Source organism: Oncorhynchus mykiss, chromosome 10 (genome assembly GCF_013265735.2).
Source record: "Oncorhynchus mykiss isolate Arlee chromosome 10, USDA_OmykA_1.1, whole genome shotgun sequence".
Classification (NCBI taxonomy): Eukaryota; Metazoa; Chordata; class Actinopteri; order Salmoniformes; family Salmonidae; genus Oncorhynchus; species Oncorhynchus mykiss.
The window spans coordinates 38,825,380-38,969,558 of NC_048574.1; the positions used below are offsets into that span (position 1 = coordinate 38,825,380).

Genomic DNA, 144,179 nt, shown 5'->3' on the forward strand with positions numbered 1-144,179 from the left:
TTCCCACCGTGAAGCATGGAGGAGGAGGTGTGATGGTGTGGGGGTGCTTTGCTGGTGACACTGTGATGTATTTTAGAATTCAAGGCACACTTGACCAGAATGGCTAACACAGCACTCTGCAGCAATACGCCATCCCATCTGGTTTGCGCTTAGTGGGTCTATCATTTGTTTTTCAACAGGACAATGACTCAACACCCCTCCCGGCTTTGTAAGGCTTATTTGACCAAGAAGGAGAATGATGAAATGCTCCATCAGATGATCTGGCCTCCACAATCACCCGACCTCAACCCAATTGAGAGGATTTGGGATGAGTTGGAGCCAACAAGTGCTCAGCATATGTGGGAACTCCTTCAAGACTGTTGGAAAAGCATTCCAGATGAAGACGGTTGAGAGAATGGCAAGAGTGTGCAAAGATGTCATCAAGGCAAAGGGTGGCTACTTTTAAGAGTCTCAAATATATTTAGATTTGTTTATCACTATTGGTTACTACATGATTCCATATATGTAATTTCATAGTTATGACTTCTTTACTATTATTCTGCAATATAGAAAATAATAAAAATAGAGAAAAAAACTTGAATGAGTAGGTGTGTCCAAACTGGTACTGTATATACAGTGCATTCCGAAAGTATTCAGACACCTTCACTTTTTCCACCTTGTGTTACATTACAGCCTTATTCTAAAATTGATTATATTGTTTTTTCCCTCATCAATCTACACACAATACCCCATAACGACAAAGCAAAAGTAGTTTTTTAGACTTTTTTCCAAATGGAAATATCACTTTTACATAAGTATTCAGTTCCCTTTACTCAGTACTTTGTTGAAGCACCTTTCGCAGTGACTACAGCCTTCTTGGATATGTCTTCTTGGGTATGACGCTACAAGCTTGGCACACCTGTATTTGGGCAGTTTCTCCCATTCTTCTCTGCAGATCCTCTCAAGCTCTGTCAGGTTGGATGGGGAGCGTTGCTGCACAGCTATTTTTAGGTCTCTCCAGAGATGTTCGATCAGGTTCAAGTCCGGGCTCTGGCTGGGCAACTCAAGAACATTCAGAGACTTGTCCCGAAGCCACTCCTGCGTTGTCTTGGCTGTGTGCTTAGGGTCATTGTCCTGTTTGAAGGGGAACCTTCGACCCAGTCTGAGGTCCTGAGCGCTCTGGAGCAGGTTTTCATCAAGGATCTCTCTGTACTTTGCTCCATTCATCTTTCCCTCGATCCTGACTAGTCTCTCAGTCCCTGCCACTGAAAAACATCCCCACCGCATGATGCCACCACCATGCTTCACCGTAGGGATGGTGCCAGGTTTCCTCCAGATGTGACGCGTACCATTCAGGCCAAAAAGTTCAATCTTGGTTTCATCAGACCAGAGAATCTTGTTTCTCATGGTCTGAGAGTCTTTAGGTGCTTTTTGGCAAACTCCAAGCAGGCTGTCATGTTCCTTTTACTGAGGATTGTCTTCCGTCTGGCCACTCTACCATAAAAGGCCTGATTGGTGCAGTGCTGCAGAGATGATTGTCCTTCTGGAAGGTTCTCCCATCTCCACAGAGGAACTCTGGACATCTGTCAGAGTGACCACCTCCCTGACCAAGGACATTCTCCTCCGATTTATCAGTTTGGCCAGACGGCCTGCTCTTGGAAGAGACTTGGTGGTTCCAAACTTACAAGAATGATGGAGGACACTGTGTTCTTGGGGATCTTCAATGCTGCACAATCCTGTCTCTGAGCTTTACGGACAATTCCTTTAACACCATGGCTTGTTTCTTGCTCTGATATACAGTGTCAACTGTGGGACATTATATAGACTGGTGTATGCCTTTCCAAATCATGTCCAATCAATTGAATTTACCACAGGTGGATTCCAATCAAGTTGAAGAAACATTTCAAGGATGATCAATGGAAACAGGATGCACCTGAGCTCAATTTCTAGTCTGATAGCAAAGGGTTCTGACTACTTATGTAAATAAGATATTTCTGTTTTTGTCATTTTAATATATTTGCAAAAAAAATCTTAAAACGGTTTTTGCTTTGTCATTATGGGGTATTGTGTGTAGATTGATGAGAAAAACATTTATTTAATCAATTTTGAATAAGGCTTTAACGTAAAACAATGTGGGAAAAGTCTGAAAACTTTCTGAGTGCACTGTATATATATATATATATATATATATATATATATATATATATATATATATAGTTGAAGTCGGAAGTTTACATACATTTAAACTCAGTTTTTCACAATTCCTGACATTTAATCCTAGTAAAAATTCCCTGTATTAGGTCAGTTAGGATCACCACTTTATTTTAAGAATGTGAAATGTCAGTATAATAATAGAGAGAATGATTTATTTCAGCTTTTATTTCTTTCATCACATTCCCAGTGGGTCAGAAGTTTACATACACTCAGTTAGTATTTGGTAGCATTGCTTTAAATTGTTTAACTTGGATCAAACGTTTTGGGTAGCCTTCCACAAGCTTCCCATAATAAGTTGGGGGAATTTTGGCCCATTTCTCCTGACAGCAGGTTTGTAGGCCTCCTTGCTCGCACATGCTTTTTCAGTTCTGCCCACAAATATTCTATAGGATTGAGATCAGGGCTTTGTGATGGCCACTCCAATACCTTGACTTTGTTGTCCTTAAGCAGTTTTGCAACAACTTTGGAAGTATGCTTGGGGTCATTGACCATTTGGAAGACCCATTTGCGACCAAGCTTTAACTTCCTGACTGATGTCTTGAGATGTTCATCAGACCAGAGGACATTTCTCCAAAAAGTACAATTTTATTCATTTGACTTTAGCTAGCCCAGACAGATTCCCAATCTCATAATCGCATAACTAGCTACAAAGAATCCATTTCAGTCTATCAATCAAGTTAGAGTAGCTATATTAGCTGGCATGCCTGCTGGCAAGGTTGTTAGCCTTTTGAAAAGCAAGCAATTACTAAATGTATTGAATAAGACTCACATTCCTTTTCATATTTATCCCAGATTTTAGAAAAGATGCACAAAAAAAATACAATTTTAAATAAACAGTCAGGAAGATACAGAGAGCTCAAGAGGTATGCTTAGACATGCAAAAAAAAAAGTTGTATTTATTTATTTAAAGTTAAGCATCATGATTATTGCTCTCGATTACAGGAAAAAGATGCTTCAGGTGTTTGAAAAATTCTAAATTCTCCAACTTCCAGATGGTGTCCGGAACACCGGAACAGCCATCCTCATGTACTCTACTCTTGTGTCCCTTCAGATTTTGGGGGTGCATGATGCCCCTGATAACGCATTAAGGGCTCTATTCAATTCATATCGCGGAAGTTCAGCGTTACAGAGTGATTGAAATTTAAAGGCAATTTTCCCTCGTTAGTGCATTCACGGTAAATGTTGCATATGTCGGTACAATCGGAAATTGCCTTTACATTTATATTTTGCTTTCTGTAACACTTCAGTTATACAGATTGAATAGAGCTCTAAATTGTTGTATAAATACAAAATATCTGGCATATTCCCATTTGAACTTTGTTGTGCTTTTAAATGGTTGAATGCCCAGTGATAAACATTTAGATGACAACTAAACCAAAAATCTGACCTTTTTTTTTTACATTTAAAAAAAATGTGTATGACCCTTTTTTCGTGGTATCCAATTGTATCCAATTGTTAGTAGCTACTTATCTTGTCTCATCGCTACAACTCCCGTATGGGCTCGGGAGAGAAGAAGGTCGAAAGTCATGGGTCCTCCGATACACAACCCAACCAAGCCACACTGCTTCTTAACACAGCGCGCATCCAACCCGGAAGCCAGCCGCACCAATGTGTCGAAGGAAACACCGTGCACCTGGCGACCTTAGTTAGGGTGCGCTGCAAGAGACAAGGTTATCCCTACCGGAGACCACTGCGCCACCCATTGGAATTTTGTTGGACTTTTAGATGGTTCTTCTAAGGCATAGTGATAACACTTTAGGAATTCAACGAACTCTGTATGTCCTTTATGAGTGTGTAAATAAAGGTTGAAATCTCATTGATCAAGGTCTCAAGCAAATATGTTCCACATTTCAACATTGAAATGACGTGATGTGGCCAGTGATGGGTTGTTCTGGTTTTGGCTGATCCATCAAGCCACACGACCCGGACAGCATTCGTCGCTGTAGTTTTCAATGGAGTGGCACGTGATAGGCGCAGCCCAATCAGATACAAGAGGGGCGGATCTTTCGACAAGGATTGCTTTAAATTACGGTATCAGTGGGGGTTACTGTACCGTCCCCCTGCCTTGATGTGGATGGAGATAACTGTCGATGTGCGAACGTTTGAGCATCAGACAGCTCAGGTTAGGGCCATAGCATCATAGACAAAAGCCTAGTATGCTGAATTAGCAACGACTGAAAGAGTATTTAGACATGGCACCTAAATCTATGTCTGAAAAGTTTGCACACATAGAGGAGATTGACTTGAAAGAGACTACTTGCATTTGCAGGAAACATTGTAATAACTGTCAAATCTTCCTGGGATTCTTCGTCTTATCCCTTTCATTGCATCTAGTAACGCTTTTCTGTTATTTGGACCTGAGATCGGAGGTGAAACGCGAGATTCTCCAGAAGAACAGAGAGGAGACAGTGTCACCGGCCGCAGACGATATGAATGACCGATATTCTCCAGTATTCCAGCTGTTGGATATCAGCTACCCAACTGATCTACAGCCACAGGTAGGTTAATTATCGGCTCTTTAATAGCGTAATAACACTAAACATATATTAACATTTAGTAAGAATTCATATAAATACACATAAGAGGACCAAAGTGTAGCCCACACCAAATTATTTTCACTTGTGGGATGTTGAAACAACATGTGGCAATTTCTGTCAATTCCGATGAAAGGATGTGTATGATGAATATTTACTGCCATCAGTTAGAAACTTTAATTTGTCCTTGATCAGACACAATAATACAGTATACTGTATACTGTAGTGTTTCTCAGATAAGGACTACTTAGGCTTTGTTTTATTATGATACAGTCTAGTTGCATGTTGGCAGTATAGCTATACAGAGCATAGTTTCAGGTTGAGGTGCCCAATTGTTTATTGTTGCTTGAGATGGATAATGGTTAATAATGCTTTTGGTGAAAGTCTTTTTTCCAAAGTGGTTTAGCGAGGATTTGAATAGTGAGTGTATGGTTTAAGTGACCTGATGGTGCATGTTGAGACGAGCAGACATCTACAGTAGAGAATAATGCCTGCATGTCATCAGCATGTGGCACAGTAAGATTCCACACATCCCCTCCAAGAATGAACAACCCACTCTCACATTTTAATGCATTGGCATATTATAATGCCTTACAATTTCTTAATTGACTTCAGAAAAAACCTGTTGCCATTTGAGTTGTTACTGGAATCAAATCCTAAAAGGAGCTAAAGTTCTCTTGTCAGCTATTCTTTAAGCCTGTGGATTGACAGCATGGGAGAGAGAATGCTCCCACCTGTCTGAGACTGGGGTGTAAGATGGCTCTGCCAAATGTGCTTGGTTTAGAAAATATGGTCAGAAGCATGATCAGCCATGTTAAAAATACAGCTGCACAGAAACATCATGGCAGTAAAATGAGACTAAGTGGATGCCTTTCAATTACACATAAATTACACCAACAATTCTGCAACTTTAAGATCCATCTGGCCCTCATCTATGTTATAATCAGATGAGATGAGAAAAGTTTATTGGTTTGTTTGTGATCATGTCGCTCTGAATTCTCCAGAATCCACATTGTTGTCTTTGACCTTGCTACGAACTGCAAAAGTACTACACAGCACAACTGGTTGCTCATATCTAAAAAAAATCCTCCGCTTTTAAGTTCAGTCACTATGTTTTTTGTAGGTCTGTGGATGGTTTATTCATAGAGGTTTATTTAGAGATAAACACTTCAAAAATCCCAAATGAGATTGTAAATTAGCTAAAGCAGGTAAATGACCCCCCGCTTCATCATTTCAACTTCCCCAGGCATTGTGGCTTGTCTCCAGAGCTCAGTGTGAAATCTCTGGCTAGCAGAGTTAGCTCCACAAAAGATCCAGTGCCAACCCTCAACATCACTATTAAATCAAACTGTGTGCTCTGTTGGAGTATGAGATTTCTTACAGGATATTACCTTAATAGCAACATTGTGCATGCAATTAATAACATCCACACAATTACTCAACTCCATTAAAATGTATCTTTGTGGGAGAATGTACACATGGCTGTAAATGTTAATAGAGACAGGCAAATGTTTGAAGTGAGAGATCTTTAGAGATGATTTAGGCCCCATATTTGGAAATATCTGTGAAAGATGTGATTACGGATGTGTGTATTGTTTCTATTGTTTATTTGTCTGTAGTGTAAGTTGCATTGGGTCCTTATTATCATATATTCAAGCAAAGGCCCAACCTGAACCAAAGAACCATCCAGAGGGGATATGGTCAGGGTTCAATCTGAGGACTGTAGTTATAGAGGTTAGGGACTGTCGTTTTACATAATCTTTTATAATAATACCCACCACTGAAGCTCATAAAACATAAGTAAACATTCCTGATGGTGAACTGTAGATGTGTGGGTCAAGAACGATGTGCTTATTTTAGCTGTAGGTTTTAATAGAGTTATTTGGAATGATTTCAAAGGAACAGTGGGCCTCAGGCCATAGTTGTTACTGGGGACAGGTGTCAAGACTATTACAAGTTTTGTTCTGCTTGCAAGGGAGTTAGGAAAGAATGTTTGAATGACCTTAATTGTCAATTATGTTTGCCATGATATGCACCTGCATCTATTTAGATTAACTTGAGGGTGTAGCTAGTGGTTACACAGATGTTATTTTCTTTCTTATGGGAAGCTATCCATACAAACAAAACATTTTGTGCCTTTCGGTATGTTTAGAAAACAGAGGAGAGACTAAAAGTTACTGCTAACTAAAGAAATGAGTCAAGAAAGCTAAAATTGTTTCCTGTTGAGTATTATTTTGAAGGTGAAAGCTTTTTATATCATAAAGGGATTTACCTCTTGCATGAAACTGGACACAATAGCTCACGTTCATTGCTTCTCCCTCTTGGAGCTACTAATTAGATCGACCAAACAGTTTCTAACCTGAGTCATGACTTAAGACCGTGTTAGCCCACAGAGCTAAAGTCTAGGCAATGGTATTAGCCTTGGGAACTAAAGCAAGTCTCCAGGTCTCAGGCAAGGTTACTCATCATATCAGGGTATTTCACAGAACCACCACTGCAACACTTCAACCCCATTCAACCTCCTCCTTCTCTCCACCAGCAGCTAATATACTTCAACTGTATGTTCCAAATCACATGCAACTATTTTCGAATGAGACTAATATTGAGCAATCATATAGCAGTAAATGGATGGCTTTCCCTTAGAATTCTATTCAACATTTTGGGACAAAGTAGGCCCTCTATTTACACAAATGTAAATTCAGTACTTCCTAGTTCCATGTATCAAACAGTTATTTCAGTTAAATTAAAACCAGGAAAATCTGGAGAGTACCCTGCTGATTATAGACCCATAAATGTAATCAATTGTGACAATAAAATGATAACAAAGCTTATAAGCAATAGAATGGCTAAAGTCTTACCAGACTTGATACAGACTTGATACATATCAACCAAACAGGGTTTATTAAAAATAGACAAACAAATACAAGAACATGTTTCAGTGTAATACAACAAGCAAAAAAACAAGATATAGATTCATCAATAATGGCTGTTAAAGCCGAAGAGGCTTTTGACCGTCTTGAATGACATTTTCTATTCAAAACGTTGGAAGCTTTCAACTTTTCAGCTGAAATACATGTCATTCAAATATTGTATAAATGTCCTAAATATACACAAATAATACATTATCTCTGTGAAATTGCTTTAGAAAGGGACGCAAGACAGGGATGTCCCCTCTCCCCTCTCCCCCCTCCTGTTTACAGTGGCAGTTGAACCGCTTGCAGAAAGACAGGACCCAAACGTAACAGGTATCAGTATTGGTAAACATGAATATAAACTAAACTTATTTGTAGATAATCTCCTGATATACCTGTCCAATATTGAAGACTCAATGCCCCCTTTGCTAAAACTTATGACATATAGTTAAATGCATTAAAGAGGAACAATGGGTGCATATTGTCCCCAGAATCTTTGTGTTGATTTTCAAAGGATATATCTAAGAACATTAACAACTTCATAGTTAAGAACACTATAACAATATGGAAGAAAATTAAACTCTCACGCTGGTAAAAAAAAAAAAAAAAAAGGATTTTGGAGACAGGCGCAGGAATACACAATAGGGGTTTTGGATACACCCAAAACAAACGCGTATACACTGTGCTGAACCCAAACAAAAGAGCGAGGGTAAACCTTGTTGACTGACACGGGACGATACCGGTAATAAACCATAAACCACTTGGCATTTTTCCTATTTAGTTGCATTACATCCTGTGATAATGTAGGTTAATGTTGCTTAAGTTGACAGTGACAAGCGTTTGTACCACTTTAAGTACAATTCGGTACCTTTTTTTCTGAGACTGTTACCTAATTCCAATCAAATCAAATGCATTTATAAAGCCCTTCTTACATCAGCTGATATCTCAAAGTGCTGTACAGAAACCCAGCCTAAAACCCCAAACAGCAAGCAATGCAGGTGTAGAAGCACAGTGGCTAGGAAAAACTCCCTAGAAAGGCCAAAACCTAGGAAGAAACCTAGAGATGAACCAGGCTATGAGGGGTGGCCTCTTCTGGCTGTGCCGGGTGGAGATTATAACAGAACATGGCCAAGATGTTCAAATGTTCATAAATGACCAGCATGGTCAAATAATAATAATCACAGTAGTTGTCGAGGGTGCAACAAGTCGGCACTTCGGGAGTAAATGTCAGTTGGCTTTTCATAGCTGATCATTGAGAGTATCTCTACTGCTCCTGCTGTCTCTAGAAAGTTGAAAACAGCAGGTCTGGGACAGGTAGCACGTCCGGTGAACAGGTCAGGGTTCCATAGCCGCAGGCAGAACAGTTGAAACTGGAGCAGCAGCACGGCCAGGTGGACTGGGGACAGCAAGGAGTCATCATGCCAGGTAGTCCTGAGGCATGGTCCTAGGGCTCAGGTCCTCCGAGAGAGAGAGAGAGAGAGAAAGAAAGAAAGAATTAGAGATTAAATTCACACAGGACACAGGATAAGACAGGAGAAATACTCCAGATATAACAGACTGACCCTAGCCCCCCGACACAAACTACTGCAGCATAAATACTGGAGGCTGAGACAGGAGGGGTCAGGAGACACTGTGGCCCCATCCAATGATACCCCCGGACAGGGCCAAACAGGCAGGATATAACCCCACCCACTTTGCCAAAGCACAGCCCCACATCACTAGAGGGATATCTTCAACCACCAACTCACCATCCTGAGACAAGGCCGAGTATAGCCCGCAAAGACAGGAAGACCACATCAGCGACTCAATTCATTAAAATGTAACAAGTCTGAGCGGAAAGAGATTAGGAAGTGATTATACATGATTATACAGTTAAATAAAGGTTCAATAAAAATTATTGGGTAGCCTAGTGGTTAGAGCGTTGGACTAGTAATTGGAAGGTTGCAAGTTCAAACCCCCGAGCTGACAAGGTACAAATCTGTCGTTCTGCCCCTGAACAGGCAGTTAACCCACTGTTCCTAGGCCGTTATTGAAAATAAGAATTTGTTCTTAATTGACTTGCCTAGTTAAATAAAGGTAGAATGTCGTTCTGCCCCTGAACAGGCAGTTAACCCACTGTTCCTAGGCTGTTATTGAAAATAAGAATTTGTTCTTAATTGACTTGCCTAGTTAAATGAAGGTAAAATTAATTCTGAAAGGCCTTACTTTATGGATGTTAATATGTATGAGCCTCCCAAATTCTTAACATTATTATGGAGGTAATTGTTCAAAACAAAATGTATCTCATTCTCACAAGACCACCACCCTTCTATCCTCCCTCCACCTCCCTCAGATAGTGATCATTGCAACTTCCTGGGCCAATTTCTGGACCTACATCCAACCTAAGGCACTATACAGCATGTATTATAAACCTAAACTGCACTGTAATGTTTATTAGCGTATTAATTGCATTACCCATAGATGTTCATGTAATGCGAAACATTGAATGGCACCAACACTGATTATAAATGCTAAAGTTTATCTTTGATTAATATATATTTGCATCCATATAATAACAATGTACTGAAGCCAAAATGTAAATTATGAACACTGCTATTAGATCACTCAAATAAATAATATACATATTGTCTACATTTTCTCAGCATAGATCGTTTCAGTGGTTTGAGTTTGGAAAGAAACTACAGATGTAGGATCTTAAATTGAGCCAGTTTGCTACAGCAGGAAAATACTCATATAGCAACAGGAAATGTCAATTATTATGTGGATTATAATTAATGGACATTTTTGTAGGGATTCATAAAACCTTCTGAAAATCAATTCTGACATTTCTAAGTGGAAATTACCAACTTCAGAAGCCTTTTAAAACCCCAAATGCAGTACAAGTTAAACCTGTCCTGATCAAATTAAGATCCTACATCTGTATGAATAATAGAGGAGTAGTGAAAGCATGTTGTCAACCTTGCTGCAGAACAGATGTGGGGCCACATTTATGAAACATGTTTCATGTGGTTTTCTGGTTGCCCCAAATTGGAATTGTTTTAAAGCCACAACACACAGAAACTGTCCCAGGAGGAAGGGTAGGGTGAGCACTTGGAGGAAAAAATAGGGGGGGGGGGACGAGGTAGCAGGTGGAAAAACATATTTGCCAAATTACTGACAGGTGCTCCACAGCCTTGGTTAGAAGGTTCAAATAGAAAACACAGCATGGGGAATTGAACAAGCTTTCAGAATTTGGCGAAAAGCCACTCAAAGCAAGATGTGACCTTTTTAGCTACCTAGCACCAAGATGTTGGGATATTTGTTGGAATTCTCTTTGTGGATATTTATTTAAGTGTGAGAGCTACAATTTTTAGGTTCAATGTCAATTGATTGGTCGCTGTTCATACTGTAGTTTGGTACAGAAGAATGTTAAGCGAATTGAGCTAGACATATTGTGGGGTTTCATGATTGGTACTGATCTGAGCATGAATGTGTTACCTCAGCTGACTAATAGATCAGACTTTATTTAGCCTTTACATATGAGGTCATGTCAAGCTTGTTCAACACAGGAGATCAACATGCACCAGCTAGGACTTGACTTGAGATTTGATCATGGGTTCATGTTAGGGTTGAATCATTTCCCGGTATTTGACAAATATTCCACCCCGAGAATAAATCGCTTTTCTCCGGGTAACCCAGTATTTGCAGCCAAAACCGGAAGTGTCATTCTAAAGCATATATGTCTGGATTTGATTAGAGCTTTGATCGGCATGAAAATTCAAGCCTGATGCTACCTGAGCCTGATGAGGCATACATTAAATACATTTTATTAGCCCTACATTAAAGACATTTTATGATCCCAAGCCCAAAAAAAGCCCAAATGACTGTGCCGTTATCCAATACTGGTCTATGATCTATAGGCTATCGCACATTACGCCTGACAGAAAAACATAAAAGCCCAAACATGTAGCTATGCTCTCTTGGGTAAGTAAATTAAACAAGCTCCAATAGGCTAATCTTTTTGAGTGTGGACTGTAGCCAATTAGGGGAAATATATTATACTGTATTATATGGATTGGAATGACGAACCTCTCTCAAACAATGAAGCTGGGAGCGAACATGCGATGCTGGTGCAGGACATGCGGCCAACAAAGTTACAATTACAGGCTAGTGAATTTGATTTAAAATTTGACATGTAATATGTTCTATTTGACATTTTTATAATTAGTAGGCTGACGGAAATATAGGCTACCTCTCATAATATTTTCCCTAATGTCGTGCGACTGGTATTAGCCCACCGCCTTTCTCTCTCTATTGTTGCTTCTTTGCTTCCTTGCTTTCAACAGTTAACTGAAATAAGTTTCGTTTTCCTTAAATTCATAATTGTAATGACATGCTTGAATAATATAGGGTCTGAATAAATAACTACTATAGACAACCGCCGTCGCACCTTCTCTCTTCTTTCAAACTCCTGTGAGTTCTGTATGCTGCTGTATTTAACATTCAGCAAACAAGAGCGTGCATCCCTCTTCGAATAGTCTATTTGTATAAGAAATGCTTTAAAAGATGTCCAGCAAGCTATTTGTAGTCTAGCTTTTCCTGGGACAGTCAGAGCTAAGGGGCGTTTTTTTAAAGAAGAGAGGCTAGCGGAGCGCAGGTGCGTATTGCACAAGAGACCGAGGCTTTAAATTAGAAGCGTATGCATAACAAATCATTCATTAGCTAAATATAAGGCCAATACTGCATTTAATGTATTGCCTGAAAGAGGTAGGCAAGGACATATATATATATATATATATATATATATATATATATATATATATATATATATATATATATATATATATATATATATATTGTACAGGATTATGCCTATCTATTTTGGATTCAATTGGAATGGAATTGATAGAAAGACTGCGAGAGAGTGCTCGTGTGCGTACTAATTTAAAGCAACGATATTCGAGTGATAGGCCGTTTTAAAACTCTGCAGATGCAACTAAAAAAATGCATCTTTACAATGGAAAAATAGGGTGACCCCTAAAGCCAGATGGAGATGTGTAAATTAGACGTGCATTCAGTCCTTATATTACTGTAGCATAGGCTATGCTGCAGCAAATGTAGTCCTTCCTTTCACAAGAAAAAAGTTACCATGATGAGATAATACATGCATTGTATTTTGCGCTCCATACTGAGATGAGCTGTCTGTTCCCACCCTGGGCGTTGATGAGTGATCCTGCAGATAGCAGAGTAAGCCAAGGGCCTGTAGAGAAGCCAGATTTAGACTTCGCATGTCATTTAACAGTTCCATGTAACGTCATGCTGTTCATATGAATAATTGATTATAATTTACCGGTTTCTCTCAGTTATTTATACCAGGAAAGGGAGTGGGTTTGGGTGGTAAATCTCAGTAAACCGGTTGGAGCAATTCGACCCTAGTTCATGTTGAAAGTGATCAATCTGGAACGTTGTGTAATGATGACCTATGCTCACTTAATGCTTCTTTTTTTATATATAAATGAAGGCCCATGTTCTTAAGGCACTCATTCCTCTACTGTGTCTTTAATCCTTAAAAGCCTTTGCCTTCAAAATAATGTGTATTTTGGAGGGGGGAGGGTTACTTTTAATGAACCCTGTAAAATCTGGTATTAAAAACTGAAACTAAGAAAACACTGGGCCAACAAAAAGCATGATCCTCTGTTAAAGATGTTGAAAACATTCCAGGTTTTTATTTGAAACAACTAGATGATCATATGCAGTTAGACTGCCTTAAAATAATACAGAACAGTTAGAAAACATTTTGTCATCTCCAGAGTCTTCTTCTGTGAGGCTCTCTGATAAGAGTGATTTGGGAAAGCTAATTGATCTTTCAAAAACAAAAGTAGATGAAATTGTTATGAATGATTTGTCTCATGGACCAGGATTCTCTGAAAACCCAATGACATTCTCTTTCCCAAAAGTAAACATCCATAAATAAATATCTTATTTTGAGAAAAGTTCATGTTTTCCACAAATTGTATCTCTTGTCCTCTTTTGTCTTTTGATGTCAGAGACAGCGGATTATGACAGTGTCATTTGTGATGAGCCAGCATCTTCAATTCTCGCAGAGCAATGTCCAAAGGCCTTCGTGACTGCCTTACTGAAAGCAGCTGTGAGACATTACTGGGACTAGATGAGATAAGGCGTGTCTGAGACGTCCCAGGCCCTTTGTTGATATGCAAAGTGTTTGAAGTCAGTTTCAGTGCAGCTAGGCTTATGGGGAGAAAAAAAACAAACGTGTCATGTTGGAAAGCCTTATATTACTTATGTTTTACAGAGCACATCTCAGTTTGTCTTTCTTTGTGATTTAGTCCAATTTTAGAGAGCTATAAAACTAAATTACAGGGAACAGGGGGTTCCCTTTTTGATTTGTAGTATCTGCAGAAGGTACAAGAGCTTTGCTATAAAAGAGGAAGTTAAAGAACATACGAGAGACTATGCAGCATTGACATAGTGGAGGGCATATTCAGTGGCCATCTTGTGACCTACGCATATTCAGAAGTCAATAATTGACTTTTGACAGTGTTGGGAGATTTAATCAAATGTACATCTGCACCTGGGTCTACTTTGAAACTAATGAAGATGTAAATAAAGTGAAGGTTCCTAGATATGTTTGGATTTAAATTGCATGTAGCTGTGCGAACATGCAAGTGTTGTAATTGTTGTAGACCACACATTCTAAATTCTCTGAAACAAGTTGGCCTCATCACACAATGTTGTGGCTTTACTATGTGTGTGGCCGACTTTACAAGATGCCAGGATAAATAATCTGACTCATTATGAATTATGTCCTAATTGATGTAGACTATTCAAATGAGCTACAAGGAAATTAATTGATTCTTTACTAGATTACATACAGATGTTGCACTGAAGAATAATTTTATTTCAGGAAAAGCAAAGGCACAAATTTAAAAAATAATTTATATTACTTCAACAGATATGTTTTATCTTTTAAATCTCATCATCAATCAGATGATTTTCAAACGGACTCTCACCATGCATCGCCCTTGTAGGCTACTCTTCAACACGAATACAATATGCTAAGATTCTAATATTGTCTGATGTTACTTTCCTGTGCCAATTATTCTAAGCATTTTTCTATGATTGTATGATAAAATAATTAGTTCCCAGTTCGCAGGTAGGTGCGAGTGCACACTTGATGACAGTATGTCTTGCATATTGGATTGTGATATGGCAGCTGATATTAGTTGTTTAAATATATTGGGAGTTATCAAAGAGTTACTGCCAGTGACTGTGTTTTACCATTGATTCAGTTTGCCAACCTGCCAAAACATTGGCTTCTATAAAGCTGAAGCTTTTAGCTGCCAGTCACTATTCTGTGAGTAGGTGAAGGTGTAAATAGCCAGTACCTCTCAAAGTGTCAAGCTCTGGCTTTCTTTCTGGTTGTTGCTACCTGCTATTTCACCGTGATCAGCGTGGCAACTATAAACTCACACCATTGCGGTCATCCATGGCCAAGACTTAGAGTCTGCACGAGGATGACCAAATGACTTGGGATTAGTGATTAAAATAAAAAATCTGAGAGCCTCAAACTTGCATTAACATTTCTCCTGAGAGGTCAAGAATGTGGTGGTCTTGAACTGTATGTTTGGGGGCTTCAAGGTAAAAGCTGAAAGAGAACATGCTTTTCCCCTGGTATATTAATGTACTCTTAAACTCAGTGACACATAATCCTATTTTATTATTTCTGGCCTTATATACTAATTTATATTTGATTCTCCATGTAATATGTGAATTGGCTGTCTACATCCTAGAGTATTGCATGTCTATTTGATTTGATTTATTTCTTATCCACTTATTGGAGTGTTTTTTTATTAACTTCCCCCATGTGTATGAGTCCTTAAGCCCAAATTCAAAATCTGTTATCAAAACATCTCTAGAACAAAGTGCAGCTGATTGCCAATCCTGCAATTATTTGAGGTTTATTCCATTGCTTAGTCAATAAGGGAATTCTGGTTTCTGGCCTTTTGTGGGAACAATTGGAGCTTGGGAGTAGTTAGAATAACATTTTCGCAATATATATTTTCATAGTTTGAAGAAAGAGCCCAATGAGTCGTATGACAGACATCTTGGCTATTGTTTAAAGAGGCTAGATACTGTTTGTTGTGTTCAGACAGAGGAAAACCCAGTACTTAAGAACATTTCTTCTCATAACTCTAGCTGAAAGAGACCAGTCTTTGTTTGAAGTCTTCTTGGAGTGTGTTGACATGACCATAGTAACACTGATTCCCAAAGCAGCACTGGATGGTCTCGTTCAATCAGATTACAACAATGAAGGCTAGTCACTCACAACTTTCATAATGTCACAATTAAGACTTCCTAATGAAAACAATTTCAAGCTGGCCATAATGAACTGAACTGAAAAATATTGAGAATCACTATGAATTTTGTTTGGGGTAGAATCACAATGGACGAGATCCCAAATATTTACTGTGTGTGGTTCAGTAACTGTGAAGACCTCACACTAATCTGTCACATAGCTGGTTCATGTTTTAAAACGTTTTCATCAGGGGTTTGATCCAATACATTTTGTATGTAATTGTCAAGATTATTTTCCCTTCTTTTGAGGTTTTCTCATGGTTAGTTTCAGCTTTGACATTTTATTTAAAGCTAATTACAGTTAAAGTTCGAAGTTTACGTACACCTTAGCCAAATACATTTAAACTCAGTTTTGCACAATTCCTGACATTTAATCCTAGTAAAAAGTCCCTGTTTTAGGTGAGTTAAAATAACCACTTTATTTTGAGAATGTGAAATGTCAGAATAATAGTAGAGAGAATCATTTCTTTCAGCTTTTATTTCTTTCATCACATTCCCAGTGGGTCAGAAGTTTACATACACACAATTAGTATTTGGCAGCATTGCCTTTAAATTGTTTAACTTGGGTCAAACATTTCGGGTAGCCTTCCACAAGATTCCCACAATAAGGTGGGTGAATTTTGGCCCATTCCTCCTGACAGCTTGACAGAGCTGGTGTGAAATTGAGTCAGGTTTGTAGGCCTCCTTGCTCGCACATGCTTTTTCAGTTCTGCCCACAAATGTTCTTTAGGATGAGGTCAGGGCTTTGTGATGGCCACTCCAATACCTTGACTTTGTTGTCCTTAATCTCATTTTGCAAAACTTTGGAAGTATGCTTGGGATCATTGTCCCTTTGGAAGACCCATTTGCGACCAAGTTTTAACTGATGTCTTGAGATGTTGCTTCAATATATCCACCTAATTGTCCTTTCCTCATTATGCAATATATTTTGTGAAGTGCACCAGTCCCTCCTGCAACAAAGCACCCCCACAACATGATGCTGCCACCCCCATGCTTCACAGTTGGGATGGTGTTCTTCGGCTTGCAAGCCTCCCCCTTTTTCCTCCAAAGAAAACAAAGGTCATTATGGCCAAACAGTTTTTTGTTTCATCAGACCAGAGGATATTTCTCCAAAAGCACAATCTTTGTCCCCATGTGCAGTTGCGAACCGTAGTCTGGCTTTTTTATGGCTGTTTTGGAGCAGTGGCTTCTTCCTTGCTGAATAGCCTTTCAGGTTATGTCAATATAGGACTCGTTTTACTGTGGATGTAGATACGTTTGTACCTGTTTCATCCAGCATCTTCACAAGGTCCTTTGCTGTTGTTCTGGGATTGATTTGCACTTTTCGCACCAAAGTACGTTCATCTCTAGGAGACAGAACGTGTCTCCTTCCTGAGCGGTATGACGGCTGCGTGGTCCCATGGTGTTTATACTTGCGTACTATTGTTTGTACAGGGGAACTTGGTACCTTCAGGCGTTTGGAAATTGCTCCCAAGGATGAAACAGACTTGTGGAGGTCTACAATTTTTTGGGGAGGTCTTGGTTGATTTCTTTTGATTTTCCCATGATGTCAAGCAAAGAGGCACTGAGTTTGAAGGTAGGCCTTGAAATACATCCACAGGTACACCTCCAATTGACTCAAATGATGTCAATTAGCCTATCAGAAGCTTCTAAAGCCATGACATCATTTTCTGGAATTTTCCAAGCTGTTTAAAGGCACAGTCAACTTAGTATATGTAAACTTCTGACCCACTGGAATTGTGATACAGTGAATTATAATTGAAATAATCTGACTGTAAACAATTGTTAGAAAAATGACTTGTGTCATGCACAAAGTAGATGTCCTAACCAACTTCAAAACTATAGTTTGTTAACAAGAAATTTGTGGAGTGGTTGAAAAAACAAGTTTTAATGACTCCAACCTAAGTGTATGTAAACTTCCGACTTCAACTGTACCTTGGTTTGAAGAAGGCATAGCTGCTGGGTCTCAACCTAGTGCAGGCTCATGCCCCACATGCTTTTAGTCGAACCCTATTAATTTCCTATTACAAAAAATTGATGGCTTTTGAAAATTGTCGTGGCACAACAGTGTGTTTATTAAGTGTAACCATATCCTGTTTCTTGTAAAGAGGGCAAATCCGCAAGAGTCACAAACAGATACAGATGAGGTTTTCAAAGCTGTGGCTTTTGCTACTGCGATGACAAGGGAGTGTGTAGTTCCTCCACATTGGCCGGCATTGCAGTTGAACTGATGTGACAGAACAGACACAAAGAAGGGCTATCCCCATTATCTCACCTTGGCACTGCCACAGTCACACATAGCCTCCCATCAGACACTGTCTATCATGATGTCTATCTTCGATGACTTTTTCACACAGAAAAAATGGTAAAGTCCCCACTTTGCTTAAAAGAGGGGTTGGCGTGTGGTTTGAATTTGAGTTGGTCTTTGCAGGATTCTCTCATCGTAGTACAGTCTTTGTATTCTAACACTGCTAAACATATAATAGGGTAATGAACCCCATCCACCACCCCTGTGTTGCACAGGCCTCGGTGATGCATAGCTGTTATTTTGGGTAGGAATGCCAAAATATTTACTCATAGAGGCTTTCAGCACTCCGTGGTTCTCATTGTGAGGATAGTTTACTGCTCAAAATCTATTGTTTGATTTTAGAATCTCTTTTGCAGTAAATTACCAACATATCTGACTGTTTTAATCAAAGCTGTTTGGTTTTTGGAGGACAAAGATGTATTCATTGATTCTTGTTGTTTCTGACCAAGTGACTATTGGGCAATCGTTCATTGGCCAAAAGACTCCTTTCATATTGTTGGTAGGCTCCTGATATTGAGACCATCAGTAAACTAGAGATGCATCAGCCTTCATTTTGTTGAGAAATGTTGTGTCTCAGAAGGCCTGTTCAGTAAACTATTACTTCATATCAATATGATATTCATAAATATCTCAGTTTGTTAACATTTCTCATCACGTTGTGCACTGTTCCTCATGTTTCATCAACACAATGTCAAATATTCATGTGTTGGGACCAGATGGCAATAAACACTTGTGCAGCTGTAAATGTTTTACTACACACCTATTTGCACAGATGGCAGTATTAAACAATCCTGATTATGGGTTCAGGTGGATTGCTCTCTCCGTTGAACTCCAGGGGACTATCATTTGACTCTGTCATGAGTGATGCTTTAAATTAAATCATCATCATGTGCTATCTAGAACCTAAAAGGGTTCTTCGGCTGTCCCCATAGGAGAACCCTTTGAAGACCCTTTCTGGTTCCAGGCAGGACCTTTTCCACAGAGGGTACTACATGGACCCAAAAAGGGTTCTACCTGGAAACAAAAAAGGTTTTCCTATGGGGGCAGCCGAAGAACCACTTTGGATTCCTTTTTTCTAAGAGTGTGGGTAATGTCCCATACAATTCTTGATTGTCGAATACTGTTCTCTGACATTGTTGTTTAACACCCTATTCCTACTGTATGATAGTATTTTCTAGTGGCAAAAATGTACAATACTTTTTTGTTATTTTGCAAATTGTTGAGGAGAAGGATCACAGTTCGTAGTGGGTGAAATCTGTAGACTGCATATAATGGAGGATGGTTGGTTTTCTGTGCTGTGATGTAGACTAGCGTTGCAGTACAGCTGTGTACCATCTGGCCAGAGCTGCAGACTGGTGCAACATCTGGAGCTCTGTGGACAGACAAGCCTCTCTCTCTCTTTCCTCCACTGTACTTTATCTAGGCTAATACTGGGCTTGTGAGGTGAGTACATGTTCACGTCTGGTCAAGTGCTCTAGCTGTAGCCTCTCATCCAGTGTGAGCCTCGGTTGCTGATGACTGTCATTATGCCACTGAGCACACACCACCACCAGGTTCTCTTCTCTTATGAGTCCCTGGGGGATGGATATGATTGGCTGGATAAGAACTCTCATAAACTCAAGGTTAAAGGGTGGATTATGAATATAATGTTAAAAAGGAAAGCCATGAATAGAGCTTCTTAGACCATACCAAGTGAGGCCATGATGATCACATAATCAAATTGTGTTGGTCACATACACATATTTAGCAGATGTTATTGCGAGTCTAGCGAAATGCTTGTGTTCCTAGCTCCGATTAGTGCATTAATATCTAATCATTCTAATCATTCATAACAACATACACAATTTTACTAAAAGTAAAATAATGGAATTAAGAAATATATAAATATTAGGACGAGCAGTGTCGAGGTGGCATTGTCTAAAATACAGTACACATATGAAATTAGTAAAGCAATATGTAAACATTATTAAAGTGACTAGTGTTCCATTATTAAAGTGACCAGTGATTCCATGTTTATGTACAGTTGAAGTTGGAAGTTTACATAGCCAAATACATTTAAACTCAGTTTTTCACAATTTCTGACATTTAATCCTAGTAAAAATTCCCTGTATTAGGTCAGTTAGGATCACCACTTTATTTTAAGAATGTGAAATGTCAGAATACTAGTAGAGAAAATAATTTATTTAAGCTTTTATTTCTTTCATCACATTCCCAGTGTGTCAGACGTTTACATACACTCAATTAGTATTTGGTAGCATTGCCTTTAAATTGTTTAACTTGGGTCAAACGTTTCGGGTTTCCTTCCACAAGCTTCCCACAATAAGTTGGGTGAATTTTGGCACATTCCTCCTGACAGAGCTGGTGTAACTGAGTCAAGTTTGAAGGCCTCTTTTCTCGCACACGCTTTTCCAGTTCTATAGGATTGAGGTCAGGGCTTTGTGATGGCCACTCCAATACCTTGACTTTGTTGTCCTTAAGCCATTTTGCCACAACATTGGAAGTATGCTTGGGGTCATTGTCAATTTGGAAGACCAATTTGCGACCAAGCTTTAACTTCCTGACTGATGTCTTGAGCTGTTGCTTCAATATATCATAATTGTCCTTTCCTCATGATGCCATCTGTTTTGTGAAGTGCACCAGTGCCTTCTACAGCAAAGCACCACAACATTATGCTGCCAGCCCCGTGCTTCACGGTTGGGATGGTGTTCTTCGGCTTGCAAGCCTCCCCCTTTTTCCTCAAATCATAACGATGGTCATTATGGACAAGCAGTTCTATTTTTGTTTCATCAGACCAGAGGACATTTCTCCAAGATAAACAATCTTTGTCCCCATGTGCAGTTGCAAACCATAGTCTGGCTTTTTTATGGCGGTTTTGGAGCAGTGGCTTCTTCCTTGCTGAGCAGCCTTTCAGGTTATGTCGAGATTGGGCTTGCTTTTGTACCTGTTTCCTCCAGCATCTTCACAAGGTCCTTTGCTGTTGTTCTGGGATTGATTTGCACTTTTTGAACCAAAGTACGTTTATCTCTCAGAACGCGTCTCCGTCCTGAGCGGTATGATGGCTGGGTGTTCCTATGGTGTTTATAGTTGCATACTATTGTTTGTACAGATGAACGTGGTACCTTCAGGTACCTTCAGGCATTTGGAAATTGCTCCCAAGGATCAACCAGACTTGTGGAGCTCTACAATTTTTTTCTGAGGTCTTGGCTGATTTCTTTTGATTTTCCCATGATGTCAAGCAAAGAGGCACTGAGTTTGAAGGTAGGCCTTGAAATACATCCACAGGTACCCCTCCAATTGACTCAAATAATGTCAATTCGCTTATCAGAAGCTTCTAAAGCCATGACATCATTTTCTGGAATTTTCCAAGCTGTTTAAAGGCACAGTCAACTGAGTGTATGTAAACGTTTGACCCACTGGAGTTGTGATACAGTGAATTAATCTGTCTGTAAACAATTGTTGAAAAATTACTTGTGTCATGCACAAAGTAGATGTCCTAACTGACTTGCCAAAACTATAGTTTGTTAACAAGAAATTTGTCGGAGTGGTTGAAAAACAAGTTTTAATGACTCCGACTTCAAATGTATATAGGGCAGCAACCTCTAAGGTGCAGGGTTGAGTAACCGGGTGGTGACCGGCTAGTAACATCATTGTTCACATAAATCTCCGGTGTCACCTGGATTTTCTCCCTGTAGAGTTACAGAACCATGAGTCATCGTTAATGCTGCTGCGTGGAAACGTTGCGTGCTTTGCTTAACTTGGCAGGCTGTGTGAACAGGAATCTGCATACTATTAGAAATGGCTGGAGTCAGTGCATGATCTGGATGAAGGAGGAAAGAAGAACCATGTCCAAAGCTCTTCTGTGGTTCTTCTTTCAATGTCTCTGTGTTAGTCTGACCAGAATCACAATAACACTGATGCGATGCAAGATTCGGACAGTATGTGTGATTAAAGTAGTCTGGGGAATGCCCTTCAAGATAAGTGTCCATATATTTTACCATTGCTTTACCACTGATGTCTTATGGATAGTCTGACTTGTTGGGCCGATGCTGCACATGGTGAATCAATTGAATTGTATAGTACTTTTCACTTGATTTAAGAATGTTCAATATGTAGCGCCCAATACCCAACACATGGTGTTGTTTTCAGTTTGTGCAATACTGTAAACAGGGGAACAGTGCTCTCTACTCATGTAGACAGTAGACTCCACTTGAGCATCCTGTCTACACTATTGTTCTTTATGTGTCTTGTGGCATTCCTACTGATAGCTAGAGAGGTGATGAATACTGAAGTCTGTTGACTCCTAAGTACAAAGGCTCTAATATGCTGTATGTGGGACTTTCTCATTGTGCTTAAACTGTTCAATCTCCAGAGGCCTGTAACATGAGTGTAATTCTGACTTCATAGTGAAACAATCAGGAAGGCTCGTCTGGGCTGTACCATGACCGTTTCTGACATCTCAGTGGATCTGGTTGGTTGCCTGTGGTGCTGAAATGACATAGTGACACACATCATTGGATCTGGTTGGTTGCCTTTGGTGCTGAAATGACATAATGACTCACAAAAGCAGAAGATGTTGCATTGGTTTGTGTCCTGGAATTAATATAAAGAGTGTCACTCTCCTCAACCACAGTCACTTACTTATTGATGGGCTTACTCACCCATTCTCCATGGAAGTGACAAACTTCCCGAGAACACTCCACACCGGGGAATCCTTTTTGAGGCACTGTACTGTAGCTACTGCCAGCATGGTTACGATGATTGAGTCTCTGAGTACAAATGCATCTCAGTGCAACCCCTGATGCGCCTCCCTTCATGGCTCACTCCTCCTACTCCACCCTACACATAACTCATGATGCTCAGATATTTGTACACACCTTTCCAAAGTTATGGGTTAAAATTAAGTTTGAATAAGTTGAGATCTTTAATAGTGCCCATCCACAGTGTTTCTTGACTGAGTCAATACACCACTCTGTGTCTGTGCCAAATGCTATACAGTTTGCCAATAGGGCTTCCACGCATATTGGTTGTAGTATAACTGTTAGCTAATAACTAATAGTTACTAGACATGTCAAGTGATTTAAGTTCATTCCCTTTGAAATGTGATGTTTCATAGTCATATTGTAGATGTTTTATGAAATGTTTGAAATTACCTGAGCAATAGTGTGCCAGAAATGATTTCCTATGATTGACAGTTGGCTAACATGAGAGCACTTGGACAAGGGTGAATGCTGTTAACACTCAAACATTTGGCCTTACGTGGGTGGACCCAGTGCCCAGTTCAAACATGGGCCTCTGAGAAGGGTGTCTGTAGACTGGTTCATGTAAGGCAGTGGGCTTCAAGACATGTTTCATTCCCCTTCTTTACAACAGTCGTTAACATCTCCATGATCTCTACATATACAATAGATTCTGTGCAGTATAAACAATAGCAGTTGTGTTTATTATTTGAATCATTCATGCGGAAGGTCATGAAATGTTCCACGCATTCATTGCGGGTGTTTTTATGGGCTGTTCACAACATAATGACTAACTGCATTTTTCATGATATAAAAACACTACTCATGAAGACACACTTGGGTTTGTACGACAAGTGAAAATAAATATGAAGGCAGAGGAAGCTACTGTGAAACATGCCCACACATACAGGGTAATCACTCTACCTCTCAGTCCCAGTGTTCCAAGCAATGCTAAACATACTGGCCAAAGAAACATCTTTGTAATAAATTATGAACATGTTTTCCATTTATTTAACTCAAACTACCAACCATACAGTAGGCCTTCTACCTCTCCAAAAGCTTCTTATCAGAATCATCTTGTGGTGTCTAAACATTTGACCAAACACCAGCGTTGCTGAAAACGAGATCCTTCCTGATCCTATGCCAGCAATAACAAACAAGCAACCTTGCATACATATATTGTAATTTTTGAAAAATCTAGATGTCTTCAGTTTCCATGTATTATGAATGAGTAGAGCTGCTATCCAACATGTATCTGATAACTGAAATCTGTGGACCAGCATGGCACGCATAACAGATACAATATGAATCAATAGAGCAGTATCCCCGGGCTCTAGTGTTCCTCCCATGGCTCCTCTTCCCCAAAATCATTCCCAAAAGTGATAGCACTACCCGCTGTGCCAAAAATGCTTGACGTGTCACTGCAGGACTGAATTTAGGACGATTTTGGAATCAATCATGTGTTTTATTCCCATATGTACATATTTTTCCACTCCAATGTCACATAATCATTCAGTCTGACCCCTCATCAAAGTTACATGCTGTTTAGACAGAGGGGCAATACATTTTTCACACTGCACACACCAACATAAAGAGCAGAACAGTGTTAGCCTTCGTCAAGAATAAGACTCTGGGTGGTCTGTTTGCAGCAGTGAAGAGGAATAAGTCAAATCTCTCGTGTTTTTCTACCCACTCTGTCTCCGGTCCCCTCAGGGGTTGGCGTGTCTGAGTGGGCTGTGGGCTCCCTTTTGGGCTTGGCCCCTGAGCAGAACACGTATCTGACAAAGGAGCCTTTAAATCAAGCCCCAGACACAAGTGCATGACCCACTCTAGGGACAACACACAGTGGACATGCTGACTTGACCTCAGGCTCCAGATGTGGACTTGTTGTAACCTTATGATCCAGGCATCATTCAATGTCTTTCAATCAATGCAACATTTTCTCTCAGCTCATGGCAAAATGTGTAGAATTGTAGGAATGGGCTGTTTTCCCCAAAAAATCCCTTGCGTGGGGGACCCGCGAAACTGCGGTACACCACTGCTTTCAATCCTGATTCGTGCAGGGAAGAATATCAGACTAATTAAAGTTGTTATAAAAAAGATTTATGCTGAAATGATGTATGCATGCTTGCTTGCCAATGTAGGCACAGCAGGTCTGCATTTGTTTGATACTCTACGTGTTGCCAAACACAAAACCGAGGTTATAGCAGGCAGTGACTCATTGGAAACATGCCTACTCAGCTTGTCCCAGTATCAGGCATCATACGCAAACAAGTGCTAAACAAAGTATGGTAAACACCCCTTGTTATGCGAAGAGACCTTCCTGGTCTCTTGACTGTTTGGAGTTCAGTTGAGTACATCATTCCAGTCCCAGTTCCAGCTGCACTAGTAGAAACAGGGTCAAAGGTCTGTAAAAAAAAAAAAGTATGGTCCGCAGATCTCATTTGTTCTGAACAACCCTTTAACTGGAACAGAATATGGAAAAATATGACCATGGCATCCTGTAATCGGAACCATCAACTTATACTGTACGTTGTAAGTTTGTTCAGACTGTATTCAGTCATGGAGAAAGCGCCCAATTGTCATAAAAGTAAAGATACCTTAATAGAAAATGACTCAAGTAAAAGTGAAAGTCACCCAGTAAAATCCTACTTGAGTAAAAGTCTAGAAGTATCTGGTTTTAAATACTCTTTTCAAATTCCTTATATTAAACAAACCAGACAGCACCATTGTCTAGTTTTTTATTTATTTATGATAGCCAGGGGCACACTCCAACACTCGGACATACTTTTCATATGCAGCATGTGTTTAGTGTGTCCGCCAGATCAGATGCAGTAGGGATGACCAGGGATGTTCTCTTGATAAGTGTGTGAATTAGACCATTTTCTGTCCTGCTAAGCATTCAAAATGTAACGAGTACTTTTGGGAGTCAGGGAAAATGTATGGAGTAAAAAGTACATAATATTCTTTAGGAATGTAGTGAAGTAGCCTCCCGAGTGGGGCGGTGGCCTATGGCACTGCATCGCAGTGTTAGCTGTGCCTCTAGAGATTCTGGGTTTGAGTCCAGGCTCTGTTGCAGCCAGCCGCGTCCGGGAAATCCATGGGGTGGCGCACATTTGGACAGTGTCGACCAGGTTAGGGGAGGTTTTGGCTGGCAGGGATGTCCTTGTCCCATCGCGCACTAGCGGCTCCTGTGGCGGGCCGACCCAGTCGCCAGGTGTGCGGTGTTTCCTCCGACACATTGGTGTGGCAGGCTTCCGGGTTAAGTGGGCATTGTGTGAAGAAGCAGTGCGGCTTGGTTGGGTTGTGTTTCGGAGGACGCACTGCTCTCGACCTTCGCCTCTCCCGAGCCCGTACGAGAGTTGCAGCGATGAGTGAAAACTGTAACTACCAATTGGATACCACAAAAAGGGGTTAAAAAAGGAACGTAATGAAGTAAAAGTTGTGAAAAATAGTACAGATACCCCAAAAAACGACTTAAGAAGTACTTCCAAGTACTTTACACCGCTAACTGTATTTAACACAAGGAAACATTTTACAATGAAATTGGCCCCAACTCCCAACTGTTCACTGTGTCCCCTAAATCAGGTAGGCACATTCCTTATGATGTAGGAGTGCGTTGCAGTTAAATGCTTCTGGGGCAAAGTTACACATTTCATGAATGTAAATTGTCAATGCTTTGCATCTCTTATGTTACTTAACGATAATAGCTCCTATAATCTCTCAATCAATCAGAGTTGATTACTGCTGGCAGGCAGCACTGCCACAAAAAAAAGATGCTGGCTCTTAGATGACAATCACCTCACTCTCTCCCGATTCACCAGTAGATACAGTTACTATTAGAAGTTATAACATTAGAATGATCGACAGTGAGAATGAATGGTGCTAGTCAAGGAACAATTGAGACCTGGACAAATATACTTGACTCTGTAAAGAATCATCTCAGTTAAAGGCCAACACACAAATAAACAATCCATAAAGGCCAAAAGATACAGTACATATATACACACAGTTGAAGTCGGATGTTTACATACACCTTAGCCAACTACATTTAAACTCAGTTTTTCACAATTCCTGACATTTAATCCAAGTAAGAATTCCCTGTTTTAGGTCAGTTAGGATCACCACTTTATTTTAAGAATGTGAAATGTCAGAATAATAGTAGAGAGAATGATTTATTTCAGCTTTAATTTATTTCATCACATTTTCAGTGGGTCAGAAATTTACAAACACTCAATTAGTATTTGGTAGCATTGCCTTTAAATTGTTTAACTTTGGTCAAACGTTTCGGGTAGCCTTCCACAAGCTTCCCACAATAAGTTGGGTGAATTTTGGCCCATTCCTCCTGACAGAGCAGGTGTAACTGAGTCAGGTTTGTAGGCCTCCTTACTCGCACACGGTTTTTCAGTTCTGCCCGCAAATGTTCTATGGGTTTGAGGTCAGGGCTTTGTGATGGCCACTCCAATACCTTCACTTTGTTGTCCTTAGCCATTTTGCCACAACTTCGGAAGTGTACTTGGGGTCATTGTCCATTTGGAAAACCCATTTGCGACTAAGCTTTAACTTCCTGGCTGATGTCTTGAGATGTTGTTTCAATATATCATAATTGTCCTTTCCTCATGATGCCATCTATTTTGTGAAGTGCACCAGTCCCTCCTGCCGCAAAGCACCCCCACAACATGATGCTGCCACCCCCGTACTTCACGGTTGGGATGGTGTTCTTTGGCTTGCAAGCCTTCCCCTTTTTCCTCCAAACATAACGATGGTCATTATGGCCAAACAGTTCTATTTTTGTTTCATCAGACCAGAGGACATTTCTCCAAAAAGTACGATCTTTGTCCCCATGTGCAGTTGCAAACCGTAGTCTGGCTTTTTTATGGCTGTTTTGGAGCAGTGGCTTCTTCCTTGCTGAGCGGCCTTTCAAGTTATGTCGATATAGGACTCGTTTTACTGTGGATATCGAGAATTTTGTACCTGTTACCACCAGCATCTTCACAAGGTCCTTTGCTGTTGTTCTGAGATTGATTTGCACTTTTTGCACTAAAGTACGTTCATCTCTAGGAGACAGAACGTGTCTCCTTCCTGAGCAGTATGACGGCTGCTTAGTCCCATGGTGTTCACACTTGCGTGCTATTGTCTGTAAGGATGAATGCGGTATCTTCAGGCGTTTGGAAATTGCTCCCAAGGATGAACCTTGTGGAGGTCTACAATTATTTTGCCTGATTTATTTAGATTTTCCCATGATGTCAAGCAAAGAGGCACTGAGTTTGAAGGTAGGCATTGAAATATATCCACAGGTACACCTCCAATTGACTCAAATGATGTCAATTAGCATATCAGATGCTTCTAAAGCCATGACATAATTTTCTAGAATTTTCCAAGCTGTTTAAAGGAACAGTCAACTTAGTGTATGTAAACTTCTGACCCACTGGAATTGTGATACAGTGAATTATAAGTGAAATAATCTGTCTGTAAACAATTGTTGGAAAAATGACTTGTGTCATGCACAAAGTAGATGTCCTAACCGACTTGCCAGAACTATAGTTTTTTAACAAAAAATGTGTGTAGTGGTTGAAAAACAACTTTTAATGACTCCAACCTAAGTGTATATAAACTTCCCACTTCAACTGTACAGTGGGGAGAACAAGTATTTGATACACTGCCTATTTTGCAGGTTTTCCGACTTACAAAGCATGTAGAGGTCTGTAATTTTTATCATAGGTACACTTCAACTGTGAGAGACGGAATCTAAAACAAAAATCCAGAAAATCACATTGTATGATTTTTAAGTAATTCATTTGCATTTTATTGCATGACATAAGTATTTGATACAATTATGATATATTTGATACATCAGTAGGAAAACCTGCAAAATCGGCAGTGTATCAAGTACTTGTTCTCCCCACTTTATATGTATATACCCATTTTAACCTTTTTAACTTTCTCTGGTGGTATGGGGAGGGTTTTCTCTGGTCGCCGGGTGGGGGGGGTCTGGGGGGGGTGACTGACGAGCAACCCTATTTGATGGGGGGGGGGGGCGGGTGATAGAGACATGTTGGCTGGGTGGGGTTGGGGGAATGGGATAGGAGGTTGGGGGTGGAGGCCCACTTTTTTTCTGTTTAAACTGAATGTATTATTACTTAAACCTCTGTATGTATTTCTTACTGTTATTTTTATTTTGAGTGGCAGCCTATGGGTACATTTTTTCTAAGAGAGGTATGTACTCTGATCTCCCCTATTACAGCGCGATGAATGAGATGGCAATGTCCGCCATCAGTATAAAAGGTGCAATTTAAAACGCACCTGGAAACGCCACCTGCATAGAAATGCTCCATGTCTCACGGCAGACTCATGTTGCATAGTCTAGACAATGCGTCTCTCCAGCCTTTCAGGGAACCGGCGCATTAGGTTAGCATTTGGCAGGTCAGCATCTATTCTGGTGGTGGTGATACTTCCCACACCGCCCCAGACCACACTGGGTTATTCTAATATTGGATATTTCTCTCTCTCTCTCTCTGATTTACTTTGAGCCTCTTTACACTTACTAAACTTTGCGTAAAAATACATATACAAACTTGTGTACTTGCTACGTCTCGACCTCTACCTCTGGAGGTAGAACACGATGCTAGCCCGACAGTTGCCCCCTTGAAGCAGGGCAGTGTAAACAGAATTGTCTTGTTGAGCCAACACTCCTACTGTATAAATGGTAATACAGAGCAATGTTTTTGAAACAGATTAAATGTATAGACATTTTCCTCATATTTGAGACTTGTTTTATTGTTTTTACCTGAAACTGCAGTAACAGCCTGCTACATTCTGAAATTGTCGCACTGAGCCACGTTAAACTACAGAAGCCCATCATACAAATAGGAAATGTTTTTTTTTCATTTGTAACATTGTGTGGTGTTTTCCTGGGTCCCAGAGTTTTTCCTGATCTGGTAGTAGGCTAACCTATCCAACTCCGGACCCTAGTTGTAGCGTATTACATAGTAATACATCACTGTAAAAAAAATATTTAAAAAACGGTTCTATATGGGCTATGATAGGACCAGATTATTTTTCTAATCAGGACATATGTTGTTGTTTTGTACTCCTGGAAAAACTCCTGTTCCTAGGGAGAATGAAAACATTAAAACCCTTTACACAGACAAAGAGACAACAATTGCTATTGGACAATAAAACTAATAGGGCTGAGCTTGCTGTATGCAGAGTTGCATCTTGTAGGCCTTTGAATCTGTATATAAAAATATACTCATAGAGTATGTCATCACTATTGTGTTGATTGATTAATTCCAGTCAATAATTCTGGATTAAAAAGGTCTAGGTAGCCAAGCCACCCGAAGTGTGAATATAAACCACATTTGATCACATTCACATTTTCTCAGAACATAAATGGGCCTATTTTAGGCTATAAATACATAGCTTAGGCTATAAAAACATGACGTTATGTTTCCCCCGGCCGGGCCCAGATGGGATCAGAGCGCATAGGCTTCTCTAGGCTCCCTGCAGCTGTGGTTGTTATCAGTAGGTTACAGTTGATCAGACTGAAGCACAGACTAATTGTTCATGTTGACAAATATTTTGGGGTGGCGGGCATGGGCTTCTATATCAAACAGCTCTTCGCAAATCTGCAGTGAATTAACTTATACCCACATTTCCAGCCACAATATGCTTATACCACATGTAATGATTTGCATGATATTGGTGAAAATGAAGTCTGGTTTGTTGTAATGTATATGGAAAAGTCTGGTTTGTTGTAATGTAAGGTAGGCCTACTGTAATATTCGTATGAGGCAGTTAATCGGCTAAAGTTGCATGATGAAGACATGCTGTTAGCAACTCTGTGCTTTGTCTTGAAGTTAAAATGTAACGAGTGTAACCTACAGACGAGAGAATAAACCCTTTAAATGTCTGCACATGCTTGTGAATTGTTGCATTATTCAAGAGTGTAATGTTATTGTATTATTCAATAGTGTAATATGTTTTGGTCATTGTTTAATAGTTTGTGCTAACTGGCTAGCAGCTACTGTGCTATTTACAGTCAATTTGAGCTGCGGACCAAGAATGTGGCGTTGCAAGCCACAACAAAAAGTAAGGCAAGGATGTAATGTGAATTGAAAGGTAGAGTTCTCTTTTTGCCATCCCGCTCCTCAGACTCTCCTTCATATCTAGGGATATAGGGATGCCTCTGTTCCCCTGTTGCTTTACACAGTCTCTCCCCCACACCTCATTCTGTAGGCCTATGATCTTATTTTGCACCTGTCTAATGAATCACTACCTCCAAGCTGCAGTTGTTCCCTCATTTGATCCTTTTCCAACTTGTGTGCACACTTCACATACTACAAGGGAGCATCAAAGTAGAAGCTTATATTGGATTATGTACTATAAAATAGATTGTATTGTAAAAGGATTTGAAACAGGACAGTAGATTGTGTGTCACGGAGAACAGTTTGTTTTACCTATTCTTCTGAGTTTCTCCTGGGGGGGGGGATTTCATAATAGAACTCTAAGTACATATTTGTAATATTCGTGCCTTGGCAATCACGTTTCATTTTCACATGTCTTTATCCAATCTGAATGTGACAACTGCTGTAGAATATAATGAACACAGTTTACCTAACAGCAGATTGTTGGTTTTACCCATCCCACTGAAAGACAATATCTGCTCAGGGAGCATGTACTCCTGTCAAATGTTGAGACCTTAATTCTTAAACCAGTAAGTGTGCAACCCAATACGTTTAAGGACCGCTGCTTGTGTGATCGTTTTAAGACCTCAAATTACTTTTCATTAATCTTGCCCAACAACATTGTGTTTTTCTCGCTACTGGCAGTGTTTGCTGATATCTTGTTTCAGATGTGCATATATGTTTGATTGATATGAAGATAAAGCTCAGTGAATGGCAGGATGTAGTGATCATCTGTTGGGGGAATCATATAACATTACATCATAGTTCCTGCCATCCCATACTTATCATTTAGCTTGGACTGAGGATATCCTCTGTAACCATTGGATGGAAGCCACTTGTTAGATTGACATTTGGCTGAAATCTAGTTGTGCAAGGACAATTAATGACTCAAACTCACCTACATCATCTGTAATGGGTGTTGTAAGGCACACATTTACATTTCATTTTTATAAAATGTTATTATGTACAGTGGGGCAAAAAAAGTATTTAGTCAGCCACCAATTTTGCAGGTTCTCCCACTTAAAAAGATGAGAGAGGCCTGTAATTTTCATCATAGGTACACTTCAACTATGACAGACAAAATGAGAAAAAAAATCCAGAAAATCACATTGTAGGATTTTTTATGAATTTATTTGCATATTATGGTGGAAAATAAGTATTTAGTCACCTACAAACAAGCAAGATTTCTGGCTCTCACAGACCTGTAACTTCTTCATTAAGAGGCTCCTCTGTCCTCCACTCGTTACTTGTATTAATGGCACCTGTTTGAACTTGTTATCAGTATAAAAGACACCTGTCCACAACCTCAAACAGTCACACTCCAAACTCCACTATGGCCAAGACCAAAGAGCTGTCAAAGGACACCAGAAACAAAATTGTAGACCTGAACCAGGCTGGGAAGACTGAATCTGCAATAGGTAAGCAGCTTGGTTTGAAGAAATCAACTATGGGAGCAATTAGGAAATGGAAGACATACAAGACCTCTGATAATCTCCCTCGATCTGGGACTCCACGCAAGATCTCACCCCGTGGGGTCAAAATGATCACAAGAACGGTGAGCAAAAATCCCAGAACCACACGGGGGGACCTAGTGAATGACCTGCAGAGAGCTGGGACCAAAGTAACAAAGCCTACCATCAGTAACACACTACGCCGCCAGGGACTCAAATCCTGCAGTGCCAGACGTGTCCCCCTGCTTAAGCCAGTACATGTCCAGGCCCGTCTGAAGTTTGCTAGAGAGAATTTGGATGATCCAGAAGAAGATTGGGAGAATGTCAGATGAAACCAAAATATAACTTTTTGGTAAAAACTCAACTCGTCGTATTTGGAGGACAAAGAATGCTGAGTTGCATCCAAAGAACACCATACCTACTGTGAAGCATGGGGGTGGAAACATCATGCTTTGGGGCTGTTTTTCTGCAAAGGGACCAGGACGACTGATCCGTGTAAAGGAAAGAATGAATGGGGCCATGTATCGTGAGATTTTGAGTGAAAACCTCCTTCCATCAGCAAGGGCATTGAAGATGAAACGTGGCTGGGTCTTTCAGCATGACAATGATCCCAAACACACTGCCCGGGGAACGAAGGAGTGGCTTCGTAAGAAGCATTTCAAGGTCCTGGAGTGGCCTAGCTTTTGTTGTTATTGACCAAATACTTATTTTCCACCATAATTTGCAAATAAATTCATTAAAAATCCTACAATGTGGTTTTCTGGATTTTTTTTCTTCTCATTTTGTCTGTCATAGTTGAAGTGTACCTATGATGAAAATTACAGGCCTCTCATCTTTTTAAGTGGGAGAAATTGCACAATTGGTGGCTGACTAAATACTTTTTTTGCCACACTGTATACACACTGAGTTTACATGACATAGACTGACCAGGTGAATCCAGGTGGAAGCTATGATCCCTTATTGATGTCACCTGTTAAATCCACTTCAATCAGTGTAGATGAAGGGGAGGAGACAATTGAAATAAGGATGTTAAGCCTTGAGACATGGATTGTGTATGTGTACAATTCAGAGGGTGAATGGACAAGACAAAATATTTAAGTGCCTTTGAACGGGGTATGGTAGTAGGTGCCAGGCGCACTGCTTTGTGTGTGTCAAGAACTCTATCGCTGCTGGGTTTTTCACGCTCAACAGTTTTCTGTTTGTATCAAGAATGGTCCACCACCCAAAGGACATCCAGCCAACTTGACACAACTGTGGGAAGCATTGGAGTCAACATGAGCCAGCATCCCTGTGGAATGCTTGAGACACCTTGTCGAGTCTATGCCTCAACAAATTTAGGCTGTTTTGAGGGCAAAATATTAGGATGGTGTTCTTAATGTTTTATACACTCAGTGTTGAATTTTTATCATAAAGGTGGGCAGCAGCATATGGAAAAGTACTTGGTGAGAGTCATGTTGACACAAAGCTTAGGTTCAGAGGTCTTGTCTCAGGCTCTACAGACTGTAATGAGTGCCTGTCAGGTTAGCTGAAGTTTTGGCCATCCTCTCCCTTTACGGGCTGGCTGGGATATCAAAGGCCCCGCTGATAAACAAAATAAACTCCCAGCACTGCTTTCACCCTTTATTGTCCTGCCCGGTTTTAATGTCGGCCAGGTGCAGAGTTAAGCACAAACTCCAGCGTTTTTTAAGTCGGCATGCAATGAGCAGAGCATCCATAGAAGCATGCCTGTTGTTGGTATCACTCAGCTACAGAACATCCTCTGTACCTGCTAAATAAAGCCATTGTTATTCAATTTTATTGAATAACAAGTCCATTGGTTACTGTTCTCATGTAATATTCCTGTCCTTAAAGCCAATGCTTTAGAGTACTGTACAGTCTCTAATGTAGGTTGAAAGTACCCTGATATCAGTGCAGTATCCATATAGAGCTGAACTCTATAAACGTTGACACGCGTGTACCAGCACATGAGACTCACCTCTGGAGAGTATAATGATAGTTGGTGGAAGTGGACAATCACCCCAAAGGAATGCAGAGGGGCCATAAAATGAAACCATTGGCTGGGAGAGATGTGAGGTAATTCTTATTGTTCACGTTTGGCAAGCGCTAGTCTCTCTGGCCAATTTTCACAACATTTAACAGGTACGGTATTGCCTTTATCAGCATTACTCTTTTATGTAGAACTTTTTAAACAGTAGTTTGAAGACACTTTTATGGAAGACTGAACTAGTGAAAAGCGAACTATAGTGCCCTCTAATATTTTGGAGGCAGAACTCCCCTATAACTGTTTGCCCAGGCATTATCTCAGCGGGCTAACACATTCTTGTGGCACGCAGATGACCCATGTTCAAACCCAGTCAAAAGTCATGTTTCTTTGCCTGTCTTAAGGTTATTGGTGGACTTTTGGAATTGATGGCTACTGCTTTCTATTGTCATAAAATGTGCTATTTTCAATGAGTAATCAATACTACACTATCAAGTAGGAGACATGGAAACAAGCGGCCTGCTCTACTATCCATCAGATAGAGACTCTGCCTGGGTTTGGTTTTCTGCATCTTGTACCATTCACATAAGCCTGATGCCTTCCATCAATGGAATCATGTTTTCACGTTGTTTCCCCTGGAGTTGGGCATGCGACTGAAATGTTAACCTTTCTCCATCTCCCCTATTCCCTATCCCCTCTTCTTAGTGTCTGTAGAGAGGTACTCTGCTGATCGCGTTGCAGTTTGGTCTAATTTATGTTCCACAGGTGCAGGTCTCATAAATACTCCAAGTGAACAAAGCCAAGTAATTCCATTCTATGTCAACAAAAGCCAAAATACAGACACAAATCTAATCCACCCAGCAGGGTTCCAGTCTGGATTTGAAATATTAGTTGAAAAAACATCAAGTTTGTCTCCTTTTTCCATACATTGCCCCTGATTTCAATAAATGTTATGAGATAATATGAACACACTTCGTATGTCTTATGCAAGTTCTCATGACTGGCTAGTTAAGAGGTCCTACAGAGGCTTGAAATTATAAAGAGACCATTGAAAACTACAGTTCTATTTAAATTTTACAGCACTTTTTTTGTATCCCTCACTGACCAACAGAATAGATTGCCTCTGGGGAACAGTGAGGAAAACTCTCACCTCACAGAAGACAGAGAAAATGCCGTCCATCGCACCAAAAGGAGCCAGCAGAATAAACGACTTGATTCAGGTATGGATTCTTTTTCAGAGCAATGATTTCATTACATTCAGAGAATGCCTTCAACTTTAATGTTCTAGTTAATTTGATGGCTGGACGGATGGGTATACATCAAAGTTTTTCCTCCAGGGAAAAGACTCATGTAATCAAGATAGCAGGGACAGAGCAGGCTGAACCCTGTATGCTGCAAGGTTCATGGTCGGGGTGGTATTTCTTGTAACGCCAGCGATGTTTAGTTTTGTTTACAGAGGCTGGATCTGTGCACTTTGGGAGGGAAATGTTGTTCCCCACTTTTATGCTGTTGGTATGAAACCAGACCTTAAGTAATTATTTTTTGCGGCCATTCTCCTGGTTTCTTGGTTTGACAGGGGTGAGCACTGGGGTTTTTGATGTGGTGTTCAATTCAAAGCCTGAGATGCATTGCATGTGTACATTTTACAATGCAGTAATTAGTTTGGGCACTCTGTCATTAGAGAGGGTTTTAGTCTCTCTTCTCCCTCTCTCTCTCTCACTCACTCGCTCACTCTCTCATTCCATTGTGGGCTACTGCTGCTTAGATATCAGTTGAAGTGAGTCTACATACCTCAGCTTCACACACATTAAGGTTGGAAAGATCCTGCCAGGATCAGGTTTGGCTAGTGAGGCAATGTTCCTTTCCTCTGATTACCTCCAGTAAGGCAAGGCTGAGGAGATGATTGACATGTGTTTTGAAAGCCGCCCCTTTCTGCTCTGAGGATTTATTTACATGTAAATGTGGTGCAGTTCCAATGTTGTGTTTTCAGTGGAGAGATACTATAGGGAAGAAATGGTTCTGTGATCCCAGATCACTGCTCTTTAGGCTTAATGCTGAAGATCTCCCCTTATGTACACTAATGATGTGTCAGTCACCAAGCACATTTAGGGAATAGGATATTAGGGGCTCTATTTTAACAATATTAACGCAATGGTTAATCTAATCGCTGGCAGTAGCGCAATAGTTCTGGAGGTATGTCAGAAATATTTTTTGCTATTTTCATAGCTGGGGCGGCAGGTAGGTAGCCTAGCGGTTAAGAGTGTCGGGCCTGTAACTGAAAGGTAACTGGTTTCAATCCCTGAGCTGACTATTTGTAAAATCTGTTGATGTGCCCTTGAGCAAGTTGCTCTGGATAAGAGCATCTGCTGAATGTAGATGTATGTTTTAGGATGTGCAGTATATTTTCAATTCAAGGCACTCTGACGAATAGACCATTTAAACACCTTTTATAGATAGGCTACTTTGCAAGGCCAGGATAAAAAAGACAATGCATTGCTGTTGAACCAGCCATAGTAGCCTAGGGTAGCCTATAGAGGGCTTGATAGAAAACGGAAAACAAGCTGTTTGTTTTTTAAAAGAACAATAATATTTCTAAACAGGATGGGGTCAGAAGCATGATATCATAAATCGCTTCTCTCGTTCCATTGCATTGTGTTCACACGTCCCAGCGAGCATATCAGAGAACCATGTGTTTCTTAGAGCTTGGTGAGAGCCTGGTTGTCCTATCGTTATTTTGCATAAAACCTTCCCACAATGTTCTGTGATTGGTACAGGAGAGTTGCATGGCTTTGGAACATTCTCAGCACATTTAAGCAACTTGACAAAATAATTGTAATTTTCTTGGTATTACTTTAACAGAATGTTTTGTAAAAGTACAAACGTGGTACATTTAATTACATTGTCGGTAATGTTCTAGGAACGTTCTCTGAAGGCGTCAGCATGCTTCAGTTCGGCGAAGTCGGCTAGCCGAATAAACAAGTGTGCTCGCATACTCGCTTGAAAAGCAAGAAAAAAGCGGCAAATGTACAGTTTGTCCATTTTGAGACATTGTAGCCAATATACACTTCCTGAAAATAATCTAAGATAACTCAAGAAATCTATCATTCATTTTGATGGTTTTGCCGAGGAAGTCTTAGTTGCACAATTTTACATCTAACTAATGAAATGTAATTGAAAAAATGTGCATGAAAACAAGTAATCTCTCATTGAATGACAACAAAGACTTTATTGAAGAATCCCTACTGTTGACCAATCACCGACGAAGGGGCGTAGACTTCGGCAACAAACTTCGGCTTGCCTCCAGAAAAAAATGTTGTGTGCCCGAACAGCCGAAAAACACTCACCGAACTCTTCTGAACTGTTTCGGCTGGGAAGCATGTGGACGCCTTAACTGGTTTGACATTGGGAATGTTCTGAAATAAGTCAGAGAATGTTAAGAACCAACGTTCCCCTGTGGGAATTCCATTACTTCTGCATAATGTTATTTAAAAACGTATATATTCCGTTCTCAGTATCAACAAAACTCTATCTCTATCTTGTTAAGTGTGTTCAAGTGTGTTGGCCACACCCACTAATTGGCCACACCTGATCTTAATGAGTGCTTGTTTCCTTTGAAAGGGGGTCTGTTTGAATAGACTAAAATGAACAGCTTTATATGAGTTTATAAAACATGGCTCCATCCTGGTGGTGCAGTGGACAAATCCCATGGACAGACCACAGAAGATCATAGGTTGATAAGTGAGTCAGTGAGATGTGCCATATTTAAAATTAAAAAAATTATATGTTTGCTTGATTAATGCCTAAGCAAATTAATTTATATCTGTGCTTGGAGTTCTAAGCAGTTAAACTACGTTAGCAGTGTTATTAAAAGTCTTATTGAAACTTTTAAGGAAGCTATTCAAAAACCTCATAATAACCTATAATTTCCATTCTCAGAACATGAATAAAACCTCCCAGGAAAGCTTTCAGGGAACCATAGTAAAACATTCTCAGAACCTCCCTGCAACCTAAAAAGAATGTTACCAGAACAGACAAAATGTTCACTTCCATTCTCAAAACGTTTAAAAAAACGTTCAGTTTTACCGGTCAGGACACATATGGCTTTGTTCCCAGAACCAATGGGAAACCAAAAACGTATGTTCCCACAACTTCAAAGGAACCAAATGTGCTAGCTGGGGTAGACATATATGTCTTTACCATAACATTTGCACTTCTATACATAATACTAGGCTCCTGTCAATTGTATCATTGCCTATGTGCAAGGCAGATCCTCAAAAACAATCTGCCGTTGATATGGCATGATAGGAGGCCTGAATAGTTTGGAAGAGTGCGTCATTTGTAATCGGACGAGGTCAGCTCTTTCAAAATGTGTTTCCACGTAATTTTTATGGAATGACGTTCAACCAACGTGGAATAGACATTGAATTGACATCTGCCCAGTGGGCAACTTGAACAAGATATATTAAGTATGTCAATTGTGAATAATGAAAACATATGAGGGCAAAAGCTTAATATTTCAAAGCACTCTCAGTAGACCATTTAAACCCCTTTATTTATAGGCTACTTAGCTAATGGCCAGGATATAAAGATGCACCTATGCTTTGCTGCTAAACCAGCATTGATTAAGGGCTATGCTTGGTTTTAAATCAAATTAAATGAAATGGGGGAAAACCAAAAGTTGTTTATGTTTATAAATACGAGATTCACTGGCACAAAAGGCATATCTCTCTTTCCACTCTCAAAATCCATGCCATTATCACCTGCGTTACCGTTAACAGCTGCATTTGGTGGGTTTTAAAACTTTCCATTAGCGCTGCATGAAATTGTCACTTTTTTGCTTATTTTTAAGGACACACCTGTAATATTGCCACCCCTCCCACCTCAGCGCAAGCGACCTGATGTTAGGCAGGTAAATTGCCAATCCTGGCAGTTTGAAAATGCCAGTACATGGGGAAATTGCAAACTAATGTGCGTTTGACACTTGAGCCATAGGAGTTAGAAAGTAGTATGTTAGATTGGTGCCAGGAAAGATTTCCACTGGTGACAAAGATACATGCAAGCACAATGGTGCTGCATGCCAGAGAGGCGTTGGCAGAGCCCAGAAATGCCAGGGTCTTTGGCTGCTTCAGGAATGCTTGCCTGGCCTTGAACTACGCGCATTCCCAAGATCAGCGTGAAAAAGTGACTCCCCTATAAAAATTCAAGGAAAACGAAATGAAGAAAGTACTGTATGGAGGGAAAGGCCTCTCCAAAAGAGCCCCCCAAAATATGTGAAAGGATAGGCATTATGGAGGGTTAGGTCAACCGCAAATGTATATTTTCACTGGACTGAAATGACACCAGACTATCCATGTATGATCACACGGCTCAGGCTCAGGGCACTTTCACCTACATCAAAACCAGACGAGATGCTCGTGCGGTGAGCAAACCTTCTGTGACACCTGATCTGTTTTGGTCTCTATCACCTTTGGTTTAAGAGACAAAGCAGGAAGAAGGGAGGGAACCCAACCTCTCCTGTGTTTTCTTCATGTGGAGCTTAAGCAATGTATTGAGGGTGGCATTGATCTTTACAAGCACAGAACGTTTGTGATTCTTCACCTGCACAAAGAGTGCGGGGTCACCGCTGTAACAGGTAGAAGTGGGATCGCTGGGATACATGCCCCTACACAGATGGCTGCTGCTGTTGAAAGGAAAAGCTTCATGTTCACCTGTCGTTCCTCCTCATTATCATCACCTACATGTGTCACTGAATTTAATCACAGAGCTGTATTCGCACCGCAAAGCCCATCTGTCTTTACTTCACAGTCAAATGTCATCAAGGTTAACATCATTTTTTTTATTCCAAGGTGTTTATTCATTCTTTCTGGAGTGCACAGTTTGTGGTTGCATTGGAAATGGATTGTGAGAGTGAGTCATATGAAAGCCTGGAGTCCTTGTATGCTCTGTGTACCATAATGTAAACTGAAACACTCAGCATGGGGACTGTCAGAATAACATATGTAGACATTCCGTTAGTCTTCAGAATATGTCAGTTTCATGCACTGGATATGCCTCCTCTCTGTCTCACTGCAAAGTGGAGTTGTCAGTTTTATAGGGGATAGCTTTAAACACAGACAGATCTGAGGGCCGAGACTGCAGTGTTACTAAATCAGAGGCCTATTACGTCAAATAATTGTCTGTTTTGTACACCTCTAATATAACTGCCAACTTGGTTTGGTCCTCTGCACATACAGTATTTCATGTGTGGAGAATATATTGTACATTTCCTTCAGAAAGTATTCATACCCCTTGACTTATTCCACATTTTGTTGTCTTACACCCTGAATTCAAAATGGATTCAATAGATTTTTTTTCATAATGACAAAGTGAAAACCTGTTTTTAGAAATGTTTGCAAATGTATTGAAAATGAAATACAGAAATATCTCATTTACATAAGTATTCACACCCCTGAGTCAATACATGTTAGAAGCACCTTTGGCAGCGATTACAGCCATGACTCTTTCTGGGTAAGTCTCTTAAGAGCTTTCCACACCTGGATTGTGCAACATTTGTCCATAATCTTTTTCTAAATTCTTCAAGCTCTATAAAATTGGTCTTTGATCATTGCTAGACAACCATTTTCAGGTTTTGCCATAGATTTTCAAACCAATTTAAGTCAAAACTGTAACTCAGTCACTCAGGAACATTCACTGCCTTATTGGTAAGCAACTCCAGTGTTGATTTGATCTTGTGTTTTAGGTTATTGTCCTGCTGAAAGGTGAATCCATCTCCCAGTGTCTGGTAGAAAGTAGACTGGAACAGGTTTTCCTCTAGGATTTTGCCGGTCTTAGCTCCATTCCATTTCTTTTTTAATGTGTTGTATTGGATTTGCCCCAAACATAACACTTTGTATTCCAAACGTAAAGTTCATTTTTTTGCAATTTTTTGCAGTTTTACTTGAATGTCATTGCAAACAGAATGCATGTTTTGGAATATGTGTATTCTGTACAGGCTTTCTTCTTTTCACTCTGTCTATTAGGTTAGTATTGTGGAGTAACTGCAATGTTGTTGATCCATCCTCATTTTTCTCCTATCACTGCCATTAAACTATTTTTAAAGTCACCATTGGCCTTATGGTAAAATCCCTGAGCGATTTCCTTCTTCTCCAGTAACTGAGTTAGGAAGGACATCTGTATCTTTGAAGTGACTGGGTGTATTGATACACCATCCAAAGTGTAATTAATAACTTCACTATGCTCAAAGGGATATTCAATGTATTTTTTTTACCCATCTACTGTGCCTTTATTTTCTTTGGTCTTTGTGGTTGAATCTGTGTTTGAAATTCACTGCTCGACTAAGGGACCTTACATATACAGTGGGGAGAACAAGTATTTGATACACTGCCGATTTTGCAGGTTTTCCTACTTACAAAGCATGTATAGGTCTGTAATTTTTTATCATAGGTACACTTCAACTGTGAGAGACGGAATCTGAAACAAAAATCCAGAAAATCACGTTGTAGGATTTTTAAGTAATTAATTTGCATTTTATTGCATGACATAAGTATTTGATCACCTACCAACCAGTAAGATTTCCGGCTCTCACAGACCTGTTAGTTTTTCTTTAAGAAGCCCGCCTGTTCTCCACTCATTACCTGTATTAACTGCACCTGTTTGAACTCGTTGCCTGTATAAAAGACACCTGTCTACACACTCAATCAAACAGACTCCAACCTCTCCACAATGGCCAAGACCAGAGAGCTGTGTAAGGACATCAGGGATAAAATTGTAGACCTGCACAAGGCTGGGATGGGCTACAGGACAATAGGCAAGCAGCTTGGTGAGAAGGCAACAACTGTTGGCACATTTATTAGAAAATGGAAGAAGTTCAAGATGACGGTCAATCACCCTCGGTCTGGGGCTCCATGCAAGATCTCACCTCGTGGGGCACCACAGTCTCAAAGAAAACCATTAGTAACACACTACGCCGTCATGGATTAAAATCCTGCAGCGCACGCAAGGTCCCCCTGCTCAAGCCAGCGCATGTCCAGGCTCGTCTGAAGTTTGCCAATGCCCATCTGGATGATCCAGAGGAGGAATGGGAGAAGGTTATGTGGTCTGATGAGACAAAAATAGAGCTTTTTGGTCTAAACTCCACTCGCCGTGTTTGGAGGAAGAAGAAGGGTGAGTACAACCCCAAGAACACCATCCCAACCTTGAAGCATGGAGGTGGAAACATCATTATTTGGAGATGCTTTTCTGCAAAGGGGACAGGATGACTGCACCGTATTGAGGGGATGATGGATGGGGCCATGTATCATGAGATCTTGGCCAACAACCTCCTTCCCTCAGTAAGAGCATTGAAGATGGGTTGTGGCTGGGTCTTCCAGCATGACAACGACCCGAAACACACAGCCAGGGAAACTAAGGAGTGGCTCCGTAAGAAGCATCTCAAGGTCCTGGAGTGGCCTAGCCAGTCTCCAGACCTGAACCCAATAGAAAATCTTTGGAGGGAGTTGAATGTCCGTATTGCCAGAGATGTACAGGTAGTCATTCAAAAATCATGTTAAACACTATTATTGCACACAAAGTGAGTCACCATAACAAAGGGGTTGAATACCTATTGACTCAAGACATTTCAGCTTTTCATTTTGTATGAATTCTATTCATCAAAAATCATAATTCCACTTTAACATTATGGGGTATTATCTGTAGGCCAGTGACAACATCTCAACGCAACAAATCCATTTTAAATTCAGGCTGTAACACAACAAAATGTGGAAAAAGTCAAGGGGTGTGAATACTTTCTGAAGGCACTGTACCTCACAAATCCACCAAGGTCAATTACTTGCCTGAGGCAGGCTGAAAATACAATAAAGGAGCTTAATGTAATTTTCGGTCTCCCAGTGTCATTTGAAACACTGCTGTGTAATGGCCCGCAACCGATCAGGCCTCCTACTGTGAGACCTGTCCAAATTGCAAGAATGAAGCTGCTGGCTAACTTCACTCTTTTTAAATAAAATTAGCCAAAGAGATGACAGATTGACCAATTGGCTCATCTCCTTGTTCTGCCCATCCCCTCTCTGCTTGTATTAGGTTCTCCTGGGGCACCCATGTACTCAGACAGCATTACATGACAAGGCCTTTGACAGGACTGAGAACACCAACTCACTACATTAGATAATGCTGTTTTTCCCCTTTGCATGGAGCAGGAGACAGCAGAGCTCATTTTAAGATGTGACCATTGGCTGACTCATTGTCTTCCATAACAGCCATTTATAGTTCAATTTGATTTCAACTTAATATCCATTACATTTCTTGGACATTACTTTAAAGGATCAAGCAGCCCCGGTCAAAAGGTCTTTCCAAATTAGGCAACAAGACAGACAATGTTATCGAACAAGCTGAGTATAGATTTATTAATTAATAGCTATAATAAGAATTTGGGGGCTGCTTATGTAATATGTATGTAATATAATTTATTTATTTTTTGCATATCCCAACTCCCCCTGAGACCCCTGCAGGGAGTGAGGTCACAATTGTACAGCACCCCTGGAGCAATTAGGATTAAGGGCTATGCTTAAGGTTACATTGATAGATTTTTTTTTAACCTTGTCCAGTATTTGAACTAGCAACCTTGTGGTTACTGGCCCAACACTCTAACTTTGAGGCTACCTGGATATGTGATTTTAGTTCTACATTATAAACATATTCAATTAAGACTGAGCTTTAAAGCAATGATCGACAATCTCAGGCCTAAGGAATGAATGTTAACAATTTCCCCCACCTGCTCTCTGACAGGTCTGTCCTTCTTTCATTTTGATTCAAATGAAGAAAGACCATGTATTACAGTCCCATGCCATGAATCACAGTCTGAGCTCGGAGGTTAGAGCTGCACTGTGCAGGATCCATGCAGTATGAGATTACACAAAGCAGATCCTATTCCATTTGGACAACTGGTGAGGGCTTCTTGGCAGTCAGAGGGAATTTTGTGCAATGCCAAGGTTTACTTTGTGCCTTCAATTAGAATTTTTTGTGGAAAGACGTGTTGCAATGTGTACAGTTTGTACTTACAGAAGAAACAGAAAGCTAAAATCTTTTCCCAACATTGGGCTATTTTAGAGTAGTAGAGCAAGCATGAATACTCCCAACCCAGAATATTTGACACGTTGAGTGTTTTCACACAGTGACTCTCTTCATGTTCGCTTTTTGATCCATTTGATCACCACAATATCTGGTTTCTGTTCTCTTGCTGCTAGATTTCAATTCACTAATGACACAGATGAATTGAGTGTATCCCAATGTGTTTGTTTGACATATCCCAGCTAGCACATTTGCTTCCTTGAAAGTTGTGGAAACATACGTTTTTGGTTGCCCATTAGTTCTGGGAATGAAGCCATGAGTTTCCTGACCGGTAAAACTGAACGTTTTTAAACGTTCTGAGAACAGATGTGAAAATTTTGCCTGTTCTGGGAACATTCATTTTTAGTTTGCAGGGAGGTTCTGAGAACATTTTACTATGGTTCCCTGAATGTTTTCCTGAGAGGTTGTATTAATGTTCTGAGAAGGTAAGGTAATTAAAAAACATTCTGAGAACATGTTTCAACAAGACTGCTAGCTTAGGTTAACTGTTTTGAACTCCAAGCACATGGAATCATCCACAGATGATGCAATCTCTATTGCACTCCACACTGCCCTTTCCCACCTGGACAAAAGGAACACCTACTTGAGAATGCTATTCATTGACTAGAGCTCAGCGTTCAACACTATAGCGCCCTCAAAGCTCATCAAAAAACTAAGGACCCTGGGACTAAACACCTCCCTCTGCAACTGGATCCTGGACTTCCTGACGGTCCTCCCCCAGGTGGTAAGGGAGGGGTAACAACACATCCGCCACGCTGATCCTCAACACAGGGGCCCCTCAGGGGTGCGTGCTCAGTCCCCTCCTGCACTCCCTGTTCACTCATGACTGCACGGTAAGTTTTCCGATGACACAACAGTGGTAGGCCTGATCACCAACAATGACAAGACAGCCTATAGGGATAAGGTCAGGGACCTGGCCGTGTGGTGCCAGGACAACTATCTCTCCCTCAATGTGTTCAAGACAAAGGAGGTGATTGTGGACTAAAGGAAAAAGAGGACTGAGCATGCCCCCATTCTCATCGATGGGGCTGCAGTGGAGCAGGTTGAGAGCTTCAAGTTCCTTGGTGTACACATCACCAACAAACTAACATGGTCCAAGCACAACAAGACAGTCGTGAAGAGGGGAATACAAAACCTATTCCCTCTCAGGAGACTGAAAAGATTTTGCATGGGTCCTCAGATCCTCAAAAGGTTCTACAGCTGCACCATCGAGAGCATGGTTGCATCACTGCCTGGTATGGCAACTTCTCGGCCTCTGACCGCAAGGCACTACAGAGGGCAGTGCGAACAGCCCAGTACATCACACGATCTTCCTGCCATCCAGGACCTCTATACGAGGCGGTGTCAGAAGAAGGCTCTAAAAATTGTCAAAGGCTCCAGCCACCCTAGCCATAGACTGTTCTCTCTGCTACCGCACGGCAAGCGGTACCGGAACACCAAGTCTAGGTCCAAAAGGCTTCTAAACAGCTTCTACCCCCAAGCCATAAGACTCCTAAACACCTAATTAAATGGCTACCCAGACTATTTGCATTGCCCCCCTTCCTCTCTTTTACACCGCTGCTACTCTCTGTTGATATCATCTATGCATAGTCACTTCAATAACTCTACATACATGTACACATTACCTCAACTTACCCCCCCCCCCCCCCCCCCCCCCCCCGCACATTGACTCTGTACCGGTACCCCCCTGTATGTAGTCTTGCTATTGTTATTTTACTGCTGCTCTTTAATTACTTGTTACTTTTAGTTATTGTACTTATCTGTATTTTTTAAAGCTGCATTATCGATTAGGGGCTCGCAAGTAAGCATTTCCCTATAAGGTCTACATCTGTTGTATTCGGCGCATGTGACTAATACAATTTGATTTTAAATGTATTTGCTTAGGCACTAATCATGCAAACACATTTCTTTTTTTATTGTGGAATGGCATCTGTGAGATTCAAACCTATGATTTTCTGTTCTGTAGCCATGTAATTACTCTACTGTGCCACCAGGATGGAGCTAGCATGCCATGTTTTTTTTAAACTCAGACAAAGCTGTTCATTTTTGTCTATTCAAAATGACAACATTTCAAAGGAAACAAACACTAATTAAGATCAGGTGTGGCCAATTAGTGGGCATGTTCAACACACAAGAACACACTTAACATGATAGAGGATAGAGTTTTGTTGATGCTGAGAACAGAATGTATGTGTTTTTAAATAACATTTTTAGAATGTTCTCTGAACGTTGCTAAAGTTTTCTTGTGTTTTTTTATGGACATTTTTCTTAATGTTTGGGGACATTACTTTAAATAGAACCATGAGTAAACATGTTGGAAACATTATGCTGAAGTTTTATTTTTATTTTTGCTTAACCTTTATTTAACTGAAGTACTGAAATTCCGACGGAAGAACATTGTTTCTTAATGTTTTCTTGAACTATTTGAGAACATTCCCAACATCAAACAAGTTGGAGAACGTTCCTAGAACATTACCTAAAATGGAAATAAATGTAACCATGTTTGACATTTTAGTAAACCTTCTGTTATAGTAATAAAATAAAAAAATCATGTTTTTTTGTCCAGTTCCTTAAATGTGCTGAGAATGTTCCAAAGCCAAGCAACAATCCTGCACCATTCACAGAAGGTTGTGGGAAGGTCGTATACAAAATAACCATATGACAACCACTCTCTCACCAAGTTCTAAGAAACATATGGTTCTCACAACGTTATGTGCTAGCTGGGATGCTAACCAACATCATAGCTAAATATGGTTCTGGCAGTGTGATGTGACATCTGACATATGCCAGACTGTGCAAACTGCTAGTAAGAACAGTGTCTGTCACATGTAACCAAAATAACTGAGGTTACCCCAGTGCAAATGTTTTGTATTGATTCCAAATGGTAGACCGACCTAAGGACCATGTGTACCTTTTGATGGTAAACAGTTAACACTACAGTGTGGGATACAGCAGTCCTCAGCTGTTTAACCATTACTGGATGTGTTAATGATGGAAGTCAATCAGCTGGCCCTGGGAGAGGACTTGAAAGAGCCCTCTGCGTTATCAGACCAAAGGAGCTGGTACTGAAGCATTTGCCAAAATAATAATTTCTCTTTCATGTCAGATGCACTTTGCCTTCATAAATATGCAGTTTGCCTTTGCAAGCCATTTCACAGCAGATGTGTTTTTGTAGTACGTGTTGTGAAAATGTGTTTTCAATGTTGGCCCTCTTTGATGCTAATTTGTTCCATTCATTAAAGCATTTTACCACTTTTTTGTCACAATCTGTTTACAGATGGGGATTCTTTTCAGAAATCAATTCTCATGACTGTACGGCCATTAGAGCTGTGTCACACTGGGGACAGGCTTGTTCTCTCTCTTTGTTGTTTTGTTCCCCTGCCTCTCCATAACACATTGACCAGTATTTATTACCCATATCCCCACCCATAAAATTCCTTGTGCACCTCTAGAGGCTGTGCTGAGCCATGTGCTTAAGTGGGGACACCTGTTGTAAAAACAGCTGAGTTATGAGCAGTGTGTGTGTGTGTGTGTGTGTGTGTGTGTGTGTGTGTGTGTGTGTGTGTGCGCGCGTGCGTGCGTGCGTGCGTGTGTGCGTGCGTAATGGAGCTCATCTGACCCAGGACCTGTACCAGGGTGATGGGTTGGAGTGATCATCATGTGCTCCCCAGCAACAAGTTTATTCTTGTTGCTGGGGAGAATGTATGATGCTGAAAATGACCACAATTTCTTCAGCAACATGTATTGCTAGTCTATTGTCAAGGCAGGGTATGTTCAATGCTGTGGGCATGTTGATCTTTCGTGACAACATTTTGTGGCTGACAACCTGAACTTAAAACATACTTATGGCTATAGAGTGAAAGGGCGTAAGCTTTACTGCAACTATCTATCTACTGGTAACAAACTATCCATGTTGACTGATATAGTACAGTCGTGAAAGTAAGCAGACACACTTGGGATGGAGGAGAGATTGTTTTTTAAGCATCAATGATTCTGTCTCACTCTCCAACTATTGCATGTTTCATCCAAACCAAGCAAAGGAGTGTTAAGTCCAACATTAAATGCATATGGTTATTTTGGTACTGATATAAAAATATAGAGCACAAATATTTTACCTGATTGATGATTAATCAACATAGGTTTTTTTCAAACTATCTGTGTGCTGATGTAACAGTATTGCTTCTGTCCCTCTCTTTGCCCCAACCTGGGCTCAAACCAGGGACCCTCTGCACACATCAACATGTCACCCAAGAAGCATCCTTACCAATCGCACCACAAAATCCACAACATTTGCAGAGCAAGGGAAACAACTTCTTCCATGGTCTCAGAGCGAGTGACGTCACCAATTGAAACCTTGCTAGTGCGTATCATTAACTAGCTAGCCATTTCACACCGGTTACACTCACCCCCTTTGCCGCAGCAACCGGGCAGAGCCTAACTGAGTGATCCGGATTACGGTGCCAATGTAACAGTAGGCCTATTGCTTCCATCACTCTCCATGCCTGAACCTGGACTTGAATCAGGGACCCTCTGCACACATCAACAACAACAGTCACCCACAAAGCATCGTTACCTATCGCTCCACAAAAGCCACGGCCCTCGCAGAGCAAGGGACAAAAAACTTCAAGATCTCAAAGTGAGTGACATCACCGATGGAAACGCTACTAGTGCGCACAACTAACTAGCGAGCCATTTCACACTGGTTACACTGTGAGGTTGCTGAAGGCTTTTTAAAAATCTAAAATCAAAGTTTATTGGTCACGTACACAGATTTGCAGATGATATCGCAGGTGCAGCCAAAATGCTTACAGTGCAATAATATCTAGCAATGCAATAACAATACACACATAATTTTAAAATTAAAAGTTGACAAATATCAGAAATATCAGAACGAGCAATATCACAACGAGCAATGTCAGAATCCTGTATATAAATATATATATATATAAATGGTGTGTTTAGACATTATGGACAATATATGAATTCAAAAAGTGTGTACAGCAGTAGTTATATAGGATGAGTCATGACTTCAATACAGTATATACATATAAAGTGGGTAAAACAGTATGCAAACATTGTTTGTCACGTGCTCCCTCTCCGACCTCTAGGTCACCAGGCTGCTCGTTATGGCGCACACCTGTCATCATCGTTACGCACACCTGCGCGTCAGACTTACTGTACCTGGACTCCATCACTTCCCTGATTACCTTCCCTATATATGTCACTCCTGTCACAGATCCCTCTGGAACTTTCATTACGCACACCTGTCCCGTATTCCCAATGATTAGTACTTGTATAAGTGTGCCCTTTGGTTTCCATTGGGCAGTCAATTATTGTTACTATGTCGTGTGGTGCGTGTGAGTACCTGTGCTGTGTGTTTTGGCTTTCGTGCAATTGTGGTTTGCGCAGATGATTAGGGGTCTCATCCCGTGTGTTAATCATTGTGCTTGTGTGTTATTTATTCGAGGTACTCCTTGCTCTTTTGTTTTGGGTTTCTACCCTGTGTTTTGTTACGTGTTTGTTTGGTCTTCGTCCCCTTGCTTTTACACGGCACACCGTAATTTGGGCTTAATAAAAAACCCTATTACGCATTCCTGTGCCTGTCTCCCAATCTTTCATACCACCGTGACAGAATAATCGACCATAAAGAAAGACAGCGGGAATGGCCCGTCCGACGACTCTGTGACTGGTCCGTCCGGCGCCGCTGCAACTTCGGCAGCTGCAACTAGGTCGTCCGACATCGCTGCAACGAGTCCGTCCAACGACTCTATGACTGGTCCGTCCGGCGCCGCCGCAACTTCAGCAGCTGCATCAGGTCCTGATCGACCCTCACTGCATTCCTGTGATCTTCCTAGAGGCCGGTGTCGTTGGGGGTGTACTGTGCGTCGGGGAAGGGGGGGGGGGGGGGGGGGGGGGGGTACTGTGCCTGTCTCCCGATCTTTCATACCAACATGACAACTACCTTTGGTTCCTTACCCAGGCGTCATTGTTTCTGTTCCAGTGCCATGTCTGTGCATTGTTCGTGTTTGGTATTATGTTACGTTTATTTATTAAAACACTCACTCCCTGAACTTGCTTCCTGACTCTCAGTGCACACGTTACAGAATGACGACTCAACAAAGGGAAGCATCAGGGAGTGTTTTTTTTGTGTTGGGGTGATGTCGGTCCGAGTGTTGGAGCCGGAGCTACCTGGGAGGCCTCAGCCGGTTTGTAGGCTCCCATGCCTCAGTGGGTTCGATAGGCTCCCATGCCTAAGCTGGGTGAACAGGTTCCCGTGCCTCAACCGAGGCAACTGGGGAGGTTTCAGCCGGCTCATCAGGCACTCACTCCTCAGCCGGTTTGTCAGGTTTCTGCACCTCCGCAGAATTGACAGGTCCACTGCTGATCCCTGGGATCGTCATCTTCCTGCGGCTGGAGCCACACGTTGGGGAAGAGGTACTGTCACGTGTGCTCCCTCTCCGGCCTCTTGGTCTCCAGGCTGCGCGTTAGGGCTGTCACCAGCGTTACACACATAATGATACTCACCTGGACTCCATCACCTCCTTGATTACCTGCCCTTTATATGTCACTCCCTTTGGTTTCTTCCCCAGTCGTCATTGTTTCTGTTTCATGTCTGTGCGTTGTCCGTTTTTCTTGATTTGTGTTATGTTCCATTTATTTATTAAAACACCCGACTCTCAGCGCATATCGTTACATTGTTTCTATATACAGTGCCTTCAGAAAGTATTCATACCCGTTGACTTATTCCAACATTTTGTTGTGTTACAGCCTGAGTTCAAAATGTATTCAATAGATTTATTTTCTCAACCGTCGACACACATTACACCATGACAAAGTGAAAACATGTTTTTAGACATTTTAGCACATGAAATACAGAAATATCTAATTTACATAAGTATCCACACCCCTGAGTCAATCGATATTAGAATCAACTTTAGCAGCGATTACAGCTGTGAGTCTTCCTGGGTAAGTCTCTAAGAGAATTGCACACCTGGATTGTACAATATTTGCACATTATTTTTTTTGAATTCTTCAAGCTCTGTCAAATTGGTTGTTGATCATTGCTAGACAGCCATTTTCAAGTCTTGCCATAGATTTTTTTTGCCAATTTAAGTCAAAACTGTAACTAAGCCACTCAGGAACATTAAATGTCATCTTGGTAAGCAACTCCAGTGTACTTGGCCTTGTGTTTTAGGAAATTGTCCTGCTGAAAGGTGAATTTGTCTCCCAGTGTCTGATGGAAAGCAGACTGAACCAGGTTTTCCTCTAGGATTTTGCCTGTGCTTAGCTCTATTCTGTTACTTTTTATCCTAAAAAAACTATTTAGTCCTTGCCGATTGCAAGCATACCCATAACATGATGCAGCCACTACCATGCTTGAAAATATGTGGTACTGTGTGATGTGTTGTGTTGTGCTTGCCCCAAACATAACGCTTTGTATTCCGGACTTAAAGTTAATTTCTTTGTCACATTTCGCAGTTTTACTTTAACCTGTTACGGATGTTGGTTCCTGTACAGAGAGAATTCGCATCATCCGTAACAGGTTTTAATGCCTTATTGCAAGTAGGATGCATGTTTTGAAATATTTTTATTCTGTACAGGCTTTCTTCTTTTCACTCTGTCATTTAGGTTAGTATTGTGTAGTAACTACAATGTGAAATGCCTGAGCGGTTTCCTGTCTCTCCGGAAACTAAGTTATGAAGGACGCCTGTATCTTTGTAGTGAATGGGTGTATTGATACACCATCCAAAGTGTAATTAATAACTTCAGTACGCTCAGATGTTTACACATCTACCAATAGGTGCCCTTCTTTGTGAGGCATTGGAAAAACTCCCTGGTCTTTGTGGTTGAATCTGTGTTTGAAATTCACTGCTCGACTGAGGGACCTTACAGATAATTGCACGTGTGGGGTACAGAGATGAGGTAGTCATTCATAATGATGTTAAACATTATTATACCATAGCATTGTTGAATACTTTTTTCTGATTGGCTTGAAGGGCATTCTGGAGCGTGCATTATTTCCCTATAACACACAGTATATTTGCACTGTAGAATTGATTGGCTATAGTTCATTCTTACATGTTCTATGTTTGAGCTGCTTTTGTGGAATTGAATATATTATTTGCATTGTTGAATTCAATTGTTTATAATGGCAAGCTAGGTAGGACTGATGGTTTGATTAGCTAAACTTGCAAGTCTGTTTGTTTGGTTACCACGCCGACTATTGTAGCTATCTAGTAAACTTGCTGGCTACTTCAGTGGAACTTGAACACATTTTTACCTGCAAATTAACACATTTAGTAGCAGTAAATCTGTTAGATTATAGCCATGGTATGAAAGGGATAATCAACTCGGGGCTCTATACGTTCTATGAAAGACAATGCAACTCCGGGAAAGGTCAGTTCCACTCCGCTACACCTTCCACGTAATTTATAATTTTTTCCATAGAACACATAGACCCTCGTTGATTATCCCTTACTTATTGAACACAGAGGGAGTCCCTGCAACTTATTATGTGACTTGTTTAGCACATTTTTACGCCTGAACTTATTTAGGCTTGCCATAACAAAAGGGTTGAATACTTATTGACTCAAGACATTTCAGCTTTTCATTTGTAATTACAGTGGCTTGCGAAAGTATTCACCTCCCTGGGCAGACAAAAAAAACTGAAAACTTGAGCGTGCATAACTATTCAACCCCCAAAATTAAAACTTTGTAGAGCCACCTTTTGCAGCAATTACAGCTGCAAGTCTCTTGGGGTATGTCTCTATAAGCTTGGCACATCTAGCCACTGGAATTTTTGCCCATTATTCAAGGCAAAACTGCTCCAGCTCCTTCAAGTTGGATGGGTTCCAATGGTGTACAGCAATCTTTAAGTCATAACACAGATTCTCAATTGGATTGAGGTCTGGGCTGTGACTAGGCCATTCCAAGACATTTAAATGTTTCCCCTTAAACCACTCGAGTGTTGCTTCAGCAGTATGCGCTTAGGGCCATTGTCCTGCTGGAAGGTGAACCTCCGTCCCAGTCTCAAATCTCTGGAAGACTGAAACAGGTTTCCCTCAAGAATTTCCCTGTATTTAGCGCCATCCATCAATTCCTTCAATTCTGACCAGTTTCCCATTCCCTGCCGATGATGCTGCCAGCACCATGCTTCACTGTGGGGATGTGTTCATGGGGTGATGGGAGGTGTTTGCGCCAGACATAGCGTTTTCCTCGATGGCCAAAAAGCTCCATGTTAGTCTCATCTGACCAGAGTACCTTCTTCCATATGTTTGGGGAGTCTCCCACATGCCTTTTGGCATATACCAAACAATGTTTGCTTATTTTGTTCTTTAAGCAATGGCTTTTTTCTGTCCACTCTCCCATAAAGCCCAGCTCTGTGGAGTGTACGGCTTAAAGTGGTCCTATGGACAGATACTCCAATCTCCACTGTAGAGCTTTGCAGCTCCTTCGTGGTTATCTTTGGTCTCTTTGTTGTCTCTCTTATTAAGAGATGTGGTACTCGCCAGTTTTGGTGGGCGGCGCCCTCTTGGCAGGTTCGTTGTGATGCCATATTCTTTCCATTTTTAAATAATGGATTTAATGGTGCTCCGTGGGATGTTCAAAGTTTCTGATATTTTTTTATAACCCAACCCTGATCTGTACTTCTCCACAACTTTGTCCCTGACCTGTTTGGAGAGCTCCTTGGTCTTCATGGTGCCGCTTGCGTGGTGGTGCCCCTTGCTTTGTGGTGTTGAAGACTCTGGGACCTTTCAGAACAGGTGTATATAGACTGAGATCATGTGACAGACCATGTGACACTTAGATTGCACACACTTAGATTGCACACACACTTAGATTGTGGACTTTATTTACTTAACTAATTATGTGACTTCTGAAGGTAATTGGTTGCACCAGATCTTATTTAGGGGCTTCATAGCAAAGTGGGTGAATACAGTGGGGCAAAAAAAGTATTTAGTCAGCCACCAATTGTGCAAGTTCTCCCACTTAAAAAGATGAGAGAGGACTCTAATTTTCATCATCACTTCAACTATGACAGACAAAATGAGAAAAAAAATCCAGAAAATCACATTGTAGGATTTTTTATGAATTTATTTGCAAATTATGGTGGAAAATAAGTATTTGGTCAATAACAAAAGTTTATCTCAATACTTTGTTATATACCCTTTGTTGGCAATGACAGAGGTAAAACGTTTTCTGTAAGTCTTCACAAGGTTTTCACACACTGTTGCTGGTATTTTGGCCCATTCCTCCATGCAGATCTCCTCTAGAGCAGTGATGTTTTGGGGCTGTTGCTGGGCAACACGGACTTTCAACTCCCTCCAAAGATTTTCTATGGGGTTGAGATCTGGAGACTGGCTAGGCCACTCCAGGACCTTGAAATGCTTCTTATGAAGCCACACCATTTTGTCTGTCATAGCTGAAGTGTACCTATGATGAAAATTACAGGCCTCTCTCATCTTTTTATTGGGAGAACTTGCACAATTGGTGGCTGACTAAATACTTTTTTGCCCCACTGTACATATGCACACACCACTTTTCCGTTTTTTATTGTTTTGAATTTTGTGAAACAAGTTATTTTTTTCAATTCACTTCACCAATTTGGACTATTTTGTGTATATTTTGAAATCCAAATGAAAATCTATTTAAATTACAGGTTGTAATGTAACAAAATAGGAAAAACATCAAGGGGGATGAATGGTTTTTCAAGGCACTCTAAATAGTAAAAAATGTAAAAAACATAATTCCACTTTGTGGGGTATTGACACAAAATCGGAAATTGAATACATTTTAAATTTCAGTAACGCAACAAAATGTGGGAAAAGTCAAGGGGTGTGAATACATTCTGAAGGCACTGTACATGGCGCAGACGTCTCTAAGTTGCAGGGGAGTACCAGGTGGTAGCGGGCTAGTGACAGTCTTTAAGGTGCAGGGGAGTACCAGGTGATAACGGGCTAGTGACAGTCTTTAAGGTGCCAGGCAGAGTACCGGGCGGTGGCTGACTAGTGATGGTCTGTTGAACAAGCTGTTTTTTCAGTCTCTCTGTCCTGTCTTTGATACACCTGTACTGTCTCTGTCTGCATGATGGTAGCAGAGTGAACAGACCGTGGCTCGGTGCCTTAGGTTCTTCTTGGCCTTCCTATGACACCGGGTGCTGTAGATGTCCTGGAGGGCAGGCAGTGTTTCCCGGTGATGCGTTGGGCTGACCGCACCATCTCTGGAGAGCCATGCTGTTGCAGGCAAAGTAGTTGCAGTACCAGGCGGTACAGCCCAACGCATCAGTACCAGGCGATGCAGCCTGAAAGAATGCTCTAGATTGTGAATCTATAGAAGTTGGTGAAATCAACTCCTAGCTTTCTAATCCTCTTTCCAGTAAAACAGTCATTTCCTATATGGCTGCCAATGAAAACAAAGTAAAAAGTGTTATCACTGATCCAACAAATGTGTAAGTTGTTTAATGAGTAATTCTCATTTTGGCTCTTTTCTTGCTATGACCAATTCAGCGATTTCTTTGCTAGGATTTTGAGCAGATGAATTACTGGGTGGTGCTGTAGGTGGACAGTTTCCCGTAATATGAGGAGCACTTCTATCTTCTTTATACAATATAGTTCCTGCATGTAAAGTTTTTGATATTTTAGCACAGTTGGGCCTGTATGCACATTTGACAAACCAAAGGAAGATCCAGTGAATTGGACTGTTTTGGAGTCTGTTCCGTGTGCGGTCAATTCTTTTCGTCTTCACTGTAGAGTTATTCACCATTCGGATGCATAGTTAGCCATGGTATACATTTATCTTGCTCATCAAAGAAACTATTGAACTCATTTGGAAAAAAAGTCATCTGGAATAAATACAAACTTGAAAGCTAGTGTCTTAAGCAAATTGTTCTTCATACTTTTGAACGCTTATGAATTGAGAAAAATAGATTGGGTGAGAAGACATTAAGAAACAATGGTAATTAAAACAGCAAAATTATGGCATTTATTGAAAAAAGACTTCTAAGACAAACAGGCACACATGTATATCACAGGTTTTACAGTGTCGTTGACAGTCTTCTTGCGTATTTTCACTTAGTTGCTGCACAGATGTTGTTTATATGAGTTGAGCAAGGTTGTTAGGGTATTCTTTTCAAATTGTATAATTGCTGCGCTTTGGATGGGTCCATTCCTGCAATTCAACTACAAGAAACGATGTGTGTTGTGCAGTCATTACAGGCCATTTTACTTTGACTGTCCATCCTAGACTGTGATACGGGTCCAGTAACATCCAAGTCTTATTGTTTTTGGAGTTCTAACATGAATTACATTGTGTTCAGCCAGTCCCATGCAGTACCTGACAACTATGAAAGCTGTGGTTAGGGAATTTGTTTTCGGGAAACCCTAACACACTCTTATACAAAGAAACAGCTCCAAATATACCACTGTGCCACCGCAGTGGGCACAGTGTCACAGCATCTCTCACTATTAATTAATAACGAGTGTTTTTAAAAACAGGGCCCTCATGGGCTTGCCTGGCTACCCAGACTCTGGCCAAATGCTCTGGCCAAACGCTACGTCCACAGATGTTAGTTTCTTCTCCGCAATGAGTCTGGATTTGAGTACCTCCTCGACCCTTAACCAAATGCGAACAAATTTGGGCCATCTGATTGGTCCTGAAACCGATTGGTTGGGCCAGAGCCGGAACACACATGGTGAAGCAGCAGTTTTAAAATGTGTAATTGGCTTTGATACTCTGATTGGTTAGAGACGATCCAATCGCTGATGACTTTGTTTAGTTTTGTACAATGCCCCTCATGCTCCTTATCACCACAACCGACTTCAATGATGGCAGTCTCAAACTGAAGTATGTAGCAAACGACAGCTGAAGAATTTAGTGTGAGTTGTCAGGCTACTCATGGCCTTCATGGGCGCAATGATTGGGAGTTTTTAACATCTCTTGAAAGTAATTTCTTTCTGAAAGTCTGTTCGAAAATATTCCTCTAACTTTTGGAATGTGACATCTCCAGATTTGCTTTCTTGAAAGTTGTTTTTATGACGCATGTAACACACAATGCTCTTAGGTTCTTTTCATTCCATGTCAAAACTTGGAAGAAAAGCTTCTCAAAGGATGGCAAACTCAAACTCTCTGTTTGTGTTGTTTGACATAGCCAACGCAACTGCAACTAGGGTTGCAAAAGGTGGGTAAATTACTGGAAACTTTAGACGTTTACCAATAAACTTCCAGAATTTTGGTATCTTTCAAGGATTTTATGTAATCCATCACAAGACATCTAGTGGCCCTTTTGAGTACTTCAGTGATTTTAAAATTAAAAATAGAATGACAAAGCTGTAAAACATTATCCTAAATATAAACCATCAACTTAGTGAATATCATTGATGTTAATATGAGGGTTTCAGCATGAAATATTCTTTATATATTTTTTACACACTTTTATTTATTTTACTATGTCAATATGTATTTGTTGTCAATATTTTGACGTCAAACTGGTGGTTGTGAACACAGTCAATAGTTTGAAGAGTTGCAAAGTGAATAAAATATAATGCCATTGTTGATTAGAAGATCTTTTCATTAATTAGGCTATTTTCTCTTTAACCATATGGTCTAGAACTCGTGTAATAGATTAAATGAATGCTATATATGAATACATTTTTTAAAAGTTATTTAAGTATAAATGACCAAAGTTACGATAGATTGTCATATATTTTCTCTTCATTACCAAAAGGAAGTTTCCGGTAACTTTGGTAAATTACCGGTATCTTTACAACCCGAACTGCAACATACAGCAGTATAAACAATGAAAACTACCTTTAGAGATATTTTCCTCAAATCAGTAAAATTCCTGAGTCTTTCAATTATAATTACTCTCAGACCACCTCCTGCTCGCCTGTGATACAAAGACTTTTAGCATTTCTGTTTTTTCACTCCTAACGTGTTCCAGATTTTTGTATCACTCATGAAAGATTTTTTAGGAGAAAATCTATTTATGTCTCAAGACGTTATCTTGATACAGTACATATACAAAGAATGGAGAGATAATGGCTCTCCTCAGAAAACCACGCCTTCTAATTTTATGGACAGTCCATTTTTAAATCATATTTGTTGAGAGTAAATCGTATTCATTTCAGGACAATAGCATGTTGATTCCTTTTCAGTTGGGTTCACCTTGTGTTAGGCACCAACCACCATAAGCTAACTCTAATAATTTGCTCTACATGCTTCTACAGTAATATATGACTCTCTATATATATATATATCTATATCTATATCTATATATATATATATATATATATATATATATATATATATATATATATATATATATTAATTATACAACGGGTGGGTCTAATCCTGAATGTTTATTGGTTGAAACCACATTCCAGCCAGTGACTATTCCACAAGTTACCACGGGCTAAATATATAACTTTAAAAGGCCTATTTACTCTGTTCCATCTGACTGGGCAATCCGCTGTTTCATCAGCCCAGCCAAGCAATTTATAAACTTCATCTCCACTATAAAAATCCTCTACACATTATCTCACATTTCTTTTAGACTAATATTTAGATTTCTACAGCTGAGATTTGTATCAACCTTGCTGTCTCTCTCTCCGACAATTGCAACATTGTTTCCATATTCAAATTCGAACTCCAGCTGTCCCATAGTAATGAAGTGTCGGGAGTTGGGGCCAGACAGACAGGTAGGCAGCGATTCTCAGACAGTTGAAATCATGAATCAGCTGGCATCATTTTTGGGATATATACAAAGAAATGCCAATTGAAAAAAGGTCAAACGAAACGAAGAGCTGCTAGTTTGCAATCTTTCCAGCTTCAGTTTCAAGTGATTGTGTTTGCTGTGTTGTTGGCTAGCTGCTCTGAACATCAGTGTCCTGACGAGAGAGCACATTTTCTATGCCAGGCAAAATCACTCCTTATTAGCTCATTGTTATAGATGTGTCCAAATAAATGTCACTAGAAAACAGCTTAAACAAATACAAATGCAGCTACTGTTGTTATTCTGGCTGCACTGTTTGATGTGACTGTAATTTAGCCGTAGTTGGCTAGCTAGCAAGTAAGGGATACGAACTTTGCCAGCCATTGGGTCGGGTCCATAGATACAGAACAAAAAGACTGAACGACTGGGTCGCGTCTCTGGCAACTGGCAATCGATAGAATTAACTTTTTGTGTCGGGATTATATATTGTGGTAGGATTAAATAGTATGAATAAATTCATAAAAATACAAATGTTAATGAAGATATGTCAATCATTATTTGAATATGTTGGTAACCAGTAATAATGCCCTCGAAGCCAGAGTTTGGAGGATATATTGGCACGGTTTGCTAACAACACCAGTGCCAATATATCCTCCAAACACCGTCTTCTTGGGCCTTATCACTTAATTCTGCAATCTAGACTAGGGGAGAGATAAGATGGAAAGCTGTAAAGACATATCTTTGAGAACAGAAGTGGCATATCTTGTGCCGGGGGGAGTGTTTTCAACCTGTATTGTACTGCATCTGCACCCACCTTAACTTGTTTGATTCTCTCTAACTGTATGTTCTATCTCTTTCAGAATCACATGGAAACAAACGGAAAGAAAGGAAGAAAGGTAAGGTTCACAAAATAATTTATACTGTACATCTACACCTAAATTCTGTCAAAAACTATTTGTGTATTTCTTTCATTAGTCCACTGGTAATACAGTCCCAAAATATTTCAAGAAGCAGTGTCACCATCCACATCATCATGGTGATGCAAAATTTAAGTGAACGCTTCCATTGCTACAGGTGATGGTGCAGTGAGGAGGAGGTTGTTTGTATTTTCATTTATGTCATAGTACTCACTAATTCAGATTTCTTTCCATGTCTTGTTTTTTTTAGGCAAGAAAGGCCCTCCGGGTGCACCTGGCCCCCCAGGCCCTCCAGGGCCACAGGGGCCACCAGGTATTCCTGGCATCCCAGGTATCCCTGGGAACAACGCCATGGGTCCCTCAGGACCACCCGGACCGCCAGGCCCTGCTGGACCCCCAGGGCCACAGGGACCCCCTGGTCTTCAAGGACCCTCAGGTACCTCCTCAGTTTCATTCCATTTGGCCAAAATCCTGATTTGAGATGTATTTGTGTTTTTTAACCTTTCATTAAAAAAAATGACATTGTAATTCTTTCTTAATCTGTACAGGGGGCAGAGTCAGAGATAGCCAGGTATGTTACCCTTTCAATGTTCTGATGATTAATTGTATTTATGTATGTCCACTTTTTGAGGAATGTATTCTTTCTTGTTGTGTTACAGCCTGCTGTGGTACATCTCCAAGGCCAGGAAACAACAATACAGGTCAAGGAAGGTAAGAGTTAAATTTTAGATACTCTGGTCACATCACTTAATGGATGAAAACAAGCCAAATTTACTGTCAGAAATCATTCTTAAGAAGTCTCTTATTTGTTCTTTGTTCCACTAAGAATAAATGTTAATAGAAGGTCACTAAAAAGATGTGTGCTCATCGATGGGGCACAAGTCTCTGTGTTGATATGATTCTGGACAGTCAGATAGCTGTTTTGCTCCACAGTTGCACACACATTAGTTTTGTTGATAAACAGCCCACCCATCTATAAGTTAAAACATGAATTCACAGGCCTCCCGAGTGGTGCAGTGGTCTAAGGCACTGCATCGCAATGCTAGCTGTGCCACTAGAGATTCTGGGTTCGAGTCCAGACTCTGTCACTGCCAGCTGTGACCGGGAGACCTATGGAGCGGTGCACAATTGGCCCAGCACCGTCTGGGTTAGGGGAGGGTTTGGCCAGGAGGGATGTCCTTGTCCCATGGTACACTAGTGACTCCTACGGCGGCCCGGGCGCAGTGCACAGTCGCCAGGTGTACGGTGTTTCCTCCGGGTTATGTGGGCATTGTGTCAAGAAGCAGTGTGGCGTGGTTGGGTTATGTTTCGGGGGACGCAAGGCTCTTGACCTTTGTCTGTACGGGAGTTGCAGCAATGAGACAAGACTGTAACTACCAATTGGATACCACGAAAAAGGGGAGATAAAAAACATGAATTCACTGCTGAAGAAAAACACACATTTGTATTTACTGTAGTTTATTTTTTAACAATGCAACAATGAAGAACCCTGTCTGTAATTGTATGGCAACGACGGATGTTAAGTGACTGCCCTTTTCTCACGCTGAGATCTTTCAGAAGGCGTACTGAGAAACTGGAAAATGATATCCATGCATCACAAGGTGTTCAAGATGCACTCGCGGTCTGGGGAGCTAGAGGTGCTGGTAGATGGTACCTACTTCATCTATAGTCAGGTAGAAGTGAGTATGGTCTTGGGCCTAACTCTTCCTGTCGCCTGCATGTCACTCATCCTTTCTCTTTGCAGTCCCAGTGGATTATGCTATCTCAATGATTAGGTCAAAATATCTAAATTGTCTGTTGTAAGGCCTATAATACTAAGGCATAATCTATAAAGACTCCTTAGCTTTGAGCCTAAACATTCTTATTCAGAAATCCAAATTAGATTTCCCCATGTAATGACTTTTGCAAGTATTCAATTGAAATGATTTGGCATACTGTAGGCTACATTTATCAGAACCCAGGTGGTTGATTTTATCAGTGCTCTTGGCTGCAGAGGGAAATGTCTGGATGAGTGAAGTGAATGTATTGCATGCCCTTCAATGTGATCCACCTTGTACAAAGTGGATCTTATTCTGTGGTAATATTCCCAGTTTGCCTGCTATATTTTATGATTGTAAATAAAATCATTGTTAATTACCTATTAAGTTATATAAGTAGTCTAGTTCATTATCTGCATGCTCACGCTCTTACTTTGAACCAGAAAGGGTTCTTCAATGGGTTCTCCTATGGGGAAGGCCGAAGAACCCTTATAGGTTCCAGATAGCACCTTTTTTTCTAAGAGTGCATATTTGTGTTATTCCCTCTGAATTAAACACAATATTTATAGCATGTTTGTCTCCACATAACTTCTACTGCCAGGTTTACTACCTCAACTTCACTGACATTGCTAGCTATGAGGTGATGGTGGACAAGACGCCGTTCCTGCGCTGTACACGGAGCATCGAGACTGGACAGCGCAAGTTCAACACCTGCTACACGGCTGGGGTGTGTCTGCTGCGTGCCCGGCAGAAGATCTCCATCAGGATGGTGTACGAGGACACCTCCATTAGCATGACCAACCACACCACCTTCCTGGGGAGCATCCGACTTGGGGAGGCCCCCCCAGCCAGCCACTCCTGAAGAAGCAGACACAGGCCCACCAAACTGACTGTCAAATCAGGACCCAACCCTCAACCAGCCCCAACCCTCAACCACCATATCCATCTATGGTTTGTGGGAGACTCCACCGACTCTACTCTGCCTCTGCAACCATCACCACCATCTATCACATATTGACCAATGAGGAGATGAGAAGGCCCACCTACTCCTGAGTTGACATGTACAGTACATACAGTATCCACCCTCAGGCTGGGCCAAGCCCCATCCTCAGGCTACTACTGAGCTGATAGGTCCCACCCTACCTGATATTAGGGTGTAATGGTATAATGATATTAACCCACTGCCTGTTATCTCTGAGTGGAAGATTCTTTCCAAAGAGTGATGATGACTCTGATCTTCGGTGCTGATTATGGACAAATATGCACCCAACTTGTCAAGCATTAAGAAAGGGAGGAGTTGCTGATTTTTTGGGAAGAAAAATACATTAGGCTTTAATTCTAGAATAGTGCATTTATAGGGAATAACTTGGTTTCCCTGATCATAACATGCTTGAGAAACCAAGGTTGACAGGAGTCATTCAAGTCTCCACTAAAATAACTCTCTGTCATGACAAAGTACATAAAACACCTGTTATACATTATTAAACAAATGTAGAATGCTTGTTTTTATCTACCAAACTAAACATATTTGGAGAAGTGAATGTGATTGTTGGTGTGGTATCAATCCACTGAGTCATATAGGTCGTTAGCTAACATGGGTACATACTGTCAAAGCGTTTGAACACAATATAGAAATACAATGTGTGAGAGTTCTCTGATGAATTGAACATGCACAGCTGAAGCACAAACATTTCTCTGTTAGAATGTGCACTGATTAAAACAAATGATTGATCTGTAGGCAAATATCTCTCTCTCTCTACCTCTCTCTCTCTTTCTCTCTCTCTCTGTTAAATAACAAGGTCTTTATGGATGTTTCTTTTAGGTTTGAAATGAAGTTGTTTGTCAAATATGGAATCACATGACCTAAAATGACATTCTTCATGTTACTATGTTGACCGTTCATGATCCCAAGGCTTGTCATGGACACCATTTATATTTCTTTGCTTTATTTAGTTCTGCTTTGGTTTGTTTGAAATAACCAATTCACTTGTCATTCCCTTTGAGCTGAACCAGTCATGTCCTGTTTCTGGAAGGCCAGTTGTGTTTCAGTTTTTCTCAGAAGAATTTTGTCTTTCCATATACATAGGCAGCTTGAATCTTTTGTGAATATCACACACAGTCAAAACATTTTTCAGCATATAACTCCTTTGCGTGTTCATGTTTATATGTGAGTGGACACATTAGTCTTTAAGGAAGCATTTAAGGGCACAGATTATCTGTCAACATTACAGTTTCTGGATGTTTATGAAACTGCTCTGCACTGTGCATGTATTATAAATATTACAGGGTTTGGTCAATCACCATGCAGTCAACCTTCTGGAAAATTGGTGACAAAAGCAGAATCATGTCCAGTTGTTTTTAATTAGTTTGATAACCGTTATGGAAGGAAAGATAGATCAGACCATTACCCAGGGAAGTTCAAGTGTATTACTTTTCTGTTATTATAGAAATTCTACATCATCCATAATGTCTGCAATAAGAGTTGGTATCAAACATTACAACTTTCAGTTGAGAAACCTGACAAAAAGGGCAGTGAGTGTACCATGTTCTTGTAGTATTACTTTAGTTGTGTAGCAATCAGAATTAGTTTGGTTCAATTCAGTGCTTATTCAGTGTTCATTCTCCAATTCATGCTTTGTGATTCAATTCAATGCCTAAGTCAAGTTGAGTCAAGATAGAATTGTCCCAAACTCTGGTAGCTATAGTCCTTTTAATTCAAACACTGTTTAGTTTAAGTGTTTCAATACATTGTGGTATGTATTGTGATATGAATTATTTGGATTGTTTGTAGGTAAATAGGGTATAATTGTTTCCCTGCTTTGTTGACTAATATGTACATTTGTATACTCTGTTGTGATTGTAAATATGTATATAAAATAGAATTCTGTTTTTGTAAATTGTATTGATTTATATTATTATTATTATTTTAATTCACAGTTGTTATATAACATAGTATTATGTAACAACACTTATGGCAGTTGTTAAAAGAAAGAAGTGAAAAGAAGATCCTACTGTATTTATCTACTGGGGTATATATTAACATACTAAGGTATATATTGCTTCTTTAAAATACAGCAAATATACTCTATGCAGCTTACAACAAGATACTTTCAGCAGGTTTGTTGCAGGCTAGATGCTGTTTCCTTTCCACCCATGGGGGCCATGGACATACTTAGTGTGACTGTGTAAGCGTAACCTCAATCAACCAGCGTTAAACAACACACTCCTTTTCACCTCATTTATGACTATATTTACGTAACAAAAGGCACATCTCAATAGGTGGTCCAGGTATCCTCATGACCTGGCGCTGTTGCGCTATTGTTCTTGCAAGCACGGGGGAAAGCCGATGAAATCAGAGTGCAACTCCTTGAATGGCCAACTCCTGTTTTTCAACAGGAAAAGTTCAAAAATAGCTGGAGTCCATCTTTGACACGTGTTTTTTGTCATCTGATAAAGATGATACAATCACGCTCTGATTGAGACAGTAGATGTGGATTCTATGTCTCTGGAAAGTCCATCCTTCTGTTTCACCACTACCAGAAATTCTAAACTGTATTGTCTTTCCACAGAGTTAGACTGGGCTGGGGCCTCCCTTTACTTGTCTGCAGATCAAGGACAGTGAAGGAACTGTTCACATCGTTAAATTAAGCAGCAAAGGAAGAAGAATGCGTTGAAGTACAGCGTAATGCCAGCCTGTCTAATGGCAACTATGGAGCCATTACTGGAGCCACATTTTGTTGATGTACAGTGCCCCCTTTCGGTAAGAAATCATATTCAGAAAAGTTTAGAAACAGAGAGGACTCATTATTTAAATGTAATAAATAAACACACTTGGGGCATAGGAGCATGTATTTGAGTACCATCTCTAAAATATGAATATTTGGTAAAAATGCAATAATGATTGAAACTCACTATTGACTTTGGAACCCTGATTTGATATGGGAAGAACCAAAATATAGGACGATTCGACATTTTTGTCAGGTCATTTTGAAGGAAATTAAAATCAATGCCTATTTGCTCTTATCAGTTGTAAATGTGCCCTTTTAGCAAAGACTTCAAACGTCTGCCTCTCCAACACCCAATACACACTATCTGTAATTTTGTGTGTGTAGGCTATACTCTCATTCCTTTGGTGGATTCCAGGAATAAGCATTCTAAGAAGAATGAACAGAGGAACAGGAAGGGCAAGCCTTTGCATGCCAGTTCACACCTCAAAATTCACCTTTCATAAACATGAACGATTTCTCACCTCTCAAGACTCCTAACACCGAATCCAAAGCTGGGGATCCAACAAAAGGAAGGATTTGCTTTGGGGTAGAATAGTTCTCACCTGGTTCTCACAGCAGAAAGAGGCAGAGGGGGGAGGGGGGGGGGGGCTGTTCCGGGGGCAGAGGAGTGGCAAATAAACTACCCTTCAAATCAGAATTACATATGGTAGGTGAGAGCAAGACATGACAACCTGCACTCAGGGGTAGACGTAACATGGTAAATGTACAGTGGCTTGCGAAAGTATTCACCCCCTCAAAAAGTAATTACTTTGTAGAGCCACCTTTTGCAGCAATTACAGCTGCAAGTCTCTTGGGGTATGTCTCTATAAGCTTGGCACATCTAGACACTGGGATTTTTGTCCATTCTCCAAGGCAAAACTGCTCCAGCTCCTTCAAGTTGGATGGGTTCCGCTGGTGTACAGCAATCTTTAAGACATAACACAGATTCCCAATTGGATTGAGGTCTGGGCTTTGACTAGGCCTTTCCAAGACATTTAGATGTTTCTCCTTAAACCATTAGAGTGTTGCTTTAGCGGTATGCTTAGGGCCATTGTCCTGCTGGAAGGTGAACCTCCGTCCCAGTCTCAAATCTCTGGAATACTGAAACAGGTTTCTCTCAATAATTTCCCTATATTTAGCGCCATCCATCATTCCTTCAATTCTGACCAGTTTCCCAGTCCCTGCCGATGAAAACATCCCCACAGCATGATGCTGCCACCACCATGCTTCACTGTGGGGATGGCTTTCTCGGGGTGATGAGAGGTGTTAGCTTTGATGAGAGGAGTGGGCTTCCTAGATGTTCACATAATACGCTTACCTATCCACCCCAACCAACCACCTTACTTTCGTTTTTGCCTTAAGTAACCTTTTGTCTTATGTAACTGCACAAAATGTAACATATACTAATTTGAGTGTCCCAGATCTACGTTTACTATGTTACATCTACTCTATGAGACCAGGCTGGACAAAAGTAGCTCACATGCCCCACTGGAGAGAACATTTGTTTTGTTTTGACAGTGAATATTTTGTTTCTGTAATGAGACTTGGAGTTAATCAACCAAGTGTAATATGAGATGCAACATGGGAACAAGCAATCAGCCAAAGAATAATCGTACAACCTTAAGCATAAAGAAAAGCATTGACCTGATAAAACAAAAACAGAGGACATGCTGAAGCTACAATATGAGCCTCAAAGATGGAGGTGATGTGTTTCTGATAGACTGAGCTTGATGAGACAGACAACCCTTAGCACACAGTGGCAGAAATGTGCTGCTGTTCAGGGGCCTTGCTGATGTTAGAAAATCAGTAATCTCACCACGGGGTTACAGAGCATTTCTTGTTTTGGCTGTGAACAGAAATGATGGTTCTGCCAAAAGGTGCTAGGATAGGCTACTGAGGAAGAAATGGTATACAGTATATCACAGTACAAATATGAACATATTACATGCACAATACTGAATCCCCATCCTTTACTGATTATTTGTGAATAGAGTAATACAAATGTAGAAGCAATGATAGTGAAATTAGGAGTGGCAATACCACTGAACCCCTAGTTCCTTTAAACAGTTTTAAAAAAACATGACCTCTACATGTTTCCATTGACAGTATTCTGGCAAAGCCTTATCATAAGACTACATATAAGAGAAAAGTCATCCTATCTCACCAAGGGAATATAATAGGGGTTAGATAAACACCATTTTGAATGATCTTCTCGCTAAGGCACACTGATATCCCCTGGAAACGCTCTTTCAACCACTAATCATCTGCTCATACCACATGCAGATAATCAACCGTTTATACTCTCTTATTTGACCATGCTAGTGAAATCCCTGTTAATCATTCCCTGTTTTTTTTATAATAAGGATTAGTGGGTAGCCTTTATTATAAATCAATTTTTATTTTACCTTTATTTAACTAGGTAAATCAGTTACGAGCAAATTCTTATTTACAATGACGGCCTAAGAACAGTGGGTTATGCCTTGTTCAGGGGCAGAACGACAGATGTTTACCTTGTCAGCTCAGGGAGGCTATAGTCTGATTCTATCAAGGAGACTAATGTGTATAGCACATATAAACACACACTTGAAAACGGATAGCATCGAAGTATCAGACTGTGAGAATGGTTAAATACTTCTGTCCTGTATTGGTTGTAAGAATAATTTAGTTCCTCGATAATGGCCCATGTTAATTGGATTAGTTGAGCTAATTGTTTAGCGCGTCAATCCGTCAATCGTTGCCGATCAGTCGTTAATATATACAAACCAAGGGTGTATCAATCGTTTTGTTTGTCCACTAATCTAACGTAGACCAAACATAACTGGTTTCGAGACATTACCTACATCTAATCTGCCTGTTTAATTTATTGAGGAACATTTAGGTCAATGCATAGCATAGGACATGCAAAATGAAAACTCGTCGGGGATTTGAACTCGGGACCTCACGCACTCAACACGATAAGCATAACCTTAGACTACCGCGATATTAAAAGTTGTAAAGAAGCAAACCTGTAGTCCAATTTAAAATCATAGTTATAACGTTGTAATGTCACTTTGACGCGCGCGTAATCTGGACATCAATCACGGATTTGCGTATTTTCAGCGATTTAGGGAGGTCTAATTATCAAGGGTATTCTCATAGTTCATGGGCTGTTTACAAAATAGGCTTTCAGATATCATATAAACACAGAGATCCAACATGCATTTTATATTATTGTAAAATTGTTGAGAATATTATACTGGCAAATGTTATGTTGTCAAATTGTCACACAGATTAGATTAGAATGTTGCAGATGTGTTTTCAAAGGAAATCTTCCAAATACTTTAGGCCAGTGCTAGTTAATAGAAGTGTTGCATGTTAATGAATGGCTTTATCCCGCATTAGCCTACATGTCTAACACTTTGTATGGCTGTAGTTTAATCAATCATGATTAATGGCACATAGGTTAACCAGCATTGTAGCAACAACATCATAAATGTAGGGGCCATCTTTTGAAATGCATAGGCTATATATATAGGATAACTGCTAATAGGCATATGTTACAGTTCCATCCCAGTGAATTCACAAAATTAGAATTTGATCCGTGAAGCTGTGTTCATTCCATGGTTCATTCACAAATCGCCAATTTAATGGGGCGTGGCTATCGTAGCGGCGACATAAGAAGACTCCCTGGAGCTGAGGTCACACCACCAGTGGCTTGTATCTCATAGTAGGGCCATACCTACAGACTCATAGGCTAAATAAAACAATACTATCACTGGATAATCACATCGGACTACTAAAGGAGTCGTTTGGAGCTTGTTTTTATTGTTTTACATTTTAGGCAGATTTGTAAACATTTGTTTACAATGAAATTCCACATGGATTTATTTCTATTGACATTTATTGTGAACGCGAACTGCTCTGCTGCTATATATTGGCTGTAAGTATTCCGTTTGTATGTAGCTATAGGTCAAATCAAATCAAAGTGTATTGGTCGTGTAGACAGATTTGCAGGTGTTATAGCAGGTGCAAAAACATGTGCAGGAGAATGTCTAGAAAATACAATACAAATACATAAATGGCCTAATAAAAAAACGAAAGAAAGCAAGAAATGTCAGAACGAGTCCAATTAACAATCCAGAGTAGATATATTAGAGTGAGCAGTGTCAGAATCAAGAATAGGACTATAGCCTAAATATAAATACGTGGTGTGGATAGACAGTATATCATTTGGAAAATAAAATTATATGTACAGTAGTAGGTATATTATGATGAGAATACAGAATATAGCCTACAGTGAGTAAACAACAGTATATAAACAGTATATGAAGTGGCCAGTGTTCAATGTCGGGCTATCTATTCAGAGCAGAGGCCTATGCTACTCTGCTACCTTGTTTACATACTGTTTTACCCACTTCTCATGTATTATGTATATACTGTATTCTAGTCAAGGCTCATCCTATATAACTACTGCAGTACACACCATTTATATTTATATACTGTCCATAATGTCCAATGCTCGTTCTAATGTTTCTATATTTCTTAATTATTTTTTATTTTATTTTGAGGGGGATTTGTGTGTATTGTGTTGTATTTTTAGGTATTACTGCACTGTTGGAGCTAGAAACATACGCATCTCGCTACACCCGCAATAACATCTGCAAAATATGTGTAGCCTACGCTACCAATAAAATTGTATTCGATTTATTGAAAAAAAATCATGACTGTATTCATGTATTTGTTCAGTTGATACACCTATATGACATATCAAATAGCTGATGAGTTGTGTATCTTTTCAGTGGACTTACTGTAAATGGGAGTTCTTTAGGCTGGAATCAAACTAATCATTGCAAGCTGCTAGACGCGTTGGCCCATGAGCAATTGCAACTTTGTCGGCGAAATATCGAGTTGATGCACAGTATTGTCCACGCCGCCAAGATGACCAAAAATACATGTCAGAACACCTTCGGTGACATGCGGTGGAACTGTTCCTCTGTTGAAAAAGCCCCTCGTTTTACACCAGATTTAGCAAAGGGTAAGCTAAAGAACCTTTGGAAATGTAGGCCTTATATATTGTGTCCAATTAAATTATGTGATTTGGGATTTTCTGTGATTTGCATTAATTTAACTGTATTGCAGGCACCAGGGAGTCTGCGTTTGTGTTCTCACTAGCTGCTGCCGTAGTGAGTCACTCCATCGCCAGAGCCTGCTCTTCTGGAGAGCTCCCCAGCTGCTCGTGCGCCCCAGCCCCTGCTGAACAGGCCGGGCCCGATTTCAAATGGGGAGGATGTGGTGATAACCTGCACTATGGTCTCCAAATGGGATCTGCTTTTTCTGATGCACCGATGAGAAACAGCAGATCTGGCTCTCAGCCGTTCAGACTGATGAACTTGCACAATAATGCAGTTGGAAGACAGGTAATGGTTGAATTTTATTTTCACGATGACATGAACAGTTGCATGCACGTGCATAATTACTCACAAGTTATTGTGCCATTGTTTTTCATGGAACTCCTGTTTGGCTAACAGTTTTAAAAAACCATGATAAACAACATATTATATTCTATAATTAATATTTGCAAAACGTGGCAACACATTTTAATATTATTTTTTGCTCTACTTTCAGGCACTTATTGATGCCCAGGAGACCAATTGCAAATGCCATGGGGTATCTGGGTCCTGCTCTGTCAAAACATGTTGGAAGGGCCTCCATGATATTAATCACATTGCCATGGATCTCAAATCCAAGTACCTGTCTGCCACCAAGGTGATCCATCGTCATGTTGGGACAAGGAAGCAGTTGGTCCCCAGAGAGTTGGATTTTCGACCAGTGAGAGAGAGTGATTTGGTCTACCTGATCAGCTCTTCGGATTACTGCACATACAATGAGAAGCATGGCTCACTCGGCACACAGAACAGGTATGACTTTGTTTCTCTCAATGTAACAGTGGAAATTGTAATTTTTACTGTACCTTTGACACTTTGAAAGGTCGAACTTAAGTTGATTCTCTACCCCATTCATAGTTTTGAGTTATATAGTGAGGTTAATTGATTGGAACATCATTTTTTGTCTCCAGACAGTGCAATAAGACATCCAACGACAGTGGGAGTTGCGATATAATGTGCTGTGGTCGCGGCTACAATGCCTTCACTGAGAGAATTGTGGAGAGATGCCAGTGCAAGTATCACTGGTGCTGCTATGTCACCTGCAAGAGGTGTGAAAGGACAGTGGAGAGATATGTATGCAAATAAACTTTGCATAGAGACACTTGAGTAAACATGAAGCACTATTTTAACCACCATATCTTGTCAAGTTGTGCTGGCCCAGGTCACCTGACCTAACTCCCCGTGTAGTAGTACGTAGTCTGCAGGCTACAGTACAATAAAAAACAAGAGGAACAACTCACATACAATACCAAAGATAAACAGATGGATCTGGACTCATCTGTTACCTGTTTTAAAGAGACTGGAGGAGGGGCACTACTGTGAAAAATATTGTGTTACTTGAAGAGAAAATGTGATTGATTGGGAGCTGTTAGCTATTCATGCTTGATTAGTAACATGTTCCTCAATAGAAGATTAGTTGAATTGATTACAAAGGAGGTACCCTAAATGGAAACCTTCCAGTCAGCTTTAAGTTGTTCAACTGACACTGAAAAGCTTTTAACAATTTACATCTTACTCATTAACTAAATTGCCAAATGAGAGGCAGAATAGCTGATTGATCTAATTTGAATGTCCATTTTAGTCAAAAGGGGCTAATGCCATATACTCCTCAGTTTAGGTACATTCTGATCATAGGCATACAGAATACATTTTAGCTGTATTTTTTGTTTTTATTAATACATTAGGCATGTTGATGTACATAAGTGCAATTTTATATTTATTTCTATTAAAAAAACTACACAAAAATGTTACATGTGTCTTGTTAAGTTTTAACCATCTGTGTATGAGACTGCCAATGGCAGGTGTTGCTAAACTTGTAAGCCTAATTTGCCTTTGGCAAACCAAATAGTAATAGTAGTATTTATGCAGCAGAGGCTGTAGTAACATGACACAATAGCAAATCCACACTTTCATTCTTTCTACCGAATGTTAGGCTCATGCTGTTTATACCATCCACAGTGGCTAAAAGGTCGATAGTGGTACTTCAATCTCAGGGAAAGATTTAAGGCAAGTGCCACAGCTGCCTCATCATTATTTATTTTAAAGATTGATTACTATTATAAACAAGAAGATTACATGGATACTGTCAAACAAAATTATATGGAATTGGTCAGTGGTCGAAGGTTATCTTTCTGTGTTGGAGTATTTCATATATGATTGATGGTTGCAGCACATAGGTCCTATTTGGTGGAAATGTGTGGACAAGTATTTACAATAGGGCTGTTGTTAGTCTTTCACATGTTTTGAAACCCTCCCATGCAGCCATGGAGACTATTTACAAAATAAACAGGTGTTTAAATTCTTGCTGCGTCCAAAATTAGCTCATGTTTCCTTTTAGCCTGCCGTGTTGAGGAGCTAACTACAGAAAAAAAAACTCAACAGTGTGCAATCATTGATTAAAATTGAATAGAATTGTATAGACTGCAGTACGGTGGAAAGGGTAGACTTACTGCCTAATTAGCTCTGCCTACACTATGGGGAGGGGGATGCATTGAGAGGGATATGTTGCACATTTGCTGCAATGAACTTCACTAGGCACTATTCCATTATACTGTTTCAAATGACTTACTAGTTTTTCATTGACTGGTTAAAAAAAAAAATCACAATTCATCTTCATGGGACTTCCAGAGGACCACTGTCCCAGAGTAAAACATAGGCCAGGGAACCAGTAGATTAATTGCACTTGTAGAGCCTTGTTTATAGTGAGCCTCTTATTTCCTCCCAGATGATAGAAATGGAAAAAACTTTTGATGTTTGTTTGAAAAGTGGGGTAGATCAAATAAAATTGTATTTGTCACATGCCTCTACAAGTGTAGACCTTACCGTGAAATGCTTACTTTATAAGCCCTTAACCAACAATGCAGTTCAAAAAATAGACTTTAAGAAAATATTGACTAAATAAACTAAAGTAAAAAATAAAATAAAAAGTAGCAGAATAAAATAACAATAACGAGGCTATATACAGGGGGTACCGGTAACGAGTCAATGTGCAGGGTAGTCGAGGTAATTTGTACATATAGGTAGGGTAAAGTGACTATGCATACAATAGATAATAAATAGCGAGTAGAATCAATGTAAAAACAGAGGGGTGGGGTCAAAGTAAATTGTCCGGGTGGCCATTTGATTAATTGTTCAGTCGTCTTATGACTTGGGGGTAGAAGCTGTTAAGGAGCCTTTTGGACCTAGACTTGGGCTCCAGTACCGCTTGCCATGCAGGAATGAAGAGACAGCCTATAGGGAGGTCAGAGACCTGGCAGTGTGGTGCCAGGACAACAACCTCTCCCTCAACGTGAGCAAGACAAAGGAGCTGATCGTGGACTACAGGAAAAGGAGGGCCGAACACACCCCCATTCACATCGATGGGGCTGTAGTGGAGCAGGTCGAGAGTTTCAAGTTCCTTGGTATCCACATCATCAACGAACTGTCATGGTCCAACTGCTTGGCATCCGACCATAAGGTGCTATCGAAGCTTTCTGGATGGCAGAAAGCTTCTATAGCGCCTTATGGTCGGATGCCGAGCAGTTGCCATACCAGGCGGTGATGCAACCGGTCAGGATGCTCTCGAATGTGCAGCTGTATAACTTTTGAGGATCTGGGGACCCATGACAAACCTTTTCAGTCTCTTGAGGGGGAAAAGGTGTTGTCGTGCCCTCTTCGCGACTGTCTTGGTGTGTTTGGTTGGTGATGTGTCTCTTCATTGTCTGTGATCAGGCCTACCACAGTTGTGTCGTCAGAAAACGTAATGATGGTGTTGGAGTCATGCTTGGCAATGCAGTCTTGGGTGAACAGGGAGTACAGGATGGGACTTAGCATGCACCCCTGAGGGGCCTCCATGTTGAGGATCAGCAAGGTAGATGTGTTGTTGCCTACCCTTACCACCTGGGGGCGGCCCGTCAGGAAGTCCAGGATCCAGTTGTAGAGGGAGGTGTTTAGTCCCGAGTCCTCAGCTTAGTGATGAGCTTTGTGGGCGCTATGGTGTTGAACGCTGAGCTGTATTCAATGAACAACATTCTCACATAGGTGTTCCTTTTGTCCAAGCGGGAAAGGACAGTGTGGAGTGCGATTGAGATCACGTCATCTGTGGATCTGTTGGGGCGGTATGTGATTTGGAGTAGGTCTAGGGTTTCCAGGATGATGTGAGCCAGCCTTTCAAAGCACTTCATGGCTACAGATGTGAGTGCTACGGGGTGGTAGTCATTTAGGCTTTCTTGGGCACAGGGACTATGGTGGTCTGCTTGAAACATGTAGGTATTACAGACTCGGTCAGGGAGAGGTTGAAAATGTCAGTGAAGACACTTGCCAGTTGGTCTGCGCACGCTCTGAGTACACATCCTGGTAATCCGTCTGGCCCCTAACAATAGCCAACACTTACATTTTATTTATTTACCTTTATTTAACTAGGCAAGTCAGTTAAGAACAAATTCTTATTTTCAGTGGGTTAACTGCCTGTTCAGAACATCAGATTTGTACCTAGTCAGCTCAGGGATTTGAACTTGCAACCTTCCGGTTACTAGTCCAACGCTCTAACCACTAGGCTACCCTGCCACCCCAAATGTAGTCTATCTATTATTCCCCAATTAAGTCAAAATTGCCTGACGATAGGCAGATAGGTACAGAGTTTGAAAAGGCAGACTGTTTTTGAAGTGGATTATGTCTAAGCATCTTGTGGTATTTATAGGTCTGGTGCTTATTATTATATCCAATCAGGTTGTGTGTTCAATGTATTGTAAGTTAAATCAACTTTGAATGCATGATCAATACATTCATTCACGGTTTCATAATTTTTATACAGCATAGTGCATTCGGAAAGTATTCAGACCACTTGACTTTTTCCACATTTTGTTACGTTACAGCCTTATTCTAAAATGTATTAAATAAATGTTTTTCCTCGTAAATCTACACGCCATAGCGCATAATGTCAAAGCAAAAGCAGTTTTTCAGAAAATTTTGCAAAGATATATAAAAAACAGAAATACCTTATTTACATAAGTATTCAGACCCTTTGCTATGAGCCTCGAAATTGTGCTCAGGGGCATCCTGTTTCCATTGTTCATCTTTGATATGTTTCTACAACTTGATTAGAGTCCACCTGTGGTAAATTACATTGATTGACCATGATTTGGGAAAGCACACACTTGTCTATATAAGGTCCCTTCTTTTTTTCTGAGTTACCAGTTGTCTTGAAAGCACCATAAATCCAGAGAATGCCAGACTTTGATGACAAAGTTTGATGACAAAATTTGCCCACGAGAAGGACTACTGAGCTACCTTCATGTTCAAGTGAGCAGAGCACAACGGAGAGTCCAAAAATGTCTTGTATGTTGCTGCATAAATTATGTATTATGCTAGAGAGACGTATACTGTAGCGAAGAAAGTAATACTAAGTGTATATTGTGTAGTAAGCTGTTAGTAGCCCATGTGCCTCACCCAAATAATTTGGTCCCTTTCCTCCTCATAACTTAGCCTACTGTTCTGACTTGGTGGTGCACATGTAGCCTATAGCTTGCTTTAGAGAAATGTCATTATCAAATATTGTAAGCGCTTTCATTGTCTAATTATATGGCACCTTTATTTATCCTATGGTTCTGACTTGGTGTACAGGGAGAATACTGTAAGAATGGGCCATGTTCTTAATTCTGTCATTTTACATTTTAAAAAGTGCTGAAGAAATAGTTTTATTGACTACATCTGTCTTAGCTCGCTCATTAATGTCTTAATCGAAATTATTGATTGCCTCTTATCCGTTCATCATTCCCTTATGCCATAGTTTGTACATCTCAATCGTCAGTAGGAACAACATTTGTTCAAGCAAGTCAGCTATGTTTTTTAAATAGGCAGTAAATGAGGCAGAATTAACTTTTTGGCTGCCAGACAATTAAGGCTCCGTTTATAGCCAGGTGTAGCGGTGGTAAGGATTCACTCCATGGTGCTGAAAAGAAAACTCTGCTGTTGGGACAGATTAATTTAGGCCCTAACAGTATGTGGGCACCGGTTGTCACCATTATAGTCCAATTCGTGTATTGTGTAATGTTGTGTTATGTAGTGGCTTTGCTACATGCTAAAATCGCCACTGCACGTGTGGCCTTAGAAATACGGACCAAAAACGAATTATGTCCATTAGAGGACACACATGCATTGCTGGGTCTCAGGAGGACGTTTGTCAAAACAGCCATTGAAAACACAGCAAACTTCTATACGCTCATAAATAAAGTGAGCGTAGAATAAATACGGAAGCCGATAGTGGTCATTACATCCAAAACGTTGTAAAAAAAAATGGCAGCCGTAGAAAGCACTAGCATGTCATTAATGCAGTCAGAAGAACCGCTTAAACTATCTGATTTATTAGATCGAGGATGGAAACTATATGAGGAGGTGGACACCACAAATGATCCCATCGCAGCCACCCATATCCAGGTCAAAATCAAGCGTGGGATAACGCAACTTGAAGTGGCAACGCGAATGGTGGCCCAACTCGACTTGTTCAGGTGACGTTACTAACGTCGTTAGCGCTACCTAGCAGCTACCAAACTACACAGACTGCTTCTCTAGCAATGACGAGTAGCCAGATTCGCAGGTATCAAATTGTAAAGACAGCTAGATAACAAACAGATTACATCGTAAAGTTGTTTGACCGTTTAGCTAGCTAGCTAGCTACTTTACTAGGCTGTCGTAAACAAGCTAACAACCTAGCTCCAGTAGCAAGCTAACCTAAGGTAAGGCCATGCAATGAAGGTGATGCTGCATGTCCAGTGCGTTCAAATGTGTGTATCAGGAAAGTGTCCGTACTCATTCTGGAAACCAATTTTAAGGTGGAACGTCAGTTGAAGGCTCAACAGTTCGCAATGTTTCTCCACATCATAAGCTAGTTCTAATGAATAGTTATGATCATCAAGGTTAATCTTGTTTATGTTTGTTTTTCAGCCGAAATGAGGATTTGGAGGAGGTAGCAACCACAGATCTGAAGTATCTTATGTTGCCTGCCTTCCTGGGGGCTCTAACTTTGAAGCAAGTGAACCTGGCAAAACGACTAGACCACGTTCAGATAGCTAGATGTTACTTTTTGGACTTCTTGAAAAGATGTAAGGAGTATAACATATCAAAGTTTGAACTACCCAAAACCATTGAAAACTCCTCTGACATACCAGAAGAAGAATCTGCAAATGGGCCCCCCAAACCTCCAGACTTAATTGCGATGGCAACAGTTAGAGCGGCAAAGATAGAAAGGTATATTAAACATCTACATTTCAATTACAATTTTAACAATTAGAACAATCATTGTTTTGATTGAGCACTGCACAAGTCAAATGTAGGCCAACTGACCTATGCTTGAAGGTCTAGTACCTGTCACGCACCTCTTAAAATATGTTATGTCCCTCACCTATTTAACAAATGAAAGATCTGACTTATTCATTTCATAATGGCAAGTAATCTGCACGCAAATTGTTCTAACTTATTTATTATACTTTGCAGATACAAACATAGGAAGGACACAGAGGCCAAGCTATCAGAGATCAAGGCAGCAGTGGACAGTGGGCAGGCAGATGACGAGATAGTCCGGAACTTTTACCTCCTCAATGTGAGGAAATGGATTGCTGTATCCCTGGAGGAGATAGAGAGCATTGACCAGGAAATTGAGATTTTGACCAGGATGGATGTTCTAAAACAGGTACCTGGACTTGAAGATGTAACTAATGCCATTCATTCACCAATGTCTCATTGAAAGAGTATGGTTTTCTTATGCGCTGTATCTTTTCCATGTGCAGAGTTCAGCAGAGCCATTACACTCTAAAAGGCCTCCCATGAAACCCTTCATTCTCACCAGAGATGCTGTTCAGGCCCGGTAGGCACCTGCTCAAACTTATCATTTATTTTCTCCTTCTGCTAATTGCCGTTTTCCTGCTCACAAAATACGTACTCTGTCCAACCTCCCTTGTCAACAGGACATAGCTACTTGCTTAAAATATCACATGAAGTAAATAGTTGATTAATGTGTAATTAAAGGGATACCTAGTTTATTTAACACTTTAGACCTCATTGAATGTGTGTACATACATGCATACATACCAGTCAAAAGTTTGGGCACCTACTCATTCAAGGGCTTTTCTTTATTTGTACTGTTTTCTACATTGTAGAATAATAGTGAAGACATCAAAACTATGAAATAACACATATGGAATCATGTAGTAACCAAAACTCCATATCTCAGACTGGTTATTTCATGAAGCTCCCAGTTAAGGATTTGTGAGGCGTTTGTTTCCCAAACCAGACACTTTTATGTACTTGTCCTCTTGCTCAGTTGTGCACCGGGGTCTCCTACTCTTTCTATTCTGGTTAGGGCCAGTTTGCGCTGTTCTGTGAAGGGAGTAGTACACAGCGGTGTATGAGATATTCAGTTTCTTAGCAATTTCGCACATGGAATAGCCATCCTTTCTCAGAACAAGAATCGACTGATGAGTTTCAGAAGAAAGTGCTTTATTTCTGGCCATTTTGAGTCTGTAATCGAATCCACAAACACTGATGCTCCAGATACTCAACTAGTCTAAAGAAGTCCAGTTTTATTGCTGCTTTAATCAGCATGACAGTTTTCAGCTGTGCTAACATAATTGCAAAAGTGTTTTCTAATGATTAATTATCCCTTTAAAAGGATAAACTTGGATTTGCTTACACAACATGCCATTGGAACACAGGAGTGATGGTTTCTGATAATGGTCCTCTGTACGCCTATGTAGATATTCCAAACAAAATCAGCTGTTTCCAGCCACAATAGTCATTTACAACATTAACAATGTCTACATTGTATTTTGGCTCAATTTGATGTTATTTTAATGGACAAAAAAAAAAGTTTTTTATCAAAAACAATCATTTCTAAGTGACTAAGTGAAGAGCACTTTTTGCCAGTCCTGTCTGATCCAGCGACGGTGGGATTGTGCCCATAGGCGACGTTGTTGCCTGTGATGTCTGGTGAGGACCTGCCTTACAACAGGCCTTACAAGCCCTCAGTCCAGCCTCTCTCTATTGCGGACAGTTTGAGCACTGATGGGGAGGGATTGTGCGTTCCTGGTGTAACTCGACCAGTTGTTGCCATCCTGGACCTGTCCCGTAGGTGTGATGTTCGGTGTTACACGTGGTCTGCCACTACGAGGACAATCAGCTGTCCGTCCTGTCTCCCTGTAGCGTTGTCTTAGGTGTCTCACTGTACGAACATTGTCATTTATTTCCCTGGCCACATCTGCATGCCTCCTTGCAGCATGCCTAAGGCACGTTCACGCAGATGAGCAGGCACCCTGGGCATCTGTCCTTTTGGTGTTTTTCAGAGTCAGTAGAAAGGCCTCTTTAGTGTCCTAAGTTTTCATAACTGTAACCTTAATTGCCTACCGTCTGTAAGCTGTTAGTGTCTTAACGACCGTTCCACACGTTCATTGTTTATGGTTTATTAAACAAGTATGGGAAATAGTGTTTAAACCCTTTACTATGAAGATCTGTGAAGTTATTTGGATTTTTACGAGTTATCTTTGAAAGACATGGTCCTGAAAAGGGGACTTTTCTTTTTTTGTGTGTGTGTGTGTGTGTGTCTGACCATTGCCACTATATGGCTCATGCACACAACTAAGCCAGCCAAAGAAATCTCAGGATCTTTAACCAAAACAACTGTCTGGATGATGCTTCAACTTGAAAAGTAAGTGGAAAATTAGGTCTAACATGCTGAAAAACAAAATATCCCTTTTAATGTGTAATTTTTCATCTCAGAGTATTTGGGGCAGGCTACCCCAGCCTACCTACTATGTCAGTGGATGACTGGTATGAACAGCACAGGAAGAAAAATGCCTTGCCAGACCAGGGGATCCCACGCAGCGCTGGTAGGGTTAGGAGATGTTTATAATAGTGTTCTATTTACAGTTAACTGTACATCAATTGTTTTCAGGAAAACTCAAATAAATGTTCATCAACCATGTTTTATATACACCCTGTCTCATTCACCAAATACAATTTGTCTCCCTTTCAGAGGACTTTGATGCAGAAGAGCGAGAACAAGAAGAGAAAGAGAAGCGGGTTGAAAACGACGATGAGGAGGCCTTGCAGAAAGCTAGAGACTGGGACAACTGGAAGGATACGCATCGGAGAGGCTATGGGAACCGTAAAAACATGGGCTAACAGCCATCAAACAAAGCAACAGTGCCATGCCTGGTCTGCAGTGTTCATCTACTCTCTGTCCCTCTGTAATAAACAAAAACGTTGCTGGTGTCTATGGTCTTTAAGAAAAGGGAGTTTTATACAATCCCAGACAGAAACTGTTTGTCTGTTTATGGTCACTTTTTATTCTGATGCTGCAAATCACGGCTTTAATTGTGGCCGTATCAGAGGAAAATGATTTATTGGCAGCCATTAATATTATCTGCAGGTTCCATACGAATACACAACCAAGTATTTCCACCAAGGAAATACCGTCGTCTGTCGAGATGGTGCAGTGCTATGCTTGAGAAGATTAGTAAAGTTAATTTGATGATCAATTGATTAACAGCTGTTCCCAAGCGGATTCATATTTCCTGAGAGTATCCAACAGTACTTAGACTTTTGTGAAGAACTCTACAGAGGTGGTAACAATCTATAGTTCCAAAAAACTGCTATTGTATATTGTCATCCACACTTAATGTGTTTAGTGATGGAAAAGGTAGCTTGTGTGCTTATACAGTCTCCTAAAAGGTGGCTCTATAATCCAGCATTTTGGTTTTGAGAAGAAAAAAATTTCAGATCAGGTGACAGTACAGAATGTCACCTTTTGTTTTGAGGGTGTTTTAATAGCTGTTTTACCGTTTAGAAATTAATTTGAAGTCCTAAGTATTTTTTGACAGATTCACTTAGTGTATTCAAAAGTTGAGTATTTGGACCCATTTTTACATTTACATTTTAGTCATTTAGCAGACACATTTATCCGGCGCGACTTGCATTCAACAACGTATCGCAGACAAAGTAAGTACATTTTTGTCAAAGTGTTATGCAGTTTGTTTTGGTTGTGCTGCAGCTTTTGTTTTGCCCAATAATAACTGAATGGTGACTGGTTTAATTTTCTTTCTAGGTTTACAGATAATGTTTCTGAACATTTCTAAATTAATCCTGATAATGCCATGACTAAGAAAAATCATGAATAAGTGAGATGCTGAGCAGAGGCTACAACAAAATATGCTAACCTCTCACCATTACCAGTAACGGGAGGTTAGCATTTGGGGCGGGGGGGGGGGGTATGATCTTTGTAACCTCACTCATCATTATTCGTGATTCATTCATGATTATCCATAATGTCGAAGTATTCAGAAAGATCTATTCTTACAATAAAAATAAAAGTGACTCCAAAATGCCACAACTCGGTCCCGGTCCCTGAATTCACCATTCTGTTCCTATTGGGCAAAGCAGCCCAAGTTTTTTGTAGCTTGATGTAGCCATTGTGTGTGAGGAATATGGGACCAAATACTAAACTTTTGACTACTTTAATACACTATAAGTGAATTTGTCCAAATAGTTATGACTTTTTAAAATGGGGGACTAGATACATACATTTTTTAATTGTACCACAGACCCTCGCTGCTGGCATTCTGTACTGTCGCCTAATATGAAACAATCTCAACTAAAATACTGGAGTATAGAGCCACGTTTAAAATGGTTTGCTTCACTGTCAGAATACATATGGAGTATGTACAATATTATTTCCTCTGATTGATGTCCATTGTAACACTGAATAATGGGTTTGTGATGCACTTAATTACAGAGATCCACTCCCTTTTCATCTTGTTTTGCTGAATAGTTTTTTGTTGTTAAATAACTGCCTTGTGACAGCCAATTTGCTCTTTTCTCAAAATGTATGGCTGACTCATTTGATTTCTTTCCCACCTCTTACACATGTACAGTTTGAACAGGCACTGATTTTGACAGACTTGGTGGATTCCTTTGTCAGAGTTGATAATGAGTAGTGGTTGGTCTATTTTTTTCAGAATAGCAGGAATTCTGTGTGCAAAACCTGCATGGTTCCCATTGTAACAAATTATTTGAGTGTTTTGTACTTTTCTCATTGTTTCTTAAAGAAGTTGCTAGTGTAAAAAAAAATATGGATATAGTCCAGAATAAATATGATAAGCTGCTATGGTCAAGCAAAATGTTATTGGCACACTGATATGCACACGCACAAAATGTGCATGAATCAAAATCATATATATTGAACATGACTAATATTGCTCCCATGTAACTTGATATGTGTATTTTGGTGAAAGCATCAATTGTGATCTCAAAATGTATTTCCGTTTCAAAGCCAATTAAATCAATATATTGGACATACTCGCTAAACGTTTCCTTTATTTGCTACCCATTGGACAGCTGTGCTAAAGTGAAATCATCAGTACACCACCTCAATTCTGGGCCACCTAGTTCTAGCTTCATGTCTCTTGATGTACGGTGGGTGATATTTAACCTCAGTCAGTAGCCCGATTTATACCTTGTTCTAACATGCATCCTTTGTCCTGAACTTGTCCACATTCTTATTGTGCCCACATTTCCAGACAGGGGCAGATTATTAAAAGACGCATTATGGTCTGATTGTGATCAGATCTTCCTGACCACCTTCGGAGGTAGACGGGCACACATTATGTCTGGATATCTTACAAATGTAGACTCACTCTCTCTCTCCTGCACCACCTGTCTCTACCTCTGAATGCTCGACTAAGAAAAGCCAACTGATGTTTACTCCTGAGGTGCTGACCTGTGGCACCCTCTGTGATTATTATTTGACCCTGCTGGTCATCTAATGAAAGTTTGAACAACGATTTGACCTTAATGGCCATGTACTCCTGTAATCTCCACCTGGCACAGCCAGAAGAGGACTGACTACCCCTCAGAGCCTGGCTCCTCTAGGTTTCTTCCTAGGTTCCTGCATTTCTAGATAGTTTTTCCACTGATCTTCTATACCTGCATTGCTGTCTCTTTGGGGTTTTAGGCTGGGTTTTTGTATAAGCACAACTGCTGATGTAAAAGGCTTTATAAATACATTTGATTGATTGATAGACGGAACTGGACAGTGAAACCATTTAAATCAATATTTGAAAGGTGGCACCATAGACTTATGGATCAATAAGTGTCTTAAAATAAATAAATATTATTTTGAAAGAATATCTGTCAAATAATTTGCATATAGGGAGGGGCCAGGAAATGTGGGCACAATGTGGAAACAGTTGACAGAGACACCTTTGAATGCCATGTGTAGACATATTTTACAAAATGTGGGCACAATCAGAATGTGGACAAGAGCAGGAAAAAGTGAAGTAAAATTAAATCAAGCTTTATTTATATAGCATATTCAAACATTACTGCAATGCAATTCACTGCACAGGAAAAAAAACAAATAAAAAACAAAGACATTAAAAACTGAAATATTTACTACACAACATAAGAGGATAAAAAAACAAATGAATAACAATAAAAACTGAGACTAAAAAGCAATGCTAAAAAGGTGTTTCCGTCTCCTCTAACCGAAGCTAATTGTGTGGATTTTCTTCTATCAATAATGTAAAATTAACAGCCATTCAGAAAGACTCGTGTGAAGGTGAAATTACAGAGGAACTTCTTGATGCAATTAAAGCCTTTAAGTCCAGGAAAACTCCAGGGCTGGACAGCATTCCAGTTGAGGTATACCAAATATTTGTTTATATACTCAGAGGACCCTTATTAGCATGTTTTAACCACTCCTATGTAAATGGTAGATTATCAGACAGGTTTTTTATATGGACATTGGAGATAATAGAAGGCAAGTACTGGAAACAATAGAACACTATGAAAAATCAGGGAAACCAGGCCTGCTATTCATAGCTGACTTTGAAAAGGTTTTTGATAAAGTATGAGTTTATATATAAATGCCTGTAACATTTACATTTTAGAGAATCTCTTATAAAATAGGTTAAAATAATGTATAGTACCCCTAGGTGTAAAATAGTAAATAATGGCTACTTCTCAGAAAGTTTTGAACTGTCAAGAGAAGTAAAACAAGGTTGTCCACTATCGGCATATATATTTATTATGGCCATTGAAATGTTAAAATCAGATCCAACAATAATATCAAGCGATTAAAAATACAGGGCTTAAAAACAAAGGTGTCATTGTATGCTGATGATTCATGTTTTCTTTCAAATCTACAACTTGGATCTCTCCCCAGGTTCATAAAGGATCTAGAACATTTTTACAACCAAATTATGAAAAGTACTATATTACTTATTGGATCACAAAAAAATAAAACTTTTACTTTACCATGTACTTTACCAATAGAATGGTCTGATGGTGATGTGTATATACTCAGTATACTTATCCAAAAATAAATAGATGATCTCACTCCAATAAATTTAGATAAGATCTTGCTACCATGGAAATGTAAATACCTTTCTATTTGTGGAAAAATCACCCTGATTACCTCTTTAGTCATATCCCAGTTTACCTATTTGCTTATCGTCTTAACTACACCTAGTGAACACTTTTGTAAATTATATTAGAAAACAAATATTCCATTTTATTTGGAATGGCAAACCAGACAAAATTAAACCGGCCAATTTATATAAGGAATGTGAATTCGGAGGGCAGAAATGATTAAATATAAAGCATTAGACCTCTCACTAACGGCTTTAGTCATACAAAAGTTATACTTAAATCCGAACTGGTTCTCTAGCAAATTAGAAAGAATGTCTCACCCTATGTTCAAGAAAAGCCTTTTTCCATTTATTCAGATTACAACCTCTCACTTTCAGTTATTTGAAAAGGAAATATCTCCTAAATAAAGCTATTTTTAAAACAAGCCATAGAAAGTTGGTTGCAATATCAATTTAATCAACCAGAAAAGACAGAACAATATAACAAATATTGTTGTTAAACTCAAATATACTAATTGAAAAATTGTTTATAAAAAGGTATAATCTTCCTAAATGATATCATAAATACGACTGGTGGATTTATGTCATACATGCAGCTAACTAAAACATATGGAAATATCTGCTCTACCCAAAATTACAACCAACTAATTACAGCATTACTGCAAAAGTGGAAGGGGTAAAAAGCAAGGCCCTGCATTAAAGACCATAATTAGTTAAAGAAAATTGTGATAAATCAAATATAAGTTAAGAACTTTTTTGAAGAGCAATGTTTGAAAGATATGGGAAATATAAATCAAACCGGATGGACATCATAAATATATGGGAGAAGTTGAAGGTAGAGGAAGGATAAGACTTAAAAACAAACAAAACAAAACTATTGTAAAATAGACTGTGTCCATAAAATGTATATAGTAAGCTGGAAATATAGTGCTAAGCGTTGTTGTTCACTAGTTTGTACAAATATTTTAAAAAATATATATGTATGTATACAGTGGGGAGAACAAGTATTTGATACACTGCCGATTTTGCAGGTTTTCCTACTTACAAAGCATGTAGAGGTCTGTATTTTTATCATAGGTACACTTCAACTGTGAGAGACGGAATCTAAAACAAAAATCCAGAAAATCACATTGTATGATTTTTAAGTAATTGATTTGCATTTTATTGCATGACATTAGTATTTGATACATCAGAAAAGCAGAACTTAATATTTGGTACAGAAACCTTTGTTTGCAATTACAGAGATCATATGTTTCCTGTAGTTTTTGACTAGGTTTGCACACACTGCAGCAGCGATTTTGGCCCATTCCTCCATACAGACCTTCTCAGGATCCTTCAGGTTTCGGGGCTGTCGCTGGGCAACACAGACTTTCAGCTCCCTCCAAAGATTTTCTATTGGGTTCAGGTCTGGAGACTGGCTAGGCCACTCCAGGACCTTGAGATGCTTCTTACGGAGCCACTCCTTAGTTGCCCTGGCTGTGTGTTTCGGGTCGTTGTCATGCTGGAAGACCCAGCCACGACCCATCTTCAATGCTCTTACTGAGGGAAGGAGGTTGTTGGCCAAGATCACGTGATACATGGCCCCATCCATCCTCCCCTCAATACGGTGCAGTCGTCCTGTCCTCTTTGCAGAAAAGCATCCCCAAAGAATGATGTTTCCACCTCCATGCTTCACGTTTGGGATGGTGTTCTTGGGGTTGTACTCATCCTTCTTCTTCCTTCAAACACGGCGAGTGGAGTTTAGACCAAAAAGCTCTATTTTTGTCTCATTAGACCACATGACCTTCTCCCATTCCTCCTCTGGATCATCCAGATGGTCATTGGCAAACTTCAGACCGGCATGGAGATGCGCTGGCTTGAGCAGGGGGACCTTGCGTGTGCTGCAGGATGATCCGAGGATGATTGACCATCATCTTGAACTTCATCTTGAACTTCCATTTTCTAATAATTGCGCCAACAGTTGTTGCCTTCTCACCAAGCTGCTTTCCTATTGTCCTGTAGCCCATCCCAGCCTTGTGCAGGTCTACAATTTAAACCTGATGTCCTTACACAGCTCTCTGGTCTTGGCCATTGTGGAGAGGTTGGAGTCTGTTTGATTGTGTGGACAGGTGTCTTTTATACAGGTAACAAGTTCAAACAGGTGCAGTTAATACAGGTAATGAGTGGAGAACAAGAGGGTTTCTTAAAGAAAAACTAACAGGTCTGTGAGAGCTGGAATTCTTACTGGTTGGTAGGTGATCAAATACTTATGTCATGCAATAAAATGCAAATCAATTATTTAAAAATTATACAATGTGATTTTTTGGATTTTTGTTTTAGATTCCGTCTCTTACAGTTGAAGTGTGCCTATGATACAAATTACAGACCTCTACATGCTTTGTAAGTAGGAAAACCTGCAAAATCGGCAGTGTATCAAATACTTGTTCTCCCCACTGTATGTATTTTTATGTATGTATGTGTATATGTATATATTTATACGTGTGTGTATGTATGAATATGTACACTACCGTTCAATAGTTTGGGGTCACTTTTTTATTTTATTTTTTATTTCACCTTTATTTAACCAGGTTGGTCAAGTTGAGAACAAGTTCTCATTTACAATTGCGACCTGGCCAAGATAAAGCAAAGCAGTTCGACACATACAACGACACAGAGTTACACATGGAGTAAAACAAACATACAGTCAATAATACAGTATAAACAAGTCTATATACGATGTGAGCAAATGAGGTGAGATAAGGGAGGTAAAGGCAAAAAGGCCATGGTGGCAAAGTAAATACAATATAGCAAGTAAAACACTGGAATGGTAGATTTGCAATGGGAGAATGTGCAAAGTAGAAATAAAAATAATGGGGTGCAAAGGAGCAAAATAAATAAATAAATAAAATACAGTAGGGAAAGAGGTAGTTGTTTGGGCTAAATTATAGGTGGGCTATGTACAGGTGCAGTAATCTGTGAGCTGCTCTGACAGTTGGTGCTTAAAGCTAGTGAGGGAGATAAGTGTTTCCAGTTCCAGAGATTTTTGTAGTTCGTTCCAGTCATTGGCAGCAGAGAACTGGAAGGAGAGGCGGCCAAAGAAAGAATTGGTTTTGGGGGTGACTAGAGAGATATACCTGCTGGAGCGTGTGCTACAGGTGGGAGATGCAATGGTGACCAGCGAGCTGAGATAAGGGGGGACTTTACCTAGCAGGGTCTTGTAGATGACATGGAGCCAGTGGGTTTGGCGACGAGTATGAAGCGAGGGCCAGCCAACGAGAGCGTACAGGTCGCAATGGTGGGTAGTATATGGGGCTTTGGTGACAAAACGGATTGCACTGTGATAGACTGCATCCAATTTGTTGAGTAGGGTATTGGAGGCTATTTTGTAAATGACAACGCCAAAGTCGAGGATTGGTAGGATGGTCAGTTTTACAAGGGTATGTTTGGCAGCATGAATGAAGGATGCTTTGTTGCGAAATAGGAAGCCAATTCTAGATTTAACTTTGGATTGGAGATGTTTGATATGGGTCTGGAAGGAGAGTTTACAGTCTAACCAGACATCTAGGTATTTGTAGTTGTCCACGTATTCTAAGTCAGAGGCGTCCAGAGTAGTAATGTTGGACAGGCGGGTAGGTACAGGAAGCGATCGGTTGAAGAGCATGCATTTAGTTTTACTTGTATTTAAGAGCAATTGGAGGCCACGGAAGGAGAGTTGTATGGCATTGAAGCTTGCCTGGAGGGTTGTTAACACCACACTTAACACCACACTTAAAAATGTCCTTGTTTTTGAAAGAAAATCAAAAAATTATTGTCCATTAAAATAACATAAAATTGATCAGAAATACATTGTAGACATTGTTAATGTTGTAAATGATTATTGTAGCTGGAAACGGCAGATTTTTTATGGAATATCTACATAGGCGTAAAGAGGCCCATTATCAGCAACCATCACTCCTGTGTTCCAATGGCACGTTGTGTTAGCTAATCCAAGTTTGTCATTTTAAAAGGCTAATTGATCATTAGAAAACCCTTTTGCAATTATGTTAGCACAGCTAAAAACTGTTGTTCTGATTAAAGAAGCAATTAAACTGGCCTTCTTTAGACTAGTTGAGTATCTGGAGCATCAGCATTTGTGGGTTAGATTACAGGCTCAAAATGGACAGAAACAAAGACCTTTCTTCTGAAACTCGTCAGTCTATTCTTGTTCAGAGAAATGAAGGCTATTCCATGTGAGAAATTGCCAAGAAACTGAAGATCTCGTACAACGCTGTGTACTACTCCCTCCACAGAACAGGGCAAACTGGCTCTAACCAGAATAGGAAGAAGAGTGGGAGGCCCCGGTGCACAACTGAGTAAGAGGACAAGTACATTAGAGTGTCTGGTTTGAGAAACAGACGCCTCACAATTCCTCAACTGGCAGCTTCATAAATAGTACCCACCCTCAATGTCAACAGTGAAGAGGAGGCTCCGGGATATTGACCTTCTAGGCAGAGTTCCTCTGTCCAGTGTCTGTGTTCTTTTTCCCATCTTAATCTTTTCTTTTTATTGGCCAGTCTGAGATATGGCTTTTTCTTTGCAACTCTGCAGCGGCAGGCATAAACAGGGCTAGTGTGTCATCCGTGGGCTTAGCTCCCTCTAGATGTGGATCTGTCTGAGGCTTCTTTAAGACTATTTAAGAGTATTCCTCTGAACCTTTTGACAGCAGGTGGGTATACAAGGAAAGGTTAGAATGTCTTTGGAAGTATCACACACACTGTGACGCACACAGCAAGCATTTATTTCTCAACCGTTATCTGTAAGATTTACTCCCTCTGCATGTGGTTAGACTTTCTTTGTTTGGATTTTGTACTTTTTACTCCGTATTGCGTCAAAAGGAGCCTCCACTTCCCTTGCAGCACAGTTCACAATAGATAGGACAGGCTTCTTTGTGTCCACACATTCTTTCCTTTGCTGAGGGTAGGCGAATTCTAAAGGGGCTTGTTGGATCCAATAAAAGCAGCTATTGTATGTAAATTATTCACACAAGAGCATATGACTGACTGTGCAGGGCAGTGGCTAGTGTGAGAGAAATCATTAGCAATGCAAACTCATGGTGTTTTGTCTCACATAGTCACTAATGGGAAAAAAACATTTCTATACTAATGGCAACTCAATTATTTCTTGGTGTGTTTGTGCACTACTTCTACTGAAGGTAATTTTATGCATTTAATAATTTGTTACAACTGTGAAATCTAAATTAAGTGTACAAAAAAACGTTTATATTTTCCTTTTGTTGTCATGAGTTACATGTTGGTGAATAGGTTTCTAAAATTCTATAACTATCCTTAAAAAGCTGTATTTGATGTATTAACATGATTTAAAAGCACCATTTGGGTTCTATTTCGTTTCTCATAACCAGTAACAGCCACACAATAGATTGCTTGTAAAATAGACTACATGACCAAAAGTATGTGGACACCTGCTTGTTGAACATCTCATTCCAAAATCATGGGCACTAATATGGAGTTGGCCCTCCCTTTGCTGCTACTCTTCTGGGAAGGCTTTCCACTAGATGTTGGAACATGCTCCCATTTCGCCACAAGAGCATTAGTGAGGTCGGGCACTGATGTTGGGCGATGTGGCCTGGCTCGCAGTCGGCATTCCAATACATCCCAACGATTGCCACAAAGTTGGAAGCACAGAATAATCTAGAATGTCATTGTATGCTGTAGCATTAAGATTTCCCTTCACTGGAACTAAGGGGCCTAGCCCGAACCACGAAAAACAGCCCCATACCATTATTCCTCCTCCACCAAACTTTACAGTTGGCACTATGCATTTGGGCAGGTAGCATTCTTCTGGCATCCACCAAACCCAGATTAGTCTGTTGGACTGCCAGATGGTGAAGCGTTATTCATCACTCCAGAGAACATGTGGCGGGGAGCTTTACACCACTCCAGCCGATGCTTGGCATTGCACATGGTGATCTTAGGCTTGTGTGCGGTTGCTCGGCCATGGAAACCCATTTCATGAAGCTCCTGACGAACAGTTATTGTGCTGACATTGCTTCCAGAGGCAGTTTGGAACTTGGGAATGAGTGTTGCACTCGAGGACAGACAATTGTTACGCGTTACATGCTTCAGCACTCAGCGGTTCCATTCTGTGAGCTTGTGTGTCTTACCACTAAACAGCTGAGCCGTTGTTGCTCCTAGACTTTTACACTTTACAATAACAACAGTTGACCGGGGCAGCTCTAGCAGGGCAGGAATTTGACAAACTGACGTGGCCATGTTGAAAGTCACTGTGCTCTTCAGTGAGGCCATTCTACTGCCAATGTTTATCTATGTAGATTGCATGGCTGGGTGCTCAATTTTATACAGCTGTCAGCAATGGGTGTGGCTGAAATAGCCGAATCCACTCATTTGAAGGGGTGTCCACATATATATATATATATAGTGTATCTAAGAAAATCAGGGGTGCACACTGTAAGAATAAAAAACATGCACATCTTGAATAATAGCTTTAAGTAAAGGTTTATTTTGGAAATCATAATTAATACTCTAAGATGTACAATATTTCAATAGGGAATTATTTGAAATATTGATGTTTTCTCATTTATATATTGATTTGAATGAGTTAAAGTGAAATATGCCTGAACCCTGTTATTTGTAGGGACAATTTGCATTGACATATCATAGTTTTTGTTATTGCACTTCAAATATTATAGAACATTTAATGAAAGTCCTCACTACGACCACCGTCTGTGGTCAGTCTGGCTGTGGGAAGGCAACAGATATACCATGCAGGTTGGTGCCAGTGTCAACATGGCACAATGGTCACATGGGGGCAGTTACACCCTTGCCAGTGCCTTTGGGAAAAAAGGTCACATGATGTCTTGTGCAAGACCAAAGACTTGCGCTCTTAAGCCGCACACCAACGTCAGGGCTGGTAGAGAGGCTTGGTTTTCCACTGGACGCACATCAATGTCCATGCTACACCGGCGGGTCAACGTTGTCCTCCACCCTGGGTGCCGCCTATGCCTCTTACACCTCCTATTGAGCTTGGTAACCTCTCCATCTCTCCAAGTCTCTTCTTCTGGCATGGCAGGAATGACTGGAATGGAATTAAATAGATTTGAAATATAGCCAGCTGGAGAGAGCTCAGTTGCTGTTGGATTTGAAGAATATGGAATTAGTCTTGGGGGATTCTGCTTTTAAAGAATGGATGGCTTTATTGAGATTTCCCAATATCTCAGTCGCTGACCAGTGCTGGTCGGACAGTGTTGTTGACTGGTGAATCGGGTTATGTGAGATCTGTGTTTTTAGTAACAATCCGTGCAATTAGTATTTGTATAAAGAAATCTTGTGGAAATAATTAACGTATGTAAGGCACATTTTTTTATGCAAAATTATCAACAAATGATCAACATTGTTGACCTATTAGCTTCTACAATGAAATCATTTTAATGCTATCCTTGTTTTTCAGACCTGGAATCGAAAATGAACTGGGCGTCCTTTTATGCCGTCATCAGCGGTGTAAACAGACACTCCACGGGCATCGGTCGCATCTGGCTCTCTGTCCTCTTCATCTTCCGCATCCTGGTCCTGGTGGTTGCAGCAGAGAGTGTGTGGGGCGACGAGAAGTCTGGCTTTACTTGTAATACCCAGCAGCCCGGCTGCAACAGCGTCTGTTATGACCACTTCTTCCCCATCTCACACATCCGTCTGTGGGCCCTGCAGCTCATCTTGGTGTCCACCCCGGCCCTGCTGGTGGCCATGCACGTTGCCCATCGCCGACACATCGACAAGAAACTCTATAAACTGTCTGGCCGGGCCAGCCCCAAGGACCTGGAGCAGATCAAGACCCAGAAGATGAAGATCACAGGTGCCCTCTGGTGGACATATATCATCAGCCTGTTCTTCCGCATCATCTTCGAAGTGACCTTCATGTATCTCTTCTACATGATCTACCCCGGCTACAAGATGATCCGGCTAGTCAAGTGTGACTCGTACCCCTGCCCCAACACGGTGGACTGCTTTGTGTCCAGGCCCACAGAGAAGACTGTCTTCACTGTGTTCATGCTGGCTGTGTCAGGGATCTGTATCCTGCTCAACATCGCAGAGGTCGTCTTCCTGGCAGGGAAGGCTTGCGGTAGGCACTTAAGCAATGCTGGAGACTCAACCATGGGGGCATGGATCACCCAAAAGCTCTGCTCATACTAGAACAAACTAAACGGACCATGGCAGTATAACTCTAATTGGTTACATAACATGCTCAAAGCTCAAGGTAAAGGGCCTTAACAACACTCATTAATCTGCTTACTTCACCATGATGAGGTGTCGACACTTTTTCTATACTTGTCGAAATGACACTTCAAATGGATGTGTTTAAAAGGACAATATCAATTTGGATAAAGACATAAGCTCGACAGAAGAGGAGACTGTACGATAAAAGTACGGTAAACTGATTTATTAACGTGCCCTTAACTTGCAACGCCTCAAATTCAGCTGAATTCAATATACCGTCTTCGTTATGCTCTGCGAGATTCAAGCAACTAAACCATCTCATCATCTATTCTATATCATGATTTAATTCCTGACAGCCTGTTTAATGCGACATGCTTAGGACAAAGCCTGGGTATGGGTTCAATTGTCCATTGTAAATATTAACCCAAGAAAACTGTCCAAGTGGTTAATTTAACCAACATCTGGTGGTTGTAGTGGAGTATTACTAATAACTAAGAGGCCATTCCTAAGCACCACTAATAACTACCTCACTTTCATAGTGAAATATCAAGTGGGTGCTTCAAGACATCTGAATGGTGCTTTGAATTCTATGAATGAGACTGATTATGCAAGTGTATAGAGTAGTATAGAATGGATAATGAATGAGAAAATGTGCTTGACTTTCAAAGTTTAAGTTACGATGGTAGAACCGAATGATCAGAGAACATGTTTAAATGTCTATCTCATTGTTTTTCTTACCAGTATATACAGCATTGCTGTATAAGGATAATAGATGTTTAGAATTTGTGGTACTGTAAAGTTTTTACTTCATAATATATATAGCATTTTAGTCCCTGTTTTGTTGTATACCATGCCTTCTTATATTGAATTGCACTGGTTTTTATTGCTGTACCTAATAAAATTAGAAATTCCTAATAAAACACTTGAGTTTAATTATGTACAATAGCCACATGGAAATATTATAATGAGCTGGTAGTGAACACAACTATATGCGTATATGCTTGTGAATGTATTCTGAATGCGTTATGTACAGATAACTGCCAAAATAAAGGAAACACCAACATAAATTGTCTTAATAGGGTGTTGGGCCACCACGATCCACCAGAACAGCTTCAATGCGCCTTGGTAAAGTTGGCATCGATTCTACAAGTGTCTGGAACTCTATTGGAGGGATGCGGCACCATTCTTGCACAAGAAATTCCATCATTTGGTGTTTAGTTGATGGTGGTGGAAAACGTCATCTCAGGCACCGCTCCAGAATATTCCATAAGTGTTCAATAGGGTTGAGATCTGGTGAGACACACACACACACAAACACACCCTTTAAATCCCCTATGCTCCTTTGAGACCTCTCTTTCAGTCACAGAGATCTCTTCTAGGATTGGTAGTCAAAACAATGGGCAACTGGGCATTTTTATACATGACCCTAAGCATGATGGGATGTTAATTGCGTAAATAAACTCAGGAACCAGATGTGTGGAAGCACCTGCTTTCAATATACTTTGTATCCCACATTTACTCAAGTGTTTCCTTTATTTTGTATGTGGTCTTGCGTTACAAGGTGATGTTACCTTTATGTAATACTTCAGAAAGCCACAGGAGAGCAGCATTAACATATACAACTAAGCCAAAACATTAGGTACTAATGGTTTATAGATTCTCTGCTGTTATGGTCATCAATTGACAGTGCCATTGAGTAAGAATTGAAGGGGGAAAAAGTTAAATTCATAGATTTATTTTTTAAACACAATCAAATAATGAAGTCTCGGGAAGATTCCTAAAAGACAGAGGTAGGCTGTAGTTCTCGTGAGCTGTCAGACCGCCTGTGAGGAAATGTCTGAGGCAGCCTCAGTGATTAAAGACTCCAGACAGGCTGGCTGGGTAACCTGGTCCCAGGTTATCAATAGCATAGCCTTGTGAGGGGTCAGCCTCTGAGCCTAAGAAATATTCACCGTTGGGACAGCTGGACCTAGCAGGGGCAAGTGTGAGGGCATTTCTCTTTTTCTAGAGCACGTCAATAGAGACCATATATAGAGTCTATGAGGTGTGAGGTCTGACAGAAGGAAGACATTTAATCACAATGATTTTCACTGTTCGCTATGTATAGCGCCACTAAATGTAGATGTTATCTGGAGTTATTGCAATCAGACACTTTGGTTTTAACAAGCTGGATAAATACAGACAATTTTGGTCATATGAAGAGCTTCATTCCAAAATGGTATATATCCACTTTCAGAAATGTTGTCAAATTAGCTTTAATTGTCTAAAGAAATTCTGAAAGAAATGTGTTTTTTCACTGTCTAATCAAGGCATGGGGTTCAATAACAGACATCTATTTGTTTAAAATCTATCACTTGGTGGTTTCATTTCAAAAAGATAAATAGTCATGTTTTTTTGCTAAATACTACATATCCGCCTCACTCTCAGAGAAATAAGTACTGCTAGGTTTTACACAGTCAAATGTAACAAATATCTACATTTTGTGACTTCAATATAATTATTATTTGATCTGTTTGTAAACATTCATATTTGACATTTTAGTAATTTAGCAGATGCTCTTATCGAGAGCGATTTATAGTAAATGCAAAAAAAAAAAAGTAAAATCTATTAATTAAAAATCGGAGAACAGTAATGTTTTACACACACGAACATACCCATAAGCAATCATTTCTGATGAAAAAACATAAATGTGAAAGAACTGTGGATATAGCGTTTTGGAAATAAACTCTTCATATGGTTAGCATTCATACTGTGCCTTTCAAAGTGCAGATTTGCAATGTACCATATGTGCTATGTGTTCTCTGTTGACTTATCTGACTTTACAATTTGATCCTTAAAGGGGTATGATTTCATCACTACAATGAACCGAGGTCAGTTTAACCAAACATGGTTTTGTCTCTTTTATCGAAAGTAAATATAACTGCTTCTGTTTGGAAGGATGTCCTCTGCTGAATTTACACCCACCACAGACTGTGAGATTCCTGTCAGCCTGTCAACAATGACACAGTACGTGCCAGTCAATCCCAACCATAACAAAGAAGGGAGGGTCCACCTCTTTCCATTTTCTGATGCTCTCCCACCCCCACACAGCCACAGGACTTGGAACACTTCACCTTTCAACTCCACCCCCCCCCCCCCCCCCCCCCCCCCCCCCACCCCCACCACCCCACTCACACACATCCCCCTTTAGTGATAGCAAAGTCACTCCCTTCACAGTGAATTATATTTAGAGCCATACCACGCAAGACTTAAGCCCACCCCCCATTGGACTACTTACACGCCACTCAGTCGTAAAGAAACACCACTTTAGCAATGGGCTTTATAATTCTCTACAGGGAGTGAGTGCTCTCATCCTAGCTAACTGACAGTGAAAAAGGGTTCTTACAGAGGTCCTATTGGTGGTTACTTTTACAGGACACATTTATGGGGCAGAAGTAAGCAGATTCAACAAGAGCTAAAAACTTGCCGAAACCATTTGTAGAAAAGATAGCTTAACATTAGAAGTCTAGTGTCATCACTATCCAAGGACATGGTCTTGCCGGGAACAGGATTACCACGGTATAGACTGTGATGGATAGCGACCTAAGTGGAGACGCCACCACTGGATCTGCAATTTCACTGGAGATAACCATCATGGGAAGGTGGGTCTTGACACACTGTGTCTATAAAAGTTTCAACTGAAGAAACATACATTGTAAAATCATTTGTATTAGTGGTCCCTGCAGTCATACTGCAAGAGGCCAGTAATTGTGTCATTTCACTGTATCATAATAAAGTGTGTATTACAACTCCAAAAGCAGGTTGGTCAATATTAGTCTCTGAATTTCTGAAATGGTTCAACTTCAAACTGTAATGAGGGAAGACAGCCATTTCAATGTAGTTGCAGTCTAGTCTATTAACCAGGCCAGTGTTGTTATAAAATATTATTTATTGTGTAATAAGAGCAGAATTTAACAGAAGAAGTCAGAGATGATTAGATCATGGACTATGATGAATGTAAACAGACGAGTCTTAGATTGAGAAAAGTTATTTGCCATCCACATGTACACTGTCATGAAAGGCTATTAGGTAACAACAGTCTCGTTTTTGAAATAATTTTAAAATCCCTGTGGGGAAACTCATCTGGGAACCTGACCGCAACTTCCAGAGGCAAGTTTAACTTGCATCAGTGACTAGGTGTGTTTACTAAAGTATCCACTCAACCCCTGGGAAAGTACCATTCATCTATATCTAGGGAGAGGAGAGTTGCAACCTGCCATGTGTGTGTCAGTATGTGTGTCTTGGAGCTCCTCCATCTGATCTTCAGTTTACACTGCGTGGTAGTAAGCTACAGTGGCCAGGCCACCACCTGCTTCAGGGCGTACTCTCTGGGTAGTGAGTACAGTCAGTACTTAGTCTTCAAGCAATAGACATTCATACATGATACCTGTATTACTAAAATGACAGGCAGACTATTCACTTTTGGGACTATTAACAGGATCAGTATGAGATACATATGCTGCTCTATAACCTTTTAAATGGGAGACAACCTATTTCAATGATCTATTCCTGATATGCTATTACACATACAACATATAAAGTAGCCTACAAGTGTGATAAATATACAGGTAACTGCCATAATGAAGGAAACACGAGTAAATGAGGGTTCTGGTGGCTCTGTTATGGTGTGGGGTGTTTTTTCCTGGCATGGTTTAGGTCTGCTCAACCCATTAGAGGGCAAGGTAAACACCAATAAATACACAGATATTCTGAATGATCGCCTTCAACCTATGGAGAATCATTTCTATTCTGATGGGAGTGACGAGTGGTCACTGAATGGTTTGATGAGCATGAAAATGATGTAAACCATATGCCATAGCCGTCTCAGTCACCAGATCTCAACCCAATTGTGGGAGATTCTGGAGCGACACCTGAGACAGCGTTTTCCACCACCACAAAACAACAAATTATGAAATTTCTTGTGGAAGAACGGTGTCACATCCCTCCAATAGAGTTCCAGACACTTGTAGAATATATGCCAGTTACCTGTACATCATCCATTCATACATCGTGCTCATATCTCACCTATAATGAATAAAATTACATTGGTAAGGCTGCAAACTTTCCGAAATTCCCAGAAATTCTGGTTGAAAGATTCCCGGAATAAAGTGACAAAAAACAGGAAATCCGTAATCCTCCAACCAGGATTTCTGAAAACCCGGGAATTTGGGGAAAGTTACCAGAATTTTGCAACCTTGGATAGTGGTCTACTTGATGGGAGGTTTCTCCTCAAGGAAACAGGTGTTACTTTAAGGGTGGATATCCTGCTGTTGCCTGGGGTGTGTTCATTAAATCAAACATGCTAATAAAAACAGAGGAACTTTGAGGAAATGTATTTTTCTCAAGATAATGAAGGGAAAACCCCAAAATATGCATACACACCACCCAGAGCTTTTCTACAAGATATTTCACAAGCATGTGGCAATAACCCAGAAACATTACCAACATTACACTATTTTTCATGTTTTTCAGAACTTCTCACATTTTGGGGAAATGTTGAGGATTAGGGCTCCAGCTTGTGAAAAATAAATTGTGTGGAAATGACAAGGCCATAGGTTGGTAATGAGTCAAAGTCTGGACATTACTTTCTCTTCAGATAAATTATGGCAAATTATTACCAGGAAGCACCAATCTCACTTATTAGTTGGTCTCTGCATGGTGCATAGACCAAATTAAGGTATTGACAAATGTTTTCATGCTAGAAGAAACAGAACCACATAAACTTGAAGCAGAACCTCATATATGATAGTGAATCCGATTCATTTACAGAAACCCTCTCAAACAAATATAAAAAACTGCACCTCAGCCAAAAACTAGAAACAAATGATTGAGTTGGAAAGGTCTGAATAGCCACAGTAAAAATATTTGGCTCTATCTTCAAATGCATGAGTTTACAACCAAATACATTCAAATGAAAATGCATCACGTAGATATTTATTATGCCACCCTAGGTGTAATGATAAAGTAATGGCGAGGCATTTTTCTCAAGCTCTTAAGTTATTTTGCAACCGTTTTCAATGCAATTGTGATGTTTGTCTCTTATGCAGTGCATTCGTTTGTATGTTTTTATTCTGATTGCAGGTTCCTGTTTTGGGTCTCTCTGTAGGACTGAGCCTATGAGTGAGCCACTATGGGGGACTGGAACTTGTTGGGCAAGCTGTTGGAGAGTGCCCAGGAGCACTCCACCGTAGTGGGCAAGGTCTGGCTGACCGTGCTCTTCATCTTCAGGATCCTGGTGTTGGGAGCTGCAGCTGAGAAGGTGTGGGGTGACGAGCAGTCTGGCTTCACCTGTGACACCAAGCAGCCTGGTTGTCAGAATGTCTGCTATGATAAGACTTTCCCCATCTCTCACATCCGCTTCTGGGTGTTGCAGATCATCTTCGTGTCCACGCCCACTCTGATCTACCTGGGCCACATCCTGCACCTGGTGCGCATGGAGGAGAAACAGAAGCAGAAGGAGAAAGACTTGGCTGCGCAACTGGCCATCCACAATGACAAGCAGCAGCTGCTGCCCGACACTAAGCCCAAGAAGCCCCCAGTCCGGGACGATCAGGGCCGCATCCGCCTGCGAGGGGTCCTGCTGCGCACCTATGTCTTCAACATCATCTTCAAGACCCTGTTTGAGGTGGGATTTATCGTAGCTCAGTACCTGCTGTATGGGTTTGAGCTGAAGCCACTGTACACCTGTAACCGCTCACCCTGCCCCAACGTGGTGAACTGCTACATCTCCAGGCCCACAGAAAAGACAATCTTCATCCTCTTCATGCTGGCAGTGGCGTTCATCTCGCTGCTACTGAACCTAGTCGAGATGTATCACCTGGGGTTCACCAAGTGCCGCCAGGGCCTCCGGTATAGACGTGCCCAGTCCACATTTGAGGCAGGGTACAAGGCCCCCAGCGAGGCAGTAGTGCCCTTTGTCCCGAACTATAACTACTTCCCCAGGCACCAACCAGCCCCTGAGCCCTACCATGCAGACGAGTACATCTTGACTGAGCCTGACACTGCCTACCACCCCTACAGCAGCAAAGTGGCTTACAAGCAGAACAGAGATAACCTGGCCGTAGAGAGGAACAGTAAACCAGAAGGGGGTGACACCACAGAAAATAAAGGTTCCAGTTCTGCTCCAGGGTCGCCTGCAGAGAACCAACGGCGTCCGAGTCGATCCAGCAAGCACAGCAATAATAAGACCAGACTAGACGATCTAAAGATCTGAAGGACAGTTATGGCTTATTTCCACCACAGGGTTTTATACAGTGGCTTGGCCTACAGATCTAAACTTTTATGTTTCCACCTGAGGTGGCGGACAAAAATAGTTGGGCCTTGGACCTAATCTAACTTGGGACCAGAGTGGGACTGTCGGAGATGCATTAAAGCTGGAATTCTTAATGGCGAAACTGCCACGTCTGTTTGCAATATTACAACAAAGAAGTTACTGCAAACAAAAAAGTTTTTTCCCCTTCTGACATCATTGCACACATGATAGCACATCAGCATATGTATTGGAATGTTTTGGACAATTTCCCTAGTATAAAACCAAGGCGTACACACAAAACAAGGTATCAGTCAAAATGCAGCATTAGCCTATTTACACACCCTAAACATCACCCAGTACCAAAGTAGAGTAGAGGCTTAGGATCATTTTGTTTACTTGCTCGGAAGTAAACATTTTACTCCTGAAAACAGAACTTCTCCAACTGAAAAACATCAGATGTTTGAGGCATTGACTCAATGCTGTGTCCTATGTGCAGTGCTACAAACAGAGGTGGGCTCATGTTCTACTTTAGTTATGTTACTGTACAGAGCAATCCCGTGGCCAGCAGACAAGACCCAAGTACGGGGTAAAATATATGGCACTTGTCCAGGGAGTACCTGTCTCGGGAGTCTGTATGCAAAAAGAGGCCAATCGAACTCCAAAGCTTCATTAATTAGTTAGGGCATAAAAATAGCAACAGTTGGAGGTCTTCTCCCATTAGCCAAACATTTGTCACGTAGAGTATAATATTTCAAAGGGTTCAAGGCAAGTTGTTTTATGAACCCTTATTATGTCTGATTATTCTGACTGGAAATGACAAGCAAATGCTTGTCCGTTTCATATCACTGTGTAATCCTTTGGCAGACCACATACCAGAAAGAGTTCACATGCAGAACGCATTTCATTGATTTTACAACCATGAATTGTATTTTTATGAAAGAATTTGTACAAGACATTCTATATGCATCCTTTAATTATAAAGACAGAAAATAAACATAGTACATATTCAACTTTTCTCAAGACATTCAGGACTGAAAATGCATTAAAACATACTATTTTGTCAAGACAATACAATCTAAGCAGGATTAAAATGAAGTAAATAAAAAACTATTCTATCACGATGTTAGGCTTTTTTTGTTTAATGAATGGTTATGATTGTTACAATAAGAAATTATTAAATGAGGGGCAATATACACTACATGTCCAAAAGTATGTGCACTCTTCCAGGAAGGCTTTCCACTAGATTTTGGAACATTGCTGCAGGGACTAGCTTCCATTCAGCCACAAGAGCATTAGTGATGTTGGGCGATTAGGCCTGGCTCGTAGTCAGTGTCTGCCACAAAGTTGGAAGCACAGAATCGTCTAGAACGTCATTGTATGCTGTAGCATTAAGATTTCCCTTCACTGGAACTAAGGGGCCTATTCCGAACCACGAAAAACAGCCTCAGACCATTATTACTCCTTCACCAAAGTTTACAGTTAGTACCACGCATTCAGGGAGGTAGCGTTCGAGGCATCCACCAAACCCAGACTTGCCCATCAGACTGCCAGGTGGTGAGTCCAATGGCTGCAAGCTTTACATCACTCCAGCCGACGCTCAGTATTGCGGATGGTGATCTTAGGCTTGTGTGCAGCTGCTTGGCCATGGAAACCCATTTCATGAAGCTACTGACAAACAGTTATTGTGCTGACGTTGCTTCCAGAGGCGATTTGGAACTCGGTAGGGAGTGTTGCAACAGAGAACAGACAATTTTGACATGCTTCAGCACTCGGTGGTCCTGTTCTGTGAGCTTGTGTGGCCTACCACTTCGCGGCTGAGTCGTTGCTGCGCCTAGATGTTTTCACTTCACAATAACAGCACTTACAGTTGACTGGGGTAGCTCTAGCAGGGCACACATTTGACAAACTGACTTGTTGGAAAGCTGGCATCCTATGACAGTGTCATGCTGAAAGTCACTGAGCTCTTCAGTAAGGCCATTCTACAGTCAATGTTTGTCTATGGAGATTGCATGGCTGTGTGCTCAATTTTATACACCGGTCAGCAACGAGTATGGCTGAAATAGCCCAATCCTCTAATTTGAAGGGGTAGTCACATACTTTTGGACATGTAGTGTATATACATTAGCTATGAAATAAAAAGTCTGCCTTTACTATGAGCTTCTCTATACTGTACATGTGAACATATGGCAGCAATAAATGGTTTTCCCCTCACTGGCCACATGGTAAACACAGATTTATAGTGTTTAAGTTGAAAATGATTGCTTATATAGGGTCCTGTGTGGCTCAGTTGGTAGAATATGAAGCTTGCAACACCAGGGTTGTGGGTTCGATTCCCACCAGAGACCAGTATAAAAAAAGTAAGACGAACGTATGCACTCACTACTGTAAAGCCACTCTAGATAAGAGCGTCTGCTAAATAACGAACACGTAAATATCATCACTATCTGAACATTAAGCCTTTGAATGGAACAAAATCGAGGCTGGCGTTGGGGGTGAAATGCAGTGTCAATTAAATGGATTTGTGAACTACTTCTATAATACAGCTGTTCTGTACACTTCATAAAAAACAAATGTATGACTTTTCAATACGAACGACAGACATGAAGTCTCAACTAGTTGTTGTTGACAGTGCCCAATGTACTTGAGCATTCAAAATAGATTACCTGAACTGATGGTGGTATACTACAGTCCTATTAAGGTTCTGTACATATACTAATTGTACAAAACATTAGGAACACTTTCCATAAAATAGACTGACCAGGTGAAAGCTATGATCCCTGACAGATTTCACCTGTTAAATTCACTTCAATCAGTGAAAATGAAGGGGAGGAGACAGGTTAAAGAAGGATTTGTAAGCCTTGAGACAATGTGCCATTCTGGTGGTGAATGGGCAAGACAAAAGATTGAAGTGCCTTTGAACAGGTTATTTTAGTAGGTCACAGGCCAACCGGTTTGAGTGTGTCAAGAACTGCAACGCTGTTGGGTTTCACACACTCAACAGTTTCCCGTGTGTACCAAGAATGGTTCACCAGCCAAAGACATGCAGTCAACTTGACATAACTGTGGGAAGCATTGGAGTCAACATGGGCCAGCTGTGGAACGCTTTCGACACCTTGTAGAGTCCATGCCCAGACAATTTGAGGCGGTTCTGGGGACAACGGTGGGGGAGGGGTGCAACTGAATATTTGGAAGTTGTTCCTAATGTTTTGTGCACTCAGTGTATAATGGTATAATGGGGGAATTCTATGGGGGAAATTCTCACTGAACTATTTGTGTAGGGGTGAATTAGAAAAAAAACATGGAACAAAAATGCATTGTAGTTATGGTTGTCATCTCTTGTGCTAGCGGCTTCCATGTTAGCAATGTACACTATATAAACTTGTTGTGCAATCTATCAGTGCGGCTGTCAGTCCATGTCTTCCTGTGCTGGGTGCTCATCATAGACATCCTTGACAGCCAGGATCCTGTTGAGCATAATTCCCAGCCTGCCCTTGTCCATGGGGACATCAGAGTACCAGCGAGAACTCTCGGCCATACATGTGCCCTCCGGCTGCAGGTAGAATGCATTGCAGCTGCTCCGCACACCATCAGAGCTGTAAGAACACAAAGACAGACACCATATGTGAATCTAAAAAATAAAAACTTCTGTTTTATTTATTCATTCCAAACAACTTTTTGGGGCACCGAGCAAATTTTAGGTCTTGTGAGCAGAAACTTGAATGCTGTGAGAATTTTATGCAACTTCCAGCACATTTACAGTGAACACTGAGACGGCAGGTAGCCTAGTGGTTAGAGCGTTGGACTAGTAACCGGAAGGTTGCAAGATCGAATCCCCGAGCTTGACAAGGTAAAAATCTGTCGTTCTGCCCCTAGGCCGTCATTGAAAATAAGAATTTGTTCTTAACTGACTTGCCTAGTTAAATAAAGGTCAAATAAAAGAGGCTTACAGTAGCCAATTTGACCTACTAACAAATCCCATATTTGGGAAATCCCACATTTTCGCCTGCCATGCCCAGGCTTTTGATTTTTACAATACAGTATATGTGGTGTTCAATGCAGTGCTCTGATTGCATGAGACAAAGTAATATATTATGAAGGGCTTGACATTAATGATTTTTTACTTGGTAACACCATGGGCCAAATAGATGACTAAACTGTTTGATGCAAGAAACCACTTTACAAAATACAATTCATTATTATTACCATACAGAGATTTAGACAATTGGCTTATTTGCATATTCAAGCCGGTCTCAAAATAAAACACTGTCACTAATTATGACATAAGCTTTTTACCTGACTGACTTTTCATAGACAGCTTGAAGTATAGCCTAAGCCTACATGTTTTGTGCTGACCTACACTTATCTAGAACTGGGCTAATAACTCACTAACTTGCAAATAATATCAACAAATGCACACATACACAGCTCTGTGCTCTGATCTGAAAAGTGCATTCACTCCCGGGTGATTGAAAAAACACTTGTGGGCTAACCCGCAATATAATTTTACTCCTTTGCGCTCTGGCTCTGCCTACAACAAAATCAGACTCAATCTTGCAAAATTAGAGTTTTTGGGGTTTGTTGCGTTTAATGTTGATTCAATAACAGTCTCATTTCTTCTGCACGTCAGTCCTGGAGGTGGTGCGTGGCCACCCGCAGCTTAGAGGGAACATCAGAGTCAATGAATCAAACAAATTCCAAATCTTTGACAGCCAGGGACAGTCCAAGGCCTTTAACAGGCATTTTAAACCCTGCGTTGCATACCTGGACAGTCCACATTGCTTACCATTTGGAGAGGTAGAACTCAAAGAATTTGACGGGGCATCTGAGAGGGTTCATCCGGTTCTCTTGTTGCTCCAGCTCAGAAGGCTCATCTCGTTTCCTCTTCCCCAAGCCGACCTCTGTGTGTGTGTGTGTGAACAGAACAGAGTACAGGCTCACTTCACTGTCTGACCCCTGGGCCTTTAGTTTAACAATTGGCTTCAGTTACAGTTAGGGCTATGTTAAACTGATGAAGAGGATGTCCGGACAGTTACAGGGGATCAGTGTTGAGGTTTCTGATGAAAATAACTATGTTTTTTATAAAACCATGTCACTATCATACTTATAAAAAGGTTAATAAAATGAATATTATTTTGCACTGGACAAGGTCTTTCCTACAAAGACCAGGGTACTTTGATGTCTTGAATTTGCCTAAGGTCAGAAACACACATGATTTATTCAACGTTGATGTATGGACTTGACTTCATTATGGGCTTTATTTATTGTGCAGCTAGAGACGTTAGAGACTTTCAGTCAGATTCTCTAGTATCATGTTACACAGCTACTTTAAGCTTCCTGGTTTTCCCTTGGCAAACCGTGTTCTAAGGCGCATACCACAGTGTTCTACCATCGTACACCTCCTATGCTGAGAGCAGCTCTTCAAAAGAACTCCATTCTGTGGTATAAATAGCTGTCAGACACACTGAAAATAGCAGTATGACTGAACCAACCGGGGGGGGAGAGACCAACATCCTTCTCCTACATCAACAGCTGCCTCACATATTTGTAATATTTAAGACAAGCACCCGTAGAACACAACTGTCAACAGGTGACAGAATGTCACTAAAAGCTTTTTTTTAATTAGTATTTTGTCCATCAGCATAAAACCGCAAAAGTAGTGCCAAATGGATCAATTTCAAACTGACCTACAAAGCCACTGAGGAATCTAGCTAGTGACACAGATATGCAGATAATGATGGTCGGGCCGAGTTCAAAATAAACCTGTTAAAACACGTGATTATGTTTCAGTCAGAACATGCCAGTAAACATAAAAACACTGAGGAGAATAGAGGTGTGGGTCTAAGCAAGCCTGTGTTTTAAATAAACAACTGGCACCAGGCCAATTTCACAGACATTGCAGTGTTATCTGCCAGGCAGTCCAACTCATTAGCAGCATGTTATTTGATTGGTGGAAGCCAATGCAATAGAGGGTTTTAACAGCTCAACTGTTTTTACTGATTTAGCTTCAGTGGAAGCTCTTTGGGGCCAGCAGCACTATGTTAAGGAGTGGTGGTCTCTCCCTATGGAAATTACCCATCATCTAATTGCACTTTAAAAACACACTTTAGTAATAAGGATAAGAACAACCTAGGCTCTAAGAGTTACTTTAAGACAAAATGTCATCCCATATCATTCTTCAGCAGATAAAAGCAAATGAGTCTACCACACATTGGTCAGGAATACATCCAAATTATATGTACAGCACATTGAGGATGTTTTGGAAAATAGCCAACATTCTTACCACTCAACTGGACCTCATAACTCTAAACTATACTTGTGTACTCAAAGATTACATTTGAGCTAGTTGCAGTTTGTGTAAAATGCCTCCATACCCTAGCCCTGGTCAGCCCCTTGGAATTCAGCTGAAAGGTGGCACAACTCAAGATAGGTGACCTGCTTCCCCCCAGATTGCGGTCACGGTCCAAAGGAACTCGATGTCTCAGCGGTTACTTGGAATGACAACTAGCCTATCTTTCAATGGGCTACGAAGCATACTGACACTTCTCATTCACTAGGCTTCTTAGACCAAAATAATACACAGAAACCACACTAATTATAAACTCTCACCTTTGCTGGTTCTCTTGAGATGTGATTTGGGGTGGTAGCAGACACTAGATGACTTGACCATGCCATGTGGTGTAGACCTCCTCTTGGCCTGGCGCGTGACTGTAGCGAAGGAGAGCTGGAGGTGCTGCTCCACGGTGGTCAGGCCAAAGGACTTGGTGTTGAAGAACATGAGGGTGTTGAGCAGGACGAAGGGTGAGTACACACCCAGCTGTTTACACTCCCACAGGTGCTCCTCCAGGACACGAGACACGAGACCACCTGCATCCCACACACACAAATACATTACATACACCCCAAATACAACACATACACAATGTGTGAAAAATAAATAGAAATGTTATTATGAACCCACCGTTAGATGGCAGCCATTTGTTGACAATCTTATTCAGCTCCTGGGCAAAGGTGACATATAACTGGTCTGTGAATATATTCACCATCCGGTTGTTTTCGAGGAGATACTGGAAAATAGACAAGACAATTGCGAACAAATGTGTTGGTTGAACACAATGTATAAACAAAATTGACATCGCTAAATAAACAATCACCTTTTCTAAAAAATTTAATTACTTAAGATTTGAATAAGGGTATTTAGACAAGTTGCATAGATGAACTACCTGACTGAAACATTGGGACTGACCTGTTGAATACCAAGACATAGGTAAAATATGCTGTCAGGCTTGTAGCACGGTCCTCTGGGATGAACAATATCTTGGACAAACTGTGACAGGCCATGGTTCAGTTCCTCAGGACTACTCAACAGAAGGTCTAATGGTTTCTCTGTATAGGAGAAACATTTAAAAAAGGTGCTATCGTCAGGATTACATTGAAACGTTACCGCCCATTTCATTCATAGGAGATCAATCAAACTCATAGGAGAGCCATCAAAGAGCTATCTACCAGTTAAGCGATATCTATTAACTCAGCTTTCAGACCACAGCTGAAACATCTTACGTTTTCTGTCATCAGCGTCTGAGTGTTTGCTTTGGGACCATGCCCTCCAGGCTTTGACCCCAAGGGAGCTGTTCAAGCCAGCACCAAGAGGCTGACTGTCCAGGGGATCATGTAAGGTCATCTCTGGCATGGCCTGACGCTTGGGACCCTGTGGCACAAAGCCTATATTAGACATAGCACAGTTATGACCTGTTAAGGGATAATTACTGTAGTTCTTTATATTTTCCTCAGAGTGCATCATTACAAACATTCAGAGTCCAGTTTATTAGGTACACTCATTTAGTATCGGGTCGTACACCCCTTTGCCTCCATAACAGTCTGAATTCTTTGGGGTATGGAAACGTTGATCAATTGGTATCAAGAGACCTAACGTGTGCCAGGAAAACATTCCTCATACCATTACACAACCAGCCTATACCGTTGAGTCCATGAGCCCCATCTTGCCTGGTACCATGCTGCTTTTGCCAAATCTGACTGCCATCAGCATGACACCAGAAAACGGGATTGGTCTGATCAGGCTGATCATGTGCCTACTGGAGCCGCCGCTTCTTGTTTTTAGCTGATAGGAGTGGAACCCTGTGTGGTCATCTGTTGCAATAGCCCATCCATGACAAGGATTGACGAGTTGTGAGTTCTGAGATGCCGTTCTGCACAACACTGTTGTACTGCGCCGTTATTTGCCTGTTTGTGGCTTGCACGATTCTAGCCATTCTCCTTCGACCTGTCTCATCAACAAGTTGTTTTCCCCACAGGACTGCTACTGACTGGATGTTTTTTGTTTGACGTGCCATTCTCAGTAAACCCTAGACACTGTCGTGCGTGAAAAGCTCAGGAGGCCGGCCTTTTCTGACACTGGAACCTGCGCGCATGGCACCGACAATCATAACACGCAAAAGCCACTTTGGTCATTCGTTTTCAATCGAACACTAACTGAATGCCTCAATGCCTGCTTTATTTATTAAGCCACAGCCGCGTGACTCACTATCTGTAGGAGCAAACCATTTTCGTGAACGGGGTGGTGTCCCTAATAAACGGTACCTAATCAATTCTTCAACATTTGCAACGATCATTTGGTGGTCTCTTAGACCACCAAAACCCAAGAAACAGTAAGTCAACATTTTTCAGTAAATATGTCAAATACTCTTAAATTTCTGAAGACACTGTCCATTGGCAAGCAGTCCATCTTGCAGGTTTGGTGACTGTTACATGAGCCGCGTGTTTGGGATCATTCCTGCCTGCCGCTAGGGATAGATTTGCTTTTCAACAACCATTTCACCTTTGGGACCCTGTTGCACCTGTCTATGAATGTAGAACATGACCTCTGGTCTCCGGTAAGTCTGACACCAAGTCATTTGTCATGTTTGTGCCAGCTATTTTCAGATTTCCAGCATACCATGTGATTCCTGTGTCTCTCTCACGTAAGTCGAGAGTCAACTCTTTTCTGACACTAGTCAAAGTTAGGTCCATAAAAGACTGCCAAAACTAAAGGTTTGTCAATTAGGGAGAGGATGATCAAAGTCCTGCCTATGGGACAGTCAAAGCAAACAGAATGCACTGCTGTTTTAGGCTGTGTTTAATTATACCTTCTGAACAGCGACGTTGGAGCTCTGCTCTGGTGAAGTAGCATGTGGCGGCATCCCACAGTCAAAGAGAAAATCAACATTGGGGTTCAGGTCCAGGGAAGCTACAGAGCACAAATTAAATGACAAAATATATATCTCAGACATCCCCGTTGTTGAGTGTGTGTGTGTGAGTGAAATTACAGTGAAAGTTTACACATCGCAGACTGCAAAGCAAATTACACCTTTCATATCATGAAGGTTTAACCTGCCTTTGGTGAGCTCATCTACTGGGTCTTGACCTGGCTCAGTCAGTACATCATCCATATTGACAGCCATGGAGAGGATGTCATCTTGGGATGAAGACTCAAATAAGCTGTAGTCCCTCGGCAACGGGCCTGCTTTCTGATCACTGTCCAGATCTAAAGATAAACAATCCTAAAGTTACAATTGTATATAGAACAGCAATAGAGAGTTGACTAAGAAGAGTAAGTGCAGGAGCATTACCAGACAGATCAGAGGAGCCCTTGCCTTTACTCTCCTCTGCTATCATGTCTGCCATGGCCAGAATGTCAGCCTCCAGTGGATCAGACGGGATCTGGAGTTTCAGCTCTTTTATATATTCCACAAGCTTATCGATATGATCCAGTGTGACAGGTAGGAACATGGGGACTGGGAGCTAAGAGAATAAGGAGCAAAACAATAAGCAGACCAATAGGGCAGTCACTCTAGAGAACTATACACTATTGCAGTATTGCTGAGCGATTAACAGAAATTGCATTTATTTTTTGGTTTTTAAACAACTAATTGGCCGACTCAATTAAATGATTACAATTCCATTTAGTTATTTTTTGTGCGTGTGAGCTCTGATCACAGTTCCTCTAGAGATAAATCAGATCCAAGCCCAAACTGTGCAATACCGTAGGGAGTTGTAGTTTCCAACAGGCCAATATTCTACATAGTTTAGCGCAGAAAACGTTGACCATAATCCATTACGCGCCTACTTGGCCGGTCTGTTTCTCTTTTGCGCCTGCTACATAAAAGAGAGAAGAATGGGCGCCCGAGAGCAGTTGCTTCATGAGGTATCTCAACGTGCACATACATTATCTTAGTGATTGATAGTTGGTATTCAGCAGTCATAAAAGTAATTTACTTTGAACTACTTAAATAGTGATTGTCAGACAGCATAGGCAGCAGCTCTACAGAGATGAGATAAAACAAATAATAATAAGGTCATCAAATAAAACAATTGTAATATACACAACTGAAATATTTTATTAAAGTAATGTGAATAAATTGTTAATAAGTGATACTCAGTTATGGGAAGTCACTACCATCATGGGACTTAATTGTTTTTGTTATTGTGTTACAGCACTCAACACACAATGCATAGTGCATTTAATGTTTTTAAAATGATAATAATTGAAACCCATGATTATATGTTAATAATCAAACAGGAACTGAACCGACCTCAAAATCGCTCAGCACTAGTCTGCAGGCATCCATATCGAACAAATTTGGGTGGAGACTAAGAGTTACTCTTGTCTAGACTCTAAATGAACGACGATAACCCTAGAGTCAATTTTGCACAATACTCAACAAGACCTAGACAAAACCAACTCACCGGCAGAGGCAGGGCCATTGTTATGGGAGTGTATTGACAATACATATTCAAAGGCACAGGAACAAACACAGGCACAGGGACCGGCAACATCACAGGTGGAGACAGCAAGAAATCATCTGAAACAGACACAGGAAAACCATGAAGTTGTGTTTTTGCCATTGCTAATGATAATCGTTGTAGGCTTGATTTAACAAAAAATGCTCTCAATATATGAATAGGGATATTTTGTATAAATAGTATAATATTATACTATATAATATTACACTATACAGTAGAAGACTAAATCAGCGAGTCCCATAGAGAGAGACATGGGTTTACATTAACCATTACCTGTCTGGGAACTCTGGGACTTCATCTCAGGTTTACATGTGACACCGGTAGTAGTCATCATGGGTTTACACATGGAGGATTTGTTCCTTTGGGAGATAGGTGGAGTGACGGGAGGAGCAGGCTTGGCTACAGCCCTAGTCAGTACTCTTCCTGTGGCCTAAAATAACAGAAACATTAAAAAATATATCAGAATTGGGATGGTCGCTCAGATTTGACTGAAATTAAGCCATGTTTTTTTTCAAGCACAATAAATGTGTGGTGGTGAAAGCCATGATTAAATGCATTTAGTTCTCTTTCGGTGGTATTCCCCCCACCCCCCCCCCCCCCACCCTTTGGAGCATCGAGTCAAAAGCACACTTACTTCACTTGTCTTTGTCGCAGCAGGGGGAGGCATAGAATCTGGGGAATTACCTGTAAGCCCAGTAAACATATAGAATTTTAATAGCCTATTACTGAGAGAGACGAACACAAGTTTACAATTTCACAAAGGCATTCACTGTAACACCAGACAATTACAAAGTGTGCTTATAAAAATCCTTCCCATGTATGGATTGGGTTCATAAAAAATAGTGCGCGCGTGTGTGTGTGTGTGTGTGTGTGTGCATGCGTTTGTGTACATGTAGCACTGTTGAGCAGGCTCTCAGGCCCCTGCTTGGTGTCTAGGTTGGGCTGGTTCTGTTGGCTGTAGAAGAGCAGGAGGCACGGCTCGTCACAGTAGTGTTTGATCTCTCCCCTCCAGTGGATAGTCTCCAGGAGCTGCCCTTGACGCTTGCATTCATGGCACTTTGCTTCCTAGGAGAACAGACACGGCTCAGAACACCCATACATACAGCACACACTGTAGCATGTTAAAAGAGGACACTGCTCACACAATTTGATCGCATATCATGCATATTGTTCTGATTCATTTTTTTCCATGCATGAACATATTCTGCCAGTTTGCATTCCGAAGCTACCATTCCTATATCAAGTCTAGAATAACACATACAAAATGTACTATGTACAGTGACAGAGTGAACTGAATGCAGCCCGTGTACAAGCAGGCATTTAAAACTTATCAGGGCCAGTTATATGGCATTGTGATTGATTAGACATACTTTCAGGGACCACAGGAAGTGTTTGCTTTTACAATCTTCGCTGCAGAAGTCCCACGTGTTGCCATCCTGTTCCTCTGTGACCGCCCGTGAGCAGGTCTGAGAACAGTATGCACAAGTTATACAGCACAGGCCCAGTTGTTTAGCAAAGTCTTGCTTGTATAGTAGTATGCAACCTTGGTAAAAAAAAAAAAAAATAAGAGACAAAACACTTATAAGCCTCTGCCTAGACACATAGGAAAGTGATTCCATGTAAATCAACAATCTATTAAATCTAAAAAATGCACACAGAAACGCATGCATTATCCTAACCGTCACTGCAGAACGCCTTCTCCACCCCAGAGAACTTCATCTTCTCATGCAGAGGTTTCTCTTGCTTGCAGTGCTCACACACAGAAACCACACCATTCAGGCGCTTGTAGTCCTCACAGCACTCCTTACAGCAAAACTGATATATTGAGTCCTGAAAGCAAATGAAATACAACGGTGCATGTACTTTTTATTTGAGTAGTCTTGATAAAATAAGTTCTCACTAAACCAGCCGTAAGACACATTTTTTGCCACAATGTTGAGACTGGTAAATTAATAAACACGTATGAACAAGGAATTACCTGCCAATCTAAGATTTCTGGTTTCCCATTGAACATGTTATGACAGGAGACACAGTTGAAGTAGAGGGCTCCATTGGGACTGTTGCGCTGTGAAGAAGCAGTGAGCATATTTGTTAAATTGGGGAATAAACAAGAAAATGAGCAGCAACGCATTTTAGCCAAGGCAAACAAAACAACATCACAGGACTAGTATCAAAGACAGACTCAAGAATCGCTCAGAGGTTTCACAAGAACAAAACAAGCCCTAATTCATAGGTTTTTTAGGTAGAATAAAGGTGAACGCCTTCAAAAGGTGACCCTCTCCACATGAAAGCACTTTAAGATGAGCTTTTTTTTTAATGGGCTCCAGAAGTGAGGAGGAGCGCCCCACTGCAGCCGCTTGGTGTGCATTTTAACAAGCATTTTTCTGTTTACAGGCACCTACGGCCAAGCCTGTACATCACACTGTAAATATTAGCCGTTCCTTTTTTAATCACTTTCAGAATCCTTCAGCAAAAATCTCCTTTGAATGATTTTTTTTATTTGAACTACTGAGGCATAAAAAAATTTACGTTTAAAACAAATCCACATAAAATAACAAAATGTTGTATAAGCATCTGGCAGACATGTTTTAATGCAAAAAAAACATACTTAGAGAAGACATGACTAAACACTGGATGATGCATCTGTAGACTTATTTTGTCTCAACTCTATTTAGGGTATGGGGCTATCCTACCTGAAATGTGCTCCAACAGCTAGGGCTACAGAAGACGTAAATGGTCTCATTTGCTTTACAGTAGTACGGTTCAGAGGGGCTCCTTTTGCAGAAACTGCAAGCGTCACTGGGAACTGGAAAAGAAGCAGATTAGTAATAATGAAGACTAATTCAGGCAGACATCACACCATTCAGATTGTGTAAACAAGTCAAGGAGAGTAGAATGTACCTGTGTCCCCAGAAGTTTTCACTTTATGTGAAGCGATACAGCACAAAGAACAGAAGTGTTTGGTTATGCCATACTGATCCACCATAGACAGCATGTCAAAGATCTTACACAGAGTCCTACACCACTGGCACGAGAGCACCTTAGTGTTTTTCTGAAATCAAAAGACAATACACCAGCCATTGAGATCAACACCGTATCATTTTCAGGTAGAAATATGCCTATAGTACATTCCTCCACCCACCATCTTATAGAGTCTGAGACAGGAGGAGTTACAGAACCTCCTCTGTTGGCCCTCATGCAGTAGGTACTCAGGCCGGGAGGTGAAGGTGTTGATGTAGGTACCACAGGTGTCACAGCAGCTGGTCTTCAGGCCCTTGGTGGCCCGGAAACGGTTGAAACAGGCATCACTGCACATGAGGTGAATCACATTGCCCATGGTTACCTCATGGTTGATCTGAGGCAGGAGAGGGAAGAAATGTAGGACAGGCTCAGAGATCATTTCAATCAAATCTAACTTAAAACATCACTTCCCTTGGTGTTTACATCAGTCCACCAAAATCTTGTAGCTGGCTGTGATGTATTCTGGTGCATGCCCATAGCATACGAAGACCCACAGCAGCACAAATGACAGACTTCCCTCCTCTATAATCACAGCATGCAGTACATCTAGTTAGAAACATACAAGTCAGTTTTCAATTGTGAAATGATCAACACGAAGACTGTGAAATGTGTTCAGGCATTATTTGTCCCTTCTGGGAAAAGCCCATGGTTTGACAAATCAACATCAACACAGGTGGTCAACTTTAAAGAATGTATACCATAATCACATCATTGTGTGGTTTTGCAGCGCTTGGCATTAAAAAGTGCTTACTTATTTTGAATACATTTTATTGTACTAATTTTCAAATGACTAACAGATGGTGGGGGGAAACAAACCAGAATAGGTAAGGCTGGTGCCAGCTTTTCGATAAATTGTTGCAAGAGTAGAAGCTGCAATCTTTAGAATAGCTTCAATAAAGTATGGTTCAATATAATGTACACACAAAAAAAGCCTACTGCATTTTCAAATGAAAGGCATTGTGGAAGTGTAGTCATCCTGTGTTAAATCATCATCCTATTGTCTACTGGAGTTCCCTCCTACAGAAACTCCCTGCCACTAATGTGTTCAACATGAAGCCAATCGGCTGGGAGCAGATCATTCAAAATGTTATGGTCAAAGCTTTGGTACCTCACGCATGTGGTTGCACACACTGCATCTTTGGCCAGGGGTACTTGGTTTGGGGGGCTGTTTCGGACCCTTCTCCAGCCGGGACTCATATAGGGAAAGACAAGTGTTGTTGCAGAATTCTTGGAAGGATTGTGACTGGCCAACCTGTGCAAGCATGGTGTCCTTACTATTCCCCATGTCCCTAAAAGATACATTTTGTTGAGATCAAAACAATGTACAAGGTTTACACTTACTTTACTGTGAAACTGGTTATGGATGACCTGTACTTACTGGAAAGAGAAGCTAAAAATACATTAATTGAATATCTATTGAGAAGCTTACCTTTTACAGAAAGCACAGGGCTTTTTCTTGGGGGCTTTCTTGCCAAAGGAGTTAAGGCAGGTGGAGCTGCAGAAGAGCTGAGGCTGACCCCTGCGCTGGTAGGCTGTCTGTCCACTCTGCAACATTCCACTGCAGTTGGCACAGAGGACTCTGGTAGTCTGGCGAGGGGGTGGCAGCCGGGGTGGAGGGGGTCCTCCAGACCTCTGGGTGTACCCAGGGGTAGAGGCAGGGCAAGGCGGCTTGGGAGCAATGAGCCGGGGGGACAGGGTGTTGTGGCTCCTTTGGGAGGCCCTGGTGGAGCGTCGGAGGCCTGACCGTGCAGGGTCAAAGTCTGTGTCCCTCGGATCGTCAGCTGTATCGTCAGAGTCGCTGTCTGTTAGCTGATCTGCAGAAGGATACAATGCATTTAGGGCAACATGATAATCATAAATAGACAAATAGTCATACATAATTAGTTATTGAGACTAAACATAAGCAGCTTGTGAAGTAGTGATGTTAAACCTCCATCAGACGTAATGTTTTTCCTCACTTCTCCACGACGAGGACGGCCTCTCTTCCTCCCCTACAATAAAATCAGAGTAAATGAGGTTAATTCACTTACTTTTAAAGAAAATGTCTGCAATGAATGGGAAGTAGTTTTTGTACCGTAGTATTTTGACCACTTTGAGAAACTTTTGGATCCTCAATGGCGACCTCAGTTTCAGTTTGTTCCTCAGCTGAAACAAACACAATCATCAGTAACTAAAGGCTGTTCATACAGTGGGGCAAAAAAGTATTTAGTCAGCCACCAATTGTCCAAGTTCTCCCACTTAAAAAGATGAGGCCTGTAATTTTCATCATAGGTACACTTCAACTATGACAGACAAAATTAGAAAAAAAAAATGCAGAAAATCACATTGTAGGATTTAATGAATTTATTTGCAAATTATGGTGGAAAATAAGTATTTGGTCAATAACAAAAGTTTCTCAATACTTTGTTATATACCCTTTGTTGGCAATGACAGAGGTCAAACGTTTTTCTGTAAGTCTTCACAAGGTTTTCACACACTGTTGCTGGTATTTTGGCCCATTCCTCCATGCAGATCTCCTCTAGAGCAGTGATATTTTGGGGCTGTTGCTGGGCAACACAGACTTTCAACTCCCTCCAAAGATTTTCTATGGGGGTGAGATCTGGAGACTGGCTAGGCCACTCCAGGACCTTGAAATGCTTCTTATGAAGCCACTCCTTCGTTGCCCGGACGGTGTGTTTGGGATCATTGTCATGCTGAAAGACCCAGCCACGTTTCATCTTCAATGCCCTTGCTGATGGAAGGAGGTTTTCACTCAAAATCTCACGATACATGGCCCCATTCATCCTTTCCTTTACACGGATCAGTCGTCCTGGTCCCTTTGCAGATAAACAGCCCCAAAGCATGATGTTTCCACCCCCATGCTTCACAGTAGGTATGGTGTTCTTTGGATGCAACTCAGCATTCTTTGTCCTCCAAACACGACGAGTTGAGTTTTTACCAAAAAGTTATATTTTGGTTTCATCTGAACATATGATATTCTCCCAATCTTCTTCTGGATCATCCAAATGCTCTCTAGCAAACTTCAGACGGGCCTGGACATGTACTGGCTTAAGCAGGGGGACACGTCTGGCACTGCAGGATTTGAGTCACTGGCAGCGTAGTGTGTTACTGATGGTAGGCTTTGTTACTTTGGTCGCAGCTCTCTGCAGGTCATTTACTAGGTCCCCCCGTGTGGTTCTGGGATTTTTGCTCACCGTTCTTGTTATCATTTTGACCCCATGGGGTGAGATCTTGCGTGGAGCCCAAGATCGAGGGAGATTATCAGTGGTCTTGTATGTCTTCCATTTCCTAATAATTGCTCCCACAGTTGATTTCTTCAAACCAAGCTGCTTACCTATTGCAGATTCAGTCTTCCCAGCCTGGTGCAGGTCTACAATTTTGTTTCTGGTGTCCTTTGACAGCTCTTTGGTCTTGGCCATAGTGGAGTTTGGAGTGTGACTGTTTGAGGTTGTGGACAGGTGTCTTTTATACCAATAACAAGTTCAAACAGGTGCCATTAATGCAGGTAACGAGTGGAGGACAGAGGAGCCTCTTAATGAAGAAGTTACAGGTCTGTGAGAGCCAGAAATCTTGCTTGTTTGTACGTCACCAAATACTTATTTTCCACCATAATTTGCAAATAAATTCATAAAAAATCCTACAATGTGATTTTCTGGATTTTTTCTCTCTCATTTTGTCTGTCATAGTTAAAGGATACCTATGATGAAAATTACAGGCCTCATCTTTTTAAGTGGGAGAACTTGCACAATTGCTGGCTAACTAAATACTTTTTTGCCCCACTGTAGATATGCAAGCTGTATGTGAACTGTGATGGCTATTTGAAGAAGGGATTGCAAATTATTTCTCAAAAACATGTAATGTAACCTAAATGAAGTTTTACATTTTACTTTATAATTCTCCAACTATTTCTGTGGCACTGAGACTTCTGTGTGTCACATTGAGAAAATAGTTAATAAAGTACTAGGAAGGAGAAAGATCCTACAAACAAAAGTTCCTTACTAGTACACATACCTTCACCTGGTGTCAATGGCTGGGCCCAGGATGATAGTGGGGACATACTGCCCCTCACTGGTTGTTCTCTCTCATTCTTTTTGTCTGCTGTGCCTGTGTCTTCTACCTTTGGCACCAATCCAAAGAATGATAAGGCTTCCTCTTTGCCTGGACCATCCTCAGAGTGTGAACCCTCTACGCTGACTATAGAAGGCATATTTGGATCAACATCATCTTGAGAAGGTGCAGAGGGATCTTCTAGTACTATGTCCATTCGCTCCTCTCCAGTCTCTGGCAACAGTGTCCCAGTTAAAGTCTCAGTTCCCTCTGTGACCTCCAGCCTGTCTGTCCCTGGCTCAGCGCCCATTTCTGGCCAGGCTTCTGTGTGGCCCTGCCCGCTCCACTCATCCTGACTGAGGCCTGTAGCTGGGCCTGAAGGTTCGGGAAGGTCTGAGGGCCCGGGAAGGTCTGAGGGCCCGGGAACGACTGTGCGGCTGTAAAACTCCTCCACCTGGGCTTTGGACAGTTCCAATGAGTCTGGGTCCCCCAGGATGCTCAGGCTGTCCTGAGTTTTCTGCCTCTCTCTTTCAGATTGGGTGAGAAAGGTTGTCAGCTCATCAAGGTTCTGCTGCCCACTTTGTCCCTCTGTTCCCTGTGAGCAGGTCACCTCCATATCAGTCTGTAGGTCTACATCAGTCTGAGCAGGCGGCAGGCCCATATCGGCGTGCCCAGAAAACATGTCCATATCAGTCTGTGTGGATAGAAGGTCTAGGTGCACATTCTCAGTGGCCATCTGAAAAGAGCCAGAGGTTTCTGGCTGCCCTGAGGGTTCCATACTCTGCACCTACATAAAGAAAACAAAAACACAATGGTTTGATTTCAGGTCTCAGATGTCATGTCAATCAAATGTGGTGGTCGCTGGATAAAATTACAGCCATAAGTAGTTTATTGTGGCTCCTCTATTCTAGACAATGAGGTCCCACCAGTGAATGCATCTACTTACCTAAGTACATTTGCTAACTAAAGTTCGCTACTAGCTAGTTCCACCCATATCAATGTTGCTGCCTTTTGGCGCGCCTCACCTGGCGGCGTCTCCATTTCTGTAATTTAGAATGCTAGTTAGCAAGCTGGCTATCTGGAAATCTATCTAGCTACATGTTAGCCCATTATTTGCTACACATAATGCATATCAATACTAGCAATACGGTAGACATAGCTTGCTACTCGAAAGAGAGGCGTATGTTTATGACTCTGCAAAGAGACCGGTACTGGCTAAAGTTAGCCTATTTTAAGGTAGCTATCTGCTAACGTTACGAACCTAACCTTTCCTTACGCAATCTAGCCATCAAACTAATTCACTAGCTGGCTAATTACAATATAGTAACTTTATTACAAGATACTAATAATGATGATTAAACAAATAATTATAGACTTCAACAATATATAGTGAATTTACCTGAAAATATTAAATGTTACTGTAGCTAAAATGTTGCATACAAGCGCCACCAAACTGCAGTCTAGCGTGCGTGCCTTATTGGCTAGTTTCAAGCTACAACTTCTTCTACTATGGCGGCCTGAAAACAAACGTTAGAGGTGCATGCCGCCACCTACTGTACTGGAGTGTGTGGTCAATCACAGGTCACAGCCTTTAGAATAAAAGAAAACATACATTCAAATTAAATAATACCTATTCCTGTACTACTAAGAAAATAATAAAGAGCCCTACTAACTTCTAACAAACCCTCCCCCATCACCCAAATCCCTTCCAACCCCCCCGTCCAACCTCAATTATCCTTATCAATCTTTGTCTTTCTTCTACGTACTTACAATACAACAGCACATGCTTCACCATTTCATTAACCATGCACTCCAGACACAAACCGTTTACATGCTTGCCAACCAGATCACAGGAGGTTGGTGGCACCTTAATTGGGGAGAACGGGCTCGTGGTAATGGCTGGAGCGGAATGGTATCAAATACATCCAACACATGGTTTCCATGTGTTTCATACCATTCCATTAGCTCCGTTCCAGACATTATTATGAGCCGTCCTCCCATCAGCAGCCTCCACTGGACCACAAGTTCAATGTACACTGAACAAAAATATAAACTCCCATGTTTCATGAGCTGGAATAAAAGATCCCAGAAATTTCCAAACGCAGAAAAGGCGTATTTCTCTGACATTTTTTGCACAAATTTGTTTACATCCCTGTTAGTAAGCATTTCTCCTTTGCCAAAATAATCCATCCACCTGGCAGGTGTGGCATATCAAGAAGCTGATTAAACAGCATGATCATTACAATATGATCATTGACAATCAAAGGACACTCTAAAATGTGCAGTTTTGTCACACAACAAAATGCCACAGGAGCATGCAGTCATTCTAAAGACCGACTGCAGGAATATCCCCCAGAGCTGTCGCCAGAGAATTTTATGTTTGTTTCTTTATAATAAACCGTCTCCAATGTTGTTTTAGAGAATTTGGCAGTACGTACAACCGGCCTCACAACCGCAGACCACGCCAACCACGGACCTCCACATCCGGCTTCTTCACCTGGGGGATCGTCTGAGACCAGCCACCAGGACAGCTGATGAAACTGAGGAGTATTTCGGTCAGTAATAAAGCCCTTGTGTGGGGAAAAACTCATTCTGATTTGCTGGGCCTGGCCCCCCAGTGACGTGGGCCTATGCCCTCCCAGGCCCACCCATGGCTGCGCCCCTGACCAGTCATGTAAAATCCATAAATTAGGGCCTAATGAATCTCTCAATTGACTGATTTCCTTATTTGAACGGTAAGTCATTAAAAACATTGAAATTGTTGCATGTTGCGTTTATATTTTTGTTCAGTATACAATGGGCCAGTTCGTTTTGTGCACCGGGTTGGTGGAGATTTCACTTAAGGACCAATGGAATGGTCTAAAATGTGCAAACTCCACCTAACCGAGTGAACTAGCAGCACTCCAAATTCAAAAACAGAAATACTCATAATAATAATTCCTAAATCATACAAGTGTTATACACCGGTTTAAAGATGAACTTCTTGTTAATCCAGCCACAGTGTCAGATTTCAAAAAGGCTTTATGGCGAAAGCAAACAATGCTATTATCTGAGGACAGCACCCCATCAAAGGAATAAACTGTGTTCAATAGCGGATAAAAACAAAGTGGAGCAAGCTTTCAGGTCACGCGCCCCAACTACAACAGTACACTTCACTCTACCCTCGTTCTGAACAGCCCTACTTCTTCATTTCTCAAAGGAAAAACATCAACCAATTTCTAAAGACTGTTGACATCCAGTGGAAACGATAGGAACTGCAAGCAAGTGCCTTAGGAATCTAGATTCCCATAGAAATCCCATTGAAAAGAGAGTGACCTCAAAAAACATTCCTGGATGGTTTGTCCTCGGGGTTTTGCCTGCCAAATAAGTTCTGTTATAATCACAGACATAATTTTAACAGTTTTAGAAACTTTACCAATTATATGCACATCCTGGCTTCTGGGCCTGAGTAGCAGGCAGTTTACTTTGGGAACACTTTTCATCCTGACGTGAAAATAGTGCCCCCTAGCCTTAGGAAGTTTTAAACAGGCAGTCCAATTCTGATATTTTTTTCACTAATTGGTCTTTTGACCTATCTGATTAGCACTGATAAAGATCTGACGTGATCGGTCAAAACACAAATTAGTGGGAAAAAAAATCTGAATTGGGCTGCCTGTGTAGATGCAGGCTACCCAATGAAGCAAAACATATAAATTAGGTCTATACCTCGTTTAAAGGCCCAGTGCAGTCAAAATGTTGTTTTTCTTGTTTTTTTGTATCATATTGTACAACAGCTGATGAAACGAATGCTGTAAAAGTGTGAAAACATTTAATCCGTGTTATTTCCTGATTGAAAATACAATTTACGCTTCACATAGGTGGAGTTTCAGCTTGCTTGGTGACATCACCAGGAGGTAAATAAGTTAATAGACCAATAACAAAGGAAGTTCCAAACCTCACTGGCAATTAAAGCTAGTTTCCCTACTCAGACCACTCCCAGACAGTCCTAGCATAATTCTTGCTTTTGTTTCTTTTAGACCATTTTATTGGAAAACTATTACAGTAAGGTACTTAATTGTTACCCAGAAATTACTTGACATTGCTATAAAACAACTGCATTGGACCTTTAAAGCCCTTTTGGCTACAATTTATTTCCCTCCCACACCTGAATGGGCTGGGACCCAACAGAAGTCATAGAGATGGAAAGAGGTCTCTTCTTTGTATCCATGCAATTATGGCATCTGCGATAGCATGGGCAGGACATTTGACGATATCTTCATAGATATTTCTTTCTTCTTTTGTGTTTGAAAGTGTAAGGCTTATATAGAGTACCACAGTATGAGTCATAATAACTATAAAACCTAGAGGTCAAACAAAGGGGATTTTAGAAACACTTAAAATAAGGACACTTAAAATAAGGTCTGTGTTTCATGTAGGCTTAACCTGGCGTGATGTTTTGATAACTGTGTTAATCCCTCTAGGACAAGGTGATTTATCAATAGATTTGCCTGCATTTACCCCCAAAGTTAAATAAATTCTAATTAGCTGCTAATGTGGCAATCACAAAAAACTGCAAATAAAATTATCTGGACGAGACTGACGAATCGAGGCAAAGGTAAGAATCTCTGGATTAACTATATAATGTTAGCTAAATGTAATAATGAATAAATAGGCTACATTTCTTTAAATGGACAAGTCTGTGAACTGTCTGTGCAAGTTTTAAATTGACACAATACCTGTTTAGCAAAGGTGTCAGCTAGAGATGACGTGGAGGAGCTTGTAGGGATTTGTAGTTTGCATGATGTCTACGTTGATGCTAATTAGCATTTTCAAATCTGAGAGTAAATAGAGCCAAATATTAGTAAGTCACCTTGTCCAAGAGAGATTTACATGTTTATCAAAATGTCAGCCTACATGAAACACAGCCCTTATTTTAAGTGTTTCTAAAATCCCCTATGGGAAAAATGAATGATGGAAAAACGACTGGAACCATATCCCTGTTTTGAGTCCTGAACCAAATCTTGTCATTTATACATTGTGGACACTAGATGGCGATAAAGCCATTTACAAACCATAGATCCCCATTTGAAGAAGACAACACTGCTCTCTGATCATTGGTTGTTGCTCCCAACCGACAGGAATCCCCACCCAGTTGACTACTTTAAAATGGGGGAAGCCCTCAATGGCAACTGCTAAAACAGATTATATCCTATTTGAGTCCTCTATACATATCTACAGCAGTAACACACTGCCACACCCAGTCTTGCAATTCTCCATAATAAACCTAATGCCTCCAATAGTAGATCACCACTATTAGTTACCAGAGGATAAACTACACAGTACAGACAAAGAATCTGAGCATAATTCAATTCTAATAGGTTAAGCTTCCACCACCCACTGAAGAACAATTTCCATTGCCAACAGTTCAAATGAGTATGCAGACAGGCCATCTGTTAAGTCTTCTACAGTATTTCTGCACATCAAGTTCAGGAACATAAACTCCTGCTCCCGTGTGTCCACTATCAGGATCCTTGGAACCATCTGTAAAAACCAGTTCAACCAGTTCACCTATATCACTGATTTCTGACCAAACATTTTCCACCAAGGTTAAATGAACAACAGGGGTGGCGAGTAACCCCAGAGGGACATCCCCAAGCCTCAGCTTTCTCAGAAGATGTGCACCCAGGGGGGGCACCAAGACCGAGTTTGGGAAACTCTGCTCAAGAGTAACATGTTAGGTCAAGGGTGTCAGACTCATTCCACAGAGGGCCTAGTGTCTGCAGGTTTTCGCTCCTCCCTTATTAAAAAAACTTAAACCTGCAGACAGGAGGCCCTCCATGGAATGAGTTTGACACCTCATGCTACAGTGCCTTGCGAAAGTATTCGGCCCCCTTGAACTTTGCGACCTTTTGCCACATTTCAGGCTTCAAACATAAAGATATAAAACTTTATTTTTTTTGTGAAGAATCAACAACAAGTGGGACACAATCATGAAGTGGAACGACATTTATTGGATATTTCAAACTTTTTTAACAAATCAAAAACTGAAAAATTGGGCGTGCAAAATTATTCAGCCCCTTTACTTTCAGTGCAGCAAACTCTCTCCAGAAGTTCAGTGAGGATCGCTGAATGATCCAATGTTGACCTAAATGACTAATGATGATAAATACAATCCACCTGTGTGTAATCAAGTCTCCGTATAAATGCACCTGCACTGTGATAGTCTCAGAGGTCCGTTAAAAGCGCAGAGCATCATGAAGAACAAGAAACACACCAGGCAGGTCCGAGATACTGTTGTGAAGAAGTTTAAAGCCGGATTTGGATACAAAAAGATTTCCCAAGCTTTACACATCCCAAGGAGCACTGTGCAAGCGATAATATTGAAATGGAAGGAGTATCAGACCACTGCAAATCTACCAAGACCTGGCCGTCCCTCTAAACTTTCAGCTCATACAAGGAGAAGACTGATCAGAGATGCAGCCAAGAGGCCCATGATCACTCTGGATGAACTGCAGATATCTACAGCTGAGGTGGGAGACTCTGTCCATAGGACAACAATCAGTCGTATATTGCACAAATCTGGCCTTTATGGAAGAGTGGCAAGAAGAAAGCCATTTCTTAAAGATATCCATAAAAAGTGTTGTTTAAAGTTTGCCACAAGCCACCTGGGAGACACACCAAACATGTGGAAGAAGGTGCTCTGGTCAGATTAAACCAAAATTGAACTTTTTGGCAACAATGCAAAACGTTATGTTTGGCGTAAAAGCAACACAGCTGAACACACCATCCCCACTGTCAAACATGGTGGTGGCAGCATCATGGTTTGGGCCTGCTTTTCTTCAGCAGGGACAGGGAAGATGGTTAAATTGATGGGAAGATGGATGGAGCCAAATACAGGACCATTCTGGAAGAAAACCTGATGGAGTCTGCAAAAGACCTGAGACTGGGACGGAGATTTGTCTTCCAACAAGACAATGATCCAAAACATAAAGCAAAATCTACAATGGAATGGTTCAAAAATAAACATATCCAGGTGTTAGAATGGCCAAGTCAAAGTCCAGACCTGAATCCAATCGAGAATCTGTGGAAAGAACTGAAAACTGCTGTTCACAAATGCTCTCCATCCAACCTCACTGAGCTCGAGCTGTTTTGCAAGGAGGAATGTGAAAAAAATTTCAGTCTCTCGATGTGCAAAACTCATAGAGACATACCCCAAGCGACTTACAGCTGTAATCGCAGCAAAAGGTGGCGCTACAAAGTATTAACTTAAGGGGGCTGAATAATTTTGCACGCCCAATTTTTCAGTTTTTGATTTGTTAAAAAAGTTTGAAATATCCAATAAATGTCGTTCCACTTCATGATTGTGTCCCACTTGTTGTTGATTCTTCACAAAAAAATACAGTTTTATATCTTTATGTTTGAAGCCTGAAATGTGGCAAAAGGTTGCAAAGTTCAAGGGGGCCGAATACTTTCGCAAGGCACTGTATATGTAAGCATAGCCTACTACAGGGGTAGGCAGTTTATGTTTTTTATTTAACTAACCTGGAAGACCAGTTGTTGAATTTATTGAACTGATCAATTAGCGCAGTTGGTCAAGTGTGGTGCCTAGTTGGAACAAAATCCTGCGGAACTCCAGGGTTCAAATCCATCCTGGTTGTTCGGTTCATTCACTTGGCCTATTTGCAAAACAACTCATTCATTCAAATACACATATTTGATGTCTAAGACAGACAAACTGAGATTTTTTTATTATAACTTTATTTCATTTCAAGACGTTTGACATTCACATAGTGTCACTTGTGGTAGGCACAGGCAGATCAAAAACGACATAACATTTCAACGGATTCATTTTCCTCCCGAACCCCCCCCCACCCCCCCACCCCCCTCACAAAAACAGGCAGTACACAGACTGTAGACAGTCACCATATAAATGTGTTTAAATGAGAGTACTGTAATTAAGACCATTAATTGGAAACAATGCCATTACATTTACAAGTTATCTTAAGTCGGCCTAAATACATTTGTGCGACGAGTCATCTTAAAGCGTAAACAGCTTAAAGGTGAAATAAAAGGTCACCTAATATAGTTTCACTGGTAATAAGTACACCATTATCCTATGTATTGCATCAAGTAGATAAAAATCTGACTACAGATGTCTACTGCATAACTGATAAAGCCCATAGACAATGTCTCTTTATTTCTAAATGTGAGTGTAGTCTACAACAATCTATCATGAGAACTGTGTCATTTCAAATGGCAATTTCCCTGCAAATATTTAAGACTTTCATTTAGTTGACTTGTTCACAGGTGAATTTAACTTCCCACTCAAGAGTCACTACTAATGCAATGTAGAGTAAACTGCTAATTTTAAACAGTAACACTTGCTCTCCCATGAACATGCTCATTACTAGATATATATATTTTTTTACTGCAAAGTAGCTACATATCGACCATATTTTATGATATTGTGCTGTCAAGTAATGCTTTAAGGTGACAAATATTTATATTAACCTTAGCATCTATTATAACAAGGAATATCATTTTAGAGGACTATAATATAACTGCAAGGTGTGATTTTACACACAGATGGCACTGAGGAAAAACGCTCAAATAGAGAAAATACAAACCATGTAAAAGTTGCTCAGCTGTCCTTTTCCTGACTCATTTTGAAAATAAATATGTATAACTGCTCATGTAAAATAGAAATATCTATACTACACAAAAGACATTGAAGCAGGTTTTTTTCCAATCAATATCTGACTAAAATCCTGCATTTTACAGTCCACCACATCAAACCTAGAAATAAACTAACACATTCAGAGCCAACTGTGTTGCATTTGGAATAATTCGTTATTGTCATAATTTATCCATGCCCATGCATCCTTTCATGCTTAACAGCATTTCAAAAAAGTCTAACAATTTATAAAGGAATGTGTAACAGGATATACACTACCAGTTTTTTTCTGCAGTCTCACAAATATAATCAAACATAACAATAATTTCCTGTTACAAAACATTATAAATATAACATTTACTCTGACAAATATTTAGTAATCCCTTTGCAACTCAATTAAATTTACAATATCAAACAAGATAATATAAATCATAAGACAGTTATGTATATTCTTCTGTATATCAAATTATATATACATTAACTTAATTTCCTTTAAAGACTCAGACATTAGTTAGAAACTAAATATTGCACAACGTCCTCATTTGTGGTTGCCTCAACAACAACTATACAATTAGTTTTTAGTTTGTGTCCTGAAAGTGATTTGACTTGGCAATGACAGCATGCTCTTGTTCCCTCAGTCATGATATTTCAGCAAAACAAATGGATAATTGAAGGCAAAAAAGCAAGAGGCCATAAAAAAACTGAAATGTAGAATTCCAACTATTCAGCACTCTCTTAGGCCTTTAGTAAGTAGTGGTCCCATTGTTTTCAAAAGCCCCCCTTCCATAAAATGACCAGAAATAAATTGGCCACATCCCTTCATTACAAAATAAACCTAGAGATACAATAACAGTGGTGCCTCTTTCATCTCTCCATTCTAGGTTCCATTCATTGCATAATTATGGATGAGCAACAGTAAGGGTCTCATATACAATTATTCATCCCATCTACATGCACCGGTATCAGGCAAAGACTGACTTCCATTGTTGGCTTCAAGTGACTACCCTGGAGGGTGCTCCCTATATATTCCACACAGGTCAACTGATCACTCTCACCCCAATTTGAAAGGCTGGTGTTTCTGAAAATTAGCTGAGAGATTTATGGCTGCATGAGAAAAACCACTCTGGCACTTAGAAGCAAGATGCTTGAGCAGGTTCGCTGGTGTGCAGAGGACAGGACAAACTATGAATCTACAAGATACAACTGGAATTTATACAAGTATATTTCTACGTTTGGTTACAGTGAACAGGGTTGGCTTAGGATCCTTTCCTGTTACCTGACCAGGTGGAGAAATAACAGTAGAAAATAGAGAGGATAGTGAACAGAGACTTAATGGCTTTGATAAGAGGGTTAAACCCACAGTGGATCCTTCACTCGTTTGTCTTGGCTTTCAACTGAGCACACTTGGCATGGTCCAGCCGGGCTTGAATGTCTACAGGCCTCTCAAAGAAGCGCACAAGGACAGGCTCGTTGAGCAGGGATGCCAGGATCTGCTCAAAAGCGAATGACCACTCGACCTCCTGTGGGATGGAGCCTGCCTCCTGAGTGATGGGAGTGCTAGGGGTGTCAGAGCTGCTCTCAGGGGTGCTGGAAGCCTCTCCGTCAGGTAGAGCCCCCTCTAGGGCAGCCTGGATGGGGCTAGTGCTGGACTTCTGGGGACTGGTGGGCTCCTGGAGCCTGCGCCCTACTTCTTCCATTCTCAGCAGAAGACTGGTGACTCGAGCCACAGCACGGTACAGAGACTCTTCCTCTGGGTCACTATGGAACAGGTTGTAGAGTGTTTTGGAAAACTGGATAAACTGAGCCTGACAAACAAAAAATAAAAGAGATGGATTAAATGAAGACTTTTGCATAAAGGAATGACATGTGTATTCAATTGTTCAAAGTTGACCTGTTCAAAAGATAACTATGTCATAGTCACCAGATTGACTTCATGCTAACCTAGATAGTGGTGTATTCACCTGGTTTATTCTGGGTAAATCCTTAATGCTCTCCTCTTTCTTTAGTATCTCATCTTGCCATTGTTTCAGGTAGGCTTGCAGATCAACTTTCCCTCTGCCTGTGGGAGTGAAACAGAAAGCGCAATGTGTTTTCTGACATTCTGTTCAAATTAGCAACATTGTGAAGCTTGGTAAAATAGAACGAGACATGCCAATTAAAATACCTCTTTCAGGGCTTTTTCTGATCACGCCATCTTCTGGAAGGTCAGACACTACATAGTAAGAATGGAATACATTCACATCAAAGGAAGTCATACAGTAACTGTAAAGTACATTTTGCCATTCTAAACCATAACCAGTGAGCAATTATATCATATATACAGTTGAAGTCGGAAGTTTACAGACACCTTAGCCAAATACATTTAAACTCAGTTTTTCACAATTCCTGACATTTCATCCTAGTAAAACTTCCCTGTCTTAGGTCAGTTAGTATCACCACTTAATTTTAAGAATGTGAAATGTCAGAACAATAGAGATTTATTTCAGCTTGAATTTCTTTCATCACATCCCCAGAGGGTCAGAAGTTTACATACACTCAATTAGTATTTGGTAGCATTGCCTTTAAATTGTTTAACTTGGGGGCCTCCCGGGTGGCACAGTGGTCTAGGGCACTGCATCGTAGTGCTAGCTGTGCCACCAGAGACTCTGGGATAGCGCAGCCGGCCGTGACCAGGAGGTCCGTGGGGCAACGCACAATTGGCTTAGCGTCGTCCGGGTTTGGCCGGTAGGGATATCCTTGTCTCATCGCGCACTAGCGACTCCTGTGGCGGGCCGGGCGCAGTGCACGCTAACCAGGTCGCCAGGTGCACGGTGTTTCCTCCGACACATTGGTGCGGCTGGCTTCCGGGTTGGATGCGCGTTGTGTTAAGAAGCAATGCGGCTTGGTTGGGTTGTGTATCGGAGTATAAATGACTTTCAACCTTCGTCTCTCCCGAGCCCGTACGGGAGTTGTAGCGATGAGACAAGATAGTAGCTACTAACAATTGGATACCACGAAATTGGGGAGAAAACAGGGTAAAATAAAAATAAAAAAAATAAAAAAGATAAACAAGTTTTAATGACTCCAATCTAGGTGTATGTAAACTTCCGACTTCAACTGTAAACCTTTGGTACGTTTTGCTGCCGACTAACCAACCTCATTAACCGGTCAACAAACGGTAAAGTGTTTTCGAAACGTGACCAACAGAAAATAATATACATACATTCAAGGAATGGTCATTTTTCATTAAGAGCTTAATGAAAACATGCAGCAATAGCAAGCCTATGTCTTACAGTCAAAAGGATATAGGCTATTATTAAACATGCAACTGGTGTAATGACTTAGCTAATAAAACATGCAACTGGTGTAATGACTTAGCTAATAAAACATGCAACTGGTGTAATGACTTAGCTAATAAAACATGCAAAATGCAATTAGCGACAAAACACTGTTCTAAACAGCGCACTTAATGCGAGCGGCTCCATATGTCACAGAGATGAAAATCTCAGTTAAACGTAGAAAAAGGGGGAATCTAATAACTACGATGGGTTGCTAATATGACTAGGATTGTGACTTTGGCTTCTGGACAACAAAATATGAATACCAATAGAACAAATGCTGGTTAATGGCATTAGGAAGTATTTCTTAAAGAATTGCCTCAACATTTCTATGGTTGGATTTTGGATAGGCTGCTGTGAAGCAAGGTAAGACATTCCTCATTACTTGTATTAAAGTAAAACTTTAATGTTTCAAACAATTATAATGCCACAAGCTCACATTGTAAAGTTCAGGGTGACACGTTGCTAGCCTGCCTACCGTTGACTATAGCCTATGCACTCGAATGGCGAATGGGAGGCACGCTTGAATTAGGAGTTGAGATTGAGAAATAAAAATGTTAGCTTTTTAATTGTAACCCCCCTATTTATGGCCAATTTCGTCATATCCAATTACGATCTTGTCTCATCGCTGCAACTCCCCAACGGGCTCGGGAGAGGAAAAGGTCAAATCATGTGTCCTCCGAAACATGACCCGCCAAACCACGCTCCTTAACACCCGTAACAATGTGTCGGAGGAAACACCATTCAACTGTGGCGCCTAACCCACCCCAAGTAGTCGCAATGAGCCGGGTAAAGGCCCCCCCGGCCAAACCATCCCCTAAACCCGGACGACGCTGGGTCAATTGTGCGCCGCCCTATGGAATTCCCCGGCACTGCCGGTTGTGAAACAGCCTGGGATCAAACCCGGGTCTGTAGTTTTTAAATTTTATTTCACCTTTATTTAACTAGGTAGGCCAGTTGAGAACAAGTTCTCATTTACAACTGCGACCTGGCCAAGATAAAGCAAAGCATTTAGAAAAAAACAACAGTTACACATGGGATAAACAAACGTACAGTCAATAACACAATAGAAAAATCTGTATACAGTGTGTGCAAAATGTTATAAGGAGGAAAGGCAATAAATAGGCCAAAAATGGCAAAGTAATTACAATTTAGCAATTTGTGAAGATTCCGGAGGAAACATGTACAAAAGTATTTATATCCACAGTAAATCCACATATCGACATAACTTGAATGGCTGCTCAGCAAGGAAGAAGCCACTGCTCCAAAACCTCCATAAAAAAGCCAGACTATGATTTGCAACTGCAAATATCGTACTTTTTGGAGAAATGTCCTCTGGTCTGATGAAAGAAAAATAGAACTGCTTGGCCATAATGAACATCGTTATGTTTGGAGGAAAAAGGGGAGGCTTGCAAGGCGAACAACACCATCCCAACCGTGAAGCACGGGGGTGGCAGCATCATGTTGTGGGGGTACTTTGCTGCAGGAGGGACTGGTGCAGTTCACAAAGTAGATGGCATCATGAGAAGGAAAATTATGTGGATATATTGAAGCAACATCTCAAGACATCAGTCAGGAAGTTAAAGCTTGGTCGCAAATGTGTCTTCGAAATGGACAATGACCCCAAGCATACTTCCAAAGTTGTGGCAAAATGACTTAAGGACAACAAACTCAAGGTATTGGAGTGGACATCACAAAGCCCTGACCTCAATCCTATAGAAAATGTGTGGGCAGTACTGAAAAAACGTGTGCGAGCAAGGAGGCCTACAAACCTGACTCAGTTACACCAGCTCTGTCAGCAGGAATGGGCCAAAATTCACCAACTTATTGTGGAAAGCTTGTGGAAGGCTACCTGAAATGTTTGACCCAAGTTAAATAATTGAAAGGAGGCAATGCTACCAAATACTAATTGAGTGTATGTAAACTTCTGACCCACTGGGAATGTGATGAAAGAAATAAAAGCTGAAATAAATCTCTACTATTATTCTGACATTTCACATTCTTAAAATAAAGTGGTGATCCTAACTGACCTAAAACAGGGAATTTGTACTAGGATTAAATGTCAGGAATTCTGAAAAACTGAATTTAAATGTATTTGGCTAAGGTATATGTAAACTTCCGACTTCAACTGTAGGTCTGTAACAGTTTGGGTCTAGAGTGTCTCCCCCTTTGAAGAGGGGGATGACTGCGGCCGCTTTCCAATCTTTAGGAATCTCAGACGATACGAAAGAGGTTGAACAGACGAGTAATAGGGATTGCAAAAATGGCGGCAGATCATTTTAGGAAGAGAGGGTCCAGATTGTCTAGCCTAGCTGATTTGTAGGGATCCAGATTTTGCAGCTCTTTCAGAACATCAGCTGTCTGGATTTGGGTGAAGGAGAAGCGGGGAGGGATGGGCCAGTTGCTGTGGGGGGTGCAAAGCTGTTGGCCGGGGTTGGGGTAGCCAGGTGGAAAGCATGGCCAGCCGTAGAGAAATGCCTATTGAAATTGTCGATTATCGTGGATTTATCAGTGGTGACAGTGTTTCCTAGTCTCAGTGCAGTGGGCAGCGGTACTCTTATTCTCCATGAACTTTTGGAATTAGTGCCACAGGATGCAAATTTCTGTTTGAAAAATCTAGCCTTTTCTTTCCTAACTGACTGTGTGTACTTGTTCCCGACTACCATGAAAAGTTGCATATCGATGCTAGTGCAGTACACCACAGGGTGTTTTTGTGCTGGTCAAGGGCAATCAAGTCTGGAGTCAACCAAGGGCTATATCTGTTCTTAGTTCAAATTTTTTTGAAAGGGGCATGCATATTTAAGATGGTGAGGAAATTACTTTTAAAGAATGACCAGGCATCCTCTCCTGAAGGGATGAGGTCAATATCCTTCCAGGATACCCGGGCCAGGTAGATTAGAAAGGCCTGCTCGCAGAAGTGTTTTAGGGAGCGTTTGACAGTGATGAGGTGTGGTCGTTGAACCGCGGACCCATAACGGATGCAGCCAATGAGGCAGTGATCACCGAGATCCTGGTTGAAAACAGCAGAGGTGTATTTAGAGGGCAAGTTGGTCAGGATGATATCTATAAGGGTGCCCATGTTTATGGATTTGGGATTGTACCTGGTAGGTTCCTTGATAATTTGTGTGAGATTGAGGGCATCTAGCTTAGATTGTAGGACGGACAGGGTTTTAAGCATATCCCAATTTAGGTGACCTAAATTGGGATAGTACGAACTCTGACGATAGATGGGGGGCAATCATTCACATACGGTGTCAAGGGCACAGCTGGAAGTTGAGGGGGGTCTATAACAAGCGGCTACAGTGAGTGACTTTGTAGTGACGCCCCAAGCACTGCGATGCAGTGTGTTAGACCGCGGCGCCACACGGGAGGTGTCAAAACAGTTAACACGTGATTGCATTTAGAACCTTTAAGCAATTTGTTACGTAATGACTGGCCTTAAAAAACACATTTCATTCCAGTACCCTCTTTTTAAAGAGCTGCTCTCACCCTGGATGACAGGTGATAGGCTATTCTGCTCCTCAAACTAGACTGTATGCTGTGCACGTGTGATAAACAACACAAGAGATCCATATAGCACATTGGGGAGCTATGAAACAACAGAAGACCATTCATTTTCAATGAAGGAAGCAAAGTGGGCAGGGGACCGTTGGGCAATGCGAGCATAGAGTGTGAACAGGGCAGGACCAAAGCTGGGGAAAGTTCACTATAGTTTCCAGTCCCTACTGGATTGGCTATTGAAACCTAGCACTAGCTTACCTGCTTGTTAGCACCAACATGAGTGCGAAGCAAGCTTGGCTATCCGAATTTCACATTAAAAAGGATCTAGTTAGTTAACATCCCTAGATGGTAGTAAAACAAATTGTACACAACAAAAGACCCACATTTAAGACATTGTTAAAGACAGACAGATGAGCATCTACCAAAGAGAAAAGCACAGAGAGGACTAGAGTGAAAAGGTTATAGCATAGAAAGAAAAGAGCAAAGCAAGCTGACCAGTCAATCGACTCAAGTGGGATATGTCGTCAGTCATTGGAATAAAGTGAGGCAGTCTTTGGGCCTTTGATTGGAAAGGACTACCTGTGAAAGCTGGAAGAAGACATTGTCTGTGAGAGCATACAACATTACAGTAGGGACAGATGTAAGGAACAGTTAACAAAGAGATTAGTTGGTGAGTAGAAGAGTAGCACAAAATATACAGTACAGTTGAAATTAGAAAGGCACAGTCTGCAAGAAAATTGTATTGGGATTTGTTTCTTATTATACAGTGCTTTCAGAAAACATTCACACCCCTTGACGTTTTCCAAAATGTGTTGTGTTACAGTCTGAATTTAAAATGGATTAAATTTAGATTGTTGGTCACTGGCCTACCCCATAATGTCAAAGTGGAATTATGTTTTTAGAAATGTTTACAAATTAATAAAAAAATGAAAAGCCGAAATGTCTTGAGTAAATAAGTATTCAACCCCTTTGTTGCTGCAAGCCTAAATAAGTTCAGGAGTAAAACTTTGCTCTGTGTGAAACAAGTGTTTAACATGATTTGAATGTTTACCTCATCTCTGTACACCACACAAAAAAATGTGTAAGGTCCCTCAGTCGAGCAGTGAATTTCAAACACAAATTCAACCACAAAAACCAGGGAGGTTTTCCAATGCGTTGCAAAGAAGGGCACCTATTGGTAGACGGGTGAAAATTAATCAGAGAGATGCAGGGGGTTGCATGTCTCTGATTCTGCATCTCTCGACATCGGCCCCCGGGGAGCAGTTGTTGTTGGGGGTTAACTGCCTTGCTCAAGGGCAGAACAACAGATTTTTCCACCTTGCTGGCTCTGGGTTTCGAACCAGTAACCATTTTTTAATGACTTGCCGAAACACTCTTAACCGCTAGACCACCAGGCTACCTACAAATATACAGGCGTCCTTCCTAGCTCGGTTGCCAGAGAGGAAGGAAACCGCTCAGGGATTTCACCATGAGGTCAATGGTGACTTTAAAACAGTTTAATGGCTGTAATAGGAGAAAACTGAGGATGGATCAACAACATTGTAGTTACTCCAGAATACTACCCTAATTGACAGAGTGAAAAGAAGGAAGCCTGTACAGAATATAAATATTTCAAAACATGCATCCTATTTGCAATTAGGGATTAAAATAAAACTGCAAAAATTGTGGAAAAGCAGTGTTGTTTGGGGCAATACAAGACTTTACTGAGTACCATATTTTCAAGCATAGTGGTGGCTGCATCATGTTATGGGAATGCTTGTAATTGTTAAGGACTGGGGAGTTTATCAGGATAAAAAAGGAATGGAGCTACGCACAGGCAAAATCCTAGAGGAAAAGCTGGTTCAGTCTGTTTTCCACCAGACACTGGGAGATGAATTCACCTTTCAGCAGGACAATAACCTAATACACAAGGCTAAATCTACACTGGAGTTGCTTACCAAGAAGACATTGAATGTTCCTGAGTAATTAATTTTTTACATCTACTTGAAAATCTATGACAAGACCTGAAAATTGTCTAGCAATGATGAACAACCAATTTGACAGAGCTTGACATTTTCAAAATAATAAATGGGCAATTGTTGCAGAATCCAGGTGTGGAAAGCACTTAGAGACTTACCCAGAAAGACTAACAGCTGTAATCGCTGCCAAAAGGTGCTTCTATTGACTCAGGGGTGTGAATAATTATGAAAATGAGTTTGTCATTTATTTTCAATAAATGCGCAAAAATGTCTAAAAACATGTTTTCACCATCATTATGAGTTGTGTGTCGATGGGTGAGAACAAACATATACGGAATACATTTTGAATTCAGGCTGTACCAACAAAATGTGGAATAAGTAACAGGGTATGAATACTTTGTGAAGGCACTTAAGAAGGAATACAGAACAAAAGTATCATAGACAGAATGACAAGAGGTTAATAGAGAAGGTGCTGATGAAGTTATAGGTGATCTTACTTACCTGGTGGCTGATGAAGCTTGAACAGGAATGTCAGTTTGCTGGTGAAAGTGCCGCTGTACAAAATATCTGTAGTAAGAACAAAATAGGGAAGGGGTAAATTAGCATGAAAGGTTTCATGAGGTTGACGCTGGATTAGATGTGACATATAGTTCCCACAGATAACGTTAGAAGCAGAGGGTGGGAACAGCATTCATAGACTTGTAGCTATGCATCAGCCGGCTGGTGTAACCTTACCCAAGGCACAGCAGAACTCTTTGAAGTTGACGAGGCCATCCTGGTTCTCATCCAGCAGGCGGAAGGCCCAGAGGAAGAGTGTGTCCTTGCCACTGCAGAGGGACCAGGGCTCCAGGAGGGAGAAGAGCAGGCTGAACTGATGGAAGCCCAGCTGGTACTGCTCCAGATAGGCCAGGCTGGGGTCGTGGTGCAGCAGCACTGGGCTGTTCATTGTCCAGTAGCAGCTGAGGAAATGTTGCCTCTGGAAACACATTGAAATATTCAATCTCCAGCGGTTAACTTTGTGTCTATTTTCAACATATTTACATTTTTCATGTCAACTCTGTCTATGAGAAGGAATATTAATGCATGTAGGTATGCAGTAGTATATTATTACTATTTGAGATATTGCACCAACCTTGAACAATATATAAAGTTCATCAAGCTGGGAAGCACTGAACTTTACTTCTTGTGACACTACCCGCAGCTGGGGAAAAAGTACATCTCAAATAATCCTACATCAAATTGTAGTAAACAATGCCAAAAAGATGCTATGGAAGTGTGTGGATGAGCAACTCACCACATTTTGCTTGGTTGTATCCTCTAACGTTTGGATAACATATAGTTTGTTTCTTTTCCGCATGCTCTCTACTTCCTCTGATTTCATGTCTCCATATTTCTGTCAGCAAATTAAAAAAGTCTAATCAATGACAAGCCTGACATTGAGACATGGGGTGAGTCCTAGCAACTCTGACTGTTACAGTACCTCATAGGCTTCTTTGATGAGATCACTGACATCCACCTTGGAGATGGATGATGCTTTGTCATTGTTCCCTACAGAGTTTTGCTGCACTGTTTGTGGAAGAGGACTGTCCTTATTGGTCACATTATCAAAAAACCTGCCAGGGCAAACAGAGCAGCAGTTAAGTAACATGAATTAAATGGACATTCCTATAGAATTACCTCATTGTTTTGGAATTTATGTTACTTCACAACCCAACCATAACCTAATACGGTACTTTGAAATAACCAATTCAGTTGACCTTCAGACCCCGCCCTCTCAGTGTTGACACTCACTTGTTGAGGATGGTGACCGCCTCAGCGTCGTCATGGGAGCTGATCAGGCCCTCCATGTTGTAGTCGAGCACAGCCAGGCCCAGCTGCAGGATGGCTTTGATGCCGTCGTAGAAGAAGCAGTCGACCACGTTGACCGCGCTCTCTATTGGCAGGACGCTGATAAACAGGGTGAGGAACCAGGACAGGGACACAGAGGAGAAGAAGGTCAGGTCTGTCATGTGTTCCGTCAGCTGGGTGAGGTGCATTCGGATCAGTTCCTCAAACACCGCCTGGTCCACCAGTGCACCTGAGGAAACACAAGTTTGTAAACAGGATGTTTAGCAGTTAAGGGGGAAAGTGTAATTCAGTATCAAACACACATACAGTACAAATATCTAATGTCATGCTACAACTAAAAATGATATTGTTGTTCAGCTGCGTCACTCACCGATGATCCTGCGGTTAAAGTAGTCAGGCAGCATCCTCTCACAGACGGCCACCAGCAGCCAGAAAGCCTCCTCCTCTTTTGCATAGAGCAAAAGGACTGACGTCAGGATGTTCATGGCCTTCACAAGAGAAAAAGCACGAGCAATATCAAGGTGCCCATTAGCTTTTTAAAATAAAAAATGTGTTATAGGGGTTTCTAGCTTGGTACCTGGCAATAGCCGATTTTGGGGTTCCTGTAGGCGTATGCGGTGAGGACTCTGCGCAGGGCAGAGATGCCTGTGTCGCTCTGGAAGGCAGGGTGCTCTGGTAGGGAGCGGTGCAGGTCTCTCTCTATTTCGTCAGTGGCCAGGGTGCTGGTCCCCAGAGACTGATCCACCAGCTCACTGTAGTACCCTGGGTTAGTGGCCATGTCGTTGACTGCACCTATAGTACAAAGGCAAAACACCCCACTCCATATTTAACTAAACACATCCAGCGTCCTACAGCCATCTACGGCATTAAACATTAGAGACACCACACTTTAACACGCCAGTAAAGGAAACATACATGCCATTTAACAGATAATGAGCCATATCAAACAGAACCTGAGAAAAGCATCCAGAGCTCTCCCCTTAAGGCCTCAGGGATGCCACGCACAATCAGGTCTCGTGTCTTCTTGGTACAGAACATACTGGTGCCACGGCCATATTCTGAGAAGTGGATGTTCCATGACTGCTCCTTCATCTTCTCCTTCAGCTGTCAGGCACAGAGATGAAACAGTAGAATAAGAAATGAGCCGTCAAGGCTGGGACAACTCTACAGTACAGGGAGAGCACCTTTCAAAAAAAACTCCACCCTATTATCATTCTCACACTGGAAAAAAACTCTTCTCCTAGAGAAACTATCGTGAACAAAAATATAAAAACGCAAGATGCAACATTTTCAAAGATTTCACTGAGTTAGTTTATATAAGGAAATCAGTAAATTGAAATAAATTCAATAGGCCCTAATCTATGGATTTGACATGATGGAGAATACAGATATGCATGCATCTGTTGGTGACAGATGCCTTAAAAAAAAGGTAGAGGCGTGGATCAGAAAACCAGTCACTATCTGGTGTGACCACCATTTGCATCATGCAGCGCGACACATCTCCTCTTCAATGGCTGTGTGAAGACAATGGGCCTCAGGATTTCGTCACGGTATCTCTGTGCATTCAAATGGCCATTGATAAAATGCAAGTGTGTTAATTGTCCGTAGCTTATACCTGCCCATACCATAACCCCACTGCCACGATGGGGCAATCTATTCACAATTATGACATCAGCAAAACACTCCCCCACACGACGCCATGGTCTGTGGTCGTGAGGCTAGTTGGACAGTGACAAATTCTCTAAAACGACATTATGGTTATGGCTTATGGTAGAGAAATTAACATTCAATTCTCTGGCAACAGCTCTGGTGGACATTCCTGCAATCAGCATGCCAATTGCACGCTCCCTCAAAACATGAAACATCTGTGGCATTGTGTTGTGTGACACAACAGTACACTTTAGAGTGGCCTTTTATTGTTCCCAGCACAAGGTACACCTGTGTAATGATCATGCTGTTTAATCAGCTTCTTGATATGCCACACCTGTCAGGTGGATGGATTATTTTGTCAAATGAGAAATGCTCCCTAACAGGGATGTAAACAAATGTGTACACATTTGAGAGAAATAATATTTTTGTGTGTGTGGAAAATGTAGGGATCTTTTATTTCAGCTCATGAAATACGGGAGCAACACTTTACATGTTGCGCTTTATATTTTAGTGAAATGTTTATATTTCTTCATACTATGAGCAAAAGTAATATTTTAGAGAAAAAAAACACTTATATCCACCATTTTGGGGTCCAGATTTTCGGTGTCCTGGGGATGGAACACGGTCATGAGGGCCTCAGTGCTGACAGCCTTGCTGCTGTCCTTCTGTCCCACCATCAAAGCCACCTCCTCTGGGTTGTCCTCAAAGTGATTGATGAGGTTTTGGCACTCCCCTCTGATGACCTGCAAGGCACAGTGAACACACAATTCTGTTTGTTTTCAACAGCAGCAATTATAGCCTGGCAGATAAGGAGGTGAATTAGAGACAGTTGGAAGGTTGATGGCAAAGGTCAAAACAGTAAGTTACCTCAGTCGATGCAGAGTGCTGAGGACTGGCCGTCATCCCACACCTCCTGCGGATTGCATTGGCGAGGCGCTCAAAGTCTCGGACTTCAGAGAACCGTAGAGCCCTCTTACCCCGCACACAAACAATCAAAGCCCTGCTGCTACGGTCCGGCTTCTCCACACCAATCACCTGTAAGGATAGGAGTTGGTTTCAACAACACTGGACAAACTTTGAGCAACAGAACAAATGTTATCAGTAATTAGTTATGTTTGATGGAAGCGTCTTGCCTCTCTCATGGGGATGATGACGTGGCACTGGCTGCCATCCTGGCTCGCGAAACACAGGTAGCTCTCGGAAAGACATATCTTCCCTAGCGTGTTGAAGTGGCTGAAGGGCACCCACAGGAAGCTCTCATACACCTCCAGCAGGTTCTCCTCTTTAGGCAGCCTGAAGAAGGCCCGGAACTGCTCGTTCCTAGCATGCGTTTCTAAGCCTCTGGAAGAGAGGAAAGTGACTGAGAAGAGCATGGAAGAACTAAACAGAGTTATGACTATCGTCTCAGTTCACCATGGTGCCCTGATGTAACTGTCAAATAGGAGTTATGTGGAAGAGCGCAGGGACAGTACGTCAGTACAGTACAGTACCTCTTGGTGATCTGCAGAGGGTCTGAGAGGGAGGGCTCTTCCTGGAAAGTCTCCTTATCAAACAGGCGTTTGATGGAGTAGTCAGCCAGCTGCTCCATGATCAGGAATGTCTCATTGAGATGAAGGAACATGGAGAAGAAGTGGTCCTCCCCATTGGCCAACACATGGATGCTCTCCGTCAGGATGACATTGGACGTTTTCTCCAGCCTCCAGATCTCATTCCAGGAGATAACCAGCTTCACTGAAAAGGAAACAGATTATTCTGTCATGACATGGAATGATAATATTATTGTATCCAAATACAATGGATAAGTGACAATTTAGTGACAGTTAGCCAACAGTGAGGGGTTGCTCAGGTCTCTGGTCTCACCCTCGGAGCCCAGCAGGTAGGAGTAGAAGGACAGGAAGTTGGTGCTGAGGTAGAGCCAGCCCTGGCAGGGCACGCGACCCCTCCAGTAGCTGCAGGAGTAGTAGGTGACCAGCTTCTCCTTCTGAGGGAGATCAAACCATTTCTCAAACCTTAGCAGCGCCTCACGGAACTTCTCAGGGTCATCCTCCTGCACGCATGACACCTTTCCTTCCTCAGCAATCAGACCCTTTATAGAAAGAAGAGGTCAACATCCCTCTAATGGCCACTGAGATAGCTAATATAATTGAGCAGTCTAAACAAGTCAGCATGCCATCTCCATTCTGTAATATGTATCAAGACATATAGATTAGCATAATATGGTTTGTTAATTCATATTGTTATTAAACCTACTATCCTTTGCTTAGCTTTCAACAAACAGTCAAATGTTTCCATATCATAAAGCAGTAGTGAAATAACAATCACCACCAACTATTTTCAAAGAGTAAGCACTTGCCACTTATCATCAGTAGGCTTCACTACATGAATAAATCATTAAGTCTGGAGGAGGCCTCCATCTCCTGTGAGAGCGGCAGAGATCAACAATAGTATTGTTGATGTCTGTGTCTAACCACATGTTTAATAAGCTTTAGTGATTACTTACTCTGATCTTGCCCTGCACAAAGCTGGTGATGTCATCGCTGGAGTCAAACACAGACAGGGTTCTCATGATGTTCTTCTCCAGCCACTCCCAGTGTTGGCTGATCTCCTCCTTGGTGCCACCTAACCACAGGGAAAACAGTCACAAATGAAAGGAAACTGTTGACACTATCCATGACTAAGCCATCTATTTTGTTACAAAATGGGAAATGTGTCTAGACTCAAATATAATCCTAAAGGTTATTACTTGATTGTAGCCTGTTATTCCATGACTAAAGCCTATATATAATGTTTACGTTCAAATCAAATGACATTTCATTGGTCGCGTACACATATTTTGCAGATGTTATCGCAGGTGTAGCGAAATGCTTATCTTCCTAGCTCCAACAGTGCAGTAATACCTAGCCATACAAAACATGCAAACCCCAAAAGGAAAAAGAAAGGAATTAAGAAATACAGAAATAATAGAACGAGCAATGTCAGTCTGGAATATAAATATGTATATGACAGTGTGTATAGATATTATGGACAGTATATGAACAAAAATGGTGTGTACAGCAGTAGTTCTATAGGATGAGCCTTGACTAGAATACAGTACATACATATGAAGTGGGTAAAACACTTAATGTGTGTTGTCTACTCTGACTGAAGAGTATAGTTGAGAAAGTGTAGAGAGACTCTCACCACACGCTATTGACCAGTAGACCTGGGAGTCCGGTGTCTGGTGTAGAATGCGAAACGGTGCAACTTTAGACGTAGAGTCCAGCATCGTATCCAGAGTTCCAACCAGGAGACCTGTCCCAAAAAAATGTAGCAATCATTTTCATTAACAGCCAGACATTTTAACAGGCATAATAAGACATTTCAAAATCATGAGGCAATTTCATGTCTATTGATTTACAGTATCTAGCAAACAAAACAGCCCTTTCACCTGGGTTGGATCAGCATGCCATTATAATGTAACATGGAACAGTCAAAACTCAATGGATATTGTGCTGCTTATCATCACATTCAAGTGTCCTGCCTGTCGGTGGCTCAAACCAACAGTGTTGTGTTACCCATCTACCCCTGTAGTGGCCTTCATAAATTATTAACAAGGTCAGAGCTATACTGCTATCCCAGACTGCATCAGCAGCATCTATGGCTGCTGTGCTTGGGGATCATGACACAGCTGTAAAGTGGTCTTAACCTCAAACCCAGGCTAATTGCTAACAAGAGCCGGCTGGTGGATGAGACTACGATGGCCTACACTACAGCTGTGAACTGATTACAGACTTTGTTTTGCCCCATACTGTAAATCATCCATCATAAAAGTTTGGCAGACACTCTGACAGAACTTGTGCATCTGCAGTCTGCAAGGGCCTCATTAGGAGCAGGCATCACTGGATAATAGCCTGCCCTCTGCCCTGTGGCCATTTAAGATTTAAATCTTGATACTTCAGGATAAAAAGTTAACGTTGCAGGGGGCTTCCGAGAAGGCGTTGAAAAGGAGGAGAGCAGCCATTGGTGGACCTCCATCCATTATTAGCCCAGTCAGAGAATATATCTATTGTGCCCCAAAAATTGTGTTCTCAGTGTCCATCTAATTGACAAATACATGTACCATGACAATCAGTAGGCTATAACCACTGGAACACCGTTGGCTTCAACAGAATAGAAGGCCACCATTGCTATTTTTAGCATTAGAGATGAGAGAAAATGTGAAAGTTAGCTATGCTGTTTCAGTCAAGTGGATAACTGTGATCAACAGCTGAGAATTGGCTTATTGGAGCCTGTGAGTGACCATGTGCAAGACAACCTACTATTATTGGGAAACTGACAGCTGACATTCATTGACTGCAATTGAGCAAACAAGGTACCCTACTCACTCTTGGTGTAATGTATACAATGAATGACTCCTGACTTGCACGGTGAAGGAGGATCAATA

The 144,179-nt window shown here is 40.9% G+C and overlaps 7 protein-coding genes across 21 annotated transcripts in view; 5 read left to right on the plus strand and 2 right to left on the minus strand.

Moving 5' to 3' along the window:
• Window positions 1-4,238: 4,238 nt before the first annotated feature.
• On the plus strand, window positions 4,239-66,511 carry LOC110533846 (ectodysplasin-A). Of its 4 annotated transcripts, none has more exons than XM_021618387.2 (8): window positions 4,239-4,691; window positions 35,768-35,876; window positions 60,349-60,384; window positions 60,656-60,841; window positions 60,954-60,976; window positions 61,065-61,116; window positions 61,954-62,084; window positions 62,764-66,511. In XM_021618387.2, the coding sequence occupies exons 1-8, from the start codon at window positions 4,386-4,388 to the stop codon at window positions 63,022-63,024; spliced, it is 1,104 nt and encodes a 367-aa protein (XP_021474062.1). In that variant the 5' UTR covers window positions 4,239-4,385; the 3' UTR covers window positions 63,025-66,511. The 4 variants fall into 4 exon arrangements, with proteins under 4 accessions (XP_021474062.1, XP_021474063.1, XP_021474064.1 ...); XM_021618388.2 differs by having other exon boundaries at window positions 61,954-62,078; XM_021618389.2 differs by having other exon boundaries at window positions 61,963-62,084.
• Window positions 66,512-67,591: 1,080 nt separating this feature from the next.
• Window positions 67,592-72,839, plus strand: LOC110533847 (protein Wnt-11). The gene is made up of 5 exons (XM_036990222.1): window positions 67,592-69,848; window positions 70,708-70,943; window positions 71,048-71,325; window positions 71,534-71,826; window positions 71,985-72,839. Exons 1-5 carry the CDS (start codon window positions 69,775-69,777, stop codon window positions 72,157-72,159), a joined length of 1,056 nt encoding a protein of 351 aa, XP_036846117.1. The 5' UTR covers window positions 67,592-69,774; the 3' UTR covers window positions 72,160-72,839.
• A 4,464-nt stretch (window positions 72,840-77,303) lies between these two features.
• Window positions 77,304-83,393, plus strand: LOC110533848 (immunoglobulin-binding protein 1). Of its 2 annotated transcripts, XM_036990223.1 has the most exons (7): window positions 77,304-77,558; window positions 77,995-78,297; window positions 78,544-78,739; window positions 78,837-78,913; window positions 80,821-80,930; window positions 81,077-81,231; window positions 82,670-83,393. In XM_036990223.1, exons 1-6 carry the CDS (start codon window positions 77,347-77,349, stop codon window positions 81,223-81,225), a joined length of 1,047 nt encoding a protein of 348 aa, XP_036846118.1. In that variant the 5' UTR covers window positions 77,304-77,346; the 3' UTR covers window positions 81,226-81,231; window positions 82,670-83,393. The 2 variants fall into 2 exon arrangements, with proteins under 2 accessions (XP_036846118.1, XP_021474066.2); XM_021618391.2 differs by having other exon boundaries at window positions 81,077-83,393.
• A 7,120-nt stretch (window positions 83,394-90,513) lies between these two features.
• Window positions 90,514-94,734, plus strand: LOC110533849 (gap junction beta-1 protein). 5 transcript variants are annotated; one of them, XM_021618395.2, is made up of 2 exons: window positions 90,514-90,639; window positions 92,913-94,734. In XM_021618395.2, the coding sequence occupies exon 2, from the start codon at window positions 92,927-92,929 to the stop codon at window positions 93,647-93,649; it is 723 nt and encodes a 240-aa protein (XP_021474070.1). In that variant the 5' UTR covers window positions 90,514-90,639; window positions 92,913-92,926; the 3' UTR covers window positions 93,650-94,734. The 5 variants fall into 5 exon arrangements, with proteins under 5 accessions (XP_021474070.1, XP_021474067.1, XP_021474068.1 ...); XM_021618392.2 differs by lacking the exon at window positions 90,514-90,639 and adding an exon at window positions 92,349-92,491; XM_021618393.2 differs by lacking the exon at window positions 90,514-90,639 and adding an exon at window positions 92,353-92,810.
• Window positions 94,735-96,962: 2,228 nt separating this feature from the next.
• Window positions 96,963-102,881, plus strand: LOC110533852 (gap junction alpha-3 protein). Of its 2 annotated transcripts, none has more exons than XM_021618400.2 (2): window positions 96,963-97,314; window positions 99,819-102,881. In XM_021618400.2, the coding sequence occupies exon 2, from the start codon at window positions 99,843-99,845 to the stop codon at window positions 100,923-100,925; it is 1,083 nt and encodes a 360-aa protein (XP_021474075.1). In that variant the 5' UTR covers window positions 96,963-97,314; window positions 99,819-99,842; the 3' UTR covers window positions 100,926-102,881. The 2 variants fall into 2 exon arrangements, with proteins under 2 accessions (XP_021474075.1, XP_021474074.1); XM_021618399.2 differs by having other exon boundaries at window positions 96,967-97,314; window positions 99,794-102,881.
• Window positions 102,882-103,089: 208 nt separating this feature from the next.
• On the minus strand, window positions 103,090-120,353 carry LOC110533851 (zinc finger MYM-type protein 3). 3 transcript variants are annotated; one of them, XM_036990225.1, is made up of 25 exons: window positions 120,229-120,353; window positions 118,794-119,616; window positions 116,857-116,927; window positions 116,713-116,773; window positions 116,212-116,596; window positions 115,891-116,071; window positions 114,904-115,116; window positions 114,663-114,813; window positions 114,455-114,567; window positions 113,740-113,826; window positions 113,441-113,591; window positions 113,132-113,304; window positions 112,652-112,826; window positions 112,396-112,445; window positions 112,035-112,191; window positions 111,705-111,820; window positions 110,612-110,759; window positions 110,353-110,502; window positions 110,105-110,205; window positions 108,522-108,669; window positions 108,208-108,347; window positions 107,923-108,028; window positions 107,571-107,828; window positions 105,748-105,862; window positions 103,090-104,557 (listed from the first exon to the last, which is right to left on the minus strand). In XM_036990225.1, the coding sequence occupies exons 2-25, from the start codon at window positions 119,605-119,607 to the stop codon at window positions 104,371-104,373; spliced, it is 4,251 nt and encodes a 1,416-aa protein (XP_036846120.1). In that variant the 5' UTR covers window positions 119,608-119,616; window positions 120,229-120,353; the 3' UTR covers window positions 103,090-104,370. The 3 variants fall into 3 exon arrangements, with proteins under 3 accessions (XP_036846120.1, XP_021474072.2, XP_021474073.2); XM_021618397.2 differs by having other exon boundaries at window positions 110,588-110,759; XM_021618398.2 differs by lacking the exon at window positions 120,229-120,353 and adding an exon at window positions 119,776-119,923 and having other exon boundaries at window positions 110,588-110,759.
• Window positions 120,354-127,228: 6,875 nt separating this feature from the next.
• LOC110533854 (TBC1 domain family member 8B) overlaps window positions 127,229-144,179 on the minus strand; it is a 19,455-nt gene continuing 2,504 nt past the window's right edge. For 3 of the 4 annotated variants that reach the window (XM_021618403.2, XM_021618401.2, XM_021618404.2), the window contains exons 2-21: window positions 142,937-143,047; window positions 142,257-142,375; window positions 141,617-141,842; window positions 141,247-141,487; window positions 140,890-141,097; window positions 140,624-140,791; window positions 140,338-140,499; window positions 139,060-139,210; window positions 138,684-138,898; window positions 138,477-138,594; window positions 138,050-138,335; window positions 137,739-137,871; window positions 137,553-137,651; window positions 137,391-137,459; window positions 136,994-137,234; window positions 136,760-136,825; window positions 134,796-134,888; window positions 129,647-129,694; window positions 129,444-129,541; window positions 127,229-129,287 (exon numbers count right to left, since the gene is read on the minus strand). In XM_021618403.2, coding sequence (XP_021474078.1) covers window positions 128,853-129,287; window positions 129,444-129,541; window positions 129,647-129,694; window positions 134,796-134,888; window positions 136,760-136,825; window positions 136,994-137,234; window positions 137,391-137,459; window positions 137,553-137,651; window positions 137,739-137,871; window positions 138,050-138,335; window positions 138,477-138,594; window positions 138,684-138,898; window positions 139,060-139,210; window positions 140,338-140,499; window positions 140,624-140,791; window positions 140,890-141,097; window positions 141,247-141,487; window positions 141,617-141,842; window positions 142,257-142,375; window positions 142,937-143,047 — 3,287 coding nt within the window. In that variant the 3' untranslated portion in view covers window positions 127,229-128,852. The remainder of the gene's footprint in view (window positions 129,288-129,443; window positions 129,542-129,646; window positions 129,695-134,795; window positions 134,889-136,759; window positions 136,826-136,993; window positions 137,235-137,390; window positions 137,460-137,552; window positions 137,652-137,738; window positions 137,872-138,049; window positions 138,336-138,476; window positions 138,595-138,683; window positions 138,899-139,059; window positions 139,211-140,337; window positions 140,500-140,623; window positions 140,792-140,889; window positions 141,098-141,246; window positions 141,488-141,616; window positions 141,843-142,256; window positions 142,376-142,936; window positions 143,048-144,179) is intronic. The other variant, XM_021618402.2, reaches the window with a different exon arrangement.

Excerpts from the sequence above, each read along its gene's own strand:
- LOC110533846 (XM_021618387.2), top strand. The coding sequence starts at position 4,386 with ATGGCACCTAAATCTATGTCTGAAAAGTTTGCACACATAGAGGAGATT. Across the intron at positions 60,842-60,953 it reads TGGTCTTCAAGGACCCTCAG|GGGGCAGAGTCAGAGATAGC; the intron begins GTACCTCCTCAG and ends TAATCTGTACAG. Across the intron at positions 61,117-61,953 it reads AACAATACAGGTCAAGGAAG|ATCTTTCAGAAGGCGTACTG; the intron begins GTAAGAGTTAAA and ends TCTCACGCTGAG.
- LOC110533847 (XM_036990222.1), top strand. The coding sequence starts at position 69,775 with ATGAAATTCCACATGGATTTATTTCTATTGACATTTATTGTGAACGCG. Across the intron at positions 69,849-70,707 it reads TCTGCTGCTATATATTGGCT|TGGACTTACTGTAAATGGGA; the intron begins GTAAGTATTCCG and ends GTATCTTTTCAG. Across the intron at positions 71,827-71,984 it reads TCACTCGGCACACAGAACAG|ACAGTGCAATAAGACATCCA; the intron begins GTATGACTTTGT and ends TTTTGTCTCCAG.
- LOC110533848 (XM_021618391.2), top strand. The coding sequence starts at position 77,347 with ATGGCAGCCGTAGAAAGCACTAGCATGTCATTAATGCAGTCAGAAGAA. Across the intron at positions 77,559-77,994 it reads GCCCAACTCGACTTGTTCAG|CCGAAATGAGGATTTGGAGG; the intron begins GTGACGTTACTA and ends TTTGTTTTTCAG. Across the intron at positions 78,740-78,836 it reads GGATGGATGTTCTAAAACAG|AGTTCAGCAGAGCCATTACA; the intron begins GTACCTGGACTT and ends TTCCATGTGCAG.
- LOC110533849 (XM_021618392.2), top strand. The coding sequence starts at position 92,464 with ATGCCTCTTACACCTCCTATTGAGCTTG. Across the intron at positions 92,492-92,912 it reads TACACCTCCTATTGAGCTTG|ACCTGGAATCGAAAATGAAC; the intron begins GTAACCTCTCCA and ends CTTGTTTTTCAG.
- LOC110533852 (XM_021618400.2), top strand. The coding sequence starts at position 99,843 with ATGGGGGACTGGAACTTGTTGGGCAAGCTGTTGGAGAGTGCCCAGGAG.
- LOC110533851 (XM_021618397.2), bottom strand. The coding sequence starts at position 119,607 with ATGGAACCCTCAGGGCAGCCAGAAACCTCTGGCTCTTTTCAGATGGCC. Across the intron at positions 113,592-113,739 it reads CAGAAATCTTAGATTGGCAG|GACTCAATATATCAGTTTTG; the intron begins GTAATTCCTTGT and ends ATTTGCTTTCAG. Across the intron at positions 105,863-107,570 it reads TCTCAAGAGAACCAGCAAAG|AGGTCGGCTTGGGGAAGAGG; the intron begins GTGAGAGTTTAT and ends ACACACACACAG.